The sequence below is a fragment of the Phyllobates terribilis genome, unplaced genomic scaffold (genome assembly GCF_046119375.1).
Source record: "Phyllobates terribilis strain yellow unplaced genomic scaffold, ASM4611937v1 Scaffold_3__8_contigs__length_932513732, whole genome shotgun sequence".
In the NCBI taxonomy this organism is placed as follows: Eukaryota; Metazoa; Chordata; class Amphibia; order Anura; family Dendrobatidae; genus Phyllobates; species Phyllobates terribilis.
In genome coordinates, this window is record NW_027362763.1 from 18,846,200 (window position 1) to 18,956,198 (window position 109,999).

General features: G+C 43.0%; 1 protein-coding gene across 1 annotated transcript; it reads right to left on the bottom strand.

Annotated features, from left to right (window-relative positions):
* Nucleotides 1-21,199: 21,199 nt before the first annotated feature.
* On the bottom strand, nucleotides 21,200-109,626 carry LOC141257882 (uncharacterized). Its single transcript, XM_073672890.1, has 6 exons — nucleotides 109,382-109,626; nucleotides 62,510-62,683; nucleotides 49,657-49,996; nucleotides 48,936-49,012; nucleotides 48,715-48,823; nucleotides 21,200-22,587 (listed from the first exon to the last, which is right to left on the bottom strand). Exons 1-6 carry the CDS (start codon nucleotides 109,448-109,450, stop codon nucleotides 21,200-21,202), a joined length of 2,157 nt encoding a protein of 718 aa, XP_073528991.1. The 5' UTR covers nucleotides 109,451-109,626.
* Between the last annotated feature and the right edge of the window lie 373 nt (nucleotides 109,627-109,999).

The window sequence follows — 109,999 nt, forward strand, 5'->3', positions numbered from 1 at the left end:
TTCCCCACAAATGCCAGAACAGTCTGAAGTCCCGCTGTTATGATCTGCAACAAGTACTAAGGAAAGATAGGGGAAAGCTGTCCCTACAGTAAGACTAAGCTGAATCCCTACGATGTACTGGGCTGCCTGTTCCTAGCGAACAGACACGCCTTAGTCCTCGGCTAGTCTGAACAAAGACCTATAGCATTAAGGAAGGGGTCCCTAAAAGAACTAAGAACTGGGACAAAAATGGACACCTCCTAAACAGAGAAGTTGTTGCAGAACACAAAAAGACAAACTGACAAAAATGTACTACAGGTCCCAGAAGGACCAAGCGAACTTGACAGAGAAAGGCACCGAAGCACCAGGCTAGAGAAACAGTCAAACACTGAAGTCCAGCACAGCCATAAGGGCGGAGCTGGAATATAAAGGCAGATGGTCATGTGACCGCAAAACACAAGATGGAAAAAACAAACAAACAGGAGGGTTCTAACAGCCGCCCTATTATTACCGGGTGCAGCAGGCCCTTCACCACCCCAACCGCATGGGTGTCAGTCCCACACTTAGTTTTTATCGTTACTCGGGTGATGGGGTAGTCCTTGGGGTCGCCGTGGATACAGCGGGCGCCCACATACTTTCCTGGTACCAACTGATGGGGAAGTGTGGCTTTTACCTTGGTCACCAAACTCCCAGAGTCCAAGAGTCCCGACACCAGTACCCCATTTAGGGTCACGGGACATGACTGTGGCCCCTCACTGGGCTGATAGTCCACACTGCAGGTGTATGAGCATAGTATAGCAGCGTCTTCCTACGCTGCAGTCCATCTGCTCAGAGGACATAGGACACCTGGCGGCTATGTGTCCAGGACTGCGACACCTCCAGCAGATCATGTCTTTCCCAGTAGCCTTTGGCAGCCCCTCAGCAACTCCTGGGGACCTCGGACTCCCCTAGTCATGGTTCTACTCCTCGTCTTTTAGGACTCTGGCTCCCCCTGAGTACCCCAGTATGGAGATGCAGCACCACCCGGCTTTCTTAGGGACCTCTCGACCACCTGGTATCTTTCTACTAGGCCAACCAGGTCATCCACATTCCGTGGAGGACTCCGGCTGCAAACACTTCTGCACAAGATGGAGGAGATCGAACATTTGGGAGCGAGGTGGTTTATCACCGCAATACGCCCAGTGGTGGACCCTTTTGGGCTCTCACCTACATAATCACTCCAGCACGTGCCAGTATCTCAGTTTTGAGTTTAATATACTCCTGGGCATCATGCAAGGCCAAGTCGTAATAAGCCTTTTGGGGCTCACCAGTCAGATACAGGCCAGCACCACCCACCACTGTTCCGACGGAAGCCTCTCCCGCTCTGCCACCCGCTCAAACACAGTCAAAAATGCCTCCACATCATCACCTGGGGTCATTTTTTGCATGGCTCGCCTTACTGCTTTCCGGATGCTCGAGTCATCACCTGGAGTTGGGGGAGGGGCTGTTGGCCTTACACGAACCACTTCTGCGAGCAATTCCATCTGCTGCTGCTGTTGTTGGAGCTCATCCTGTTGGTTCTGCTGCTGTTGGTGAATCTGTTGCAATAGCAGCTTGCTTGTCTCCTGCTGAGCTTTCACCAGGTGCTTGATTAGGTCCTCCATGATCGTTTCCTGGGGATCTTGCCCGCTCACTCGGCTGCACACGGACGTAGAAACAGGTACACCGTCTCTTTAAATCTTTGGTTGATTTATTGTAGGGCAGCATAAACCAACCTTTAGTCCATAAAAATAAACACAGCCCGCTGGGCAAAACAGGAGAACAAAGCAAAAATGGTCACACATAGAACACAGTCCTTGGAGTAGCAGGGATTCACCTGCTGAGAGTTCAGCAACTCCACATGGTTCAAACACACGCTCCCTTCTGGAGCTTACTTCTCCAGACATTGACCTCTGAATGCCTCAGCTGGCCAACTATTTAAACCTCCCCCAGACTACACCCTGGGGAGGAGATATGGAGAACAACCTCCCACCCGCTCTATGGTTGTTCTGGTAAAAACACGCCCTTTGGAAATGGAGACTTAACCCCTCCTTGCACATAACATGCTGGAGGAAACTTAACAGTTTCAATTCACTGACGCCCATAGTCTCAGGGAAACATGTCTCCCCTCCACCACTTTACCAGTGACTTTGTCACAGTATCTAACAATGACAGTTTAGACCAGGGGTCTCAAACTTGGCTGGGTATACAGGCCGCACACGGAAAAAAAATTTAATTTGGGGGGCCGCATTCTTTGCAAGACAAAGTGACATTTTTAGTGATACCATTTTTTTTCTATACACCTTTTGAACATTTTTTCTGTTTTATTCTATTTTTTAGAGCTTGGGTCGTTATGGATATGGCGATAATAAACGTGCACTTTTTTTTGTTTACTTTAGTTTATATATAAAGCAGCATTTTTAGTGGCAAAATATTTTTTCATGCTTTATCTTGAAGTTTTTCTGGCAAAAATCTTGTAGCAATGTGCCCCACCCTGGTCTGTATTTTGTAATGTCCCCCATCTTTGTCCCCATCTTGTCATAATATTCCATACTGGTCCCCATCTTGTTGTAATGTCTCCCATCCTCCTGGGCCCCATATTGTCGTAATGTCACATACTGGTCCCAATATTGTAGATATGTCCTCATCTTGTAGTAATGACCCATCCTGGTCCCCATCTAGTTGTAATGTCCCCATCTTGTAGGAATGTCCCTATCATGGTCCCCCTCTTGTAGTAATGTGCCCATCCTGGTCCGCATCTTGTAGTAATGTTCCCCATCCTGGTCCCCATATTGTAGGAATGTCCCCCATCCTGGTCCCCATATTTTAGGAATGTCCTCATCCTGGTCCCCATATTGTAGGAAGGCCCCATCCTGGTCCCCATATTGTAGGAATGTCCCCATCCTGTTCCCCATATTGTAGAAAGGTCCCCATCCTGGTCCCCCTCTTGAAGTAAGGTGCCCATCCTGGTCCCCATCTTGTAGGAATGTCCCCATCCTGGTTGCCATATTGTAGGAATGTCCCCATCCTGGTCTCCCATATTGTAGGAATGTTTCCATTTTGTAGTAATGTGCCCATCCTGGTCCCCATATTGTAGGAAGGTCTCCATCTTGTAGCAATGTCCCCATCCTGGTTCCCATATTGAAAGAATGTCCCCATCCTGGTCTCCATCTTGTAGCAATGTCCCCATCCTGGTTCCCATATTGTAAGAATTTCCCCATCCTGGTCGCCATATTGTAAGAATGTCCCCATCCTGGTCCCCATATTGTAGGAATGTCCCCATCCTGTTCCCCATATTGTAGAAAGGTCCCCATCCTGGTCCCCCTCTTGAAGTAATGTGCCCATCCTGGTCGCCATATTGTAGGAATGTCTCCATCCTGGTCTCCATATTGTAGGAATGTTCCCATCTTGTAGTAATGTGCCCATCCTGGTCTCCATCTTGTAGGAAGGTCCCCATATTGTAGGAAGGTCTCCATCTTGTAGGAATGTCCCCATCCTGGTCCCCATCTTGTAGGAATGTCCCCATCCTGGTCCACATGTTGGAGGAATGTCCCCATCCTGGTCCCCATATTGTAGGAATGTCCCCATCCTGGTCCCCATCTTGTAAGAATGTCCCCATCCTGGTCGCCATATTGTAAGAATGTCCCCATCCTGGTCTCCATCTTGTAGCAATGTCCCCATCCTGGTTCCCATATTGTAAGAATGTCCCCATCCTGGTCGCCATATTGTAAGAATGTCCCCATCCTGGTCGCCATATTGTAGGAATGTTCCCATCTTGGTCTCCATATTGTAGGAAGGTCCCCATCTTATAATAATGTGCCCATCCTGGTCCCCATCTTGTAGGAAGGTCCCCATATTGTAGGAAGGTCCCCATCTTGTAGGAATGTCCCCATCCTGGTCTAGATCTTGTAGGAATGACCCCATCCTGGTCCCCATCTTGTAGGAATGTCCCCATCCTGGTCCCCATCTTGTAGGAATGTCCCCATCCTGGTCCCCATGTTGGAGGAATGTCCCCATCCAGGTCCCCATATTGGAAGAATGTCCCCATCCTGGTACCCATCTTGTAGTAATATCCCCATCCTGGTCCCCATATTGTAGGAAAGTCCCCATCCTGGTCCCCATCTTGTAGTAATGTGCCCATCCTGGTCCCCATCTTGTAGGAAGGTACCCATCCTGGTCCCCATCGTGTAGGAAAGTCCCCATGTTGTAGGAATGTCTCTATCCTGGTCACCATCTTGTAGGAATGTCCCCATCGTGGTCCGCCTCTTGAACTAATGTGCCCATCCTGGTCCCCATCTTGTAAGAATGTTCCCATCCTGGTCGCCATATTGTAAGAATGTCCTCATCCTGGTCTCCATCTTGTAGCAATGTCCCCTTCCTGGTTCCCATATTGTAAGAATGTCCCCATCCTGGTCGCCATATTGTAAGAATGTCCCCATCCTGGTCACCATCTTGTAGGAATGTCCCCATCGTGGTCCGCCTCTTGAACTAATGTGCCCATCCTGGTCCCCATCTTGTAAGAATGTTCCCATCCTGGTCGCCATATTGTAAGAATGTCCCCATCCTGGTCTCCATCTTGTAGCAATGTCCCCTTCCTGGTTCCCATATTGTAAGAATGTCCCCATCCTGGTCGCCATATTGTAAGAATGTCCCCATCCTGGTCGCCATATTGTAGGAATGTTCCCATCTTGGTCCCCATATTGTAGGAATGTCCCCATCTTGTAGTAATGTGCCCATCCTGGTCCCCATCTTGTAGGAATGTCCCCATCCTGGTCCCCATCTTGTAGGAATGTCCCCATCCTGGTCCCCATCTTGTAGGAATGTCCCCATCCTGGTCCGCCTCTTGATGTAATGTGCCCATCCTGGTCCCCATATTGGAGGAATGTCCCTTGTGTCGTTCTTCACATACACATACAGTGGCGGCCAAAAGTATTGGCACCCCTGCAATACTGTCAGATAATACTCAGTTTCTTCCTGAAAATGATTGCAATCACAAATTCTTTGGTATTATTCTCTTCATTTAATTTGTCTTCAATGAAAAAGCACAAAAAGAATTGTCCTAAAGCCAAATTGGATACAATTCCACACCAAACATAAAAAAGGGGGTGGACAAAAGTATTGGCACTGTTTGAAAAATCATGTGATGCTTCTCTAATTCGTGTAATTAACAGCACCTGTAACTTACCTGTGGCACCTAACAGGTGTTGGCAATAACTAAATCACACTTGCAGCCAGTTAACATGGATTAAAGTTGACTCAACCTCTGTCCTGTGTCCTTGTGTGTACCACATTGAGCATGGAGAAAAGAAAGAAGACCAAAGAACTGTCTGAGGACTTGAGAAACCAAATTGTGAGGAAGCATGAGCAATCTCAAGGCTACAAGTCCATCTCCAAAGACCTGAATGTTCCTGTGTCTTCCGTGCGCAGTGTCATCAAGAAGTTTAAAGCCCATGGCACTGTGGCTAACCTCCCTAGTTGTGGACGGAAAAGAAAAATTGACAAGAAATTTCAACGCAAGATTGTGCGGATGGTGGATAAAGAACCTCGACTAACATCCAAACAAGTTCAAGCTGCCCTGCAGTCCGAGGGTACAACAGTGTCAACCTGTACTATCCGTCGGCGTCTGATTGAAAGGGGACTGTATGGTAGGATACCCAGGAAGACCCCACTTCTAACCCCGAGACATAAAAAAGCCAGGCTGGAGTTTGCCAAAACTTACCTGAGAAAGCCTAAAACGTTTTGGAAGAATGTTCTCTGGTCAGTGAAGACAAAAGTAGAGCTTTTTGGGAAAAAGCATCAACATAGAGTGTACAGGAAAAAAAAAGAGGCATTCAAATAAAAGAACACGGTCCCTACAGTCAAACATGGCGGAGGTTCCCTGATGTTTTGGGGTTGCTTTGCTGCCTCTGGTACTGGACTGCTTGACAGTGTGCATGGCATTATGCAGTCTGAAGACTACCAACAAATTTTGCAGCATAATGTAGGGCCCAGTGTGAGAAAGCTGGGTCTCCCTCAGAGGTCATGGGTCTTCCAGCAGGACAATGACCCAAAACACACTTCCAAAAGCACTATAAAATGGTTTGAGAGAAAGCACTGGAGACTTCTAAGGTGGCCAGCAATGAGTCCAGACCTGAATCCCATAGAACACCTGTGGAGAGATCTCATAATGGCAGTTTGGAGAAGGCACCCTTCAAATATCAGGGACCTGGAGCAGTTTGCCAAAGAAGAATGGTCTACAATTCCAGCAGAGCATTGTAAGAAACTCATTGATGGTTACCGGAAGCGGTTGTTCGCAGTTATTTTGGCTAAAGGTTGTGCAACCAAGTATTAGGCTGAGGGTGCCAATACTTTTGTCTGGCCCATTTTTGGAGTTTTGTGTGAAATGATCAATGATTTGATTTTTGCTTCATTCTCTTTTGTGTTTTTTCCTTGCAAGCAAATTAAATGAAGACAATAAGACCAAAGAATTTGTGATTGCAATCATTTTCAGGAAGAAACTGAGTATTATCTGACAGAATTGCAGGGGTGCCAATACTTTTGGCCACCACTGTATAAGATATATGCCAGCTGCTAGCCTCTGATAGGCCGGCGGCAGGCATTGGTATTGCTGTGCAGAGAGCCGGTCTCTGCGTAGCAATACACTGAACTAAAGCGCAGCTGTTGGCAGCTCCGGGACCGGGCCGCGATCGGTGTCTATAGTGCCTGCGGGCCGCGTGTTTGAGACCTCTGGTGTAGACCCTCATATATGTACTTCGTCTACAATAATCAAGTGTCTGGTGCTGCTACGTTTTCCACATGGATGTCTGTATATGTGTTTGTTTTCCCCTCCCTTCACTTGGTAATTTTAACAATAAAGTTTTTTGTATTTTCATATCCTCTTGTTTTCGGTTTATCTTTTTGGGATTTGCGCCCGTCCCTCCCCTTTCTTGCCTCATTATAGTGTATGGATCGGTCGGGGGTTTCATCTGTATCACGTCACTCGGAGATTGAGATGGAAACTCTGATATACTGTAGTCATCAAATACCAGCCGTTCAATATGACTATCCAGATTGATCACTGTGTTTGGTATAAATTCTGTCACCACATGTCAAACAATTTACCAGACGGTGCAGTAGATTGTAAGAAAACCACCAGACTCCGCATTCATGATCTGCAGGTTTTTGAGACTGTGTTTCTGAATAATTGTAAGGGGGGGTGTGAGTAGCTGGCCATTTACTAAAGACTATGATACTTTTCCAGCACGGACCACCATTTTCATCAACATTATTATTGTGTTTTATTAATGATTTACTTGTTATGGTTTATATAGTTCTGCTTGCTTGTCAATATATGCACTAGATTCCCTTGTAGAATGTCCAGCACTCCACTAATTTCTTCAGTATCTCAGGAGTCCATTGTTCCAACAGCCAATAATCTTATTGTGTGAATGTTGATTATAGACACAGTGGAGCTCTCACCACAGGTGGTCTTACATGCAGTCTCAGGTGAAGGCTCCTGGAATATTCTTCATTGCTTCAGCTAACAGTAAATGCTTAAGAGGGAGGGTGATCACATCTGACCTTGGAGGGGGCTGAGCTCAGAGAGGGAGAAGGGACATGTTTTAGTGGGTTGTTGATGGAAGGACACCGGAGGGATAGGACCTATGGCTGTAGACATGGAGCTGATGGATGGCTTATGGAGTGCTGGAGATCAGTTAGCAACTGGGCTGGATAAACGTACTACAGTTGTGGATATGTTGTTGGATATAAACTTTATTCAAGGACTGTTGCTACTGGATGTCTGTGCTTCCATTGTTTTATCCGTTAACTGGAGGATCGCAGACTGTGGCTACAGACTATACTGGCTGGAGATACAAAATCTGTGGGCCAACCAAAAGTTGGTAGACAGTGAGTATGGCCTGATACAAAGACAGTGGAACTACTGATCCCAGGCCCTTATTTAAGGGTGAAGCCAGCACATGTTGTACATGCATTTCTCCTTGAAAATCTGAGAAATATGGGTCGTTGAAGACATTGTTCAGAAGAACAGCATACTTTGATTAAAAAGTTGATTGGAGAGGCTAAAAATTATAAAGAAGTGCAGACAATCATCGGCTGTTAAGCTAAAATGATCTCCAATCCTTTACAATGGAAAGCAAAACCAGAGAGACGTGGAAGAAAACGGAAGACTACCATTCTACCATTCGATTGGATGGAAGAATAGCCAGAATGGCAAAGGCTCAGCCAATGATCAGCTCCAGGATGATCACAAACAGTCTCCAGTTACCTGTGAGGACTGTGACAGTTAGAAGACGCCAGTGTGAAGCTAATCTCTTAGGAAGAAGTCCCCACAAAGCCCCTCTGTTAAAAAAAGACATATACTAAAGTGGATACAATTTGCCGAAAAAACACATCAACGGGCCTAAAGAGAAATGGAGAAACATTTTGTGGACTGATGAATGTAAAATTGTTCTTTTTAGGTCCAAAGGCTGCAGACCGTTCATCAGATGACTCCCAAACTCTGCATTCAAGCCACAGTACACTCTGAAGACAGTGAAGCATGGTGGAAGCATCATGATATGAGCATGTTTCTCTTACTATGGTGCCGGACCTATTTACCGCATACCAGGGATCATGGACCAGTTTACATATTGTAAGGCAGCGCTTGTCATTATCCTGGGGGATACTCGCTTCGCTGCGTCAATTTAAAACACACCAGCCATATTTTCCGTTATTTCTCAACTCAGCATTTTATTAACTCCATAAACTGCTGATTTCCAGGTCACACTCCGTGGCCCACCGACACACATATAAAGTCCACGAGCCCAAGTGGCAGACCGGCCCACTTGGCTCTAGTTACAGCCTCCCGCAAGGTAATAATAAAACAATGTTCATGAAAATGTCCATAACACAAATAATATTACCTACGTCGGGCTTTAGCTGCTTTGGTCCATTTGTTTTCCAGATGGGGTCTCTAGCCTCTGGCCCTCCAAGGCTTACTGACATCCACACAGGATCCAGGCTTCACCCTCCAGGAGTCCACTAGCCTCTGGCCCTCCAAGCCACTAGCATCCACTCCCAGGATCCAATCTCGGCCTTTCAGGCTGTCAGGCTTCACTCGGCCTCACTAGGCTTCAGACAAACAGTGTCCCACCCACCCGGGGAACATGCCTCATGCCTCTCTCACAGGAACACTGCACACCTGCACCACTCACACTGCCCAAATCACCAGGGTTTATATATCTTGCAGCACACTCACAGATAGGACCTTAACTGATGTCAGAGTCATGTGTCCACACCCTCTGTGTGCATAAGGACCTGTGTGATGTCACGGTCATGTGACCAGTCAATTAAAGGGGAAGGTACATGGTCATTCAAACACATTGAACCATTAAAGGGATGTCTGCTACATCACAATATATTAAAATAAAGTACCAACAAGCAAAAAATTTCCTAATATGTATACCTTGGCTGATGATAATAAATCATCATAACATTTCATTAAAGGCAAACAGGAATTCAAAAAAACTGGGGAATCAGTTTTATGAAAAAGTAATGAATTTTATTCAATATAATATAAATATACAGAACAAGAAAAGATCATATAAAATAAGGTGAGAGGTACTGCAGCAGCACTATGGGAGGGATTATGGGATATCCACCATAGTGACAAAAGGTAAAAGAGACACTAGGTCCCAGCCAAGTAGTTAAAGGTTCAGTTCTAGGACCGCTGCTCTTCTCCATCTACACCTTCGGCCTGGGACAGCTCATAGAGTCTCACGGCTTTCATTATCACCTCTATGCTGATGACACACAGACCTACCTCTCTGGACCTGATATCTCCTCCTTACTAACCAAAATCCCACAATGTCTGTCTGCTATTTCATCCTTCTTCTCTGCCAGATTTCTAAAACTTAACATGGACAAAACAGAATTCATCATCTTTCCGCCATCTCATTCAACCCCCCCAACTGACCTATCTATCAACGTCAATGGCTGCCCACTCTCCCCAGTCCCTCAAGCTAGTGGCCTTGGGGTAACCCTGGACTCTGAACTCTCCTTCAAACCACATATCCAAGCCCTTTCCACTTCCTGCCGACTCCCAACTCAAAAATATCTCCCGGATCCGCACATTCCTCAACCATGAATCTGCAAAAACACTAGTGCACTCCCTCATCATCTCCCGCCTTGACTACTGCAACCTACTGCTCTGTGCCCTCCCCTCTAACACTCTCGCACCCCTCCAATCTATCCTAAACTCTGCTGCTCGACTAATCAACCTGTCCCCCCGCTATTCCCCGGTCTCTCCTCTCTGTCAATCTCTTCACTGGCTCCCCATTGCCCAGAGACTCCAGTTCAAAACCCTAACCATGACATACAAAGCCATTCACAACCTGTCTCCTCCATACATCTGTGATCTAGTCTCCCGTTACATACCCGCACGCAACCTCCGAACCTCACAAGATCTCCTTCTCTACTCCCCTCTTATCTCCTCCTCCCACAATCGCATACAAGATTTCTCTCGTGCATCCCCCCCTACTCTGGAACTCTCTACCCCAACGTATCAGACTCTCGCCTACTGTGGAAACCTTCAAAAGGAACCTGAAGACCCACCTCTTCCGACAAGCCTACAACCTGCAGTAACCACCGCTCCACCATACCAGCTCTACCCTCACCTACTGTATCCTCACCCATCCCTTGTAGATTGTGAGCCCTCGCAGGCAGAGTCCTCACTCCTCCTGTACCAGTCGCTGTCACATTGTGTTCAAGATTATTGTAATTGTTCTTGTATTATACCCCTTTTTCACATGTAAAGCGCCATGGAATAAATGGCGCTATAATAATAAATAATAATAATAAAGTATCCTAATAATTATACTAGATCATGGAATGCACTGAAAGGTATCTTGCTAGTAATTAAGTATATATCTGTGATCACCATAAAGTAAGTAAAACCTGGTCCTGCTTATATCCTAGTCAAAGTCTTAGAAGAATGGAGGATAGAAATTACCTTGTGACATAATGTCAGGTGAAGCAAGGTGCGCTCGGAACCCGTGTGAAAGCCTAATCCCATAATCCCTCCCATAGTGCTGCTGCAGTACTTCTCACCTTGTTTTATATGATCTTTTCTTGTTCTGTATATTTATATTATATTGAATAAAATTCATTACTTTTTCATAAAACTGATTCCCCAGTTTTTTGAATTCCTGTTTGCCTTTAATGAAATGTTATGATGATTTATTATTATCAGCCAAGGTATACATATTAGGAAATTTTTTGCTTGTTGGTACTTTATTAAATTTGGGATTGATTTCACTTTTTTAAGTGTCATCTTTATAGGTTTATATATTAAAATACTTGAAGAGGTCATGTTGCCTTATGCTGAAGAGGATATGCCCTTGAAATGGGTGTTTCAACAAGGCAACAACCCTAAACACACCAGTAAATGAGCAAAATCTTGGTTCCAGTCAACCAAAATTGAGGTTATGGAGCAGCCAGCCCAATCCCCGGATTTTAATCCGATAGAACACTTGTGGGGTGACATCAAAAATGCTGTTTCTGAGGCAATGCCAACAAATGTCAAGAAATTGTGGGATGTAGTGAAAACATCCTGGGCTGGAATATCAGCTGACAGGTGCCAGAAGTTTGTTGACTCTATGCAACATAGATGTGAAGCAGTTCTAAAAAACTGTGAGTAATAACTAAATATTAGGTTAGTGATTCACAGGAATGCTAAATCCTCAAAAAGAGAGAGAGAGAGTACATATTAAGACAAATGCAGACACTGCTATTTATTAGAACAGAACAATGTTCATTTTTTGGTATTTTCTGTAAAGTAGTTAAAAATTCTATACATTTCTCTTCATGTTTTGAATTAGTAATCAGTGTGCAATGTTCCCAATGCTGGAAATAAAAACTAGTAGAAAGATTTTGTGAGAACTCATGTTTGTGAACACACTGCTATTATTTTGAACACTACTCTAAGTGCTCAGCATAGAGCGCAGGATAAATGTGATCCAAAATGTTATGTAAAATGTTCCTACCAAAAGCTTCAAATCAATCCACAAAAAAAACAAGTCCCCACTTAGGTCCGTCATCTGTTATCGGAAATATAAGGGTCTTCCACATTGCTGGTAGCACAAAGGCTCTGGAAAAGCAAAATGGCTTTTTGCCCCCCAAAACAAATTCAGCAAATTCTGTGCTCCTAAATCTAAATGCCACCCCTCTCTTCTGAGCCCCACATTGTGCCTAAACCGCAGTTAGCGTTCACATGTTTGGCATTACTGTAGCAATGAGAGCCCACCTAATTTACGGGTGAGTGTCTCCAAAAGCATGAGCTGTGGACTAGAGATGAGCGAATCCCTCAAGGTTCGATTAGTTTCAGATCTGCGAACTTCCCGATGTTCTCCGACCAATTAGACAAACAGTTCAACAGACATATCTGAATCCCAATGGAATCAATGGGAGGCAAAAACAAACACATACACAACACCTTCAAAGGGACCTAAAAGCTGCCCAAACAGCTCAAATTAGAGGCAGACACCAGGATCAATTGACTCACAGCACAAACTTTATAATGGCACAGCAGCAGTGAGCCATGGGCCATGCATGAGGTATCAGGGTCTAGGCATTTACAGCTTTGAATTGAACTTCAAATTAAGACGAGGTGGGTGAGGGATTGGTGTATGTCTGCTGTGCTGGGAGTCCTGATACCACATGCAACAGTTCAAGCTGCTTTTATGCTCAGCCGCACTCAGGTTGCAGAAAAATCAGTTTCATAGGGTACTATTGGTACAAAAATGTAAGGATAGTAACACAGGTAGTTGACTGAAAGTAAGTGGAGGCCTGCCGGATCTTGGAGCCCTACTGCTACAGGCAACACACATGAAGGTGACCCAACCACAAGTCTCCACATTTCCAAAAATTAAGGGCAGACACCACCAAAGTGGCATCAATTTCAGCAGAGTAGAAATAGTATAATGGGGACCGACACCTCTTCCACTACAGCCAACCCAGCAGATGGAGACCCAATCAGGAGTCTCCACTTTTCCAAAAATTATTGTTAACATCTGCAGCAGCAGCAACAGCAGGCACAGAAGCCACGACAAAGATATCACAGACTGCAATTACGCGAGATCAATGCAGCACACTAAAAACTACACCATCGCCTAGTCTGCACAGTCTGCGATTGGGGTGCAAAAGTCCTTGGAGAGCCATGACTTGTTGATGAAAGTTAGGCGGTCTACACTTTCAGGGGACAGCCGTCTGCACTTATCCATCAGGACGCCACCAGCAGCACTGAAGACACATTCTGAGAGAACACTGGCTGCCAGGCATGATGAAACCTCCAAAGCGAGCCCAGGTCACTCTTCCATTTTTGAAGATCAAAATGTAAAAGGGTCCAAATCCTCCATGATGGTATTGATATTGAGCTCTAAATACTCCTGCACCATCCTCTCCAGTTGTTCACCACGTGTCAGACTTGTACTCTGTTGTGCTGGTGCACAAGCTGGTCTAAAAAGGACTCACAGAAATTGCTTCGGCCACTTACTCTACTGCTGCTGCTAATGTTTTTGCATTGACAATTTGATGTTCCTGAGGTTGGGAGTCTAGAGCTGCGATGCACACTGTGTGCCTCACAGCTGTCTTGGGGAAAACCTTTCTTAAGGTTGTACAAAAGCGTGTTTCGATACTCAAGCATGTGCAAGTCCCTTTTCAGGGCGGGAAGCATCTGGCAAAATTTACTCTTAAAATGTGGATCTATCAGAGTGGCAACCCAGTAGTCAGCATTATTTTGAATCCTAACTATACAGGTATCATGCTGCAGATATTGCAGAAAGAAGGCACTCATATGTCGGGCTCTTCCATGAGGTCCAAGCCCATGGTGTGTTGGTGGTTGGGTAACACTGATGCTTCTTTCCTCCATCCCCTACCGCCAACCACAAACAACAGAGGATGATTATCCTCTTCATCTCCTGACTGTTGCTCGCCCATCACCTCTTCCTCCTCCAAGTGTTCCCGGCTCCTGCACCTTCACTAACAGTTTGTCTGGTATCACCAGCCCCCCTCGGCCGCTGTAATCCACCTTCACTTGGCACCTGCCTGTGTGACGACAGTCTGGAACTTTGAGACATTGTTATCCTTTCCGCATCCTTCTCTTCCTCTGGGACCACCACCTCCTCCCGCAGCCTATTCAAAATCTGATCCAGCATGTAGATGACCGGAATAGTCATGCTGATGATAGCATCGTAAGCGCTAACCATCTTAGTAGCCGTTTCAAAACTGTGCAGAGAGGTGCAGAGGTCCTCCGCAAGTGTGATTTGCACCACGTCTATATTGCATTGACCCAAGCTATACGACATGAAATACTATGTCACAGCTCGTCGCTGCTGCCACAGTCGCTGCAACATGTGCAGAGTGGAATTCCACCGTGTCGGCACATCGCATATCAACCGGTTAACTGGCATGAACAAAGACCTCTGTATCAATGCAAGTCGGTGACCTGGAGGGGTGCGAATTGCGGAAGTAAGCACACAGCTTCCGTGCTTTCTGCAGCAGGGCATTCAAGCTGGAATAGTGACGGAGAAATTGCTGTATTACCAGGTTGAGCACGTGAGCCATGCAAGGCATGTGTGTGAGCTCACCCCAGTGTAGGGCTAACCCCAGGTTCACACCATTATCGCACACGGCTTTCCCTGGCTCTAGGTTCAGCGGAGACAGCCATTGCTCAAACTCGGCCTGGAGAGCTGTCCACAACTTTTCAGCTGTATTACTTCCATCTCCAAGGCATATTAATTTTAAAACACTGCCTGATTGCGGTAAGTCCGGGCTGCTCAGTACGGAGGTGGTGGGGATTCACTCTGTACTATTGGAATGCATGTCTCATTAAAACAGAGGTTGAGGGCTCAGGTGGAGGCCCTAGAGGAGGCAGAAGCAGTGAAGTGTTAAATACAGAGGTTTGTCTCATAAGCCTTGGAGATTCCAAGATTTGTGTAGCAGCCCCTTCCCCGCCTGCCCCCGCAGCTACCAGAGTCACCCAGTGCACAGTGAGTGAGATGTAATGCCCCTGGCCATCCTTACTCGTCCAGGTGTCTGTGGTGAAATGCAGACATAGATTCAGTCAAGAAATGGGTGATGTTTTCTCTGACATGCTGTTGTAGTGCAGACACAGCTTTCTTAGAGAAGTAATGGCGACTGTGCAACTGTTACTGGGGGACTGCGACAGCCATCAGCTTTCGGAAACTGTCTGTATCTACCAGGCGGAAAGGCAGCAGCATTTCCGTGGCCAACATATTGGAGATGGTGGAGTTCAATCTCTTAGCTTTGTCATGTGTAGAAGGAAACAATCTTTTACGTGACCACAACTGCGGGGCCGAGGGCTGGCTGCAGTGCTGAGAGAGGGCGGAGTACGGTGAAACGGACAAACTGTAGAGTAACGCATGTTGATCGCGCATGTGACGGTTCATGCATGTAGTAGACAAATTATTGCAATTTTTCCCTCTACTGAGTCTTTTTTTGCAAAGTTGGCCGATAACATGAGTTGGCTCATCCTGTGGTGTCAAAAAAGGCCACGGCTAGGCAACCCTTGTGAGCTGCAGACCTGCGACTGTTGCTGGCCACAGCTATAGTCAGTTGTGGCTAAGGATGCAGTGCTATTCATGGTGACATCACTCCATGTCTGTGCCGAAGGGCACAATGTAACTTCCTCGTCTTCCTCCTCCTCCACCTCAGATGAGCTACTCAGCTGTGTGTCTCTGGGTTAAAACACCAAGTGGGATCTACAACCTCATCATCATCCTCTCTGTTATCCCATTTCTCACTCTGAGAGTCACCCTCCTCCTCTTCCTTCCCTGACAGTACAGTACAGTCTGCTTGAGCCTCAGGTATCTGAGTCTCATCAGGATAACCTTCCCTCCGGGGATTAACGTTTGGTGATGAGGGTCAGGATTCTGCCCGGACCCTACAGCGTCCTGCCCCGGATTCAACAGAAAAAAATTTTGGGCATTGGTGTAGATGCTTTCCTCCTCTTGAGTCTGGGAATCTTTGGATCAGACCACTGATGCTCTACAGTCAGTTGGGCAGTTGGAGAGTTTTGATGCAGGGGGAAACAAGGGTAATTGGGGTGCCACCTCTGAGGACTGTACTGTGTATGATGTTGAGGTGGAGGAAGAAGAGGAGAGGCCACTTGATGCAGCATTTGTCATCCACTGGAGCACAAGTTATTTCTGGCCCTCATCAACAAGGCGTATCGCTGTGCGGCTGCCAAAGAAAGGGAGTGGAGTAGCCTGTCCAGTAACAGAAGTTGTCAGTTGTCTTTGGATAGGATGTGATGGTGTTGGTTTACTAGAGCTTTCACTAACATTACCACCTATCCCACATATACCTTGAACACCAAGCCTATTCCCCCTTCCACCAAGACTTCGCTTTTTCCCACTCTTGTTGCTCAGATAGTGTGGTTGGAGCAAGAAATTAGCAACAAAAACTTAGATTTTTTACTGTGAATGAGGCCTGGCTACAGTAGAATATATGAGACAAAAAATTTCAAGCTGTGATGGGGACTAATATATCACGTTGGTAACAGAAGAAATTAGATTTTTTACTGTGGATGAGGCCTGTATAAAGTAGAGTATACAGTAGTGTTCAAGATATTAGCAGTCCAATATGATTAACCAGATTAATCCCTGTTTTTGGTATAAATTATATTCACCACAAGTCAAACAATTTACCAATTGGTGCAGTAGATTCTAAGAAGACCACCAGATTAAGCATTCATGATCTGCAGGTTTCTGAGTCTGTATATGTGAATAATTAATTGAAAGGGGTGTGTTCAAAATAATAGCAGTGTGGAGTTCAATTAGTGAGGTCAATCATTCTGTGAAGAAACAGGTGTGAATCAGGTGGCCCTTATTTAAGGGTGAAGTCAGCACATGTTGGACATGCATTTCTCCTTGAAAGCCTGAGAAATATGGGTCGTTCAAGACATTGTTCAGAAGAACAGCATACTTTGATTAAAAAGTTGATTTGAGAGGGTAAAATTTATAAAGAAGTGCAGACAATGATCGGCTGTTCAGCAAAAATAATCTCCAATACATTAAAATGGAAAACTAAACCAGAGAGATGACGAAAAAAACAGAAGACTACCATTCGAGTGGATCAAAGAATAGACAGAATGGCAAAGGCTCAGCCAATGATCAGCGCCAGGATGATCTAGGACAGTCTCAAGTTACTTGTGAGGACTGTGACAGTTAGAAGACGCCTGTGTGAAACTAATCTCTTAGCAAGAAGTCCCCACAGAGTCCCACTGTTAAAAAAAAGACATGTACTGAAGCGGATACAATTTGCCAAAGAACACATCAACTGGCCTAAAGAGAAATGGAGAAACATTTTGTGGACTGATGAAAGTAAAATTGTTCTTTTTGGGTTCAAGGGCCGCAGACCGTTCATCAAACTCTGCATTCAGCCACAGTACACTCTGAAGACAGTGAAGCATGGTGGAAGCATCATCATATGAGCATGTTTCTCTTACTATGGTGCCCGACCTATTTACCGCATACCAGGGATCATGGACCAGTTTGCATATATTAAAATACTTGAAGAGATCATGTTGCCTTATGCTGAAGAGGATATGCCCTTGAAATGGGTGTTTCAACAAGACAACGACCCTAAACACACCAATAAATGAGCAACTGTACATATTGTGAGTTTGTAAAGACAAATGCAGACACTGCTATTTTTGTTCACTTTTTGTTATTTTCTGTAAAGTAGTTAAAAATTATCTACATTTCTTGTCATGTTTTGAATCAGGAAACAGTCTGCAATGTTCCAAATGCTGGAAATAAAAACTAATAGAAAAATGTTGTGCTTAACTCATGTTTGAATGCGTCAAAAAAATTCAAGCTGATATGTGGCCTGCTGTATGTATCACGGCAGTAACAGAAAAAAATACATTTTTTACTGTGGGGCCCTGGATACAGCTGAATTTCAGCACAAAAGAATTACAAGCTCAGATGTGGCCTACTATATGTTTCAGATAGGAACAGAAAAAAATAGAGTTTCAAAGATGTACTCGTGCATGGAGCACAATATAAGCACAACAGAGTTCTATGCTGAAATGTGGCCTGCTGTCTCTGTCTGGACCTCACTAATAGCAAAAATGATTGATCTGCTGGAAGGTTGATTTCCCAGCCACACAGGACCCTATCTAGCTAAACTGTCTGACTTAGAAGCAACCGCCTAGCTAACGATCGGTCTCTCAGTATCCAGGAGCAGCGTCAGGAGCATCCTCTCTGTGCTGTTATACTAACAAAATGGTGCTAAAACAACATGTCCGCTCTTTATATGGAGAGGGACATGTGAGTTTTAGAAGCCAATGACACAAGCCCTTATATCTGGACATTGTGGATGGTTCCTGCGCCCTGATTGGCTAGCTGCAATTTACAAACATTAAGTTAAGAAAAAATAAATTAGATTAACAGCACACCATTACTCTGACCTCTCCCCACCCCCTCCATTAAATAAGTACCCCCCGCTCAGTAACAGCACCACTTTCCTAGCCAAAGTTATAAAAATACTGTAGTGGAAAGCGATCATTTCCCGTACTGTTACCGATTTTAAATAAAAACGCTCGGGTGTCCGATCACGAACCCAAATGTGCAACATTCGTGCCAATTTTGAAATTGGTGAATGTTTTCCGAACATGTTTTCTGATCTCTACTGTGTACTACAACGTACTGGTCACTACAACGGCAGTTAACAATTTTCACTCAGCAACATCCGCTGCTGCTTGTTTCTGGAAAAGACCCATGGAGTCAAAATCGTCATTGCACCTGTAGATAAATTATCAAAGGAGTATATTTTTCCAAAATGGGGGCACTTGAGGGGGGATTCTGCTATTCTACCACTTAGGGGCTATGTATATGGAGTCTGCACACTATTCTAGGATAATCTGCGCTTCGTGAGGCAAATAACGCACTGTCCCTCCCGAGTTTCACCGTGTGGCTAAGCAGTACTGTACAGCCACATATGGGGTATTTCTGCATTGAGAATAATTGTGGGACAAATTTTGGTGCCATTTTACCCATTTCCCAGTGTGAAAATGTAAATCTGGGGCTAAAACAACATTTTGGTGGTAAAAATGTAATTATTTTTTTCTTCACTGCCCAATGGTATAAAATTCTGTGACCCACCAGTGAGTGATCATTGCACCCCTAGATGAATTCATTGAGAGGTTTAGTTTGTAAAATGGGGTCTCTTATGGGGGGGGTACTGCTGTTCTAGCACCTCAGGGGCTAGGCCAACGTGACATGGCACCCTTAAACCAATCCAACAAAATCTGAACTTCAATATAGTGCTTATTCCCTAATGAGCTTTGCACTGCTCAATAGTTTTCGACCACATACACAGGAAAAATTGCACAACAAATTTTGGGGTCCATTTTCTCCTGCTATCCTTGTAAAAATGAAAAAATTTAGGACTAAAACAACATTTTTGTGGGAAATATATATTTTTTTCATTTTTACAGATCCATGTTGTAAAAAATGTTCTATTGCTTGTGACGCTGCCTGACCTCTCGTGAACCCCACATGTTTCCGAGCAATCAAAGGCGGCATGACTTCAGGCATAGGATTTGAAATGGGCCTCTAAAATCCCAATGATGTCAGATCTTTTCCTTGTCTTCAATAGAAATTTGTCATTTTACACACTCGCTAACAGCAGCAGTCTGCTTCACCTAATGCATTATAATATATGCTACATAGCATTATGCTGGTAAATTGCTCCCTCTTAATCTTACAAAACTCGACATTAAATCTGCCTGGTGCCTCGACAGTTCTGCATGTTTGTGTCACGGGTGTGTCAGAGGTGACAGACAGTCGCCCTGCAGTTGGTTGCAGGAGATCTATACGTTTGGCATTACAGACATCTTCTTAGATGAGAGGCTGTCTTTAGGGCCCAGCGGCTACCTCCCTCTGGCTAATTAGCTCTCTGGCCTGGGTGTATAAATACCTGGTGTGTCTGAGAGGGAGGTGCCAGCTATATTAATTTCTACTTGTGAGGCTTAGCAGGAGCAGTACTTTGTCCTCTCTGGAGCTTGAGGCAGTGTGCACATTTGGAGTCGTCTAAAGCATAGCATTCTCCCCCTGTTTGTCTACCCTTGTTGTCTATAGAGTTTAGTGGAGATCGACTAGTGCTCATTTCCTCCCATCCCTAGCCTTAGCCATACACCAGTGAAAGACAGGGCGAGGCACGCATGCGGCGATTGCTGAAGAGGCAATATAGGAACGGTAGTTGAGACAGGGTGACACTAGACCAGACTAGGAGGTCTCCACTTTCTCCTTTCCCTAGTGTCTGGGCTCCCTTTCCCTCTTCCCTCTGTGTTGCAATGGGTCTTTCCAACACCTGGTGTGACAGTTTGGTGGTGTAAATGTACTACCTGGCTTGTGGTGACCACATTTATTCTGAACAGCGGATCCCCTGTCATTTTTGGTAACTTTATCATATCTAATAATGTTTCCGGTAGGTGTAAATGGGGGAAATCTCCATAGCATTCACTATATTGACCCAATATTTACATCACATTAGTTTGTGATTGTTTGTCCCGGGTATTTGAGAGGTGAAGTGTGAAAGCTGTCCGTGCCTTTGGCCAGGTTTGGTCGATTTATTTAGATGCAATATGTGTTGCCCAAAATCAGGATGCCGGGATGTTCGGTATGCACCATCCAATAATTAACTTTTTGTTACGCTTTAATCCAAGCTGACCTGGTTTCTAGAGATGTGACACTCAAACAAATAGTCCATGTTACTTGCAGGGCTTTACCAGCAGCTACATTTCTGTATGGTCTCGTTTTCTCCTGGTTACACAGGACATTTATTCAGCTCTTCAACACCGACTTGGCAGTATCCAAACACAGAGTCATATTCCCTCTGTGAAGATCCTTGTGACAAATAATCTCTAACCCCAACCCCCAGACTAGTCACGCAACTTTCTCTACTACTGCCAAATGGGCTGGGAAGTGACAGATGCAATCACCTTCCTGAGAAAAATGTTTCCCAAGTAACGGCTGGATTGGGGGATGATAAGCAATAGTCATAACACCTGTCTCTGCCGAGTGTAGAACTGGATGTGAAGATTGGTGAAATAACAGTCTGTTCTGGGGCACAAGAGCTGGGCTTGCGGATAGTTCATGAGGATGAGTCCATAGAGGACCCCATACACAGGCTGTTATCATATGTGAATTCTCTCATGTTGACCAAGTTTCCATTTATCTGCAAAACATTTCCCACAATGTGAACATGAATACGGCTTCTCTCCTGTGTGAATTCTCTGATGTTTAACAAGTTTCGATTTATCTGCAAAACATTTCCCACATTCTGAGCAAGAATATGGCTTCTCTGCTGTGTGAGTTCTCTGATGTTTCACAAGATTGGTTCTGTTTGTAAAACATTTCCCACATTCTGAACATGAATACGGCTTCTCTCCAGTGTGAATTCTCTGATGTTTAACAAGGTCTGATTTATCTGTAAAACGTTTCCCACATTCTGAACATGAATACGGTCTGACTCCTGTGTGACTTCTCTTATGTGTGGTAAGATGTGATTTTTTAACAAAACATTTCCCACATTCTAAACATGCAAAAGGTTTTTCTCCTGTGTGAATTCTCTGATGTATGGCATGATTTGATCTATTTGTAAAGCATTTTCCACATTCTAAACATGCAAAAGGTTTTTCTCCTGTGTGAATTCTCTGATGTATGGCATGATTTGATCTACTTGAAAAACATTTCCCACATTGTGAACATGAATACGGCTTCTCTCCTGTGTGACTTCTCTCATGTGCAACAAGATTTGATTTACTTGTGAAACTTTTCCCACATTCGGAGCATGAATACGGCTTCTCCCCAGTGTGAACTCTTCCATGTTTAACAAGAATTGATTTTTTTGTAAAACATTTTCCACAGACTGAACATGAATGCAACTTTTCAACTGTATGACTTCTCTGATGTTGAACAAATATATTAAATCTTGTAATACACTTTCCACACTCTGAACATACATACGGCTGCTCTGTATGATTTTTCTCATGTGTAACTAGATGTGATTTATTTGTAAAACGTTTTCCACATTTTGAACATGGATACGGCTTCTCTCCTGTGTGACATCTCTCATGTGTAATAAGATGTGATTTATCTATAAAACATTTCCCACATACTGAACATGAGTACGGCTTCTCTCCTGTGTGACTTCTTTCATGTGTAATAAGATGGGATTTATCTATAAAGCATTTCCCACATTCTGAACATGAGTACGGCTTCTCTCCTGTGTGGCTTCTTCTGTGTGTAAAGAGATCGGAGCTTTTTGAAAACTGTTTTCCACATTCCCCACACTGAAATCTTTTTCTGTCATTCAGACCTGTACATGTGGTAACAGTCTGCGCTTGGTCAAGAGACAGTTCCTCTGGATTAGGCTGATTATACGATGTATCTGCACTGTGTCCTGAACGTACATTAAGGGTGATGAGGTTTTCTTCAGAAAAGGGATGCACAATATCTTTACCTTCCACTTGATTATTTAGCAGAAACATGATGTTTCCTTTACAGTTTTTGCTCAGATTTTCTGTTAGAAAAAAAATAATAGAATCCATTTTTTAATCTTGTTAAACCACAAAAGTACATACATTTATAATACTTCTATTAATCTGGATTTATGCAGGCATTATGCTTGCCCAAGCTAAAGTGGATTAAGCATGAAAGATGAGCATCACGTCTTTAATATTTACAGTGGCATGTAAAAAGTTGGGCACCCCTGGTCTAAATTATTGTTATTGTGAACAGTTAAGCAAGTTGAATATGAAATAATCTCTAAAAGGCCTAAAGATAAAGATGACAAATTTCCTTTGTAGTTTAGGGGGAAAAAAGATGCCGACTGCCGTGACATCCTAAGCAAGGTAAAAGGCCCGGGTGCCGAGTCTCCTATATCCCCCTGGGTGACACATCTCTCTTCTTGGCGTCACGAACAGGATTTCGTGCCCGTTGCCACCGGGTACTGTGTGCCGTATTTGAACTGTGTTTTAACTGTGGTGAACATCGCCGCCATTACCGCGTCGCCACGCGGGAAGAAGAGGGGCGTAACCGCAGGAATCAGAGAGGCGTGACTGTTGGAAGCGCGCGGAGCTCAAGCCCCGCCTCGCGCTCTGACGGAGCACCAGGAAGCATCAGGTCCTGGTAGGAGACCGTCGTCTGTGGAGCTGCGGCCTACCCGAAAAAGGAAAAGAAGGTAGGCTACAGTTGGTTTACTAGGGGGGCGCAACCATGACCGACGACCAGCAAAACGCCGGAGCACCGGTTAACGCTCCTGATGCTCAACTTGCGCCCGGTGCTGCTCAGGCCGGAGCGGCCGCCCCACCAGCAGGGGTCGTGACTCCAGTCATACCCATGGTCCTGCCGTATATCCCTGGAGCAAAATGGCTTCCCCAGTATGATGGCAAACCAGACACCCTGTCTGGGCTCAAAAGGAAGATATGCGGTGTACTGGATATGTACTCAATGACTGGTAAACAGAGAGCCGCTGTTGTGCTGGGACAATTGACTGGTGCCGCCGAGCGGGAAGTTGAAACCTGGCCAGCCGCAGACCAGGAATCAGTATCCATTATCTTTAAGAGACTGCAAACTCTCTTTGAAAACCGCACTGAGACAGATCTCCGGATGAGGTTCTACCACTGTACCCAGAAACCTGAGGACAGTATCCGGGACTATGCCTGGCGCTTGCAGGAAGCCCTGCGGGCCCTAAAACATGTTAGTCCAGCCAGCATACATGATGAGAACAAGATGCTAACAGAACAATTCATCCGGGGGTTAAGGTCCCAGGAGGAGAGCAGAACTGTACGGTGGTGGGCCTTAGATCATCCAGATGCCACATTTGACACCCTGAAGGACATGGCTATTAAAAGGTCTGCAGCCCCTGGAACCATCAGATACTGCTATCCAGCGTTACCAGAGTGGGGCCACCCCAGTGCCCGCAGCCCCCACTGCTCCTTCATTAATGGCTGAAACAAAAATGCAAACAGTGCCCCCTAGCGAGCTGGACAGCCTACGCTCTGAAGTGCGTCAGTTAAGTAAAACCCTGACCACTGTTTTGAGTGCCCTGCAGCTACGGACAGAGCCTGAGCCGGAAGGAAGAATCTTGCTTGCCGACAGTCCTGAGGATGTCCCCTGGATGAGGAGAAGAAGGAGGACAACGCCACCCCATAGGAGGACAACGCCACCCCGTGGGAGGACCAACGACCAACGTTGCCCTCCAGGAGAATTCATCTGCTACCGTTGCCACAAGGCAGGCCACACCACGCGGAACTGTCCTTTAAACGGGCAAACCCTGGGGCCGAGGGGACACCCAGGAGTAGACCAACCAGGCCCATCAAGCTGGTACGACCGGTTCGTAGGAGGAAGGCCTTTCCTGTCCATCGTGCTGGATGGAATAGCAACACCAGCATTACTGGACACCGGCTCACAGGTAACCATCATACCCGATGTCCTCTACAAAAGGTACGGGTCCCTACATGAACTTCATCCGCCAGCCCTGAAACTCTCTGTGTATGGCTCTAACTGCCTTCCTCTTAACCTAGTAGAGGTTAAGGACGTGACAGTGAAGGTGGGGAGAGTGGAACTAAAGGACCAAGGGCTAATTGTCATCGAATCTAACCTGGTGATACCAATCCGTATATGATACTTGGTACAAATATTGTTGGTAACTGTTTGGGAGAAGTGTTGTTTTTACTCCAACAGATTGCGGACACTGCCACAACAGGGCAGAGGGAAGTGCTCCAGAAAGAAATTCGAGCCCTCCTGTACCAGCAACAGGTAAAACTGACAGGTGGTGAGATTGGTAATGTACGGGTGACAGACCCGATACCCATTGTGATTCCCCCAATGAGTGAGATGCTGATTTGGTGTAGGGCAGCAATAGGTCTTAAGGGACAGAACTACCAGGCGGTAGTGGAGCCCATTAGCTCAGAGCACAGACCTACACTCCTAACTGCTAGAGGGGTAGTGGATGTACGCAATGGGAGGGTGCCCGTACGTCTCCTAAATTGTGGGGAGGAGGAAGTTAAATTGCCACGATACGCCACTGTTGCCAGGTTGTATACTGTGAATGACAATGCCATACACACAGTGGAATCCTTGACCCCACCAGATGCAGTGGAGGACCACGACTCCGAAGCTCAGCTGGAGGATTGGTGTCAACAGCTCCATGTTGGGACTGACACCACCCCTGTCCATCAGAAACACGGTATTTACAGAGTGGTTCAGGAATATGAACAAGTGTTTAGTAAACACCCTCTTGATTTTGGAAGGGTTAAAGGGGTACAACACCACATACCCACCGGTAACCATCCACCCATTAAGGAGCGTTACAGACCCATACCACCAGCACATTACCAAAAAGCCAAGGAAATGTTGCATGACATGAAAAAGGCAGGGGTAGTAAGGGATAGCTGTAGCCCCTGGGCAGCTCCCCTGGTCCTGGTCAGAAAGAAGGACGGTAGCATGAGGATGTGTGTAGATTATAGACAGATTAATCGCATAACACATAAAGATGCATACCCTTTGCCCCGTATAGAGGAATCCCTGGCTGAACTAAAATCTGCCAATTACTTCTCTACACTGGATCTCACTAGCGGGTACTGGCAAGTCTCTGTTGCTGAGGAAGACCAGGAGAAGACGGCCTTCACCACCCCGATGGGATTATGCGAGTTCAACAGTATGCCATTTAGGATCTGCAACGCCCCTGGGACGTTCCAGAGGCTGATGGAGTGTTGCTTGGGACACCGGAACTTTGAGACAGTGCTGCTGTACCTGGATGACGTTATCGTGTACTCAAGGACGTATGAAGACCATCTGAAGCACCTGGCGGAGGTATTTGAAGCATTGTCCCGGTATGAGATGAAACTAAAACCTTCCAAGTGCCACCTGCTCAAACAGAAGGTTCAGTACCTGGGACACGTAGTCAGCTCAGAAGGAGTAGCACAAGACCCGGAGAAGGTCACTGCCATCCAGAAGTGGGCTGAGCCGAAAAACATCAAGGAAGTACGTCAGTCTCTGGGACTGGTCGGGTACTACCGGAGGTTCATAAGGGATTACACCAAAAAGGCAGCACCTTTACAAGATCTCCTGGTGGGACAGTCCAAGAGAGGTAAAAATCCCCCATTCCAGTGGAGTAAGGAACAGGCTGAATCCTTTGCAGTAATGAAGGAAGTCCTAACTAGTGAAGAAATCCTGGCTTACCCTGACTACAGCCAGCCTTTCCTGTTGTACACCGACGCCAGCTACGAGGGACTGGGAGCTGTGTTGTCCCAGAAGCAAAACGGCAGAGAAAAGGTAATTGCATATGCCAGTAGGAAGCTTCGCCCCACTGAGAGGAACCCGGAGAATTGCAGTTCCTTCAAGCTGGAGCTCCTGGCCTTGGTCTGGGCTATCACTGAAAGATTCAAGCATTACCTAGCCTCAACTAAATTCACAGCCTTTACTGACAATAATCCCTTGACACACCTGGAGACAGCCAGGTTGGGAGCCATGGAACAGCGTTGGGTAGCCAGACTGTCGAATTATCAGTTCACAATCAAGTACCGGGCAGGTCACAAGAATACCAATGCTGTTGCTTTGTCAAGAATGCCCCACCAGTCGGACACCGAGGATGAACTCGAAGAAATTGAACTACCTGTTTTCCACAGAAATGGAATGGTCCACGAGCAGCACGCCTCCAGAAGATGTCATGGTAGGACACCAAACCCTCTACCTCATCACAGCTGGAAGGAGACCCAGGACAGTGACCCGGTTGTCAGCCTCATCAAAAGACTGATAACCCAAGAAGGTTCTCACCTGGAGAAGGATGCTCCCCCACAAGCCAAACACCTGTGGAATGAGAGAAGCCGGCTGTTCATCTACAGAGAGAAGCTGTTCAGATGGTATGTCAACCCCAAGACCCATGAAATGGTGTGGCGGATTGTTGTACCCAGGACGGATATCCAGATGGTGTTAGAGGCCTATCACGATCAAGCAGGTCACTTTGGCTGGAAGAAGCTGGAAACCCTGCTGAAGGACCGGTTCTATTGGGTTGGAATGCGGACCTTGTGGACCCTGTAGCCTCAGAAGGAAAGACTACGGCAGCCAGAAAACGCCGTTGCAGTCCATCAAAACAACCCAACCCCTGGAGATTGTCGCTCTGGATCACGTCAAACTGTCGCCCAGCAGATCAGGTTATTCCTATGCCCTGACCATGGTGGATCACTATTCCCGGTTCCTGGTGGTAGCCCCTGTCAAGGACCTGACAGCAGAAACTGCAGCAAGAACGTTCCAAGCCTACTTCTGCAGACCTCATGGATATCCGGAAAAGGTGCTCACAGATCAAGCCCCTGCTTTCGAAGCTGAGCTATTCAAGGAATTCTGCCACCTGTATGGATGCAAGAAGATCCAGACTATGCCATATCATCCGCAAACCAACGGTATGTGCGAGAAAATGAGCAACATCGTTATAGACCTGTTGAAAACCATGCCTTTGGAAGAGAGGAACCAGTGGCCAGACAAGCTACCTGACCTAGTGGACCTGTATAACCACATACAGTGGTGGCCAAAAGTATTGGCACCCCTGCAATTCTGTCAGATAATGCTCAGTTTCTTCCTGAAAATGATTGCAATCACAAATTCTTTGGTATTATTATCTTCATTTAATTTGCTTGCAAGGAAAAAACACAAAAGAGAATGAAGCAAAAATCAAATCATTGAACATTTCACACAAAACTCCAAAAATGGGCCAGACAAAAGTATTGGCACCCGCAGCCTAATACTTGGTTGCACAACCTTTAGCCAAAATAACTGTGAACAACCGCTTCCGGTAACCATCAATGAGTTTCTTACAATGCTCTGCTGGAATTGTAGACCATTCTTCTTTGGCAAACTGCTCCAGGTCCCTGATATTTGAAGGGTGCCTTCTCCAAACTGCCATTTTGAGATCTCTCCACAGGTGTTCTATGGGATTCAGGTCTGGACTCATTGCTGGCCACTTTAGAAGTCTCCAGTGCTTTCTCTCAAACCATTTTATAGTGCTTTTGGAAGTGTGTTTTGGGTCATTGTCCTGCTGGAAGACCCATGACCTCTGAGGGAGACCCAGCTTTCTCACACTGGGCCCTACATTATGCTGCAAAATTTGTTGGTAGTCTTCAGACTTCATAATGCCATGCACACGGTCAAGTAGTCCAGTGCCAGAGGCAGCAAAGCGACCCCAAAACATCAGGAAACCTCCGCCATGTTTGACTGTAGGGACCGTGTTCTTTTCTTTGAATGCCTCTTTTTTTTTCCTGTACACTCTATGTTGATGCTTTTTCCCAAAAAGCTCTACTTTTGTCTCATTTGACCAGAGAACATTCTTCCAAAACGTTTTAGGCTTTCTCAGGTAAGTTTTGGCAAACTCCAGCCTGGCTTTTTTATGTCTCGGGGTAAGAAGTGGGGTCTTCCTGGGTATCCTACCATACAGTCCCTTTTCATTCAGACGTCGAGGGATAGTACGGGTTGACACTATTGTACCCTCGGACTGCAGGGCAGCTTGAACTTGTTTGGATGTTAGTCGAGGTTCTTTATCCACCATCCGCACAATCTTGCGTTGAAATCTCTCGTCAATTTTTCTTTTACGTCCACATCTAGGGAGGTTAGCCACAGTGCCATGGGCTTTAAACTTCTTGATGACACTGCGCACGGAAGACACAGGAACATTCAGGTCTTTGGAGATGGACTTGTAGCCTTGAGATTGCTCATGCTTCCTCACAATTTGGTTTCTCAAGTCCTCAGACAGTTCTTTGGTCTTCTTTCTTTTCTCCATGCTCAATGTGGTACACACAAGGACACAGGACAGAGGTTGAGTCAACTTTAATCCATGTTAACTGGCTGCAAGTGTGATTTAGTTATTGCCAACACCTGTTAGGTGCCACAGGTAAGTTACAGGTGTTGTTAATTACACGAATTAGAGAAGCATCACATGATTTTTCAAACAGTGCCAATACTTTTATCCACCGCCTACAGGGTCCTCTACACCCACTAGGGACAACCGGCTTACCAGGAAGCTTCCAGACACCTGGTCATCCTGAAGCTACCAGCAATAACCGGACTAGGAACCACGAAGGCCCCGGCATCCAGGGATAGTGGTTGCCAAAGAAAGGTCCTACTACCAAGCGGTCAGGTGAAAGAGCAACACGACACAGAAGCTAGGCCAATTTTCAGGCTGGCTAGAAGCTTAGAGAGAGGAAGACACGGATCAGGAGACCTTATTCCCGCTCACTTGGGAGAAGTCCGGAAGTGCACCCTTCCTAGAAAGTACCCTGGACCATACCTTCAGTTACACCAGTAAAGGTACTGAAGCGAATCGCCTGTGTGAGTGTCCGTCATTCCCCCTGACCTGGCCATCTCTCACCTGCACCCCTTTCATCTACACTGCCCGGGGGCTCGCTCCACCTGTGGGGAGCAAAAACATCCCAGCTGCCATCCCATCTCCCCCGGAGGTCAGCAGCAGCGGCGGTAACCGTTACCGGAAGCCACAGGTGGCGTTACGAAACAAACTTTACATTAAAAATCCCTTTTTCAAGAGAGACCCCAGAGTACGGGCCCGGGAGCCGACTGCCGTGACATCCTAAGCAAGGTAAAAGGCCCGGGTACCGAGTCCCCTATATCCCCCTGGGTGACACAGATGGTTTTTGCAACTGCACTTGGGGACACTTTCAAAGTTTTCCCAATTTTTCGCACTGACTGACCTTCATTTCTTAAAGTAATGATGGCCACTCATTTTTCTTTACTTAGAATTTGTATTATGGCAAGAAAAAAGCAGCTAACAGTCTATTCAGTAGGACTATCAGCTGTGTATCCACCAGACTTCTGCACAACACAACTGATGGTCCCAACCCCAATTATAAGGCAAGAAATCCCACTGATTAAACCAGACAGGGCACACCTGTGAAGTGAAAACCATTTCCGGTGACTACCTCTTGAAGCTCATCAAGAGAATGCCAAGAGTGTGCAAAGCAGTCATCAAAGCAAAAGGTGGCTACTTTGAAGAACCTAGAATATAAGACATATTTTCGGTTGTTTCACACTTTTTTGTTAAGTATATAATTCCACATGTGGTAATTCATAGTTTTGATGCCTTCAGTGTGAATGTACAATTTTCATAGTCATGAAAATACAGAAAAATCTTTAAATGAGAAGGTGTGTCCAAACTTTTGGTCTGTACTGTAGGTACTAACCATGAAGGGTGCACAAACTTTTCTTTTTTGTCATTTTTAAGATATAAAAGATTAAATTATATTTATTTTTGCCTAAAATGCAAAGAAAATGTGTCATCTTTAACTTTAGCCCTTTTCTAAATCATTTCATCTTCAACTTGCTTAAATGTTCACAATAACAGTAATTTTGACCAAGGGTGCTTTCTAATCCACTACTGCATTTGACCAAAGAAAAGTGAAACAAAAACTGTATGTGTGAATCTAGTCCTTCAAAGTTTTGTATAACACTCTGAAATGGAGTTGAGTCTGAAGTGAGTGATAGCTTTACTTACTATGACAAAGTCACTGGCAGTGTGCTTAATTGTGAGCGGCAAGACCTTGGCCGATATACGGACTGTGCTGCAGGTTTTGTATTTTTTTTTGCCAATTTAGCCGAATAGGCCGTGTTTATTCTTTATGGACTACCGGGTAGTTTTTAACGCTGAATAAACTAACCCAAAATTTAAAGAGACAGTGTCCTTTGTCTACCTCTGCCTACAACCGAGCTTGTTGCTTTTACCACAAGTGGTGGAGAATGCGGGCCAAACTACCAGCGAACACCTGTGACTGTTACAGGAAAGGCTGCATATCTTGGGTGAAGTTGGCCATAAGCCAGCAAGTGACGCAGGACAAAATGGAGGACCTCCTTAAGCATCTGTTGCAGGTGCAGCAGGTGCAGTAAGCGCAGAACCAGCAGCAGCAAGTGCATCACCAGTAGATGCTACAGCAACAGCAGATGGCGAGACAGGAGACCCCTAAGTTGCTTATGCAGCAGCTCCAGCTACAGCAGCAGGCCCAACAGGACCAGTGCCGACAACAGCAGCAGATCGATTTGCTCGCAGATGTGATCCGTGGCTCCGAAACAGCTCCAACGATAAGGTCAGTGGACGACTTTGCTGTCCAAAAGGCTGTAAGGGGAGCGCTGCAGAAAATGACCACGGGTGATGATGTAGAAGCTTTTCTGACAGTATTCGAGAGGGTCACCAAGAGGGAGAGGCTTCCGCCAGAGAAATGGGCAGAGGAGTTGGCGCCATACCTGACGGGGGAACCCCAGAAGGCGTATTATGACTTGGCCTTGACAGGGCACAGCACGTCCACCGCTGGGCATATCACCGCGAGAAACCATCGCGCTCCTAAATGCTTGACCTGTTGCACCTGTAAAAATGGCTGCAACCAGAATCTTCTACCCCGGTGCAGATCATAGAGCGAGTAGTGATAGATCGATTCGTGCACTCCTTACCGTGGCCGGTACAGACTTGGGTTGCCCAGGGTGATCCCCAGAACGCTGATGAACTGGTCGGACTGGTTGAGAGGTACAAGGGGGTCGAGGGTTCCGTGGGAAAACAGCCTCTTTCCATATTGGGGATCCCAGTCGGGGGCGGAGGCCCAAAATGGGGTGGCACATCCAAGGTCCAAAGGGGCAGTGGAGGTAATGCCCAAGGTCCCTTCGGGAGAGATTATTTGTTGGCGGTGTCACGGCCCAGGCCATGTAGCTGCCCACTGCACTCTGACCTCTGAACAAATGGACTGTAGCCTGAGACGTCGCTGTTCCTACTATGCCTACCCCGCGTGCTGTGTGGACTATCAGCCCGGTGAGGGGCCACAGTCTTGTCTGGTGACCATTAATGGGATACTGGTGGCAGGACTCCTGGACTCAGGGAGTTTGGTAACTCTCATAAGGGCCACGCTCCCACACCAGTTGATCCCTGGGAAAAACGTGGGTGTGCGGTGCATACACGGGGACGCAAAAGACTACCCTATTGTCAGAGTGACAATACACACTGACTGTGGAGCTGAGTCCCATGAGGTTGGGGTGGTTAGGGATCTGCTCCACCCAGTGTTTATAGGGTGGGACTTCAGTCTGTTCTGGGACTTATGGCGGAAAGCGGGGGTGCCAAGTGTCTTAACCGTGAGCCAGTTACATCATGATGCATCACCTTCGCAGTCTGAGGCAGAGGACTTCCCCCTGTGTGTCCTTTTGGGGGACAAACACAAGGTGGTGACTCCAGAGGATGAGGTTCCAGACTTGGGGGTGTCTGGAGGGAATTTTAGTACTGCGCAGATCCAGGATTTTACTTTGAAGTATGCCTTTGACAATGTATCTGTGATCAATGGGGTTGCTCAAGAGCCCGGGGCTGACACCAGGTTCTCATATTTTTCACTTAATGGGGTGCTTCTTTATCGGGTCACTAACCCAAAAGGGGAAGTAATAGAGCAGTTGGTAGTGCCAGGACCCTATAGGCGTAGAGTGTTAGGCCTGGCTCATTGTCACATCTTAGGTGGGCATCTAGGGGTAGACAAGACTTGGGAGCAGGTCATACAGAGGTTCTACTGGCCTGAATGTCACCAGGAGATTGTGAACTACTGCCGGTCCTGTCCCACCTGTCAGCTAACGGCTTCCGTGTCCCATTTCCGCAGCCCCCTAGTGTCATTACCTATCATAGAGGTCTCATTTGACCGGATTGTCATGGACCTTTTTGGTGCCCTTGTGAAATCCGCCTGGGGGCACCAATACATTCTGGTTGTATTGGACTATGCAACTCAGTATCCAGAAGCGGTACCATTATGGCATTCCTCCACCAGAAATATCGGCAGAGAACTAGTGCATATTTTCTCCCGGACGGGTCTGTCAAAGGAGACACAACTCTGAACGTCTGTATACCACCCGCAGATGGACGTAATGGTAGAGCGTTTCAACAAGACCTTGAAGTTGATGTTGAAGAAAGTTGTGGAGAAGGATGGGTGAGACTGGGATTACCTGTTGCCATTCCTGCTGTTTTCCATTAGGGAAGTTCCCCAGAGCTCTACAGGGTTCTCGCCGTTTGAACTGCTATACGGACGACACCCTCGGGGACTTCTGGACATAGCAAAGGAGACCTGGGAAACAGAGGCCCAAATGCAGGACCGGATCGAAAAGGTGATGCCAATCATGAAGGAGATCCTTCTACAGGCACAAGAAGCCCAGGCAAGGGTCTAGAATTGGCCCGCAAGGCTGAGACAATTCAGCCCGGGAGATTGGGTGTTAGTGTTGGTGCCCACGGTCGAGAGTACGTTCCGGACTAAATGGCAAGGGCCGTATGAAGTAGTTGAGAAGCTGAGAGAAGTTAATTACAAAGTCCAACAGCCAGGTAGAAGGAAGCCGTACCAAATCTACCATATCAACTTACTTAAGCCGTGGCGAGACGGGGAACCGGTGGAGGCTATGTGTCTAGGGGCCAATCCTGAAGCCAGGGTCGCGGACATCACAGTGACACAGCCACTGTCACCGGCCCAAAAACAACTGTGCCGAGAACTCTTGCAGAGAAACCTAGACTTGTTCTCAGAATTGCCTGGGTGTACGCACGTTTTGGAGCATGAGATCCTGACGGAACCGCACGTATGGGTGAAACAAAGGTCATATTGAATTCCCGAAGCCCATCGTGAGGTGATCTCCAAGGAGGTGAGGAGAATGTTGAGCCTGGGCGTTATTGAGGAGTCTAAGTGCAACTGGTCCAGCCAGATTGTTCTTGTACTCAAGCCGGACGGAGAATGGCGTTTCTGTAACAATTACAGGAAGCTAAACGACGTGTCCAAGTTTGACGCCTACCCGATGCCCTGGGTCAATGAGCTTATTGAGAGGCTGGGGCCCGCCAGGTACATCACTTCCCTGGACCTATAAAAGGGTTCTGGCAAATTCGCTTGGCCCTAGGTGCCAAGGAGAAAACGGCCTTCTCTACACCCGAAGGGTGTTTTCAATACACCAGGATGTCGTTCGGACTAAAGGGGCACCAGCTACCTTCCAGAGGGCCATGGACCGGATTCTGGGCTCACATAAGAAATAAGCTGCCACTTATCTGGATGACATCGTGATTTTTAGCCAAGATTAGGGAACCCACCTGTAGAAGGTCCAGGCAGTACTGGATGCATTGAGAAATGCCGAGTTTACCATAACTCAAAGAAAATGCGCCATAGGAAAGGAAGAGGCAAACCGGCCTCCAATAAACAGGTATGGGCCTTTCTGGGAATCGTGGGGTAGTATCATCAATTTATCCCGAATTTTGCCACAATAGAGGCAACCCTGACCGACTTAGAGGTACAAAGACGGTGATGGCTAAGTGGTCTTCTGAGGCAGAGATAGCATTCCAGGAGCTGAACCGCGCCCTTTGTAACCAGCCGGTCTTGATAGCGCCTGACTTCTGGAAAGAGATTATGCTCAAGACGGACACCTCAGACATTGGCATAGGGCCCGTCTTATCGCAGGAGGTAAATGGGGAGGAACACCCCATTCTGTACCTGAGCAGAAAACTCTCGGCCAGTGATAAGAATTATGCAATTGAGGAAAAGGAGTGCCTGGCCGTCAAGTGGGCGGTTGACACCCTTAGGTACTACCTGTTAGGCTGCAAATTCAGACTAGTCTCAGACTATGACCCATGAGATGGATGAGGGAAAGGATGGGGGAAAATGCCCGGGTGACCAGGTGGTTCCTAGCCCTCCAGGACTATAGTTTTTTGGTGGAGCACAGGCCCAGGAAACAGCATGCTAATGCCGATGCCCTGTCCAGACTTCCCTGTCTAACGAATGAAGGTGCCAAAACCCCTGCTTTGGGCAGAGGGGGGGAATATGTGACAAAGTCACTGGCAGTGTGTCAGAAGGGAGATATGTGTTACTGAGGCTGTTAGCCTCAGTGATGTAAATAAAAACATGGAAGTTTCTCCTGCACATTAAGTGCAGAGAGGGTTAACGGCCCAGGTTTACAAGGGAATGTTTTTAATGGATGACGAAGTGCTTGGCGGGATGTCATCCACCATATCTCCAATCCAGGGATTGCTGTGGGCTTTTAATAGCCAGCCTTAACACTCAGTTGTACTCAGTACCTGGGGAAAACCTGCTCCAGAGAGGAGCTCACACATGCTGTGCTGAACTGTGTGTGCTTAATCGTGAGCGGCCAGACCTTGGCCGATATGCGGACTGTGATGCAAGTTTTGTATTTTGTTTTGCCACTTCAGCCGAAAGGGCTGTGTTTTTTCTTTATGGACTACCGGGTAGTTTATGACGCTGAATAAACTCACCCGAAATTTAAAGAGACAGTGTCCTGTGTCTACCTCCACCTACAGCCGAGCTTGTCGCTTTACCACATTACATAAACCTAGACTAAATCCAGCCTGTCCTCTGCCTACATGAATTTTCAACACCAACTGGGCAGTACTTTAATAAATCAACATTAGGGAATTTATCAGCAGGTTTTTGCTATGTTATCTGAGAGCAGCATAAAATAGGGATTGAGACACTGATTTCAGTGATGTGTCAGTTACTGGGCTGCTAGCTGCAGTTTTGATAAGATCTCTGTTTTCTCTGCAGTAGATGTAGAAGTGCTATGAATGCTGAGCTCTGTATAACCCCGCCCACACTCCTGATTGACAGCTCTGTGTGCAATGTACATTGTCAGCAAACTACCAGTGGTGGGGGCGGGGTTACACAGATTAGTCTGACCTAGCTTGCATGCAACACCTAGTCCTCTAGTGTTATTCTCCTGCTGATAAAACATTTATTATATTGAAACTACAGTGCACTGCCCAATAAGTAACACATCCCTGGTTTCAGGTTCTCTTTCTCTATATTGTTCTAATCTCAGAATAAATTGCAAAAACCTGTTGAAAGATTGCCTTTAAAGGTTTTTTCCAGTCTTACTCCCCATTGTTATGAACGTGTTCACACTCATACCAGGGAAACGCAGCAAACTACAACCAACTGATCCCTGTACAGACCAGAAAAGCAAGGTAAACCCTTGAGATAAAGAGTTGGAACTTTTTTTGATACTCGGGTGCTCGACCCGAGCAACGAGCCCAATGTTAGTTTATGGAAGACCCGAGCAATTTTGCGGCGGAACCCCCGGCAGTCTGTAGAAAGCCTAAAAAGTGCCCAAAATGATAGTGACAGTGCTCAAAAGACATGGGGGTCGCCCCAGGAAGCATTTCTGACCCCCAGGTCACTGCTGTCAACAACGTGGTCAGAGGTATTAACCAGTTCAGGACCGCCCACTGTACATAAACGTCGGCGCTGCCTGGGCTCTGTGCAGCGCCGACGTTTAAAAATGGTGGGTGGTCCCGCAGCACTCAGGACCCCCAGGGTCCTGCAAGCGCTGCGGTTCCGGTGCAGAGCGATAGCTCTGACAGGGGACATCATCGGGACCTGATTGGATCAGGTACCAATGATGTTAACACTTTGCTATCTTCTATATGCCGTGATCTATAGTGATCGCGGCATATAGAAGATAGTGAGAGGAGAGGGGGTCGTCCACTTACCTCTCCGACGGCCCCCTGATATCTTCCAGGACCTGCCGTTGTTATGGCAGCTGGAGGTCACATGACCGCCTCCAGATCTGCCATATATGGTGTCCTGCTAGGCTCAGCCTGCAGCTGAGTCCAACAGGAGACACTGACTGTGAAACAGTCAGCTAAGATGTCATGCAATGTAATACATGTCTATTACATTGCATGACATCAGTGATTAGAAAAATAAAAATGAATGTCCCATACAGGGACTAAGTAAAAATGTAAAAAAAAAAAAGTCAAAAAAATGTTTTCAAACTGTTAAAAAAAAAAAATCACAAAATAAATAAATAAAATATTAAACCAATAAATCCGTATATTTATGCAAAAACAAAAAAAGTACACATATTTGGTATCGCCGCGTCTGAAACAACCCGATCTATAAAACTGTCACACTAATTAATTCCTTCTGTGCACACCATAATAAAAATAAATAAAAAACTGAGCAAAAAACTATGCTTTTTCCTCATATCGCCAAACAAAAAGTGGAAAAAAATGCGATCAAAAAGCAAAATGGAAATAAAAATGGTACCGCTGAAAACGTCATCTTGTTCTGCAAAAAAAAGCCGCCATACAGCTCCATCAGCAGAAAAATAAAAAAGTTATAGCGCTCAGAATAAAGCGATGCAAAAAAAATATTTTTTCTATAAAATGGTTTTATTGTGTAAAAAGCGCCAAAACATAAAAAAAATATACAGTAAGTGTAGTATCGCTGTAAATGTACTGACCCGAAGAATAACACTGCCTTATCACTTTTACCACACGCAGAACGGCATAAATAAACCTCAAAAAACAATTCCTGAATTCTTGGTTTTTGTTAATTTTACCTCCCAAAAAAAACGGAATAGAAAGCGATCAAAAAATGTCACGTACCCAAAAATGGTTCCAATAAAAATGTCAACTCGTCCTGCAAAAAACAAGCCGTCACATGACTCTGTCGGCCGAAATATCGAAAAATTATAGCTCTCAAAATATGGTGATGCAAAAACTAGATTTTGAAAAAAAAAGCGTGTGACAGCTGTCAGTCATAAAAACCCGATATAAATCTGTTATCTCTGTAATCGCACCGACCCGAAGAATAAAGTAATCTCATCACTTATACCGCACGAGGAACGGCGTAAAAAATAAATAAAACCAATTCTTCACCTGCTACTGATTTGTTTATTATGTCTCCCAAAGATCGCAGTAAGGCTCTGCTCACATTTATCCTGTGCTCTGCGCTGAGCGCTTACACCAGAGTTTCCGTGTAAATCTCTGAAATACGTGATTCAGCCAGAACCCATGAAGGAAGATTCCCTGTAATGAGGCAGATATAGGCCACTGTGGACGCCGTCTGGCCTGTGATCCCACGGTGTCATTTGTTTTAGGCGTGCATAAAAGTGCGGTTGGCCACAGTTTTGTGCACTTCTGAAAAAAAGGACACCGCTAAACAGAGGCCAGACGGAGTCCAGAGTAACTCTGCTGCCTCATTACAGTGAATGGATCCCGCAGGGGTTTCATCTGAATTACATCACTTGGAAATTTAGATGGAAACCCCGATGTAAGTGCTCAGCCTAGAGCGCCGGATAAATGTTACGTAAAATGTTCCCAATAAAAGCTTCAACTCAGTCCTCAAAAAAAGCTAGTCCCCACTCAGGTCCATCATCTGTTAAAAATATAAGGGACTTCCAAGTTACTGGTAGCAGAAAGGCTCTGGAAAAGCAAAATGGTCCTTGCCCCCCAAAAGAAATTCAGAAAATGTTGTGCTCCCAAATCCAAATGCCTATTCTACAATAATTTGTTCTCCAATTGTCAAATAGCGCTCCGTCCCCCCCAGATCTCGCCGTATGGCTGAGCGGTACGATACAGCCACATATGGGGTATTGCCACTTTTAGAAGAAATTGTGTGACACATTTCGGCACCATTTTTACCCATTGCCCTGTGTGAAAATGTAAAATCTGAGGGTAAAACTATTTTTGTGTGGTAAAAATATAATTATGTTTTCTTCACTGCCCAATGGTATAAATGTAAAAATTAAAAAATACTCACTACTCCCCTAGATGAATTCCTTGAGAGGTGTAGTTTACAAAATGGGGTCACTTGTGGGGGTTTCTGCTGTTTCGGCATGTCAGCGACTCTTCAAATGTGACATGGTGTCTGCAACCTATCCCAGCCAACATAGCGCTCCTTTCTCTTCCGAACCCTGCCGTACACCAAAGCAGTGGTTTTCCCCCACATATTGGGTATCAGCGTACTCAGGAGAAATTGCACAACAAATTTCATGGTGCAATTTCTCCCATTATCCTTATGATAATGCAAAATTAGGGAATGAAAAACATTTTTTATGGGAAAAATGTGAAAATTTTATTTTTACAGCTCAATATTATAAACTTCTGTGAAGCAGCTGGGGGTGCAAGGTGCTCACCACACATCTAGATAAGTTCCCTAAGGGGTCTAGTTTCCAAAATGGTGCCACTTGTGGGGAGTTTCCACTGTTTAGGCACATCAGGGGCTCCCCAAATGTAACATGGCGTCCGCTAATTATTCAAACCAATTTTACATTCAAAAAGTCTAATGGCGCTCCTTCTCTTCCGAGCCCTGCAGTGCGCCCAACAGTGGTTTTCCCTCACATATGGGGTATCAGCGCGCTCAGGAGAAATTGCACAACAAATTGTGTAGTCCATTTTTTCCTGTTACCCTTGTGAAAATAAAAAAAATGGGTCTAAAGTAACATTTTTGTGAAAAAAAGTTAAATGTTCATTGTTTTCTTCCACATTCCAAAAATTCCTATGAAGCACCTGAAGGGTTAATAAACTTCTTGAATGTGGTTTTGAGCACCTTGAGGGGTGCAGTTTTTAGAATGGTGTCACTTTTGGGTATTTTCTGTCATAAAGGCCCCTCAAAGTGACTTCAAATGTGATGTGGTCCCTAAAAAAATGGTTTTGTAAATGTTGTAAAAATTAGAAATCGCTGGTCAACTTTTAACCCTTATAGCTTCCTAACAAAAAAAAATGTTGCATCCAAAATTGTGCTGATGTAAAGTAGACATGTGGGAAATGTTATTTATTAACTATTTTGTGTGACATATCTCTCTAATTTAAGGGCATGAAAATTCAAAGTTTGAAAATTGCAAAATTTTCAACATTTTCGCCAAATTTCCAATTTTTTCACAAATAAATGCAAGTGATATCGAAGAAATTTTACCACTATCATGAAGTACAATATGTCACGAAAAAACAATCTCAGAATCAGGGGAATACGTTGAAGCTCCAGAGTAATTACTTCATAAAGTGACAGTGGTCAGAATTGAAAAAATTGGCCCGGTCACGAAGGCAAAAACAGGCTCTGGCGCGAAGTGGTTAAGCCACTTTTACGGGCTCATAATAAAAGGTTCAAAAACGAGACTGAAACAGTTTTCCTGTGAAATATGTTAAGGAACATCCTTTCCAGGGTAAAGACTTGTGTATAAGGTAAAATAAATAACCAAAAACAAAAATACTCCTCCACACCTTGGGCTATGTTCACAAGTAGCATTCTTTATGTGTTTTTGCACTTTTGCATTGCTTTCAACCGTGACAAATGCATTCACCGGGAAATGTCATTTTAACATTTTACAACCTTATCTGGCCATGTGCTGCGTGACACATGCATACAGTGCTGAAAAGACATGGGAACAGCATGGGGAAGACCCCTAGAAGCATCTCTGACACCCAGGTCACTGCCTAAAAGTGTGCCCATCAGAAGTGATACTTGCCGCATCAGAAGATGCAGACTTGCAACTATCCCCGTGCAAGTCCTTGTCCCAGGGCAGTGTTCAATTGTACCTCCCCCATTCCTTGCAATGCAAGCGCAAGTATGCAGCCAACCACCCACCCCCCCGCAGGATGCAATACTATACTGCTAGCTTGCCTGCACTTGAAATTGGGCCTTTTAGGCATGTGGAGGCGGAATCTGGCCACCACATCATGGCTGCGTCGGCGGCCTGGTATCCATAATCAGTCCCCAGCCGCCCGGCGGCCGGGGGTCCACGCTTGGTCCCCAGCTGCCTGGGGGCAGCCGGGTGTCCATAAACGGTCCCCAGCCGCCCCTATTTGAAGGACAGCCTAACCATAAACACGTGGACAAGTGAATGTAGCCAGGGATGGTCCATCTCACTGAGGCCTTCACACTGGGTTAATATTGTGGAAGCCGGGACACAGTTGGACACTGGGATGCAACACGTCCTCCAGACAGAGGTTTGCGGGTCCTGGGTCAATCAGGCTTCAACACAAAGATCAGAAGGTAGATAGCAGCAGTGGTCGGCCTCCTACAGAACGAGTTAATTATTCATGATCATGAGGCCATCCATCTCCTTAGCTTTCTGTTCCTTGGAATGCAAGCGCAAGTATGTAGTAGTGGCTAGGCCTGAGGTGGTCAGCGTTTTGGCGCATATCCTACCTCCTCCGAGGATTGCTGGATGTTTTCCTGCTACTATCCCAGTTCTATGACTCCCGTTAAAACAAAGCTTCAAGTGATGAATGATGGATGAGGTTGTGGCAAAGGAGAAAGAGCCGGAGGAACAGGGACCATTCACATCAATATCAGGCCAGTCAACCACACATGTCTTGTAGAATATGTTTCTGTACCAAAAGGAGCGGTTCGGCTACACAGTTATAGGGCATACAGTGAGTGCAATGCCTAACAAAAATTTCGAGGCACTGCAATGCCCCTTGGAAGTAACATGGAGGTCAGAGAGCCTTAACTAAACCGTTTTTTCCATTTATAGCAACTGGGTCTCCTGTACACTGTTGGCCTAAGCAGTGAATGGAAGGCTTTCCAAAAATTATGAGGAACTGCAATGCCCCTTGAAACAGACGTGGATTACAGCGTACTAAAAACCTTCTACTCATTATTGGGGAGTGGGTCTCCCTTAGTGTTCGCCTATGCATTGAAAAGCAAAAGCTGACTAAAATTAGGAGGAAATGCAATGCCCGTTGGAAGAGTCGTGGAGGTCAGAGTTAATTAAAAACAACATTTCAATGCCCCTTGGAAGAGCTGTGGAGGTCAGAGTGGTTTAACAAGACGGTTTTAATGCCCCTTGGAAGAGACGTGGAGGTCAGAGTGGTTTAACAAGACGGTTTTAATGCCCCTTGGAAGAGACGTGAAGGTCACAGTAGCTTAACAAGGCAGTTTTAATGCCCCTTGGAAAAGACGTGGAGGTCACAGTAGCTTAACAAGACGGTATTAATGCCCCTTGGAAGAGTGGTGGAGGTCGCAGTAGCTTAACAAGACGGTTTTAATGCCCCTTGGAAGAGTGGTGGAGGTCGCAGTGGAAAAAAAAGACAATATCAATGCCCCGTGGAAGAGACGTGGAAGTCTCAGTAGCTTAACAAGATGGTTTTAATGCCCCTTGGAAGAGTGGTGGAGGTCGCAGTAGCTTAACAAGACGGTTGTAATGCCCCTCGGAAGAGTGGTGGAGGTCGCAGTAGCTTAACAAGACAGTTTTAATGCCCCTTGTGTTATGATCGGCAACATAAACAAAGGAAAGAATGGGAAAAGCTGTCCCTACAGTAAGACTAAGCTGAATCCCTACGATGTAGCGGGCAACCTGTTCCTTGTGAACAGACCCGCCTTCGTCCTCGGCTAGTCTGAACGGAGACCTATAGAATAAAGGGAGGGGTCCCTAAAAGAACTAAGGACTGGGACAAAAATGGGACACCTCCTAACAAAAGTTGTTGCAGAGCAAAAAGACAAACTGACAAAAAGTACTAGAGGTCCAAGAGGACCAAGCAAACTAGACAGAGATAGGCACCAAAGTACTTGGCTAGAGAGACAGGCAGAAAACACTGCGACTGATAAGTCTCTTAGTCTCCAAAACTCCTGGATGACCTGCCAACCGAGACTCATGACACTCCACAAACAAATCTCTCCTAAAGACTCTAGGCATGAACAACCCCCCATGGGGAGTGTTAGATGGAGCATCATCTTGCGCATTCAGAATCCCATTCTCCAAATCGGAGTCCAATGCCGCCACCACAACTCCTTTCTGCAAAATGCTCTCCTCCTCCTCGGATAGGCAGCTGGTCACGTGACCGCAAAACACAAGATAGCAAAAACTAACAGGAGGTTTCTAACACCTTGGAAGATACGTGGAGGTCACAGTAGCTTAACGAGATGGTTTTAATGCCCCTTGGAAGAGTGGTGGAGGTTACAGTGGAATAAAAAGACAATATCAATGCCCCTTGGAAGAGTGGTGGAGGTCGCAGTAGCTTAACAAGATGGTTTTAATGCCCCTTGGAAGAGTGCTGGAGGTCGCAGTGGAATAAAAAGACAATATAAATGCCCCGTCGAAGAGACGTGGAGGTCACAGTAGCTTAACAAGACGGTTTTAATGCCCCTTGAAAGAGATGTGGAGGTCACAGTAGCTTAACAAGACGGTTTTAATGCCCCTTGGAAGAGTGGTGGAGGTCGCAGTGGAATAAAAAGACAATATCAATGCCCCTTGGAAGAGTGGTGGAGGTCACAGTAGCTTAACAAGACAGTTTTAATGCCCCTTTCAAGAGCCATGCAGTACAGCATATTAAAAACATTATTTCCATTATTGGGGAGTGGGTCTCCCATAGTATTTGCCTATGCCTTCCAAGCAAAAGCTGTCAAAAATTAGGACGGAGGAACTTGCAATGCTGGCAACACGGACCACGGTCACTCTGGTGGTATAGTGGTGGTGTAGGCTGAGGACAAGGAGAAGAGCAAAAACAGCCGAAATGAGGAAGCGTATACCCATGTGTGAGTGTGAAGCGGTGCATGGGAATACACCTCCCGAAACAACACAGTGGATTTGAATTTATGTTACTCTGCTGTCATTTGGTGGTGATGAGAAGTCTGGCCCAATCCAGCCCTTGTTCATTTTGATAAGGGTCAGCTTGTCAGCATTGTCAGTTGACAGGCGAGTGCGCTTATCAGTTATAATTCCCCCAGCGGCACTAAAAACACGCTCCGATAACACGCTAGCGGCAGGGCAGGCCAGGACCTCCAAGGTGTACAGAGCGAGTTCATTCCAAGTGTCCAGCTTGGATACCCAATAATTAAAAGGCACAGAGGAATCACGGAGGACGCTGGTAAGGTCGGCAAGGTACTCCCTCACCATCTTTTGAAACTTTCCACTCCTTGTGAGAGTACCCCGCGCCTCAGGGCCTGTAAGCTGGGCGGGTCTCAGAAAACTGTCCCAGAACGTTGACAGTGTTCCCCTGCCTCTGCTGGATTGGAGTCCAGTCTCGCCTGTACGCCTTGGTTGGTCAAAGAACTATGACCTCTGCCGCTAGCGTGTTCAGATGGGAATTTTTTTAACAGTTCTGCAGGGCCTTCTGGTACTGCCCCATTTTTGTAGACATCTCCACCTCAGGAATAAGACACTGTACACTGTGGGGGCAACTCTGACTGACATAGGGCCCGCAATCCTCGGTGTGGGGAGGATGTGTTCCGTCCCAAGGTCCGACTGGGTCACGGCTTCCACTATGTTTACCCAGTGTGGCATCAGGGAGATGTACCGTCCCTGACCACAAGCACTTGTCCACGTGTCCATTGTCAAGTGGACTCTCCCAGTAACTGCGTTGTTGAGGGCATGGCAGATGTTTTGGGACACGTGCTTGTGTAGTGTGGGGATGGCACACCGGGCAAAATAGTGTCGGCTGGGGACCGAGTACCGAGGGACGGCCACCGCCATAAGGTTGCGGAAGGATTCTGTCTCCACCAGCCTAAAAGGCAGCATTTCCAACGCAAGCTGTCGTGAAATGTGTGAATTTAGGACTGTGGCCTGTGGGGCGTTGGCTGCGAATTTGCGCTTTCGTTCAAAGGTCTGGAATATGAACAATTGAACGCTGCGGTGGGACGTGGACGTTGATGCTGTTTCTTGAGAAACTGCCATAACAAGTGAAGACTGAGAGGAGCTGGCATCTTTGCATGCAGTATGGACAGAGGATTTCCTTGCACGCACAACAGGGGGTTCTCTTACAAGCAACAAAAGCGGAAGAAGCAGTGGTGACACCAACTGACACTGGTCGTGGACCCTGGGGTTCGCCCCACAAAGTCGGGTGCTTTGCTGCCATGTGCCTGATCATGCTGGTGGTGGTCAGGCTGGTAGTTTTGTCACCCCTGCTGATGCTGGCATGGCAGGTGGTACAAATGGCCTTTTTGGGGTTATCAGCAGAGTCTTTAAAAAGATTCCAGACTCTGGAAGACCTACCGGTTGTACTGGCAATGTCCCTCGTGTTGGTGTTATGGGGAACGGTTGCCCGCCTTCTGTCTACAGCCACCACACTGCTTCTTCCTGCCTGTTGGGGTACTCTGCCTCCCTCCCCCTGTGTGCTGCTGGCCACGCTCTGCGTGTCCTCCTGCCACGTTGGGTCAATTACTAGATCATCCACCACCTCCTCCTCTTCCACTTCCGCATCATGGTCCTCCTCCTCACTTCGTGGCAATTGTGTCTCGTCATCGTCCACCTCTTGTGACAAATTGCCAGAGTCGCCTTCCTGTGGCCGTGGCTGTTCAAATATTTGGCCATCGCTACATGGGATCTCCTCTTCCACCACTTCAAGCGGAGCAGGCGAGGGGCACAAATATGGAAATGGACCAGTGAACAGCTCTTCAGAGTGTCCAACTGTGGGATCAGTTGCTGTCTGACGACACTCGGCATGGTGGGAGGAAGGAGCATCAGGGTGAGGAGGAGTATGCGGTCGAGACTCACGGCTACTAACACTTGACCGTGTGGAAGACAGACCGGAGGTGGTGGTGCCCAGGTGACTGGAAGTATTATCTGCTATCCAATTAATAACCTGTTCACACTGATCAGTTGGCAATAGTGGTGTTGTTCTGTGCTTCCCTAGTAATTCGGTCAAGAAGTGGGAGTGAGAAGATGTGGCTGTTGGTTGTGGCACATTTTCACCTTAGCCACGGCCCCGTTCTCTGCACGCACCATCACCAGAACGTCCAGTTCCACGTCCCTTGCCACGCGCCTTGCCCATTGTAAATGAAGTAAAATAGCTTACACTCGCACTATCAATGGCAAAAGGGTAATAAAAAGTAGATTAGAACCGTGGAAGAGGAAAAGCACAGTTCTATTTTTCTGGCCTACACCAGAATATTTTAAACAGATATATTTGTGTCTGAACAGTCAGTGAGACACTCAAAATGTTTTTTTTTTATGCAAAAAGGTGGATTACACCCAGATTTGAACCGTGGAAGAGGAAAACCACAGTTCTAGTTCTCTAGCCTACACCAGAATCTTTTAAGCAGATATATTTGTGTCTGAACAGTCAGCGAGACACTCAAACTGTTTTTTTTTATGGAAAAAAGGCAAAAAAGTGGATAATACAAAGATATGAACCGTGGAACTGCAAAACCACAGTTCTAGTTATCGGGCCAAAACCAGACTCTTTTAAACAGATATATTTGTGTCTGAACACTCACAGACACATTCAATTTTTTTTTTTTTTTTGGGGGGGGGAGTGAGGGATACCAAAAGGTTAATAAGATGGGTATTTGTACAGTCTGACTGAGGGGAAAAAAAAAGAGGATTTAGATGAAAAAAAAAGGATTTTTCCTGGCCCCTGAGACCTGGGGCTAAGTCTAGCAATTTGAGAAGCAGCACACAGGACTGTAATGCAGTGTTTGTTGGTATAACCACTGCGTCTCCTATACAGCCTGCCAGGACTGTTGGTTTGATTTCGCAGGCTTTAGAGACCCTACACTACCTATTTCGCAGTATACATCTCTCCCTAGCTCAGCAGCACTCTCCCTACACCGTGTGATCAGGAGCGACTGTGTCCAAGAAGGCGTCGCCCGGTTTCAAATACTCGAGGTGACGCTGTGCGGCCAGCCAATCACTGTAATGCCCACAAACAACATGGCTGCGGCATTACAGTGACTGACTGGCAATCCCTGCATGTTCATTGGCTCTGTAAAGATTGCCAAACATGCAGGGTGGAGACCCGAGCTCCCGCCCGAGTAACCCGAAAATGCTCGGTGCTCACTGAACATTCCAAGTAGTGAGATGCTCAGGCGAGTACCGAGCAGTGTCGAGCATGCTCGCTCAACACTATTCCTTAGTTAACCCTGCCGCTAAAATTATGTGTCCCATTATTATCGGAAGTATAGAACTTCTGATATTCCATATTTCGTGTCGGTGCATACAAGATTGGTGAGCAAAGGGAGTTTGCAAATGATGATGATCTGGCTATTGTACTGAGTGTGATAGAATTCCTTTGAAGCTTAACGAGCCGTTTCCTCTTTGTTTTAACCTCTGGCCCATATGCTGAGATTTCTATTCATGCAGGTCTATGCTACTACTAGGGTTACATTTGTATGGTAATGAGTTTGCCAACTCTGACCTGTACTGCTATTTGCATAGCAACAGCTCCTTAGATTGTGAGCTCTTCTACTCTGACAGATTGTAGACATGGGAGGGGGGGGTTGTTTGGAAGAAGAGAGAGATTATTAATATTTTCTATGACAGTATGGAAAACATGGAACAAAAAGAAGGCCTTCAAAAATAGCAATACTTTTCAGATATGGTCATTATATGAGCAGAGCGGGCTGCCATAAGTCTCACACAGGAACAGCCTGCTCTGATCTGACTCATTACAAGTTACTGTGAGCACAACAGACATAAGTGTGATTACTTACAAATCTCTGAACTGGCAGTGTGGGGGAGGGCAGTACAGCAAAGGTGACAGTTCTGAGAGAGGTGCAGAGCTGACAGAAGGGTCTGTAAACTGACACAGCTAAACTCAGCTGTGCTCTAGTCCCAGCACGGTCTAATCATGCAGGAGGTTAGACCAGGAGATTAGGGCTGTATCATTGCATTGCACACACTGAAATATCTTCTCAAACTCAAGGAAAGGGGGTGAGTTTTTTTTTCCTTTGAATTTTGCTGCCTGCTTATGATTGGTCAGCATGATACAGGGAGAAGAAGTACACACCTCTAGTGAAAACTATCTGATAACATTTACTTGACCTTAACAAGAGTTTTTTATTAGTTAATATCTCTACCAGAGAGGCAAAAAAAATAGTAATAAATTAAGAAAAATAATTCTGCTCTGCAGCCATTATTACATCCTGCATCCAGGCTAACATAAAGCTAAAGGGTTAAAAGGTGAAGGCCAGAGACCTTCATGAACCCGCTAAGTGCTAACAGCTACCAGACTACCATAAACAGAGCTTTCAGAAAGATCTGGGCAGTCGAAGAAAAGAACTGGGAAAAGAAAGGAGTGCTACCTGAGCGCAGTAAATAACATCACATATGGAAGTGTAAAGTGTAGCTTTTAGAGGCTCGCCTATAATGGTTGTGCTGATCCAGGCACAACTCTGCTGTGGATTTCATATTGTTGCAGAGTCCCCACCAACGGTCTGCCGCTCATCCGAGAACTGTGGTTGCACTTCTTGTCCTGGCCCAACAAGTGGCCTCCACGTGGGTTTGTAGCAAAGGGAATTTTGGATGCGCTCCCGTGGATGATAGAAAAGACACCGCATAGGGTTCGGGAAAAATGTTTTGGTAGGTACTCGGGTGACCACTCTAAAACGCGACTGAGAATGATTAAAAATGTATTTATAGTTAAAAACCACTCCAACAACGAGAGTGATTAACATAAAATTGCACAAAGCGTTTCTGCTCTCAAGGAGCCTTCGTCAGGTGCATCCGAGTGCCTACCAAAACGTTTTCATCGAACCCTCTGCGGTGTCTTTTCAATCATCCACGGAAACGCCTCCGAAATTCCCTTTGCTATAAACAGAGCTTTGTTACAACATGCTAACTGAGACCTTTAGAGTCTGAGCAGAAGCTCTTTTTCTTTTCAATTTTTCAGAACTTAGCAAATTCATCTCAAAAGATCAGACTGTGAAGGGATGTCCCATACAGACTTACTGATGCTGAACAATCAAAGGCATTTGATTAACAGCACATGGCTGCTACTTCATAATATATTCATCTCACATGTACACACACACAGGGTTTACTTACTTTTTCAAACCTGGCTTCTGCATTTTGGCTTATATTTTGGTAAATACATAACACTGTAATTAGTCATGTGCGAATGCTCATCTGAGGTGTAATTTACAGAACTGTCACGTAGCAGTAAGGTGAAGATTCACCAGAAGACACCGGTGACCCCATTATTACATACCTGCGGTATCATCTCCTGGAGTCTCCTCCTTCACATCCCTCATACACGGCTGATCGTCCATCATCTGCTTTTCTTCATCCTCCACTTTAATATCAGTCAGATCTCCACCCTGATGTCACATGTATAACAGCTCAGTACAATACAACAGACACATTATCAGAAGCCCCCAAATCTCTGAGCGTGCCCCCATATAGATGTGGTGGAGGCGCAGCTTCATCTACCTGGTGACTCTCCGGACAGTCCTGGGAACACAGAGGAGCCGGACATCTCTCCAGGGGATTTCTCACAGTGAGTCCATCTGTAGGAAAGAGACGGACAAGAGATTGTTACATGGGGTGATGGGAGTAGCATCTAGATGACCTTCTAACAGACATGAATGTCCCCCTCCTTACACTCCTGGTCGGCCATGAAAGCAGTCTCCTTTTCTCCATCTATGACCTCACATAGAAGCTGAAGCCTGAGCTGCCCGTAATGCTCATTTTTTAGGTGTAGGGGTTTATATGCTCATATAGTAATACTGGGACTATGACTTTGTAGCTCCATTTTCTTGATGAATGAGGAGGATGAACAGGAGAGCCACCTGACTAGAGATCCACTGATCCAGGCTTCATGTCCCAAAGGAAGACAGAAGCAATGGTCAAGTCATAGAGAGAGATACAAGTTATTCTGCTTTTAAAGTTTACAAGTCTGTGCGCGATGAACAGATCGAGGCGGCGCTGATCAGATAAGTGCACATTCTGCCATGTATAGAGACGAGCGACCCCGAGACTGACACACTGCAGATGTAGGACCTGAACAAGACCCAAAACCGGGATCTTCTACATCACCGGGTATTGTACCCCTGTGTGTATGCCCTGTACATGGCGAGACAGAGGGTCCAACAAGACCCCAGTGCAGCCTGTGCCCACAGTAATGATGTCTAATACACACGTCTCCGCTTACCTGGTGATGTACGAAACTGGTGCTCCTCCACCACAACGTCCGAGTACAGATCCCGGTGCTCCTCCACCCCAACGTCCGAGTACAGATCCCGGTGCTCCTCCACCACAACGTCCGAGTACAGATCCTGGTGCTCCTCCACCCCAACGTCCGAGTACAGATCCCGGTGCTCCTCCACCGCAACGTCCGAGTACAGAAACCGGTGCTCCTCCACCGCAACGTCCGAGCACAGATCCTGGTGCTCCTCCACAGCAATGTCCGAGTACAGATCCCAGTGTCCTTCTACATAATCCCACTCCTCCCTGGAGAAATAGAGAGCGACGTCCTGACACCGAAGAGGAACCTGACAACCAACGAGAGCGACATCACCCAGAATCCTCCAGTGTATAATATATAACCTCCCAGCAGTCTCCTCTCCTCTCATCAGACAGAATCCTCCAGTGTATACTGTATAATCTCCCAGCAGTCTTCTCTCTGCTCATCACCCAGAATCCTCCAGTATATACTGTATAATCTCCCAGCAGTCTCCTCTCCTCTCATTACCCAGAATCCTCCAGTGTATACTGTATAATCTCCCAGCAGTCTCCTCTCATCACCCAGAATCCTCCAGTGTATACTGTATAATCTCCCAGCAGTCTCCTCTCATCACTCAGAATCCTCCAGTGTATACTGTATAATCTCCCAGCAGTCTCCTCTCATCACCCAGAATTCTCCAGTGTATACTGTATAATCTCCCAGCAGTCTCCTCTCATAATTCAGAATCCTCCAGTGTATACTGTATAATCTCCCAGCAGTCTCCTCTCATCACCCAGAATCCTCCAGTGTATACTGTATAATCTCCCAGCAGTCTCCTCTCCTCTCATCACCCAGAATCCTCCAATGTATACTGTATAATCTCCCAGCAGACTCCTCTCATCACCCAGAATCCTCCAGTGTACACTGTATAATCTCCAAGCAGTCTCCTCTCATCACCCAGAATCCTCCAGTGTATACTGTATAATCTCCCAGCAGTCTCCTCTCCTCATCACCCAGAATCCTCCAGTGTATATTGTATAATCTCCCAGCAGTCTCCTCTCTGCTCATCACCCAGAATCCTCCAGTGTATACTGTGTAATCTCCCAGCAGTCTCCTCTCCTCTCATCACCCAGAATCCTCCAGTGTATACTGTATAATCTCCCAGCAGTCTCCTCTCATCACCCAGAATCCTCCAGTGTATACTGTATAATCTCCCAGCAGTCTCCTCTCTGCTCATCACCCAGAATCCTCCAGTGTATACTGTGTAATCTCCCAGCAGTCTCCTCTCCGCTCATCACCCAGAATCCTCCAGTGTATACTGTATAATCTCCCAGCAGTCTCCTCTCTGCTCATCACCCAGAATCCTCCAGTGCATAATCTCCCAGCATTCTCCTCTCATCACCCAGAATCCTCCAGTGTATACTGTATAATCTCCCTGCAGTCTCCTCTCTGCTCATCACCCAGAATCCTCCAGTGTATACTGTATAATCTCCCAGCAGTCTCCGCTCATCACCCAGAATCCTCCAGTGTATACTGTATAATCTCCCAGCAGTCTCCTCTCTGCTCATCACCCAGAATCCTCCAGTGTATACTGTGTAATCTCCCAGCAGTCTCCTCTCCGCTCATCACCCAGAATCCTCCAGTGTATACTGTATAATCTCCCAGCAGTCTCCTCTCTGCTCATCACCCAGAATCCTCCAGTGTATAATCTCCCAGCATTCTCCTCTCATCACCCAGAATCCTCCAGTGTATACTGTGTAATCTCCCAGCAGTCTCCTCTCCGCTCATCACCCAGAATCCTCCAGTGTATACTGTATAATCTCCCAGCAGTCTCCTCTCTGCTCATCATCCAGAATCCTCCAGTGTATACTGTATAATCTCCCAACAGTAATGTAGAAACAATCTTTCATCTCACCGGGGTCAGCCTGCTCGCTCCACTTTCTCATGAGGTGCGGTGCTTGGATTGTAGAGATCCCCGTCTGGGAGACATTAGGACAGTAATAAAGAGGTGGTTATCCGGCAACTCGTGAAATTTACTTAAAAAAAAGGGCCTTTATTTTGAAAAAATTAAAACCATGAGACCATGGTGCAAATAAAAGTGTACAGAGGCTGACGCGTTTCGAATACGTAGATCCTTACTCATAGCATAATACAATGTAGAAATGGAAAAACTTTTAAGGCATATGGAGAAAGCAGCCGCCCCCCGACATCACCTGTTCAGAAGCTCAATTACCCATGAGTCCAGAGTCTCAGAAACCTCCGTTTTAACCCTAAATGAACTGACTGTTTCTATTTAAAAGGGAAAAAAAAAAAAAGTGGAAAGTTGCCAAACAATTAGAAACTCCATAAATATAACTCGCTAAATATAAGTCACATAGTATCAACCTAGAAACAGAGAGTTATAATGAATATAGCAGGAGATCAGCTGGTGTAAAACAGTGCAGGTGGAAATAACCGGAATATTAATACAAATACATGAATTCATTTCTCATATTTAACCCTGTCCCCACCACGATGAGATATAGGGACAGTTTCCAATGCACTTACACATAAGCAGCCGATATTACCTCCATGTTCATGCAAGAAATGCCTGGAGGCTCCTGACAAACTGCGGGTGGTGGGATCTACGGGTGGTGGGATTCAGGACATCGTATATGTGTAATGATAAACTACGGGTGGTGGATTCAGGACATCGTATATGTGTTCTGATAAACTACGGGTGGTGGATTCAGGACATCGTATATGTGTAATGATAAACTGCGGGTGGTGGGATTCAGGACATCGTATATGTGTTCTGATAAACTACGGGTGGTGGATTCAGGACATCGTATATGTGTTCTGATAAACTACGGGTGGTGGATTCAGGACATCGTATATGTGTAATGATAAACTGCGGGTGGTGGGATTCAGGACATCGTATATGTGTAATGATAAACTGCGGGTGGTGGGATTCAGGACATCGTATATGTGTTCTGATAAACTACGGGTGGTGGGATTCAGGACATCGTATATGTGTAATGATAAACTGCGGGTGGTGGATTCAGGACATCGTATAAGTGTTCTGATAAACTACGGGTGGTGGATTCAGGACATCGTATATGTGTAATGATAAACTACGGGTGGTGGGATTCAGGACATCGTATATGTGTTCTGATAAACTACGGGTGGTGGGATTCAGGACATCGTATATGTGTTCTGATAAACTACGGGTGGTGGGATTCAGGACATCGTATATGTGTTCTGATAAACTACGGGTGGTGGGATTCAGGACATCGTATATGTGTAATGATAAACTACGGGTGGTGGGATTCAGGACATCGTATACGTGTTCTGATAAACTGCGGGTGGTGGGATTCAGGACATCGTATATGTGTTCTGATAAACTGCGGGTGGTGGGATTCAGGACATCGTATATGTGTTCTGATAAACTACGGGTAATGGGATTCAGGACATCGTATATGTGTTCTGATAAACTACGGGAGGTGGGATTCAGGCCATCGTATATGTGTTCTGATAAACTGCGGGTGGTGGGATTCAGGACATCGTATATGTGTTCTGATAAACTGCGGGTGGTGGGATTCAGGACATCGTATATGTGTAATGATAAACTGCGGGTGGTGGGATTCAGGACATCGTATATGTGTAATGATAAACTACGGGAGGTGGGATTCAGGCCATCGTATATGTATTCTGATAAACTGCGGGTGGTGGGATTCAGGACATCGTATATGTGTTCTGATAAACTGCGGGTGGTGGGATTCAGGACATCGTATGTGTGTTCTGATAAACTACGGGAGGTGGGATTAAGGACATCGTATATGTGTAATGATAAACTACGGGTGGTGTGATTCAGGACATCGTATATGTGTTCTGATAAACTGCGGGTGGTGGGATTCAGGACATCGTATATGTGTTCTGATAAACTACGGGTGGTGGGATTCAGGACATCGTATATGTGTTCTGATAAACTGCGGGTAGTGGGATTCAGGACATCCTATATATGTGTTCTGATAAACTACGGGTGGTGGGATTCAGGACATCGTATATGTGTTCTGATAAACTACGGGTGGTGGGATTCAGGATATCGTATATGTGTTCTGATAAACTGCGGGTGGTGGGATTCAGGACATCGTATATGTGTTCTGATAAACTACGGGTGGTGGGATTCAGGACATCGTATATGTATTCTGATAAACTACGGGTGGTGGGATTCAGGACATCATATATGTATTCTGATAAACTACGGGTAGTGGGATTCAGGACATCGTATATGTGTTCTGATAAACTACGGGTGGTGGGATTCAGGCCATCGTATATCTGTAATGATAAACTGCAGGTGGTGGGATTCATGACATCGTATATGTGTTCTGATAAACTACGGGTGGTGGGATTCAGGCCATCGTATATCTGTAATGATAAACTGCGGGTGGTGGGATTAAGGACATCGTATATGTGCAATGATAAACTACGGGTGGTGGGATTCAGGACATCGCATATGTGTTCTGATAAACTACGGGTGGTGGGATTCAGGACATCGAATATGTGTAATGATAAACTACGGGTGGTGGGATTCAGGACATCGTATATGTGTTCTGACAAACTCCGGGTGGTGGGATTCATGACATCGTATATGTGTTCTGACAAACTACGGGTGATGGGATTCAGGACATCGTATGTGTTCTGATAAACTACGGGTGGTGGGATTCAGGACATCGTATATGTGTAATGATAAACTACGGGTGGTGGGATTCAGGACATCGTATGTGTTCTGATAAACTACGGGTGGTGGGATTCAGGACATCGTATATGTGTAATGATAAACTACGGGTGGTGGGATTCAGGACATCGTATATGTGTTCTGATAAACTACGGGTGCTGGGATTCAGGCCATCGTATATCTGTAATGATAAACTGCGGGTGGTGGGATTAAGGACATCGTATATGTGTAATGATAAACTGCGGGTGGTGGGATTCAGGACATCGTATATGTGTTCTGATAAACTGCGGGTGGTGGGATTCAGGACATCGTCTATGTGTTCTGATAAACTACGGGTGGTGGGATTCAGGACATCGTATATGTGTAATGATAAACTGCGGGTGGTGGGATTCAGGACATCGTATATGTGTTCTGACAAACTCCGGGTGGTGGGATTCATGACATCGTATATGTGTTCTGACAAACTACGGGTGATGGGATTCAGGACATCGTATATGTTTTCTGATAAACTACGGGTGGTGGGATTCAGGACATCGTAGGTGTTCTTATAAACTACGGGTGGTGGGATTCAGGACATCGTCTATGTGTTCTGATAAACTACGGGTGGTGGGATTCAGGACATAGTATATGTGTAATGATAAACTGCGGGTGGTGGGATTCAGGACATCGTGTATGTGTTCTGATAAACTACGGGTAGTGGGATTCAGGACATCGTATATGTGTTCTGATAAACTACGGGTGGTGGGATTCAGGACATCGTATATGTTTTCTGATAAACTGCGGGTGGTGGGATTCAGGACATCGTATATGTGTAATGATAAACTACGGTTGGTGGGATTCAGGACATCGTATATGTGTAATGATAAACTACGGTTGGTGGGATTCAGGACATCGTATATGTGTTCTGACAAACGTTTTCTCACAGTGCGGCTTGTGGACCCGACATACTGTTTATTACACTGTGTACAGAGAATCACATACACAATGATTACTGCCGCATTTCATAAATGTCACTAGATGGTATGTCTGTCCCTCATTATTAATTACCTATTTGTTGTTATTGATCATTTACGGACACAAGCCACATTGCCTTTGTCCACACCTAAATGAGCCTTTTGTGGACAACCAAGAATTCCCCCTCTTTCTATGTTCGTTATTTCTAAATTCACTAGGAGAAATAATGTTCCCCACAGTGCGTGACCTCTTTGGAACAAATTTGCATCCATTTTTCAAAATTTCCTTTAGAGTACTATCGGTATAAAGCAACGGCAAGTATTTCCGTACAACACCAATAACATTATAATAATTTTTCTTATATGTGGTTGAGAATATCACTTTTTCGAGAATTTATTTATTCTATTTGCATTTTCGGATCTCTGTGCTAAATATTGATCCCTTTATCTTTTGATGCTTCTATGGTTTTAGTATCATACCCTCGATTTATTAGCCTTTCTTCAGTGATTTGACATTCCTGTTCATATTTGGCGGCATCAGTACAACACCTGCGTGCCTTTATGAACTCTCCTGTGGGTATGTTGCTAATAACATGTTTAGGGCGCTGGCTCAAGGCGTGCAATATAGAATTACCAGCTATTTTTTTACGAAAAAGGTTGCATTCCACCCTTACAGTGTCCATTTTAGGACATGATCAGATATTAAAATCAAACATCAGAATGATGCCAGTTTGAGGCTAAATACCCTGTCTGAGAACTGATTTTGACGAGTGATTCTGACGAGTGATTCTGACGAGTGATTCTGACGAGTGATTTTTACAACTGTAATAATAATAATAAAAAAAAGTAACTGTTCTCTGATGGGACTTCAACCCAAAATTTTGTGTCCCAAAGCCAGTGCACTAACCGCTAAGATATTAACTTAGTTGTAAAACCCTTTGAGTTCTATTTGGTTATATGATGTTCAGTGCAAACTTGTCTAAAACTCATTGGGACTTATGCACAGACTGCAAGCAAGCCAAATTCAAATGATGTTTGATTCTTATGTGTGAGTCTGATGAGTGACTTTCTTCAAACATCTGAATAAGAATCATAATGACTTTTAGTCACTGAGTATTTTCATGGTTGATCTCATAAGACAAGAAAAGCTGCCAGCTGCTATCATTTGACTGGATAGCGCAATGGTAAGGTATTGGTCTCTGAAATTACAGTGTCAGAGTTCAAATCTTGTTAGAAATAAGATTATTATTTTATTTTATTTTTTTAATTATGACTATGTAGCACACAAACTACAGGGGTGTTTTACTTTTAATATCTGACACTCTGATTGTCATCCTGATGTGTTAAGAGTTTCAAACACGCTGTCTATTTAGCCAAAGTAAATTGGGAGGCAATAATTTACTACATACAGTGCCTACAAGTAGTATTCAACCCCCTGCAGATTTAGCTGGTTGACACATGCGGAATTAACTTGGCATTGTGACATTTGTACTGTAGATCAGCCTGGAAGTGGGAAATGCACTACAGCAAATTTTTTTTTTTTTTTTTTTTTTTAAAAACGTTAAAAGTTAATTCAGAGTGTCATTTATTATTCAACCCCTCAAACCACAAGAATTCTGTTTGGTCCCCCTAAAGTATTAAGAAGTAGTTCAGGCACCAAGAATAATGAGCTTCACATGTGTGGATTAAAGATCTCTTTTGCCAGCCTTTTCTGACTATTTAAGACCCTCCCCAAACTTGTGAACAGCACTCAGACATCGTCAACATGGGAAAGACAAAGGAGCATTCCAAGGCCATCAGAGACAAGATCGTGGAGGGTCACAAGGCAGGCAAGGGGTACAAAACCCTTTCCAAGGAGTTGGGCCTACCTGTCTCCACTGTTGGGAGCATCATCCGTTAGTGGAAGGCTTATGGAACTACTGTTAGTCTTCCACGGCCTGGACAGCCTTTGAAAGTGTCCTCCCGTGCTGATGCCAGGCTTGTCCGAAGAGTCAAGGCTAACCCAAGGACAACAAGGAAGGAGCTCCGGGAAGATCTCATGGCAGTGGGGACATTGGTTTCAGTCAATACCATAAGTAACGTACTCCACCGCAATGGTCTCCGTTCCAGACGAGCCTGTATGGTACCTTTACTTTCAAAGCGTCATGTCAAGGCTCGTCTACAGTTTGCTCATGATCACTTGGAGGACTCTGAGACAGACTGGTTCAAGGTTCTATGGTCTGATGAGACCAAGATCGAGATCTTTGGTGCCAACCACACACGTGACGTTTGGAGACTGGATGGCACTGCATATGACCCCAAGAATACCATCCCTACAGTCAAGCATGGTAGTGGCAGCATCATGCTGTGGGGCTGTTTCTCAGCCAAGGGGCCTGGCCATCTGGTCCGCATCCATGGGAAGATGGATAGCACGGCCTACCTGGAGATTTTGGCCAAGAACCTCCGCTCCTCCATCAAGGATCTTAAGATGGGTCGTAATTTCATCTTCCAACAAGACAACGACCCAAAGCACACAGCCAAGAAAACCAAGGCCTGGTTCAAGAGGGAAAAAGTCAAGGTGTTGGAGTGGCCTAGTCAGTCTCCTGACCTTAACCCAATTGAAAACTTGTGGAAGGAGCTCAAGAATAAAGTCCACATGAGACACCCAAAGAACCTAGATAACTTGGAGAAGATCTGCATGGAGGAGTGGGCCAAGATAACTCCACAGACCTGTGCCAGCCTGATCAGGTCTTATAAAAGACGATTATTAGCTGTAATTGCAAACAAGGGTTATTCCACAAAATATTAAACATAGGGGTTGAATAATAATTGACCCACACTTTTATGTTTAAAATTTAATAAAATTCAACTGAGCAACATAACTTTTTGGTTTGTAAGATTTATGCTTCTGTTCATAAAACCTCCTCTCGAATGCAGTTTGAAGGCTCTAACTTATTTGCATCTTATCAAACCAGCTAAATCTGCAGGGGGTTGAATACTACTTGTAGGCACTGTATCTATTTACAAGTGACTTTATATTTGCATAATTTCTTAAAGGGGTCTAATGATAAAATGTCATTCTTCTTCCTATCAGGATTTGAACTCTAACACTGTAGTTCCAGAGGCTGATGCCTTACCATTGCACTATCCAGTCAAGTGATAGCAACTAGTAGCTTTTCTTGTCTTATGAGATCAACCATGAAAATACTCAGGGTGACTAAAAGTCATTGTGATTCTGATTCTGATGTTTGAAGAAAGTCACTCATCAGACTCACACATCATTTGAATTTGGCTTGCTTGCAGTCTGTGCATACGTCCCAATGAGTTTTAGACAAGTTTGCACTGAAAATCATATAACCAAATAGAACTCCAAGGCTTTTACAACTAAATTAATAGCTTAGTGGTTGGTGCACTGGTTTTGGGACACAGAATTTTGGGTTCAAGTGCCATCAGTGAATAGTTACTTTTTTTTTTTATTATTATTATTATTATTATTACAGTTGTAAAAGTCACTCGTCAGAATCATTCGTCAGAATCGCTCGTCAGAATCGCTCGTCAAAATCGCTCGTCAAAATCGCTCGTCAAAATCACTCGTCAGAATCATTCGTCAGAATCACTCATCAAAATCATTCGTCAGAATCAGTCATCAGAATCACTTGTCAGAATCAGTTCTCAGACAGGGTATTTAGCCTCAAACTGACATCATTCTGATGTTTGATTTTGATATCTGATCATGTCCTAAAATGGACATTGTACATCATATGGTTATTAATATCACCCTTTAGTTTCAAATCTAAAAAGGACATTTCTTCCTCTCTTGCTTCAATAGTAAAGGATAAATTCAATTCATTAGTGTTTAAATAATTTTCAAACCCGAGAATGTCCCTCTCCTGTCCGCTGCAAACAATTAAAATATCATCTATGAAGCGCATGTAATACCGCGGGTAGTCTGAATAAGGGTTAGAAATAGCATCAATGGATTTACATTCCCACCAGATATATATATATATATATATATATATATATATATATATATATATATAGTACAATGCAAAGATTTCACTTCTTACATTACATGAGTGATATCTATTGTAAATTCCACAATAGCTCAGAAACCGGTGAATTTCTCCGCACAGTATACTGGCCCCCATATAAGGCCCCATACGGAATACTGGCCCCCATATAAGGCCCCATAAGGAATACTGGCCCCCATATAAGGCCCCATAAGGAATACTGGCCCCCATATACGGCCCCATACGGAATACTGGCCCCCATATAAGGCCCCATACGGAATACTGGCCCCCATATAAGGCCCCATACGGAATACTGGCCCCCATATAAGGCTCCATGCGGAATACTGGCCCCCATATAAGGCTCCATGCGGAATATTGACCCCCATATAAGGCTCCATACAGAATACTGGCCCCCATATAAGGCTCCATTTGGAATACTGGCCCCCATATAAGGCTCCATACAGAATACTGGCCCCCATATAAGGCTCCATTTGGAATACTGGCCCCCATATAACGCTCCACACAGGATACCGGTCCCCTTATAACGCTCCATACAGGATACTGGCCCCCATATAATGCCCCATACAGGCTGTTACCCCCCACATAATGCCCCATACAGGCTGTCCCCCCCTTATAATGCTCCATGCAGGCTGTTACCCCCCACATAATGCCCCATACAGGCCCCCCCCTTTTAATGCTCCATGCAGGCTGTTACCCCCCACATAATACCCCATACAGGCTGCCCCCCCCCCTTATAATGCTCCATGCAGGCTGTTCCCCCCCACATAATGCACTATGCAGGCTGCCCCCCCCCCTTATAAAGCTCCATGCAGGCTGTTCCCCCCCACATAATGCACTATGCAGGCTGCCCCCCCCCCTTGATAATGCCCCATGCAGGCTGTTCCCCACCTTATAATGCCCCATGCAGGATGTCACCCCCCCCCTCTTTATAATGCCCCATGTAGGATGCCCCCCCCTCTCTTTATAATGCCCCATGCAGGATGCCCCCCCTCTCTTTATAATGCCCCATGCAGGATGCCCCCCCCCTCTCTCTTTATAATGCCCCATGCAGGATGCCCCCCCCTCTCTCTTTATAATGCCCCATGCAGGATGCCCCCCCCTCTCTCATTATAATGCCCCATGCAGGATGCCCCCCTCTCTCTTTATAATGCCCCATGCAGGATGTCTCCCCCTCTCTTTATAATGCCCCATGCCTCCATACATTAAAAAAAAAAAAATCAAATACTCACCTCCCTTCTCCTCACCTGCTACCTGCTGCCCGCTGCTCGGGTCCGAACTCCAGCGTTGTCGGCGTCTTCCCGCTCAGCGCTCCCTGTGATGGCGCGGTGTAAAGATGTCACCGAACCCTCTGACCTGAGACGTCACAGGGAGCGCAGAGAAGGAAGACAGCTGATCTGCGGGGGCACGGGGAGAGGTAAGTATCCAGCTGCCGGGGCCCTGAGCAAGCGGCGGAGAAGGGCGGGCGCTGACACCGCTCTCCTCCGCCCATAGCCCAGCGGGGTGCGCGACCGCCAGTGGCCCCTCTGCCTGCTCAGGGCCCCGGCATTTGCCCGGGTGCGCCGGGTGCTGACGCCGGCCCTGCCCCCATGGAACATCCCTGGCACTGTACAGAAAACTGATGGGAAAACTTGAAGTAATTATTTTGAAGCAAGAAAAGAGTAACATCAAGAATGTATCCTTCATCTCATCAGAGTAATTAGAATTCGCATTTAGTTGTTCTGTTAATGCTTGAATGGCCGAACTGTGCGGAATGCAGGAATATAAAGCTCTGACATCACAGGTCATCCATGTTAGATTCTTACTCCATGTCACATCATTCATGATGGTTAGAACGTGCTTACTGTCCCTCAAATAGCTGGGTGATATCACTACCAATGGTTGTAACCTATCATCCAACCATGAACCCAATCTCTCCAGCAGTCAACCTATACCTGACACTATAGGTCTTACAGGGGGTGGAAACTGCTCCTTGTGCGTTTTTGGTAAAGCATGAAAAATCGGTATTCTTGGATTACTAGGTTGTAAATAATCCTTTTGCTTTAAACTCGGGATACCCAGATCCACCCCTTCTTGTAAGATCTTATCCAATTTTTCTCCTATAATCTGTGTGGGGTCATGACTTATTTTACGGGATGACTGTTCATCATTCAAAATCTTTGTCCAATACTACCACTGACCACCCTTTGTCAGAATTCTTCACTATAATATTGGGATTATTTTTGATGTTATTTAAAGCTCTTCTTTCCCCCCTTGTTAGATTATCCTTATCTGTTTTTTTAGAATAGATTTGTTTTAAATCATTTTCTACCATTAACTGAAAATCATTCATGATGGGAGCTCTCGACTGTATGGGAGGCACTTTCTCCATATGCCTTAAAAGTTTTTCCATTTCAACATTGTATTATGCTATGAATAAGGATCTATGTATCCGAAACGCGTCAGGCTCCGAACGCTTTTATTTGCACCATGGTCTCATGGTTTTAATTTTTTCAAAATAAAGGCTATTTTTTAAGTCACTTTCACGAGTTGCTGGATAACCACCCTTTCATAATCTCCCAACAGTCTTCTCTTCGCTCATCACACAGAATCCTCCAGTATATAATGTCCCAGCAGTCTCCTCTCCGCTCATCATCCAGAATCCTCCAGTGTATAATATCCCAGCAGTCTCCTCTCATCACCCAGAATCCTCCAGTGTATACTGTATAATCTCCCAGCAGTCTCCTCTCTGCTCATCACCCAGAATCCTCCAGTGTATATTGTATAATCTCCCAGCAGTCACCCCTCATCACCCAGAATCCTCCAGTGTATACTGTATAATCTCCCAGCAGTCTCCTCTCCTCTCATCACCCAGAATCCTCCAGTGTATACTGTATAATCTCCCAGCAGTCTCCTCTCATCACCCAGAATCCTCCAGTGTATACTGTATAATCTCCCAGCAGTCTCCTCTCCTCTCATCACCCAGAATCCTCCAGTGTATACTGTATAATCTCCCAGCAGTCTCCTCTCATCACCCAGAATCCTCTAGTGTATACTGTATAATCTCCCAGCAGTCTCCTCTCATCACCCAGAATCCTCTAGTGTATACTGTATAATCTCCCAGCAGTCTCCTCTCCGCTCATCACCCAGAATCCTCCAGTGTATAATCTCCCAGCAGTCACCTCTCCGGTCAGCAGCTCAGTGATCTTGTTGGTGAGCTCTAGGATCTTCTCCTCATGGTTTGGGGAGTGCGGGGGATGTGTTGCGGTGGTCTTCCTGCTCCGTCCTCCAGGCTCATGGAGATGGATGATGGGGGTCACACAGTCGTTCGCCGTCTTCCTCACCATTGTGTAATCCTGTATGGACAGACCATGGAGGAGAGAACCTGCCATCAGCATTGTATATCCCGACTAATGGCATTTATATAAAGGAGCTTTACTGATGATTCATTTCTTTTTTAGCAAACTCCATGAATCAAATGATATGCTAATGAGATGCACATGCAGTGGGCGGGCTCTGACAGCTCTCTGGCTCCTCCCCTTCTCCACAGCTGCTGTCTTCCTCCTTGCTGTAGGTCATCCCTGAGCTGTCAGAGACATGATGCAGGCAGCAGGCGGGGAGCCGGTAGAGCGGCAGCCCGCCCCCTGCACGGACAGCTCATTAGCATGTCATTTCCACTATGGATTCTGCTAAAACAGCAAAACGGATTTCTACAAGAAAGTGAGGATTCCCTCAGCGTTATAGACGTTGACCTTCATGCCATTGGTTGTGGGGGTAACATCCTGATGACAGGTTCTCTCTGAGATGTTCCTGTGGTTACTCGGTGATGATGAGTCCACCAGCAGCACATGGGATTGTCCACTCTATAATTCTCAGTGCCATCTGATGAGGTGGATCCACAAAGCTGCAGATGACAGCGGACACTCGTACCCAGCAGGCACGTGGGGCAGTAAGGATGACGCGCCCCCTGGGCCGTGGGGGTACCCGGAGCTGGGCCTTGTAATTCCTGGGGGTTGTAGTCACCGTGGCGGCGACCCGGTCCCTGACACAGGAGTCAAACCAGTGGCAGTCTATGTGTATAGGTTATATAGTCCGAGTACGCCACCTGTGGATTACGGTTATGGAGAACCGCCACTGCGGAGCAGTCCACTGAAGCTGGTGGTATGTGCAGCAAGTGTAGTATAACTCCCCACAGGAGGAGTGTAGCTTCAGGGCAGCGCAGGTGAATGATGGTGGTTGTGCGGGGCGTCCCAGTGCAGTGAGTGCTGGCGCGGTAAGAAACACGGAGGCAAGGTGATGCAGTCCCAGGGTCTTTACTCACGGTTATCAGTTTCCAAGTTACACTGCAGATTATAACTTCCCACGTCAGTGAGGGGCTCGGTCCACCCTCAGGTATCTCTAGAGCACTTTTCAGGACCCCGTTCTATGTACCTTTCTCTGGCCTCTCTCCTTGTACCTCACACCTAGCGGCACCTCTGTCCAGTGTCCTCGGGCCTTGGCGGGCGACGTGTGTTCCGTCCCCTGGCCCTATGTGGCTACCTTCCTGATGGCTGGTGTGGGCGGCCTGCTGTACTTAAAGTGCTGCAGCCTCTGGTTCCCAGTTGAGCCCTGTAGTCTCTGCTGGCTGAGGGATCCGGTTCCCTTTCTTCTGGCCTGACCCCCCTACCTCCTGGCAGCGGCGGGCGTACGTGTGGCAGCTGCACGGCCCGTACCCCTGGGGTACCTTCGGTTCCTCTCCTGGAGCCTTCCTGCTCCCTCTTTACTCTCCTTTCTCCTTCAGGCTTAGGCCTCTTGACTAGGCCTGCCTGTGGAGCAGAGCTCATACGGAGCCCCTGCTCCTGTCACTTCTCCTCACCACTACTCACTAACCAACTCTAGACCCTGAACCAAGATGGTTCCTTACTTTTATACCTCCTACTCCAGTGCTCCCAGGATCTACGTCCTCCACCCATCCACTACCTAGTTCCCCCTCTCTAGTGGTTCCTCCACACTCCAGCCAGGGATCAGGGACAGTTGTGCTTCCCCACAGGAGCATTGTCGCCCTGTCCCCCGGAAATGTGGTGCAGTGAATGTAGTGTTAGGGTCCTGAGCCGTACTCCTTCCTTACCTGAGTGTGAGATACCACACCTCTGGATGAGATGCAATACCTCTGTGGCGACCGAACCCTCAGGAGCGCCACAAGGACCCAGACAGGAGGCTATGCCGGATATCATACAAAGAAGACAAAATGCTTGACAATCGGAGAATGTGCGGTCAAAATAAACATAATGGACATCAGGCATAAGAAACAAACAGAAGGAAAATAATGCAGCGGTCATGGTGGCTGGACGAAAATCAAATCATCAGGAGGTCTAAATCTACCTTTACATTCTGTCAACACATGAGACATGCCAGATGGAAAGGGAATTAGGGCAGAACAACACCACTCTGCCAAGAGATAAACGCTGACATTAGCTGTGAAGATTTCACCATTTTGCTGATTTGGAATCTCTTCTACAGATGCTCAGACCAAGAACAGCAGCTTCTCATATGTAAAGAGCCTCGAGAAGAAGCTTCTTTGACCGCTCTATAGGCTTCACAAATAGCACCTGACCACTGGACAATTGAAGTTTGTCACCTTCCAGACCTTGATAAGATGCAAAGATGAGCGGCCGATCACCAGGATTTAGCTATGGGTAGACAGATTACAAGAGCCCCGTATTAACCAAAGTGTGAATGAGATCTTCTTGAAGAAGAAGGCCAGAAATGGCATGAACACCACGTAGCTGCGGGAATGCAGGATGACAACAATTGCCCAGGATTAACAAAGCCTCTCTGATGGTGAGAGAGCTCTGAATAAAGCGAAGAACCCAAAATCAGAATGTGAATAGCACATGACCTGGATCGGGCACTAAGAGCGACGACGACGACTCGGTACTGGCTGAAGGTTCGGTGATGTAATGGATACTTGTACGAATTCATCACCTAAGAGCTTCTGAAACAGAAGATAGTTCATCCTGAGCAAATTCATATGACTGTCATTATTAGACGTCTCCATGGTGGAGCATTTCACACTTATCCCAAAGACTTGAAGGCAACCGTCATTTATCTACAAGAAGAGACCCCAAATAAGAAGCCACTTCCTGTGTCCAATCGATCTTCAAGTTTGGTACTCCTCTAGTAAGATATTTCTGTAATTTATTATTTTCCTCACTTATATAGCGCCATTAATTCCACAGAGCTTTACAGACATCATCATCACTGTCCCCATTGGGTTTCACAATCCACATTCCCTATCTGCAAGGTTGCAGTGCTAACCACTGAGCCACCATGCTAGTCGGTAATCCATCTTCTAATAGAAAAAGCAAATAACAAAACAGGCAACTTTATCAACATGATGGAATATACTGAGTTTACCTCTCCGCTCAGCAGATAATAGAAATATAGAAGAGTTTACCTCTCCACTCAGCAGATAATAGAAATATAGAAGACTTTACCTCTCCACTCAGCAGATAATAGAAAAATAGAAGAGTTTACCTCTCCGCTCAGCAGATAATAGAAATATAGAAGAGTTTACCTCTCCGCTCAGCAGATAATAGAAATATAGAAGAGTTTACCTCTCCACTCAGCAGATAATAGAAATATAGAAGAGTTTACCTCTCCACTCAGCAGATAAGAGAAATATAGAAGAGTTTACCTCTCCGCTCAGCAGATAATAGAAATATAGAAGAGTTTACCTCTCCACTGAGCAGATAATAATAGAAATATTGAAGAGTTTACCTCTCCACTCAGCTGATAATAGAAATATAGAAGAGTTTACCTCTCCGCTCAGCAGATAATAGAAATATAGAAGAGTTTACCTCTCCGCTCAGCAGATAATAGAAATATAGAAGATTTTACCTCTCCACTCAGCTGATAATAGAAATATAGAAGAGTTTACCTCTTCACTCAGCAGATAATAGATATATAGAAGAGTTTACCTCTCCACTCAGAAGATAATGATAGAAATATAGAAGAGTTTACCTCTCCACTCAGCAGATAATGACAGAAATATAGAAGAGTTTACCTCTCCACTCAGCAGATAATAGAAATATAGAAGAGTTTACCTCCCCACTCAGCAGATAATAGAAATATAGAAGAGTTTACCTCTCCACTCAGCAGATAATAGAAATATAGAAGAGTTTACCTCTCCGCTCATCAGATAATAGAAATATAGAAGAGTTTACCTCTCCACTCAGCAGATAATAGAAATACAGAAGAGTTTACCTCTCCACTCAGCAGATAATAGAAATATAGAAGAGTTTACCTCTCCGCTCATCAGATAATAGAAATATAGAAGAGTTTACCTCTCCGCTCAGCAGAAAATAGAAATATAGAAGAGTTTACCTCTCCACTCAGCAGATAATAGAAATACAGAAGAGTTTACCTCTCCACTCAGCAGATAATGATAGAAATATAGAAGAGTTTACCTCTCCACTCAGCAGATAATAGAAATATAGAAGAGTTTACCTCTCCACTCAGCAGATAATAGAAATATAGAAGAGTTTACCTCTCCACTCAGCAGATAATGACAGAAATATAGAAGAGTTTACCTCTCCACTCAGCAGATAATGATAGAAATATAGAAGAGTTTACCTCTCCACTCATCAGATAATAAAATATAGAAGAGTTTACCTCTCAGCTCTGCAGATAATGATAGAAATATAGAAGAGTTTACATCTCCACTCAGCAGATAATAGAAATATAGAAGAGTTTACATCTCCACTCAGCTGATAATAGAAATATAGAAGAGTTTACCTCTCCACTCATCAGATAATAGAAATATAGAAGAGTTTACCTCTCCGCTCAGCAGATAATAGAAATACAGAAGAGTTTACCTCTCCACTCAGCAGATAATAGAAATACAGAAGAGTTTACCTCTCCACTCAGCAGATAATAGATATATATTAGGGTTTACCTCTCCACTCAGCTGATAATAGAAATATAGAAGAGTTTACCTCTCCGCTCAGCAGATAATAGAAATACAGAAGAGTTTACCTCTCCAGTCAGCAGATAATAGAAATACAGAAGAGTTTACCTCTCCACTCAGCAGATAATAGAAATATAGAAGAGTTTACCTCTCCACTCATCAGATAATAGAATATAGAAGAGTTTACCTCTCCACTCAGCAGATAATAGAAATATATTAGAGTTTACCTCTCCGCTCAGCAGAATTTAATAGAAATATAGAAGAGTTTACCTCTCCACTCAGCAGAAAATAGAAATATAGAAGAGTTTACCTCTCCGCTCAGCAGATAATAGAAATATAGAAGAGTTTACCTCTCCGCTCAGCAGATAATAGAAATATAGAAGAGTTTACCTCTCCACTCAGCAGATAATGATAGAAATATAGAAGAGTTTACCTCTCCGCTCAGCAGATAATAGAAATATAGAAGAGTTTACTTCTCCACTCATCTGATAATAGAAATATAGAAGAGTTTACCTCTCCACTCAGCAGATAATAGAAATATAGAAGAGTTTACCTCTCCACTCAGCAGATAATAGAAATATAGAAGAATTTACCTCTCCGCTCAGCAGATAATAATAAAAATATAGAAGAGTTTACCTCTCCGCTCAGCAGATAATAGAAATATAGAAGAGCTTACCTCTCCACTCAGCTGATAATAGGAATATAGAAGAGTTTACCTCTCCACTCAGCAGATAATAGGAATATAGAAGAGTTTACCTCTCCGCTCAGAAGATAATAATAAAAATATAGAAGAGTTTACCTCTCCACTCAGCAGATAATGACAGAAATATAGAAGAGTTTACTAGAGATGAGCGGTGTTCGACTAGAACTGTTCGCCAATCTCAAATTCGAGCTGTTTTGGGCGGTGTTCGAGTTGTTCGACGAACCCGAACGATTTGCAAAAAATTCGGCTGTTCGAGGTTATGTTCGATAACTGTTCGTGCACCAAAAGCGTGTCCTGCATGTCTGGCGCTATTTAGAGCACCAATCATGCAGGGATTGTCTGCCACTCACTGTAATGCCACAGCCATGGTGGTTGTGGCATTACAGTGATTGCCCAAATCGATGGGAACAGTGCTCACAGTGAAACATGAAAAGCCGGCAATTCAGCAGCGGCATACACCGGTACCCGACAATTTAGAACCGAAAGAATAGAGCTTCACACATAGATTAGATAGATAGAAACATGTCAGCCACATATATATGAAGTACAGTGACAGTGTTGCTTACTGTACTTGTCATTTAGTGTAAAGGATTTATCAAAAAAAATAATAGTGTTTTCATGCACCGTCTCTTTAAAAAAGCCGGCCGGCAATTCAGCAGCGGTACCCGACAATTTGGAATAGAAAGAATAGAGAATCACACATAGATTAGATAGATAGAAACATGTCAGTCACATATATAAGAAGTACAGTGATAGTGTTGATTACTGTACTTGTCATTTAGTGTTAAAATAAAGGATTTATTTAAAAAAAAAATTGGCGTGGGGTTCCCCTTAATTTTAGGCTCTAGCGGAGGTTAAGCAGACGGCTGGGGCAGATGTTTGAAGCCTGGGAAGGGGGTAATACCCACGGAGCTTCCCAGGCTACTAATATCAGCCCCCAGCGGAATACCTAGCCTTTACTAGCTATTAAAATGGGGGACCCCCCCAAAAAAATGACGTGGGGTCCCCCCTATTTTAATAGCTAGCAAAGGCTAGGCAGACAGCTGGGGGCTGATATTAATAGCCCAGGAAGGGTACCATGAATATTGGCCCCCTCCCAGGCTAGAAACACCAGCCGTCAGCCGCCCCAGAAATGGCGCATCCATAGGATGCGCCAATTCTGGCACTTAGCCTCGCTCTTCCCACTGCCCTGTAGCGGTGGCAGTGGGGTAATAGGGCTGGGGTTGATGTCAGCTTATAATGCCAGCTGACATCAAGCCCAGGTTAGTAATGGAGAGGCGTCTATAAGACACCACCATTACTAACCCCATAGTCAAAGTTAAAAGAAAACACAAACACCCAGAATAAAGTCCTTTAATTGAAATAAAGACACAATCCTTTATTGTTCTAAATTAAACCATACTTACCACCACGCCCATTCCAGCTGAAGCCAACGATCTCCTGCAATAAAAGTAAAATAATAAAGCAACCTCATCCTTACCTTTCCATGGTTCTCACGATGGCTTCAGCTCTGCTACATCGAGATGACAGGCTGGACCGCAGCAGAAAGCTGCCATCCAGCCTGTCATCCCGCGGACACTGAGAAGCGCAGGCATGCTTGCGCTCCTCAGTGTCTCGCTGTGACGGCATCCAGATGAGCCGACAATGAACTCGGCTCACCTCATGCACGTCACTGACAGCGTGGGAGAATTCTCCTGCACTCAGCGCTTCAGCGTGAGAATTTTCCCACGCTGTCAGTGACGTGCATGAGGTGAGCCGAGTTCATTGGACATGAATGAGCTCACCTCATGCACGTCACTGACAGCGTGGGAAAATTCTCACGCTGAAGCGCTGAGTGCAGGAGAATTTTCCCACGCTGTCAGTGACGTGCATGAGGTGAGCTCATTCATGTCCATTGAACTCAGCTGACCTCATGTACGTCACTGACAGCGTGGGAGAATTCTCACGCTGAAGCGCTGAGTGCAGGAGAATTCTTCCACGCTGTCAGTGACGTACATGAGGTGAGCTGAGTTCATTGGACATGACCTCGGCTCATCTGGATGCCGTCACAGCCAGACACTGAGGAGCGCAAGCAAGCCTGCGCTTCTCAGTGTCTTTTCAGGACCCCGTTCTATGTACCTTTCTCTGGCCTCTCTCCTTGTACCTCACACCTAGCGGCACCTCTGTCCAGTGTCCTCGGGCCTTGGCGGGCGACGTGTGTTCCGTCCCCTGGCCCTATGTGGCTACCTTCCTGATGGCTGGTGTGGGCGGCCTGCTGTACTTAAAGTGCTGCAGCCTCTGGTTCCCAGTTGAGCCCTGTAGTCTCTGCTGGCTGAGGGATCCGGTTCCCTTTCTTCTGGCCTGACCCCCCTACCTCCTGGCAGCGGCGGGCGTACGTGTGGCAGCTGCACGGCCCGTACCCCTGGGGTACCTTCGGTTCCTCTCCTGGAGCCTTCCTGCTCCCTCTTTACTCTCCTTTCTCCTTCAGGCTTAGGCCTCTTGACTAGGCCTGCCTGTGGAGCAGAGCTCATACGGAGCCCCTGCTCCTGTCACTTCTCCTCACCACTACTCACTAACCAACTCTAGACCCTGAACCAAGATGGTTCCTTACTTTTATACCTCCTACTCCAGTGCTCCCAGGATCTACGTCCTCCACCCATCCACTACCTAGTTCCCCCTCTCTAGTGGTTCCTCCACACTCCAGCCAGGGATCAGGGACAGTTGTGCTTCCCCACAGGAGCATTGTCGCCCTGTCCCCCGGAAATGTGGTGCAGTGAATGTAGTGTTAGGGTCCTGAGCCGTACTCCTTCCTTACCTGAGTGTGAGATACCACACCTCTGGATGAGATGCAATACCTCTGTGGAAACCGAACCCTCAGGAGCGCCACAAGGACCCAGACAGGAGGCTATGCCGGATATCATACAAAGAAGACAAAATGCTTGACAATCGGAGAATGTGCGGTCAAAATAAACATAATGGACATCAGGCATAAGAAACAAACAGAAGGAAAATAATGCAGCGGTCATGGTGGCTGGACGAAAATCAAATCATCAGGAGGTCTAAATCTACCTTTACATTCTGTCAACACATGAGACATGCCAGATGGAAAGGGAATTAGGGCAGAACAACACCACTCTGCCAAGAGATAAACGCTGACATTAGCTGTGAAGATTTCACCATTTTGCTGATTTGGAATCTCTTCTACAGATGCTCAGACCAAGAACAGCAGCTTCTCATATGTAAAGAGCCTCGAGAAGAAGCTTCTTTGACCGCTCTATAGGCTTCACAAATAGCACCTGACCACTGGACAATTGAAGTTTGTCACCTTCCAGACCTTGATAAGATGCAAAGATGAGCGGCCGATCACCAGGATTTAGCTATGGGTAGACAGATTACAAGAGCCCCGTATTAACCAAAGTGTGAATGAGATCTTCTTGAAGAAGAAGGCCAGAAATGGCATGAACACCACGTAGCTGCGGGAATGCAGGATGACAACAATTGCCCAGGATTAACAAAGCCTCTCTGATGGTGAGAGAGCTCTGAATAAAGCGAAGAACCCAAAATCAGAATGTGAATAGCACATGACCTGGATCGGGCACTAAGAGCGACGACGACGACTCGGTCCTGGCTGAAGGTTCGGTGATGTAATGGATACTTGTACGAATTCATCACCTAAGAGCTTCTGAAACAGAAGATAGTTCATCCTGAGCAAATTCATATGACTGTCATTATTAGACGTCTCCATGGTGGAGCATTTCACACTTATCCCAAAGACTTGAAGGCAACCGTCATTTATCTACAAGAAGAGACCCCAAATAAGAAGCCACTTCCTGTGTCCAATCGATCTTCAAGTTTGGTACTCCTCTAGTAAGATATTTCTGTAATTTATTATTTTCCTCACTTATATAGCGCCATTAATTCCACAGAGCTTTACAGACATCATCATCACTGTCCCCATTGGGTTTCACAATCCACATTCCCTATCTGCAAGGTTGCAGTGCTAACCACTGAGCCACCATGCTAGTCGGTAATCCATCTTCTAATAGAAAAAGCAAATAACAAAACAGGCAACTTTATCAACATGATGGAATATACTGAGTTTACCTCTCCGCTCAGCAGATAATAGAAATATAGAAGAGTTTACCTCTCCACTCAGCAGATAATAGAAATATAGAAGAGTTTACCTCTCCACTCAGCAGATAAGAGAAATATAGAAGAGTTTACCTCTCCGCTCAGCAGATAATAGAAATATAGAAGAGTTTACCTCTCCGCTCAGCAGATAATAATAGAAATATAGAAGAGTTTACCTCTCCGCTCAGCAGATAATAGAAATATAGAAGAGTTTACCTCTCCACTGAGCAGATAATAATAGAAATATTGAAGAGTTTACCTCTCCACTCAGCTGATAATAGAAATATAGAAGAGTTTACCTCTCCGCTCAGCAGATAATAGAAATATAGAAGAGTTTACCTCTCCACTGAGCAGATAATAATAGAAATATAGAAGAGTTTACCTCTCCACTCAGCTGATAATAGAAATATAGAAGAGTTTACCTCTCCGCTCAGCAGATAATAGAAATATAGAAGATTTTACCTCTCCACTCAGCTGATAATAGAAATATAGAAGAGTTTACCTCTTCACTCAGCAGATAATAGATATATAGAAGAGTTTACCTCTCCACTCAGAAGATAATGATAGAAATATAGAAGAGTTTACCTCTCCACTCAGCAGATAATGACAGAAATATAGAAGAGTTTACCTCTCCACTCAGCAGATAATAGAAATATAGAAGAGTTTACCTCTCCACTCAGAAGATAATGATAGAAATATAGAAGAGTTTACCTCTCCACTCAGCAGATAATGACAGAAATATAGAAGAGTTTACCTCTCCACTCAGCAGATAATAGAAATATAGAAGAGTTTACCTCTCCACTCAGCAGATAATGACAGAAATATAGAAGAGTTTACCTCCCCACTCAGCAGATAATAGAAATATAGAAGAGTTTACCTCTCCACTCAGCAGATAATAGAAATATAGAAGAGTTTACCTCTCCGCTCATCAGATAATAGAAATATAGAAGAGTTTACCTCTCCACTCAGCAGATAATAGAAATACAGAAGAGTTTACCTCTCCACTCAGCAGATAATAGAAATATAGAAGAGTTTACCTCTCCACTCAGCAGATAATAGAAATATAGAAGAGTTTACCTCTCCACTCAGCAGATAATAGAAATATAGAAGAGTTTACCTCTCCACTCAGCAGATAATGACAGAAATATAGAAGAGTTTACCTCTCCACTCAGCAGATAATGATAGAAATATAGAAGAGTTTACCTCTCCACTCATCAGATAATAAAATATAGAAGAGTTTACCTCTCAGCTCTGCAGATAATGATAGAAATATAGAAGAGTTTACATCTCCACTCAGCAGATAATAGAAATATAGAAGAGTTTACATCTCCACTCAGCTGATAATAGAAATATAGAAGAGTTTACCTCTCCACTCATCAGATAATAGAAATATAGAAGAGTTTACCTCTCCGCTCAGCAGATAATAGAAATACAGAAGAGTTTACCTCTCCACTCAGCAGATAATAGAAATACAGAAGAGTTTACCTCTCCACTCAGCAGATAATAGATATATATTAGGGTTTACCTCTCCACTCAGCTGATAATAGAAATATAGAAGAGTTTACCTCTCCGCTCAGCAGATAATAGAAATACAGAAGAGTTTACCTCTCCAGTCAGCAGATAATAGAAATACAGAAGAGTTTACCTCTCCACTCAGCAGATAATAGAAATATAGAAGAGTTTACCTCTCCACTCATCAGATAATAGAATATAGAAGAGTTTACCTCTCCACTCAGCAGATAATAGAAATATATTAGAGTTTACCTCTCCGCTCAGCAGAATTTAATAGAAATATAGAAGAGTTTACCTCTCCACTCAGCAGATAATAGAAATATAGAAGAGTTTACCTCTCCACTCAGCAGATAATGACAGAAATATAGAAGAGTTTACCTCTCCACTCAGCAGATAATGATAGAAATATAGAAGAGTTTACCTCTCCACTCATCAGATAATAAAATATAGAAGAGTTTACCTCTCAGCTCTGCAGATAATGATAGAAATATAGAAGAGTTTACATCTCCACTCAGCAGATAATAGAAATATAGAAGAGTTTACATCTCCACTCAGCTGATAATAGAAATATAGAAGAGTTTACCTCTCCACTCATCAGATAATAGAAATATAGAAGAGTTTACCTCTCCACTCAGCAGATAATGATAGAAATATAGAAGAGTTTACCTCTCCGCTCAGCAGATAATAGAAATATAGAAGAGTTTACTTCTCCACTCATCTGATAATAGAAATATAGAAGAGTTTACCTCTCCACTCAGCAGATAATAGAAATATAGAAGAGTTTACCTCTCCACTCAGCAGATAATAGAAATATAGAAGAATTTACTTCTCCGCTCAGCAGATAATAATAAAAATATAGAAGAGTTTACCTCTCCGCTCAGCAGATAATAGAAATATAGAAGAGTTTACCTCTCCACTCAGCAGATAATAGGAATATAGAAGAGTTTACCTCTCCGCTCAGAAGATAATAATAAAAATATAGAAGAGTTTACCTCTCCACTCAGCAGATAATGACAGAAATATAGAAGAGTTTACTAGAGATGAGCGGTGTTCGACTAGAACTGTTCGCCAATCTCAAATTCGAGCTGTTTTGGGCGGTGTTCGAGTTGTTCGACGAACCCGAACGATTTGCAAAAAATTCGGCTGTTCGAGGTTATGTTCGATAACTGTTCGTGCACCAAAAGCGTGTCCTGCATGTCTGGCGCTATTTAGAGCACCAATCATGCAGGGATTGTCTGCCACTCACTGTAATGCCACAGCCATGGTGGTTGTGGCATTACAGTGATTGCCCAAATCGATGGGAACAGTGCTCACAGTGAAACATGAAAAGCCGGCAATTCAGCAGCGGCATACACCGGTACCCGACAATTTAGAACCGAAAGAATAGAGCTTCACACATAGATTAGATAGATAGAAACATGTCAGCCACATATATATGAAGTACAGTGACAGTGTTGCTTACTGTACTTGTCATTTAGTGTAAAGGATTTATCAAAAAAAATAATAGTGTTTTCATGCACCGTCTCTTTAAAAAAGCCGGCCGGCAATTCAGCAGCGGTACCCGACAATTTGGAATAGAAAGAATAGAGAATCACACATAGATTAGATAGATAGAAACATGTCAGTCACATATATAAGAAGTACAGTGATAGTGTTGATTACTGTACTTGTCATTTAGTGTTAAAATAAAGGATTTATTTAAAAAAAAAATTGGCGTGGGGTTCCCCTTAATTTTAGGCTCTAGCGGAGGTTAAGCAGACGGCTGGGGCAGATGTTTGAAGCCTGGGAAGGGGGTAATACCCACGGAGCTTCCCAGGCTACTAATATCAGCCCCCAGCGGAATACCTAGCCTTTACTAGCTATTAAAATGGGGGACCCCCCCAAAAAAATGACGTGGGGTCCCCCCTATTTTAATAGCTAGCAAAGGCTAGGCAGACAGCTGGGGGCTGATATTAATAGCCCAGGAAGGGTACCATGAATATTGGCCCCCTCCCAGGCTAGAAACACCAGCCGTCAGCCGCCCCAGAAATGGCGCATCCATAGGATGCGCCAATTCTGGCACTTAGCCTCGCTCTTCCCACTGCCCTGTAGCGGTGGCAGTGGGGTAATAGGGCTGGGGTTGATGTCAGCTTATAATGCCAGCTGACATCAAGCCCAGGTTAGTAATGGAGAGGCGTCTATAAGACACCACCATTACTAACCCCATAGTCAAAGTTAAAAGAAAACACAAACACCCAGAATAAAGTCCTTTAATTGAAATAAAGACACAATCCTTTATTGTTCTAAATTAAACCATACTTACCACCACGCCCATTCCAGCTGAAGCCAACGATCTCCTGCAATAAAAGTAAAATAATAAAGCAACCTCATCCTTACCTTTCCATGGTTCTCACGATGGCTTCAGCTCTGCTACATCGAGATGACAGGCTGGACCGCAGCAGAAAGCTGCCATCCAGCCTGTCATCCCGCGGACACTGAGAAGCGCAGGCATGCTTGCGCTCCTCAGTGTCTCGCTGTGACGGCATCCAGATGAGCCGACAATGAACTCGGCTCACCTCATGCACGTCACTGACAGCGTGGGAGAATTCTCCTGCACTCAGCGCTTCAGCGTGAGAATTTTCCCACGCTGTCAGTGACGTGCATGAGGTGAGCCGAGTTCATTGGACATGAATGAGCTCACCTCATGCACGTCACTGACAGCGTGGGAAAATTCTCACGCTGAAGCGCTGAGTGCAGGAGAATTTTCCCACGCTGTCAGTGACGTGCATGAGGTGAGCTCATTCATGTCCATTGAACTCAGCTGACCTCATGTACGTCACTGACAGCGTGGGAGAATTCTCACGCTGAAGCGCTGAGTGCAGGAGAATTCTTCCACGCTGTCAGTGACGTACATGAGGTGAGCTGAGTTCATTGGACATGACCTCGGCTCATCTGGATGCCGTCACAGCCAGACACTGAGGAGCGCAAGCAAGCCTGCGCTTCTCAGTTTCTGCGGGATGACAGGCTGGATGGCAGCGTTCTGCTGCGGTCCAGCCTGTCATCTCGATGTAGCAGAGCTGGAGCCATCGTGGGAACCATGGAAAGGTAAGGATGAGGTTGCTTTATTATTTTACTTTTATTGCAGGAGATCGTTGGCTTCAGCTGGAATGGGCGTGACGGTAAGTATGGTTTAATTTAGAACAATAAAGAATTGTGTGTTTATTTCAATTAAAGGACTTTTTTCTGGGTGTTGTGTTTTTTTTAAATACTTTACTAGAAATTCATAGTGGTCATGTCTAATATTGGCGTGACCCCATGAATTTCGGGCTTAGGGCCAGCTGATAATGCCAAGCTGGCCCTAACCCCTTTATTACCCAGTGAGCCACCGCACCAGGGCCCTGGATGAGTTGGGTACAGCGCCAGAAGATGGCGCTTCTATGAATGCGCCATTTTCCGGGGTGGCTGCGGACTGCAATTTGCAGCGGGTGGGGCCCAGAAAGCTTGGGTCTCCCTGCGCTGCGGATTCCAGCCCCCAGCTGCCTAGTTGTACCTGGCTGGACACAAAAATAGGGCGAAGCCCCACGTATTTTTTTTTTAAATTATTTCATGAAATTCATGAAATAATTAAGAAAAAAAGGGCTTCCCTACATTGTTGTGTCCGGCCAGGTACAAATAGGCAGCTGGTGGTTGGGGGCAGTCCGTTCCTGCCTGCTGTACCTGGCTGGACACAAATATAGTGCGAAGCCCCACGTCAATTTTTTTTAAAATTATTTCATGAAACTAGATGGTGGCCCGATTCTAACGCATCGCGTATTCTAGAATATGCGGCAGACCCGGCGCAATCAGCAGAGCGGTGTTTAAATTTGGCGCAAAAATCGCTGACTGGTCGCGGCCAGCAACCGCGACCAATCAGCAAAGCGGTGTTGAAATTTGGCGACTATATCACTGATTGGTCACGGCCGGCGGTCGCGAATAATCAGCAGAGCGGGGTTTAAATTTTGCGCCAATAATGCTGATAGGTTGTGGTCGCGACCAATCAGCAGAGCGGGGTTTAAATTTTGCGCCAATAATGCTGATAGGTTGTGGTCGCGACCAATCAGCAGAGCGGGGTTTAAATTTTGCGCCAATAATGCTGATAGGTTGTGGTCGCGACCATTCAGCAGAGCGGTGTTTAAATTTGGCGGCAACAATGTTGATTAGTCGCGGCCGGCGGTCGCGACCAATCAGCAGAGCGGGGTTTAAATTTGGCGCCAATAATGCTGATTGGTCGCAATCGCCGGCCGCGACCAATCAGCAGAGCGGTGTTTAAATTTGGCGTCAAAATCGCTGATTGGTCGCGGAAGGCAACTGTGACCAATCAGCAGAGCGGGGTTTAAATTTGGCGCCAATACTGCTGATTGGTCGCGGCCGGCAACCGTGACCAATCAGCCGAGCAGGGTTTAAATTTGGCGCCAATACTACTGATTGGTCGCGGACGGCGACCGCGACCAATCAGCAGAGCGGTGTTTAAATTTGGCGCCAATAATGCTGAATAGTCACGACCGGCATCCGCGACCAATTAGCAGAGCGGGGTTTAAATTTGGCGCCAAGCTCGCTGATTGGTCGCGGCCGCTATTTAAATGTGGCGCCCAAATCGGTGATTGGTCGCGGGCAGCGTCCGCGACCAATCAGCAGAGCGGCGTTTAACTTTAGCGCCAAGATCACTGATTGGTCGCGTGCGGAGAGCGCGACCAATCAGCTAATCGTATTGGTGAGGACCGGGGAGCGCCGCTGCCTGGTCGGATACTTCCGTTGCGAGAAGCCGGGAGATGAGCGACTGCTCGCAGCAGAAGTATCCCGACCCGCAGCGCCGCTCCCCGGTCCTCCCTTCACACCCTAGCCGCTGATGTCCACACAGTATCCGCATGGTGTTACAAAGATCCGGACATTTGTGTTAAAAATCGCTGATTGGTCGCTGGCGCTGCCCGCGACCAATCACCGATTTGGGCGCCAAATTTAAATATCGGCCGCAACCAATCACCGATCTTGGCTCCACATTTAAACACCGCTGTGCTGATTGGTCGCCGACGCTGGGCGCGACCAATCACCGATTTTGGCGCCACATTTAAATAGCGTCCGCGACCAATCAGTACAGCGGTGTTTAAATGTGGAGCCAAGATGGGTGATTGGTCGCGGAGGATATTTAAATTTAGCGCCCAAATAGGTGATTGGTCACGGGCAGCGCCAGCGACCAATCAGCGATTTTTAACACAAATGTCCGGACCTTTGTAACACCATGCGGATACTGTGGGGACATCAGCGGCTAGGGTGTGAAGGGAGGACCGGGGAGCGGCGCTGACATCCAATTGGTCGCGGCCGCTATTTAAATGTGCCGCACAAATCGGTGATTGGTCGCGGTCTTGGCGCGCGACCAATCACTGATCTTGCCGCCAAAGTTAAACACTACCGTGCTGATTGGTCGCGGACGCTGCCCGCGACCACTCACCGATTTGTGCGCCAAATTTAAATATCAGCCTCATGCACGTCACTGACAGCGTGGGAAAATTCTCCTGCACTCAGCGCTTCAGCGTGAGAATTCTCCCACGCTGTCAGTGACGTGCATGAGGTGAGCCGAGTTCATTGTCGGCTCATCTGGATGCCGTCACAGAGAGACACTGAGGAGCGCAAGCATGCCTGCGCTTCTCAGTGTCTGCGGGATGACAGGCTGGATGGCAGCGTTCTGCTGCGGTCCAGCCTGTCATCTCGATGTAGCAGAGCTGAAGCTGTCCTGGGAACCATGGAAAGGTAAGGATGAGGTTGCTTTATTATTTTTCTTTTATTGCAGGAGATCGTTGGCTTCAGCTGGAATGGGCGTGATGGTAAGTATGGTTTAATTTAGAACAATAAAGAATTGTGTGCTTATTTCAATTAAAGGACTTTATTCTGGGTGTTTGTGTTTTTTTTTTAACTTTGACTATGGGGTTAGTAATGGGGGTGTCTTATAGACGCCTCTCCATTACTAACCTGGGCTTGATGTCAGCTGGCATTATAAGCTGACATCAACCCCAACCCTATTACCCCACTGCCACCGCACCAGGGCAGTGGGAAGAGCGAGGCTAAGTGCCAGAATTGGCGCATCCTATGGATGCGCCATTTCTGGGGCGGCTGACGGCTGGTGTTTCTAGCCTGGGAGGGGGCCAATATTCATGGCTCCCTTCCTGGGCTATTAATATCAGCCCCCAGCTGTCTGCCTAGCCTTTGCTAGCTATTAAAATAGGGGGGACCCCACGTCATTTTTTTGGGGGGGGTCCCCCATTTTAATAGCTAGTAAAGGCTAGGTATTCAGCTGGGGGCTGATATTAGTAGCCTGGGAAGCTCCGTGGGTATTACCCCCTTCCCAGGCTTCAAACATCTGCCCCAGCCGTCTGCTTAACCTCCGCTAGAGACTAAAATTAAGGGGAACCCCACGCCAATTTTTTTTTAATAAATCCTTTATTTTAACACTAAATGACAAGTACAGTAATCAACACTGTCACTGTACTTCATATATATGTGACTGACATGTTTCTATCTATCTAATCTATGTGTGATGCTCTATCTTTCTGTTCTAAATTGTCGGGTACAGATGCTGAATTGCCGGCCGGCTTTTTTAAAGAGACGGTGCATGAAAACACTATTATTTTTTTAAATAAATCCTTTACACTAAATGACAAGTACAGTAAGCAACACTGTCACTGTGCTTCTTATATGTGTGACTGACATGTTTCTATCTATCTAATCTATGTGTGATGCTCTATTCCTTCTTGTCTAAATTGTCGGGTACCGGTGTATGCCGCTGCTGAATTGCCGGCCGGCTTTTTTAAAGAGAGCGTCTTCTGAGCAGTTTGTCAGCTTTTGGACACCTTTGAAGGTGTTTTCTATGTGTTTCTATGTGTTTTTGTTTGCCAGCCATTGGTTTTAACGGTGTTCGACGGTGTTCTAAGGTGTTCGACGAACCAAACCGAACCCAAACACTACGGGGGTGGCTCAACACTAGAGTTTAGCTCTCCACTCAGCTGATAATAGAAATATAGAAGAGTTTACCTCTCCACTCAGCAGATAATAGAAATATAGAAGAGTTTACCTCTACACTCAGCAGATAATAGAAATATAGAAGAGTTTACCTCTCCACTCAGCAGATAATAGAAATATAGAAGAGTTTACCTCTCCGCTCAGCAGATAACAGAAATATAGAAGAGTTTACCTCTCCACTCAGCAGATAATGATAGAAATATAGAAGAGTTTACCTCTCCACTCATCAGATAATAGAATATAGAAGAGTTTACCTCTCCGCTCAGCAAATAATGACAGAAATATGAAAGAGTTTATCTCTCCACTCAGCAGATAATAGAAATGAAGAAGAGTTTACCTCTCCGCTCAGCAGATAAGAGAAATATAGAAGCGTTTACCTCTCCACTCAGCAGATAAGAGAAATATAGAAGAGTTTACCTCTCCACTCAGCAGATAATGACTGAAATATAGAAGAGCTTACCTCTCCGCTCAGCAGATAATGACAGAAATATAGAAGAGTTTACCTCTCCACTCAGCAGATGATAGAAATATAGAAGAGTTTACCTCTCCACTCAGCAGATAATGATAGAAATATAGAAGAGTTTACCTCTCCACTCAGCAGATAATGACAGAAATATGAAAGAGTTTACCTCTCCACTCAGCAGATAATAGAAAAAAAAGAAGAGTTTACCTCTCCGCTCAGCAGATAAGAGAAATATAGAAGAGTTTACCTCTCCACTCAGCAGATAAGAGAAATATAGAAGAGTTTACCTCTCCACTCAGCAGATAATGACTGAAATATAGAAGAGTTTACCTCTCCGCTCAGCAGATAATGACAGAAATATAGAAGAGTTTACCTCTCCACTCAGCAGATGATAGAAATATAGAAGAGTTTACCTCTCCACTCAGCATTTACATCTCCACTCAGCAGATGATAGAAATATAGAAGAGTTTACCTCTCCACTCAGCAGATGATAGAAATATAGAAGAGTTTACCTCTCCACTCAGCAGATAATAGAAATATAGAAGAATTTACCTCTCCACTCAGCAGATAATAGAAATATAGAAGAGTTTACCTCTCCGCTCAGCAGATCATAGAAATATATTAGAGTTTACCTCTCCGCTCAGCAGAATTTAACAGAAATATAGAAGAGTTTACCTCTCCACTCAGCAGATAATAGGAATATAGAAGAGTTTACCTCTCCACTCAACAGATAATACAAATATAGAAGAGTTTACCTCACCACTCAGCAGATAATGACAGAAATATAGAAGAGTTTACCTCTCCACTCAGCAGATAATGACAGAAATATAGAAGAGTTTACCTCTCCACTCAGCAGATAATGACAGAAATATAGAAGAGTTTACCTCTCCACTCAGCAGATAATGACAGAAATATAGAAGAGTTTACCTCTCCACTCAGCAGAGAATAGAAATATAGAAGAGTTTACCTCTCCGCTCAGCAGATAATAGAAATATAGAAGAGTTTACCTCTCCACTCAGCAGATAATAGAAATATAGAAGAGTTTACCTCTCCGCTCAGCAGATCATAGAAATATATTAGAGTTTACCTCTCCGCTCAGCAGAATTTAACAGAAATATAGAAGAGTTTACCTCTCCACTCAGCAGATAATAGGAATATAGAAGAGTTTACCTCTCCACTCAGCAGATAATAGAAATATAGAAGAGTTTACCTCTCCACTCAGCAGATAATAGGAATATAGAAGAGTTTACCTCTCCACTCATCAGATAATAGAATATAGAAGAGTTTACCTCTCCGCTCAGCAGATAATGACAGAAATATGAAAGAGTTTACCTCTCCACTCAGCAGATAATAGAAATATAGATGAGTTTACCTCTCCACTCAGCAGATAATAATAGAAATATAGAAGAGTTTACCTCTCCACTCAGCAGATAATAATAGAAATATAGAAGAGTTTACCTCTCCACTCAGCAGATAATAGAAATATAGAAGAATTTACCTCTCCGCTCAGCAGATAATAATAAAAATATAGAAGAGTTTACCTCTCCGCTCAGCAGATAATAGAAATATAGAAGAGTTTACCTCTCCACTCAGCAGATAATAGAAATATAGAAGAGTTTACCTGTCCACTCAGCAGATAATAGAAATATAGAAGAATTTACCTCTCCCCTCAGCAGATAATAGAAATATATTAGAGTTTACCTCTCTGCTCAGCAGAATTTAATAGAAATATAGAAGAGTTTACCTCTCCACTCAGCAGATAATAGAAATATAGAAGAGTTTACCTCTCCACTCAGCAGATAATAGAAATATAGAAGAGTTTACCTCTCCACTCAGCAGATAATGACAGAAATATGAAAGAGTTTACCTCTCCACTCAGCAGATAATAGAAATATAGAAGAGTTTACCTCTCCACTCATCAGATAATAGAATATAGAAGAGTTTACCTCTCCGCTCAGCAGATAATGACAGAAATATGAAAGAGTTTACCTCTCCACTCAGCAGATAATAGAAATATAGAAGAGTTTACGTCTCCACTCATCAGATAATAGAATATAGAAGAGTTTACCTCTCCACTCAGCAGATAATAGAAATAAAGAAGAGTTTACCTCTCCGCTCAGCAGATAATAAAAATATAGAAGAGTTTACCTCTCCACTCAGCAGATAAGAGAAATATAGAAGAATTTACCTCTCCACTCAGCAGATAATAGAAATATAGAAGAATTTACCTCTCCGCTGAGCAGATAATAGAAATATAGAAGAGTTTACCTCTCCACTCAGCAGATAATGACAGAAATATAGAAGAGTTTACCTCTCCACTCAGCAGATGACAGAAATATAGAAGAGTTTACCTCTCCACTCAGCAGAGAATAGAAATATAGAAGAGTTTACCTCTCCGCTCAGCAGATAATGACAGAAATATGAAAGAGTTTACCTCTCCACTCAGCAGATAATGACAGAAATATAGAAGAGTTTACCTCTCCACTCAGCAGATGACAGAAATATAGAAGAGTTTACCTCTCCACTCAGCAGAGAATAGAAATATAGAAGAGTTTACCTCTCCTCTCAGCAGATAATGATAGAAATATAGAAGAGTTTACCTCTCCGCTCAGCAGATAATAGAAATATAGAAGAGTTTACCTCTCCACTCAGCAGATAATAGAAATATAGAAGAATTTACCTCTCCACTCAGCAGATAATAGAAATATAGAAGAGTTTACCTCTCCACTCAGCAGATAATAGAAATATAGAAGAGTTTACCTCTCCTCTCAGCAGATAATAGAAATATATAAGAGTTTACCTCTCCACTCAGCAGATAATAATAGAAATATAGAAGAGTTTACCTCTCCACTCAGCAGATAATAGAAATATAGAAGAATTTACCTCTCCGCTCAGCAGATAATAATAAAAATATAGAAGAGTTTACCTCTCCGCTCAGCAGATAATAGAAATATAGAAGAGTTTACCTCTCCACTCAGCAGATAATAGAAATATAGAAGAGTTTACCTGTCCACTCAGCAGATAATAGAAATATAGAAGAATTTACCTCTCCCCTCAGCAGATAATAGAAATATATTAGAGTTTACCTCTCTGCTCAGCAGAATTTAATAGAAATATAGAAGAGTTTACCTCTCCACTCAGCAGATAATAGAAATATAGAAGAGTTTACCTCACCACTCAGCAGATAATGACAGAAATATAGAAGAGTTTACCTCTTCACTCAGCAGATAATAGAAATATAGAAGAGTTTACCTCTCCACTCAGCAGATAATAGAAATATAGAAGAGTTTACCTCTCCACTCAGCAGATAATGACAGAAATATGAAAGAGTTTACCTCTCCACTCAGCAGATAATAGAAATATAGAAGAGTTTACCTCTCCACTCATCAGATAATAGAATATAGAAGAGTTTACCTCTCCGCTCAGCAGATAATGACTGAAATATAGAAGAGTTTACCTCTCCACTCAGCAGATAATAGAAATATAGAAGAGTTTACCTCTCCACTCAGCAGATAATAGAAATATAGAAGAGTTTACCTCTCCACTCAGCAGATAATAGAAATATAGAAGAGTTTACCTCTCCACTCAGCAGATAATGACAGAAATATGAAAGAGTTTACCTCTCCACTCAGCAGATAATAGAAATATAGAAGAGTTTACGTCTCCACTCATCAGATAATAGAATATAGAAGAGTTTACCTCTCCACTCAGCAGATAATAGAAATAAAGAAGAGTTTACCTCTCCGCTCAGCAGATAATAAAAATATAGAAGAGTTTACCTCTCCACTCAGCAGATAAGAGAAATATAGAAGAGTTTGCCTCTCCACTCAGCAGATAATAGAAATATAGAAGAGTTTACCTCTCCACTCAGCAGATAATGACTGAAATATAGAAGAGTTTACCTCTCCACTCAGCAGATAATAGAAATATAGAAGAATTTACCTCTCCACTCAGCAGATAATAGAAATATAGAAGAGTTTACCTCTCCACTCAGCAGATAATAGAAATATAGAAGAGTTTACCTATCCGCTCAGCAGATAATGACAGAAATATGAAAGAGTTTACCTCTCCACTCAGCAGATAATAGAAATATAGAAGAGTTTACCTCTCCACTCATCAGATAATAGAATATAGAAGAGTTTACCTCTCCGCTCAGCAGATAATGACAGAAATATGAAAGAGTTTACCTCTCCACTCAGCAGATAATAGAAATATAGAAGAGTTTACCTCTCCATGCATCAGATAATAGAATATAGAAGAGTTTACCTCTCCACTCAGCAGATAATAGAAATAAAGAAGAGTTTACCTCTCCACTCAGCAGATAATAGAAATAAAGAAGAGTTTACCTCTCCACTCAGCAGATAATGACTGAAATATAGAAGAGTTTACCTCTCCGCTCAGCAGATAATGACAGAAATATAGAAGAGTTTACCTCTCCACTCAGCAGATAATAGAAATATAGAAGAGTTTACCTCTCCACTCAGCAGATAATAATAGAAATATAGAAGAATTTACCTCTCCACTCAGCAGATAATAGAATTATAGAAGAGTTTACCTCTCCACTCAGCAGATAATAGAAATATATTAGAGTTTACCTCTCCGCTCAGCAGATCATAGAAATATATTAGAGTTTACCTCTCCGCTCAGCAGATCATAGAAATATATTAGAGTTTACCTCTCCGCTCAGCAGAATTTAATAGAAATATAGAAGAGTTTACCTCTCCTCTCAGCAGATAATGATAGAAATAAAGAAGAGTTTACCTCTCCGCTCAGCAGATAATAGAAATATAGAAGAGTTTACCTCTCCACTCAGCAGATAATAATAGAAATATAGAAGAGTTTACCTCTCCACTCTGCAGATAATAGAAATATAGAAGAGTTTACCTCTCCACTCAGCAGATAGTAGAAATATAGAAGAGTTTACCTCTCCACTCAGCAGATAATAGAAATATAGAAGAATTTACCTCTCCACTCAGCAGATAATAGAAATATAGAAGAGTTTACCTCTCCACTCAGCAGATAATAGATATATAGAAGAGTTTACCTCTCCACTCAGCAGATAATAGAAATATAGAAGAGTTTACCTCTCCACTCAGCAGATAATAGAAATATAGAAGAATTTACCTCTCCACTCAGCAGATAATAGAAATATAGAAGAGTTTACCTCTCCACTCAGCAGATAATAGATATATATTAGGGTTTACCTCTCCACTCAGCAGATAATAGATATCTATTAGGGTTTACCTCTCCACTCAGCAGATTATAGATATCTATTAGGGTTTACCTCTCCACTCTGCAGATAATAGATATATACATATGAGTTTACCTCTCCGCTCAGCAGATTATAGATATATATATATATATGAGTTTACCTCTCCGCTCAGCAGATTATAGATATATATTGGGGTTTACCTCTCGGCTCAGCAGATTATAGATATATATTAGGGTTTACCTCTCCGCTCAGCAGATAATAGATATATATTAGGGTTTACCTCTCCGCTCAGCAGATAATAGATATATATTAGGGTTTACCTCTCCGCTCAGCAGATTATAGATATATATTAGGGTTTACCTCTCCGCTCAGCAGATAATAGATATATATTAGGGTTTACCTCTCCGCTCAGCAGATTATAGATATATATTAGGGTTTACCTCTCCGCTCAGCAGATAATAGATATATATTAGGGTTTACCTCTCCGCTCAGCAGATTATAGATATATATTGGGGTTTACCTCTCGGCTCAGCAGATAATAGTTATATATTAGGGTTTACCTCTCCGCTCAGCAGATAATAGTTATATATTAGGGTTTACTTCTCCGCTCAGCAGATAATAGTTATATATTAGGGTTTACCTCTCCACTCAGCAGATTATAGATATATATTAGGGTTTACCTCTCCGCTCAGCAGATTATAGATATATATTGGGGTTTACCTCTCGGCTCAGCAGATTATAGATATATATTAGGGTTTACCTCTCCACTCAGCAGATAATAGATATATATTAGGGTTTACCTCTCCGCTCAGCAGATAATAGTTATATATTAGGGTTTACCTCTCCGCTCAGCAGATTATAGATATATATTAGGGTTTACCTCTCCACTCAGCAGATTATAGATATATATTAGGGTTTACCTCTCGGCTCAGCAGATTATAGATATATATTGGGGTTTACCTCTCGGCTCAGCAGATTATAGATATATATTAGGGTTTACCTCTCCACTCAGCAGATAATATATATTGGGGTTTACCTCTCCGCTCAGCAGATTATAGATATATATTGGGGTTTACCTCTCCGCTCAGCAGATTATAGATATATATTAGGGTTTACCTCTCCGCTCAGCAGATTATAGATATATATTAGGGTTTACCTCTCCGCTCAGCAGATTATAGATATATATTGGGGTTTACCTCTCGGCTCAGCAGATTATAGATATATATTAGGGTTTACCTCTCCGCTCAGCAGATTATAGATATATATTAGGGTTTGCCTCTCCGCTCAGCAGATTATAGATATATATTGGGGTTTACCTCTCCACTCAGCAGATTATAGATATATATTGGGGTTTACCTCTCCACTCAGCAGATTATAGATATATATTGGGGTTTACCTCTCCACTCAGCAGATTATAGATATATATTGGGGTTTACCTCTCCACTCAGCAGATAATAGATATATAGAAGAGTTTACCTCTCCGCTCAGCAGATAATAGAAATATAGAAGAGTTTACCTCTCCACTCTGCAGATAATAGAAATATAGAAGAGTTTACCTCTCCATTCAGCAGATAATGATAGAAATATAGAAGAGTTTACCTCTCCACTCAGCAGATAATAGATATATAGAAGAGTTTACCTCTCCACTCAGCAGATAATAATAGAAATATAGAAGAGTTTACCTCTCCACTCAGCAGATAATGATAGAAATATAGAAGAGTTTACCTCTCCACTCAGCAGATAATAGAAATATAGAAGAGTTTACCTCTCCACTCAGCAGATAATAGAAATATAGAAGAGTTTACCTCTCCGCTCAGCAGATAATAGAAATATAGAAGAGTTTACCTCTCCACTCAGCAGCTAATAGAAATATACAAGAGTTTACCTCTCCACTCTGCAGATAATAGAAATATAGAAGAGTTTACCTCTCCACTCTGCAGATAATGATAGAAATATAGAAGAGTTTACCTCTCCGCTCAGCAGATAATGATAGAAATATAGAAGAGTTTACCTCTCCACTCAGCAGATAATAGATATATAGAAGAGTTTACCTCTCCACTCAGCAGATAATAGAAATATAGAAGAGTTTACCTCTACACTCAGCAGATAATAGAAATATAGGAGAGTTTACCTCTCCGCTCAGCAGATAATAATAGAAATATAGAAGAGTTTACCTCTCCACTCAGCAGATAATAGAAATATAGAAGAGTTTACCTCTCCACTCAGCAGATAATAGAAATATAGAAGAGTTTACCTCTCCGCTCAGCAGATAATAGATATATATTAGGGTTTACCTCTCCACTCAGCAGATAATAGATATATATTAGGGTTTACCTCTCCACTCAGCAGATAATAGATATATATTAGGGTTTACCTCTCCGCTCAGCAGATAATAGAAATATAGAAGAGTTTACCTCTCCACTCAGCAGATAATAGAAATATAGAAGAGTTTACCTCTCCACTCAGCAGATAATAGAAATATAGAAGAGTTTACCTATCCGCTCAGCAGATAATGACAGAAATATGAAAGAGTTTACCTCTCCACTCAGCAGATAATAGAAATATAGAAGAGTTTACCTCTCCACTCATCAGATAATAGAATATAGAAGAGTTTACCTCTCCGCTCAGCAGATAATGACAGAAATATGAAAGAGTTTACCTCTCCACTCAGCAGATAATAGAAATATAGAAGAGTTTACCTCTCCATGCATCAGATAATAGAATATAGAAGAGTTTACCTCTCCACTCAGCAGATAATAGAAATATAGAAGAGTTTACCTCTCCACTCAGCAGATAATAATAGAAATATAGAAGAGTTTACCTCTCCACTCAGCAGATAATAATAGAAATATAGAAGAGTTTACCTCTCCACTCAGCAGATAATAGAAATATAGAAGAATTTACCTCTCCGCTCAGCAGATAATAATAAAAATATAGAAGAGTTTACCTCTCCGCTCAGCAGATAATAGAAATATAGAAGAGTTTACCTCTCCACTCAGCAGATAATAGAAATATAGAAGAGTTTACCTGTCCACTCAGCAGATAATAGAAATATAGAAGAATTTACCTCTCCCCTCAGCAGATAATAGAAATATATTAGAGTTTACCTCTCTGCTCAGCAGAATTTAATAGAAATATAGAAGAGTTTACCTCTCCACTCAGCAGATAATAGAAATATAGAAGAGTTTACCTCTCCACTCAGCAGATAATAGAAATATAGAAGAGTTTACCTCTCCACTCAGCAGATAATGACAGAAATATGAAAGAGTTTACCTCTCCACTCAGCAGATAATAGAAATATAGAAGAGTTTACCTCTCCACTCATCAGATAATAGAATATAGAAGAGTTTACCTCTCCGCTCAGCAGATAATGACAGAAATATGAAAGAGTTTACCTCTCCACTCAGCAGATAATAGAAATATAGAAGAGTTTACGTCTCCACTCATCAGATAATAGAATATAGAAGAGTTTACCTCTCCACTCAGCAGATAATAGAAATAAAGAAGAGTTTACCTCTCCGCTCAGCAGATAATAAAAATATAGAAGAGTTTACCTCTCCACTCAGCAGATAAGAGAAATATAGAAGAATTTACCTCTCCACTCAGCAGATAATAGAAATATAGAAGAATTTACCTCTCCGCTGAGCAGATAATAGAAATATAGAAGAGTTTACCTCTCCACTCAGCAGATAATGACAGAAATATAGAAGAGTTTACCTCTCCACTCAGCAGATGACAGAAATATAGAAGAGTTTACCTCTCCACTCAGCAGAGAATAGAAATATAGAAGAGTTTACCTCTCCGCTCAGCAGATAATGACAGAAATATGAAAGAGTTTACCTCTCCACTCAGCAGATAATAGAAATATAGAAGAGTTTACCTCTCAACTCAGCAGATAATAGAATATAGAAGAGTTTACCTCTCCACTCAGCAGATAATAGAAATAAAGAAGAGTTTACCTCTCCGCTCAGCAGATAATAGAAATATATTAGAGTTTACCTCTCCGCTCAGCAGATCATAGAAATATATTAGAGTTTACCTCTCCGCTCAGCAGAATTTAATAGAAATATAGAAGAGTTTACCTCTCCTCTCAGCAGATAATGATAGAAATATAGAAGAGTTTACCTCTCCGCTCAGCAGATAATAGAAATATAGAAGAGTTTACCTCTCCACTCAGCAGATAATAGAAATATAGAAGAATTTACCTCTCCACTCAGCAGATAATAGAAATATAGAAGAGTTTACCTCTCCACTCAGCAGATAATAGAAATATAGAAGAGTTTACCTCTCCTCTCAGCAGATAATAGAAATATATAAGAGTTTACCTCTCCATTCAGCAGATAATAATAGAAATATAGAAGAGTTTACCTCTCCACTCAGCAGATAATAGAAATATAGAAGAATTTACCTCTCCGCTCAGCAGATAATAATAAAAATATAGAAGAGTTTACCTCTCCGCTCAGCAGATAATAGAAATATAGAAGAGTTTACCTCTCCACTCAGCAGATAATAGAAATATAGAAGAGTTTACCTGTCCACTCAGCAGATAATAGAAATATAGAAGAATTTACCTCTCCCCTCAGCAGATAATAGAAATATATTAGAGTTTACCTCTCTGCTCAGCAGAATTTAATAGAAATATAGAAGAGTTTACCTCTCCACTCAGCAGATAATAGAAATATAGAAGAGTTTACCTCACCACTCAGCAGATAATGACAGAAATATAGAAGAGTTTACCTCTTCACTCAGCAGATAATAGAAATATAGAAGAGTTTACCTCTCCACTCAGCAGATAATAGAAATATAGAAGAGTTTACCTCTCCACTCAGCAGATAATGACAGAAATATGAAAGAGTTTACCTCTCCACTCAGCAGATAATAGAAATATAGAAGAGTTTACCTCTCCACTCATCAGATAATAGAATATAGAAGAGTTTACCTCTCCGCTCAGCAGATAATGACTGAAATATAGAAGAGTTTACCTCTCCACTCAGCAGATAATAGAAATATAGAAGAGTTTACCTCTCCACTCAGCAGATAATAGAAATATAGAAGAGTTTACCTCTCCACTCAGCAGATAATAGAAATATAGAAGAGTTTACCTCTCCACTCAGCAGATAATGACAGAAATATGAAAGAGTTTACCTCTCCACTCAGCAGATAATAGAAATATAGAAGAGTTTACGTCTCCACTCATCAGATAATAGAATATAGAAGAGTTTACCTCTCCACTCAGCAGATAATAGAAATAAAGAAGAGTTTACCTCTCCGCTCAGCAGATAATAAAAATATAGAAGAGTTTACCTCTCCACTCAGCAGATAAGAGAAATATAGAAGAGTTTACCTCTCCACTCAGCAGATAATAGAAATATAGAAGAGTTTACCTCTCCACTCAGCAGATAATGACTGAAATATAGAAGAGTTTACCTCTCCACTCAGCAGATAATAGAAATATAGAAGAATTTACCTCTCCACTCAGCAGATAATAGAAATATAGAAGAGTTTACCTCTCCACTCAGCAGATAATAGAAATATAGAAGAGTTTACCTATCCGCTCAGCAGATAATGACAGAAATATGAAAGAGTTTACCTCTCCACTCAGCAGATAATAGAAATATAGAAGAGTTTACCTCTCCACTCATCAGATAATAGAATATAGAAGAGTTTACCTCTCCGCTCAGCAGATAATGACAGAAATATGAAAGAGTTTACCTCTCCACTCAGCAGATAATAGAAATATAGAAGAGTTTACCTCTCCATGCATCAGATAATAGAATATAGAAGAGTTTACCTCTCCACTCAGCAGATAATAGAAATAAAGAAGAGTTTACCTCTCCACTCAGCAGATAATAGAAATAAAGAAGAGTTTACCTCTCCACTCAGCAGATAATGACTGAAATATAGAAGAGTTTACCTCTCCGCTCAGCAGATAATGACAGAAATATAGAAGAGTTTACCTCTCCACTCAGCAGATAATAGAAATATAGAAGAGTTTACCTCTCCACTCAGCAGATAATAGAAATATAGAAGAGTTTACCTCTCCGCTCAGCAGATAATAGAAATATAGAAGAGTTTACCTCTCCACTCAGCAGCTAATAGAAATATACAAGAGTTTACCTCTCCACTCTGCAGATAATAGAAATATAGAAGAGTTTACCTCTCCACTCTGCAGATAATGATAGAAATATAGAAGAGTTTACCTCTCCGCTCAGCAGATAATGATAGAAATATAGAAGAGTTTACCTCTCCACTCAGCAGATAATAGATATATAGAAGAGTTTACCTCTCCACTCAGCAGATAATAGAAATATAGAAGAGTTTACCTCTACACTCAGCAGATAATAGAAATATAGGAGAGTTTACCTCTCCGCTCAGCAGATAATAATAGAAATATAGAAGAGTTTACCTCTCCACTCAGCAGATAATAGAAATATAGAAGAGTTTACCTCTCCACTCAGCAGATAATAGAAATATAGAAGAGTTTACCTCTCCGCTCAGCAGATAATAGATATATATTAGGGTTTACCTCTCCACTCAGCAGATAATAGATATATATTAGGGTTTACCTCTCCACTCAGCAGATAATAGATATATATTAGGGTTTACCTCTCCGCTCAGCAGATAATAGAAATATAGAAGAGTTTACCTCTCCACTCAGCAGATAATAGAAATATAGAAGAGTTTACCTCTCCACTCAGCAGATAATAGAAATATAGAAGAGTTTACCTATCCGCTCAGCAGATAATGACAGAAATATGAAAGAGTTTACCTCTCCACTCAGCAGATAATAGAAATATAGAAGAGTTTACCTCTCCACTCATCAGATAATAGAATATAGAAGAGTTTACCTCTCCGCTCAGCAGATAATGACAGAAATATGAAAGAGTTTACCTCTCCACTCAGCAGATAATAGAAATATAGAAGAGTTTACCTCTCCATGCATCAGATAATAGAATATAGAAGAGTTTACCTCTCCACTCAGCAGATAATAGAAATATAGAAGAGTTTACCTCTCCACTCAGCAGATAATAATAGAAATATAGAAGAGTTTACCTCTCCACTCAGCAGATAATAATAGAAATATAGAAGAGTTTACCTCTCCACTCAGCAGATAATAGAAATATAGAAGAATTTACCTCTCCGCTCAGCAGATAATAATAAAAATATAGAAGAGTTTACCTCTCCGCTCAGCAGATAATAGAAATATAGAAGAGTTTACCTCTCCACTCAGCAGATAATAGAAATATAGAAGAGTTTACCTGTTCACTCAGCAGATAATAGAAATATAGAAGAATTTACCTCTCCCCTCAGCAGATAATAGAAATATATTAGAGTTTACCTCTCTGCTCAGCAGAATTTAATAGAAATATAGAAGAGTTTACCTCTCCACTCAGCAGATAATAGAAATATAGAAGAGTTTACCTCTCCACTCAGCAGATAATAGAAATATAGAAGAGTTTACCTCTCCACTCAGCAGATAATGACAGAAATATGAAAGAGTTTACCTCTCCACTCAGCAGATAATAGAAATATAGAAGAGTTTACCTCTCCACTCATCAGATAATAGAATATAGAAGAGTTTACCTCTCCGCTCAGCAGATAATGACAGAAATATGAAAGAGTTTACCTCTCCACTCAGCAGATAATAGAAATATAGAAGAGTTTACGTCTCCACTCATCAGATAATAGAATATAGAAGAGTTTACCTCTCCACTCAGCAGATAATAGAAATAAAGAAGAGTTTACCTCTCCGCTCAGCAGATAATAAAAATATAGAAGAGTTTACCTCTCCACTCAGCAGATAAGAGAAATATAGAAGAATTTACCTCTCCACTCAGCAGATAATAATAGAAATATAGAAGAATTTACCTCTCCACTCAGCAGATAATAGAATTATAGAAGAGTTTACCTCTCCACTCAGCAGATAATAGAAATATATTAGAGTTTACCTCTCCGCTCAGCAGATCATAGAAATATATTAGAGTTTACCTCTCCGCTCAGCAGATCATAGAAATATATTAGAGTTTACCTCTCCGCTCAGCAGAATTTAATAGAAATATAGAAGAGTTTACCTCTCCTCTCAGCAGATAATGATAGAAATAAAGAAGAGTTTACCTCTCCGCTCAGCAGATAATAGAAATATAGAAGAGTTTACCTCTCCACTCAGCAGATAATAATAGAAATATAGAAGAGTTTACCTCTCCACTCTGCAGATAATAGAAATATAGAAGAGTTTACCTCTCCACTCAGCAGATAGTAGAAATATAGAAGAGTTTACCTCTCCACTCAGCAGATAATAGAAATATAGAAGAATTTACCTCTCCACTCAGCAGATAATAGAAATATAGAAGAGTTTACCTCTCCACTCAGCAGATAATAGATATATAGAAGAGTTTACCTCTCCACTCAGCAGATAATAGAAATATAGAAGAGTTTACCTCTCCACTCAGCAGATAATAGAAATATAGAAGAATTTACCTCTCCACTCAGCAGATAATAGAAATATAGAAGAGTTTACCTCTCCACTCAGCAGATAATAGATATATATTAGGGTTTACCTCTCCACTCAGCAGATAATAGATATCTATTAGGGTTTACCTCTCCACTCAGCAGATTATAGATATCTATTAGGGTTTACCTCTCCACTCTGCAGATAATAGATATATACATATGAGTTTACCTCTCCGCTCAGCAGATTATAGATATATATATATGAGTTTACCTCTCCGCTCAGCAGATTATAGATATATATTGGGGTTTACCTCTCGGCTCAGCAGATTATAGATATATATTAGGGTTTACCTCTCCGCTCAGCAGATAATAGATATATATTAGGGTTTACCTCTCCGCTCAGCAGATAATAGATATATATTAGGGTTTACCTCTCCGCTCAGCAGATTATAGATATATATTAGGGTTTACCTCTCCGCTCAGCAGATAATAGATATATATTAGGGTTTACCTCTCCGCTCAGCAGATTATAGATATATATTAGGGTTTACCTCTCCGCTCAGCAGATAATAGATATATATTAGGGTTTACCTCTCCGCTCAGCAGATTATAGATATATATTGGGGTTTACCTCTCGGCTCAGCAGATAATAGTTATATATTAGGGTTTACCTCTCCGCTCAGCAGATAATAGTTATATATTAGGGTTTACTTCTCCGCTCAGCAGATAATAGTTATATATTAGGGTTTACCTCTCCACTCAGCAGATTATAGACATATATTAGGGTTTACCTCTCCGCTCAGCAGATTATAGATATATATTGGGGTTTACCTCTCGGCTCAGCAGATTATAGATATATATTAGGGTTTACCTCTCCACTCAGCAGATAATAGATATATATTAGGGTTTACCTCTCCGCTCAGCAGATAATAGTTATATATTAGGGTTTACCTCTCCGCTCAGCAGATTATAGATATATATTAGGGTTTACCTCTCCACTCAGCAGATTATAGATATATATTAGGGTTTACCTCTCGGCTCAGCAGATTATAGATATATATTGGGGTTTACCTCTCGGCTCAGCAGATTATAGATATATATTAGGGTTTACCTCTCCACTCAGCAGATAATATATATTGGGGTTTACCTCTCCGCTCAGCAGATTATAGATATATATTGGGGTTTACCTCTCCGCTCAGCAGATTATAGATATATATTAGGGTTTACCTCTCCGCTCAGCAGATTATAGATATATATTAGGGTTTACCTCTCAGCTCAGCAGATTATAGATATATATTGGGGTTTACCTCTCGGCTCAGCAGATTATAGATATATATTAGGGTTTACCTCTCCGCTCAGCAGATTATAGATATATATTAGGGTTTACCTCTCCGCTCAGCAGATTATAGATATATATTGGGGTTTACCTCTCCACTCAGCAGATTATAGATATATATTGGGGTTTACCTCTCCACTCAGCAGATTATAGATATATATTGGGGTTTACCTCTCCACTCAGCAGATTATAGATATATATTGGGGTTTACCTCTCCACTCAGCAGATAATAGATATATAGAAGAGTTTACCTCTCCGCTCAGCAGATAATAGAAATATAGAAGAGTTTACCTCTCCACTCTGCAGATAATAGAAATATAGAAGAGTTTACCTCTCCATTCAGCAGATAATGATAGAAATATAGAAGAGTTTACCTCTCCACTCAGCAGATAATAGATATATAGAAGAGTTTACCTCTCCACTCAGCAGATAATAATAGAAATATAGAAGAGTTTACCTCTCCACTCAGCAGATAATGATAGAAATATAGAAGAGTTTACCTCTCCACTCAGCAGATAATAGAAATATAGAAGAGTTTACCTCTCCACTCAGCAGATAATAGAAATATAGAAGAGTTTACCTCTCCGCTCAGCAGATAATAGAAATATAGAAGAGTTTACCTCTCCACTCAGCAGCTAATAGAAATATACAAGAGTTTACCTCTCCACTCTGCAGATAATAGAAATATAGAAGAGTTTACCTCTCCACTCTGCAGATAATGATAGAAATATAGAAGAGTTTACCTCTCCGCTCAGCAGATAATGATAGAAATATAGAAGAGTTTACCTCTCCACTCAGCAGATAATAGATATATAGAAGAGTTTACCTCTCCACTCAGCAGATAATAGAAATATAGAAGAGTTTACCTCTACACTCAGCAGATAATAGAAATATAGGAGAGTTTACCTCTCCGCTCAGCAGATAATAATAGAAATATAGAAGAGTTTACCTCTCCACTCAGCAGATAATAGAAATATAGAAGAGTTTACCTCTCCACTCAGCAGATAATAGAAATATAGAAGAGTTTACCTCTCCGCTCAGCAGATAATAGATATATATTAGGGTTTACCTCTCCACTCAGCAGATAATAGATATATATTAGGGTTTACCTCTCCACTCAGCAGATAATAGATATATATTAGGGTTTACCTCTCCGCTCAGCAGATAATAGAAATATAGAAGAGTTTACCTCTCCACTCAGCAGATAATAGAAATATAGAAGAGTTTACCTCTCCACTCAGCAGATAATAGAAATATAGAAGAGTTTACCTATCCGCTCAGCAGATAATGACAGAAATATGAAAGAGTTTACCTCTCCACTCAGCAGATAATAGAAATATAGAAGAGTTTACCTCTCCACTCATCAGATAATAGAATATAGAAGAGTTTACCTCTCCACTCAGCAGATAATGACAGAAATATGAAAGAGTTTACCTCTCCACTCAGCAGATAATAGAAATATAGAAGAGTTTACCTCTCCATGCATCAGATAATAGAATATAGAAGAGTTTACCTCTCCACTCAGCAGATAATAGAAATATAGAAGAGTTTACCTCTCCACTCAGCAGATAATAATAGAAATATAGAAGAGTTTACCTCTCCACTCAGCAGATAATAATAGAAATATAGAAGAGTTTACCTCTCCGCTCAGCAGATAATAATAAAAATATAGAAGAGTTTACCTCTCCGCTCAGCAGATAATAGAAATATAGAAGAGTTTACCTCTCCACTCAGCAGATAATAGAAATATAGAAGAGTTTACCTGTCCACTCAGCAGATAATAGAAATATAGAAGAATTTACCTCTCCCCTCAGCAGATAATAGAAATATATTAGAGTTTACCTCTCTGCTCAGCAGAATTTAATAGAAATATAGAAGAGTTTACCTCTCCACTCAGCAGATAATAGAAATATAGAAGAGTTTACCTCTCCACTCAGCAGATAATAGAAATATAGAAGAGTTTACCTCTCCACTCAGCAGATAATGACAGAAATATGAAAGAGTTTACCTCTCCGCTCAGCAGATAATAGAAATATAGAAGAGTTTACCTCTCCACTCAGCAGATAATAGAAATATAGAAGAGTTTACCTGTCCACTCAGCAGATAATAGAAATATAGAAGAATTTACCTCTCCCCTCAGCAGATAATAGAAATATATTAGAGTTTACCTCTCTGCTCAGCAGAATTTAATAGAAATATAGAAGAGTTTACCTCTCCACTCAGCAGATAATAGAAATATAGAAGAGTTTACCTCTCCACTCATCAGATAATAGAATATAGAAGAGTTTACCTCTCCGCTCAGCAGATAATGACAGAAATATGAAAGAGTTTACCTCTCCACTCAGCAGATAATAGAAATATAAAAGAGTTTACGTCTCCACTCATCAGATAATAGAATATAGAAGAGTTTACCTCTCCACTCAGCAGATAATAGAAATAAAGAAGAGTTTACCTCTCCGCTCAGCAGATAATAAAAATATAGAAGAGTTTACCTCTCCACTCAGCAGATAAGAGAAATATAGAAGAATTTACCTCTCCACTCAGCAGATAATAGAAATATAGAAGAATTTACCTCTCCGCTGAGCAGATCATAGAAATATAGAAGAGTTTACCTCTCCACTCAGCAGATAATGACAGAAATATAGAAGAGTTTACCTCTCCACTCAGCAGATGACAGAAATATAGAAGAGTTTACCTCTCCACTCAGCAGATAATAGAAATATAGAAGAGTTTACCTCTCAACTCAGCAGATAATAGAATATAGAAGAGTTTACCTCTCCACTCAGCAGATAATAGAAATAAAGAAGAGTTTACCTCTCCGCTCAGCAGATAATAGAAATATATTAGAGTTTACCTCTCCGCTCAGCAGATCATAGAAATATATTAGAGTTTACCTCTCCGCTCAGCAGAATTTAATAGAAATATAGAAGAGTTTACCTCTCCTCTCAGCAGATAATGATAGAAATATAGAAGAGTTTACCTCTCCGCTCAGCAGATAATAGAAATATAGAAGAGTTTACCTCTCCACTCAGCAGATAATAGAAATATAGAAGAATTTACCTCTCCACTCAGCAGATAATAGAAATATAGAAGAGTTTACCTCTCCACTCAGCAGATAATAGAAATATAGAAGAGTTTACCTCTCCTCTCAGCAGATAATAGAAATATATAAGAGTTTACCTCTCCACTCAGCAGATAATAATAGAAATATAGAAGAGTTTACCTCTCCACTCAGCAGATAATAGAAATATAGAAGAATTTACCTCTCCGCTCAGCAGATAATAATAAAAATATAGAAGAGTTTACCTCTCCGCTCAGCAGATAATAGAAATATAGAAGAGTTTACCTCTCCACTCAGCAGATAATAGAAATATAGAAGAATTTACCTCTCCCCTCAGCAGATAATAGAAATATATTAGAGTTTACCTCTCTGCTCAGCAGAATTTAATAGAAATATAGAAGAGTTTACCTCTCCACTCAGCAGATAATGACAGAAATATAGAAGAGTTTACCTCTTCACTCAGCAGATAATAGAAATATAGAAGAGTTTACCTCACCACTCAGCAGATAATGACAGAAATATAGAAGAGTTTACCTCTTCACTCAGCAGATAATAGAAATATAGAAGAGTTTACCTCTCCACTCAGCAGATAATAGAAATATAGAAGAGTTTACCTCTCCACTCAGCAGATAATGACAGAAATATGAAAGAGTTTACCTCTCCACTCAGCAGATAATAGAAATATAGAAGAGTTTACCTCTCCACTCATCAGATAATAGAATATAGAAGAGTTTACCTCTCCGCTCAGCAGATAATGACTGAAATATAGAAGAGTTTACCTCTCCACTCAGCAGATAATAGAAATATAGAAGAGTTTACCTCTCCACTCAGCAGATAATAGAAATATAGAAGAGTTTACCTCTCCACTCAGCAGATAATAGAAATATAGAAGAGTTTACCTCTCCACTCAGCAGATAATGACAGAAATATGAAAGAGTTTACCTCTCCACTCAGCAGATAATAGAAATATAGAAGAGTTTACGTCTCCACTCATCAGATAATAGAATATAGAAGAGTTTACCTCTCCACTCAGCAGATAATAGAAATAAAGAAGAGTTTACCTCTCCGCTCAGCAGATAATAAAAATATAGAAGAGTTTACCTCTCCACTCAGCAGATAAGAGAAATATAGAAGAGTTTACCTCTCCACTCAGCAGATAATAGAAATATAGAAGAGTTTACCTCTCCACTCAGCAGATAATGACTGAAATATAGAAGAGTTTACCTCTCCACTCAGCAGATAATAGAAATATAGAAGAATTTACCTCTCCACTCAGCAGATAATAGAAATATAGAAGAGTTTACCTCTCCACTCAGCAGATAATAAAAATATAGAAGAGTTTACCTATCCGCTCAGCAGATAATGACAGAAATATGAAAGAGTTTACCTCTCCACTCAGCAGATAATAGAAATATAGAAGAGTTTACCTCTCCACTCATCAGATAATAGAATATAGAAGAGTTTACCTCTCCGCTCAGCAGATAATGACAGAAATATGAAAGAGTTTACCTCTCCACTCAGCAGATAATAGAAATATAGAAGAGTTTACCTCTCCATGCATCAGATAATAGAATATAGAAGAGTTTACCTCTCCACTCAGCAGATAATAGAAATAAAGAAGAGTTTACCTCTCCACTCAGCAGATAATAGAAATAAAGAAGAGTTTACCTCTCCACTCAGCAGATAATGACTGAAATATAGAAGAGTTTACCTCTCCGCTCAGCAGATAATGACAGAAATATAGAAGAGTTTACCTCTCCACTCAGCAGATAATAGAAATATAGAAGAGTTTACCTCTCCACTCAGCAGATAATAATAGAAATATAGAAGAATTTACCTCTCCACTCAGCAGATAATAGAATTATAGAAGAGTTTACCTCTCCACTCAGCAGATAATAGAAATATATTAGAGTTTACCTCTCCGCTCAGCAGATCATAGAAATATATTAGAGTTTACCTCTCCGCTCAGCAGATCATAGAAATATATTAGAGTTTACCTCTCCGCTCAGCAGAATTTAATAGAAATATAGAAGAGTTTACCTCTCCTCTCAGCAGATAATGATAGAAATAAAGAAGAGTTTACCTCTCCGCTCAGCAGATAATAGAAATATAGAAGAGTTTACCTCTCCACTCAGCAGATAATAATAGAAATATAGAAGAGTTTACCTCTCCACTCTGCAGATAATAGAAATATAGAAGAGTTTACCTCTCCACTCAGCAGATAGTAGAAATATAGAAGAGTTTACCTCTCCACTCAGCAGATAATAGAAATATAGAAGAATTTACCTCTCCACTCAGCAGATAATAGAAATATAGAAGAGTTTACCTCTCCACTCAGCAGATAATAGATATATAGAAGAGTTTACCTCTCCACTCAGCAGATAATAGAAATATAGAAGAGTTTACCTCTCCACTCAGCAGATAATAGAAATATAGAAGAATTTACCTCTCCACTCAGCAGATAATAGAAATATAGAAGAGTTTACCTCTCCACTCAGCAGATAATAGATATATATTAGGGTTTACCTCTCCACTCAGCAGATAATAGATATCTATTAGGGTTTACCTCTCCACTCAGCAGATTATAGATATCTATTAGGGTTTACCTCTCCACTCTGCAGATAATAGATATATACATATGAGTTTACCTCTCCGCTCAGCAGATTATAGATATATATATATGAGTTTACCTCTCCGCTCAGCAGATTATAGATATATATTGGGGTTTACCTCTCGGCTCAGCAGATTATAGATATATATTAGGGTTTACCTCTCCGCTCAGCAGATAATAGATATATATTAGGGTTTACCTCTCCGCTCAGCAGATAATAGATATATATTAGGGTTTACCTCTCCGCTCAGCAGATTATAGATATATATTAGGGTTTACCTCTCCGCTCAGCAGATAATAGATATATATTAGGGTTTACCTCTCCGCTCAGCAGATTATAGATATATATTAGGGTTTACCTCTCCGCTCAGCAGATAATAGATATATATTAGGGTTTACCTCTCCGCTCAGCAGATAATAGATATATATTAGGGTTTACCTCTCCGCTCAGCAGATTATAGATATATATTGGGGTTTACCTCTCGGCTCAGCAGATAATAGTTATATATTAGGGTTTACCTCTCCGCTCAGCAGATAATAGTTATATATTAGGGTTTACTTCTCCGCTCAGCAGATAATAGTTATATATTAGGGTTTACCTCTCCACTCAGCAGATTATAGATATATATTAGGGTTTACCTCTCCGCTCAGCAGATTATAGATATATATTGGGGTTTACCTCTCGGCTCAGCAGATTATAGATATATATTGGGGTTTACCTCTCCACTCAGCAGATTATAGATATATATTGGGGTTTACCTCTCCACTCAGCAGATTATAGATATATATTGGGGTTTACCTCTCCACTCAGCAGATAATAGATATATAGAAGAGTTTACCTCTCCGCTCAGCAGATAATAGAAATATAGAAGAGTTTACCTCTCCACTCTGCAGATAATAGAAATATAGAAGAGTTTACCTCTCCATTCAGCAGATAATGATAGAAATATAGAAGAGTTTACCTCTCCACTCAGCAGATAATAGATATATAGAAGAGTTTACCTCTCCACTCAGCAGATAATAATAGAAATATAGAAGAGTTTACCTCTCCACTCAGCAGATAATGATAGAAATATAGAAGAGTTTACCTCTCCACTCAGCAGATAATAGAAATATAGAAGAGTTTACCTCTCCACTCAGCAGATAATAGAAATATAGAAGAGTTTACCTCTCCGCTCAGCAGATAATAGAAATATAGAAGAGTTTACCTCTCCACTCAGCAGCTAATAGAAATATACAAGAGTTTACCTCTCCACTCTGCAGATAATAGAAATATAGAAGAGTTTACCTCTCCACTCTGCAGATAATGATAGAAATATAGAAGAGTTTACCTCTCCGCTCAGCAGATAATGATAGAAATATAGAAGAGTTTACCTCTCCACTCAGCAGATAATAGATATATAGAAGAGTTTACCTCTCCACTCAGCAGATAATAGAAATATAGAAGAGTTTACCTCTACACTCAGCAGATAATAGAAATATAGGAGAGTTTACCTCTCCGCTCAGCAGATAATAATAGAAATATAGAAGAGTTTACCTCTCCACTCAGCAGATAATAGAAATATAGAAGAGTTTACCTCTCCACTCAGCAGATAATAGAAATATAGAAGAGTTTACCTCTCCGCTCAGCAGATAATAGATATATATTAGGGTTTACCTCTCCACTCAGCAGATAATAGATATATATTAGGGTTTACCTCTCCACTCAGCAGATAATAGATATATATTAGGGTTTACCTCTCCGCTCAGCAGATAATAGAAATATAGAAGAGTTTACCTCTCCACTCAGCAGATAATAGAAATATAGAAGAGTTTACCTCTCCACTCAGCAGATAATAGAAATATAGAAGAGTTTACCTATCCGCTCAGCAGATAATGACAGAAATATGAAAGAGTTTACCTCTCCACTCAGCAGATAATAGAAATATAGAAGAGTTTACCTCTCCACTCATCAGATAATAGAATATAGAAGAGTTTACCTCTCCGCTCAGCAGATAATGACAGAAATATGAAAGAGTTTACCTCTCCACTCAGCAGATAATAGAAATATAGAAGAGTTTACCTCTCCATGCATCAGATAATAGAATATAGAAGAGTTTACCTCTCCACTCATCAGATAATAGAATATAGAAGAGTTTACCTCTCCGCTCAGCAGATAATGACTGAAATATAGAAGAGTTTACCTCTCCACTCAGCAGATAATAGAAATATAGAAGAGTTTACCTCTCCACTCAGCAGATAATAGAAATATAGAAGAGTTTACCTCTCCACTCAGCAGATAATAGAAATATAGAAGAGTTTACCTCTCCACTCAGCAGATAATGACAGAAATATGAAAGAGTTTACCTCTCCACTCAGCAGATAATAGAAATATAGAAGAGTTTACGTCTCCACTCATCAGATAATAGAATATAGAAGAGTTTACCTCTCCACTCAGCAGATAATAGAAATAAAGAAGAGTTTACCTCTCCGCTCAGCAGATAATAAAAATATAGAAGAGTTTACCTCTCCACTCAGCAGATAAGAGAAATATAGAAGAGTTTACCTCTCCACTCAGCAGATAATAGAAATATAGAAGAGTTTACCTCTCCACTCAGCAGATAATGACTGAAATATAGAAGAGTTTACCTCTCCACTCAGCAGATAATAGAAATATAGAAGAATTTACCTCTCCACTCAGCAGATAATAGAAATATAGAAGAGTTTACCTCTCCACTCAGCAGATAATAAAAATATAGAAGAGTTTACCTATCCGCTCAGCAGATAATGACAGAAATATGAAAGAGTTTACCTCTCCACTCAGCAGATAATAGAAATATAGAAGAGTTTACCTCTCCACTCATCAGATAATAGAATATAGAAGAGTTTACCTCTCCGCTCAGCAGATAATGACAGAAATATGAAAGAGTTTACCTCTCCACTCAGCAGATAATAGAAATATAGAAGAGTTTACCTCTCCATGCATCAGATAATAGAATATAGAAGAGTTTACCTCTCCACTCAGCAGATAATAGAAATAAAGAAGAGTTTACCTCTCCACTCAGCAGATAATAGAAATAAAGAAGAGTTTACCTCTCCACTCAGCAGATAATGACTGAAATATAGAAGAGTTTACCTCTCCGCTCAGCAGATAATGACAGAAATATAGAAGAGTTTACCTCTCCACTCAGCAGATAATAGAAATATAGAAGAGTTTACCTCTCCACTCAGCAGATAATAATAGAAATATAGAAGAATTTACCTCTCCACTCAGCAGATAATAGAATTATAGAAGAGTTTACCTCTCCACTCAGCAGATAATAGAAATATATTAGAGTTTACCTCTCCGCTCAGCAGATCATAGAAATATATTAGAGTTTACCTCTCCGCTCAGCAGATCATAGAAATATATTAGAGTTTACCTCTCCGCTCAGCAGAATTTAATAGAAATATAGAAGAGTTTACCTCTCCTCTCAGCAGATAATGATAGAAATAAAGAAGAGTTTACCTCTCCGCTCAGCAGATAATAGAAATATAGAAGAGTTTACCTCTCCACTCAGCAGATAATAATAGAAATATAGAAGAGTTTACCTCTCCACTCTGCAGATAATAGAAATATAGAAGAGTTTACCTCTCCACTCAGCAGATAGTAGAAATATAGAAGAGTTTACCTCTCCACTCAGCAGATAATAGAAATATAGAAGAATTTACCTCTCCACTCAGCAGATAATAGAAATATAGAAGAGTTTACCTCTCCACTCAGCAGATAATAGATATATAGAAGAGTTTACCTCTCCACTCAGCAGATAATAGAAATATAGAAGAGTTTACCTCTCCACTCAGCAGATAATAGAAATATAGAAGAATTTACCTCTCCACTCAGCAGATAATAGAAATATAGAAGAGTTTACCTCTCCACTCAGCAGATAATAGATATATATTAGGGTTTACCTCTCCACTCAGCAGATAATAGATATCTATTAGGGTTTACCTCTCCACTCAGCAGATTATAGATATCTATTAGGGTTTACCTCTCCACTCTGCAGATAATAGATATATACATATGAGTTTACCTCTCCGCTCAGCAGATTATAGATATATATATATGAGTTTACCTCTCCGCTCAGCAGATTATAGATATATATTGGGGTTTACCTCTCGGCTCAGCAGATTATAGATATATATTAGGGTTTACCTCTCCGCTCAGCAGATAATAGATATATATTAGGGTTTACCTCTCCGCTCAGCAGATAATAGATATATATTAGGGTTTACCTCTCCGCTCAGCAGATTATAGATATATATTAGGGTTTACCTCTCCGCTCAGCAGATAATAGATATATATTAGGGTTTACCTCTCCGCTCAGCAGATTATAGATATATATTAGGGTTTACCTCTCCGCTCAGCAGATAATAGATATATATTAGGGTTTACCTCTCCGCTCAGCAGATAATAGATATATATTAGGGTTTACCTCTCCGCTCAGCAGATTATAGATATATATTGGGGTTTACCTCTCGGCTCAGCAGATAATAGTTATATATTAGGGTTTACCTCTCCGCTCAGCAGATAATAGTTATATATTAGGGTTTACTTCTCCGCTCAGCAGATAATAGTTATATATTAGGGTTTACCTCTCCACTCAGCAGATTATAGATATATATTAGGGTTTACCTCTCCGCTCAGCAGATTATAGATATATATTGGGGTTTACCTCTCGGCTCAGCAGATTATAGATATATATTGGGGTTTACCTCTCCACTCAGCAGATTATAGATATATATTGGGGTTTACCTCTCCACTCAGCAGATTATAGATATATATTGGGGTTTACCTCTCCACTCAGCAGATAATAGATATATAGAAGAGTTTACCTCTCCGCTCAGCAGATAATAGAAATATAGAAGAGTTTACCTCTCCACTCTGCAGATAATAGAAATATAGAAGAGTTTACCTCTCCATTCAGCAGATAATGATAGAAATATAGAAGAGTTTACCTCTCCACTCAGCAGATAATAGATATATAGAAGAGTTTACCTCTCCACTCAGCAGATAATAATAGAAATATAGAAGAGTTTACCTCTCCACTCAGCAGATAATGATAGAAATATAGAAGAGTTTACCTCTCCACTCAGCAGATAATAGAAATATAGAAGAGTTTACCTCTCCACTCAGCAGATAATAGAAATATAGAAGAGTTTACCTCTCCGCTCAGCAGATAATAGAAATATAGAAGAGTTTACCTCTCCACTCAGCAGCTAATAGAAATATACAAGAGTTTACCTCTCCACTCTGCAGATAATAGAAATATAGAAGAGTTTACCTCTCCACTCTGCAGATAATGATAGAAATATAGAAGAGTTTACCTCTCCGCTCAGCAGATAATGATAGAAATATAGAAGAGTTTACCTCTCCACTCAGCAGATAATAGATATATAGAAGAGTTTACCTCTCCACTCAGCAGATAATAGAAATATAGAAGAGTTTACCTCTACACTCAGCAGATAATAGAAATATAGGAGAGTTTACCTCTCCGCTCAGCAGATAATAATAGAAATATAGAAGAGTTTACCTCTCCACTCAGCAGATAATAGAAATATAGAAGAGTTTACCTCTCCACTCAGCAGATAATAGAAATATAGAAGAGTTTACCTCTCCGCTCAGCAGATAATAGATATATATTAGGGTTTACCTCTCCACTCAGCAGATAATAGATATATATTAGGGTTTACCTCTCCACTCAGCAGATAATAGATATATATTAGGGTTTACCTCTCCGCTCAGCAGATAATAGAAATATAGAAGAGTTTACCTCTCCACTCAGCAGATAATAGAAATATAGAAGAGTTTACCTCTCCACTCAGCAGATAATAGAAATATAGAAGAGTTTACCTATCCGCTCAGCAGATAATGACAGAAATATGAAAGAGTTTACCTCTCCACTCAGCAGATAATAGAAATATAGAAGAGTTTACCTCTCCACTCATCAGATAATAGAATATAGAAGAGTTTACCTCTCCGCTCAGCAGATAATGACAGAAATATGAAAGAGTTTACCTCTCCACTCAGCAGATAATAGAAATATAGAAGAGTTTACCTCTCCATGCATCAGATAATAGAATATAGAAGAGTTTACCTCTCCACTCAGCAGATAATAGAAATAAAGAAGAGTTTACCTCTCCACTCAGCAGATAATAGAAATAAAGAAGAGTTTACCTCTCCACTCAGCAGATAATGACTGAAATATAGAAGAGTTTACCTCTCCGCTCAGCAGATAATGACAGAAATATAGAAGAGTTTACCTCTCCACTCAGCAGATAATAGAAATATAGAAGAGTTTACCTCTCCACTCAGCAGATAATAATAGAAATATAGAAGAATTTACCTCTCCACTCAGCAGATAATAGAATTATAGAAGAGTTTACCTCTCCACTCAGCAGATAATAAAAATATATTAGAGTTTACCTCTCCGCTCAGCAGATCATAGAAATATATTAGAGTTTACCTCTCCGCTCAGCAGATCATAGAAATATATTAGAGTTTACCTCTCCGCTCAGCAGAATTTAATAGAAATATAGAAGAGTTTACCTCTCCTCTCAGCAGATAATGATAGAAATAAAGAAGAGTTTACCTCTCCGCTCAGCAGATAATAGAAATATAGAAGAGTTTACCTCTCCACTCAGCAGATAATAATAGAAATATAGAAGAGTTTACCTCTCCACTCTGCAGATAATAGAAATATAGAAGAGTTTACCTCTCCACTCAGCAGATAGTAGAAATATAGAAGAGTTTACCTCTCCACTCAGCAGATAATAGAAATATAGAAGAATTTACCTCTCCACTCAGCAGATAATAGAAATATAGAAGAGTTTACCTCTCCACTCAGCAGATAATAGATATATAGAAGAGTTTACCTCTCCACTCAGCAGATAATAGAAATATAGAAGAGTTTACCTCTCCACTCAGCAGATAATAGAAATATAGAAGAATTTACCTCTCCACTCAGCAGATAATAGAAATATAGAAGAGTTTACCTCTCCACTCAGCAGATAATAGATATATATTAGGGTTTACCTCTCCACTCAGCAGATAATAGATATCTATTAGGGTTTACCTCTCCACTCAGCAGATTATAGATATCTATTAGGGTTTACCTCTCCACTCTGCAGATAATAGATATATACATATGAGTTTACCTCTCCGCTCAGCAGATTATAGATATATATATATGAGTTTACCTCTCCGCTCAGCAGATTATAGATATATATTGGGGTTTACCTCTCCGCTCAGCAGATTATAGATATATATTAGGGTTTACCTCTCCGCTCAGCAGATAATAGATATATATTGGGGTTTACGTCTCCGCTCAGCAGATTATAGATATATATCGGGGTTTACCTCTCCGCTCAGCAGATTATAGATATATATTGGGGTTTACCTCTCCGCTCAGCAGATTATAGATATATATTGGGGTTTACCTCTCCGCTCAGCAGATAATAGATATATATTGGGGTTTACCTCTCCGCTCAGCAGATTATAGATATATATTGGGGTTTACCTCTCCACTCAGCAGATTATAGATATATATTGGGGTTTACCTCTCCGCTCAGCAGATTATAGATATATATTGGGGTTTACCTCTCCGCTCAGCAGGGAGATGATCTCCAGGGCGCACTGGATGATTCTTCGGGACGTCTCGGCCTCCATCCTCGGTCGTCGCTCAGGAGACAGAAGCTGTTGGATGATATTAGAGGATGGAGACCTGGAGGCTTCTGTATATCAGCGGCTGACACCAGAGACAATAACCTGCAGCTGCTGCACTGGAGGACATGAAGGACCTGTGATGACGTCATCACCATGTGACCAGGAGGGGTGGAGCATATCACAGTTGTGGTGCAGGACCTGTGATGACATCAGCACCATGTGACCGGTATATAACACAGATCTCCACAGTGAAGTGAAGAGAATGGGGCAGATCTGGCAGCAGCTGACACCGCGCTCCGCTCCTCAGGACGGCACAGAGAGGAGACAGGAGATATACACACACACATATATATAGAAGATACGATGCCGCTCAGTGACGTGTCGGCGGCTCCTCTCAGTGACGTGCCGGCGGCTCCTCTCAGTGACGTGTCGGCGGCTCCTCTCAGTGACGTGTCGGCGGCTCCTCTCAGTGACGTGTCGGCGGCTCCTCTCAGTGACGTGTCGGCGGCTCCTCTCAGTGACGTGTCGGCGGCTCCTCAGTGACGTGTCGGC

Excerpts from the sequence above, each read along its gene's own strand:
- LOC141257882 (XM_073672890.1), bottom strand. The coding sequence starts at position 109,450 with ATGGAGGCCGAGACGTCCCGAAGAATCATCCAGTGCGCCCTGGAGATC. Across the intron at positions 49,013-49,656 it reads CCAGTTTCGTACATCACCAG|ATGGACTCACTGTGAGAAAT; the intron begins GTAAGCGGAGAC and ends TCTTTCCTACAG. Across the intron at positions 22,588-48,714 it reads TCCAGGAGATGATACCGCAG|AAAATCTGAGCAAAAACTGT; the intron begins GTATGTAATAAT and ends TTTTTCTAACAG.